General features: G+C 41.1%; 2 protein-coding genes across 5 annotated transcripts; one reads left to right on the top strand and one right to left on the bottom strand.

Moving 5' to 3' along the window:
• The first annotated feature begins 22,538 nt into the window (after positions 1-22,538).
• Positions 22,539-89,990, top strand: SLC20A2 (solute carrier family 20 member 2). Its single transcript, XM_081085010.1, has 12 exons — positions 22,539-22,786; positions 24,100-24,144; positions 48,133-48,684; positions 53,731-53,871; positions 55,155-55,240; positions 58,428-58,524; positions 69,262-69,378; positions 71,502-71,705; positions 72,739-73,330; positions 79,640-79,825; positions 80,901-80,985; positions 88,504-89,990. Exons 3-12 carry the CDS (start codon positions 48,396-48,398, stop codon positions 88,666-88,668), a joined length of 1,962 nt encoding a protein of 653 aa, XP_080941136.1. The 5' UTR covers positions 22,539-22,786; positions 24,100-24,144; positions 48,133-48,395; the 3' UTR covers positions 88,669-89,990.
• Positions 89,991-101,916: 11,926 nt separating this feature from the next.
• Positions 101,917-117,618, bottom strand: VDAC3 (voltage dependent anion channel 3). Of its 4 annotated transcripts, none has more exons than XM_081085006.1 (9): positions 117,367-117,618; positions 114,288-114,356; positions 113,220-113,269; positions 110,465-110,617; positions 108,385-108,437; positions 106,726-106,953; positions 105,134-105,284; positions 104,254-104,311; positions 101,917-102,440 (listed from the first exon to the last, which is right to left on the bottom strand). In XM_081085006.1, the coding sequence occupies exons 2-9, from the start codon at positions 114,352-114,354 to the stop codon at positions 102,349-102,351; spliced, it is 852 nt and encodes a 283-aa protein (XP_080941132.1). In that variant the 5' UTR covers positions 114,355-114,356; positions 117,367-117,618; the 3' UTR covers positions 101,917-102,348. The 4 variants fall into 4 exon arrangements, with proteins under 4 accessions (XP_080941132.1, XP_080941135.1, XP_080941133.1 ...); XM_081085009.1 differs by having other exon boundaries at positions 104,250-104,311; positions 117,367-117,453; XM_081085007.1 differs by having other exon boundaries at positions 117,323-117,441.
• Between the last annotated feature and the right edge of the window lie 7,289 nt (positions 117,619-124,907).

The raw sequence follows: 124,907 nt of genomic DNA, 5'->3' as shown, positions 1-124,907 counted from the left end.
CCTAGAACAGAGCCTAGCATATGGAAGGTGCTGAGTAAATATTTGTGAAATGAACAAAAATATATTGGAATCTTTTCTTTTCGCTAGTGAAGGTCCCACTCACCATTAGGGGCAGGAACACACCCGTCTTACCCTCTCCACAGAGTCCACAGACCATGATGAACCTTTGAATGTTAGCTGTTTATTTTAGTTGGTAGTAGTTTAGTTGGGCAAACATTGTGTACAGCATGATACATTGTGTACGTGAAACAGCATGATAATTGGGAGCTAAATAAAACAAAGTAATAGCTAACACTTATGTAGGGTTTTAAATGTGCCAGATGCTGCCCTAGGCACCTTTACATGTTAATTTATTTAACTCTCACAACAATTCTTTGAAATAGGTTCATTATAATACCATTTTTCAAATGAGGAAATGGAGGCACAGCAAGGTAATTAGGTCACTTGCCAAATACCACAAGGCAAGTAGTAAGTAGGGAGACGGGATATGAAACCAGGCAGTCTAGCTCTGAGTTGGTGTGTTTTCTCTGCGGAGTTTTACTTTACCAAAGACAGAAGAGACATCTAAAAGTTGACACTACTTTCTCAGCTGTAAAAGTTCAAGGTAGCATCAAAGATTGTCGTGACTCTGAGCTGCAGAAATAATGCTGCATTTTCCAGAGAGCAGAGGTTGATAATGAAGTGGTTTAGAGGACACTGTATTTTGAAATGAGAAACTAAATTTTGAATCTCAGAACTGAGTGAGGATTAAATGTAACTCTTTAGGTATGGAATTCTGAAACAGTAATTCATCAGGACATAGAACAGTGACCTTTATTTAGTGTCAGAAAACTAATGTGAAATAAAGTAATATTAAAGACACTTGCTATCTTACTGTTTTTCTCTTTAAAACACTTACTAGATTTACACGCTAGCAGCAGTAATTTACCAGAATGTGAGTGTTATTGATGTTTTCCTGTGCATGTCTGTCCATTTGCTTTGTTGTGTGAAATCTTGATCCATTTTTTCAGCTTGTCTTGGGCAATAGAGTACATTATTGGGGCCAAGAAGCTTCTTCAAACCAAGTTATATTTCTTTGGTGGGAAAAAAACCACCATAAAATTATGCTGTTGATGTGGTAACAAACCTGGAGTGAAGTCATTTTGAAGCCACGTGGAATTAGATGAGAGCCCACAAACAAAATCCAGCAAGATGAAGAAAAATGGTGTTCTCTGAAAGCCCAGTTTTGTATCCCTTTGTCGGGAGCTGACAATATTATTTTGGGGGTGTTGGGCGTCAACAGAGTCACTGACTCTAAATGACTGCACAGATAGGGGAATACATACATCACCCGACCCAGAGCTGAGGAATCAGAGGAGCAAGTGCCCTTGAATGAAGAAGCATGGGCCACAACCCTGGTTAGCAGCCAGGGAGGACGCACGCTCTGCAGGTATAGTATTCTGTGTTACAGATCACTCCTGCTGGGTAGGAGGTCATGACGTTGAGTCAGTGAAGAAATGATGTATGCTGCTGTCATTTTAACATCAGCACATGTTTTGGGATGGCCTGTCATAGAAACAACTTATAACTATGAATATTGTCCCACAGTCCTGTTCTATTTAAATCCCTGAGAAAATAATTCGGAAAATTTGGTTTAAAATCTGTATTTAAATTTTTATCCAATTGGCATATGAGTCTTAATTGCAGGCTCTTCTCTAAATGGGGGGGTTTTAGGGAAAGGAAGGGGATTCACTGATTCATATGTTAAACCTATTAAGCTGGATAATTGAACGAAATGTGTATCCCCATTTTATGGATGTTAGGGTTGCAGAACTGGATCCTGAACATGATCTAGGGTGGTGGTTCTCTATGTAGGAGTATATGTCAGAATGACCCAGGCTTTATTGTAAAAGTATCATGTTTTAGCCTAACCCCAGGAGCATGGCTTAAGCACCTGTATTTTAAACCACCTGCCCTTGTAAGAAGAACCAGACCTGTATTTTATAGATAAGAAAATCAGGGCAAAGTCAGATGACTTGCCTATAGCTGGTTTGGTAGTACCAAATGTTATCACCAGATACTATGTAATTTCATGTCTGGGAGAAATTTTCTAGGTCATCAGTTTAGTAGCCCATTTTACAGCTCTGTATAACCCAGGCTTGTTCATAACATTTCCAAGTAAGATATGAATGTAGAGAAATAGTGTTTTCTTAAAGCCCATCTTCTATCCTGGCCATGGTAAAATTCAAATATCAATCACCAGAATTTCTCTACAATTTCAACTGATTTTTTAAGTTAATTTTAGGAACTTTCAGTTATTTGAAGTATTTTTATTGTATACCCTGTGGTGCCCTGTTAAATTTTGGGGAAAATACAGTATATTTAAAGTTGAAGTGAGAGATTAAATTTTTTTATTTGAATTACTTAATTTTCCATCTTAGCTAAAATGTAAGCCAGAAATGTGTGAGAATTTGCACTGCTTTTTTTAGTTTTGTGTTTTAAAATGTGGTTGACTTTTACTTTGTGTTTTTTTTTTAAGGCATCTTACGTTGGAAACAGCACAATTCGACTCCCATGTTCTCTTTGAGTATGAGAGAGAATCCTAGTTTCAGCATGTCCCCAATAGAGACCAAAGAACCAGGTTTGTTTCTTCTTGAAGATGTCTGCTAAATCCTGTGGAGCAGCAACTATTTCTAAAAGTAAATAATGATATCAGATGCCTGTGAATGATCTATCAGGCCAAGAGACTCATTAAGATATTCATGGAAGAATGGTAAAAAGCTGAAGACATGGCAGATTTCAAGAAGTGACCCCCCCCATGTCATTTAGGATTTTTGAGCAGCCAAAAGAAGATAGTTCTGAAAATATAAGTGACAAGACGCTAGCATATTTCTTTACATGTTTCTTATATTTGTTAACGCATCTGCTTTTACATATAATATTTGAGTTATTTTCCTCTACTGCTATAGTTAGGAACCTACTTAAGATCAGAGTTTTATTCTGTGTGGATAGAGAACTAGTAGATATAATAGGAGAAATAGGAGCAATTTATTGGGATGTTGGCCTCTAGAAATGGACTTTCACTGAGTAATTACTAAAAGTGCAGGATGTTGATGAATTGCTCCTTCATATGATGTGCTTCTGTCTCAGTCTTTGCGATTTTAGATTCATCTTTATCTATTCTCAGCCTCTGTGTGTGCCTCCTTTTATTTTGCACAATTTTTTGGACTTAAGATCTGTTGACTTGTTTTTTCAGAGTAAAACTAAGAATTATATCTTCACAAATAAACCTTTGGTATGGTTACTCTTTCCCCTAGGTTATTTTCAAGGGTCAAGAATAGAGCAATTGCCAGTCTTTTTCAGAGTTGTTGTTCTTTACTATTTTTATGTTCTTGTTTAATGTTTGTTTTCTTTATTGTTTCTAAGTGGAAATGAAGGATGAACTGTTTTCAGTTCATCTGTGTTCTGTTTTCAGTTACCTAGGATAAATGGGTAGTGAAAATTTATAGCATATCTTAACCATTATGGTTTTAACCTTGTTTTAACGTCCATCAAACTTCCTGTATGGTGGGGATCTCTCCAAATGCTGACTAATAAGCACAGAGTCAGAGAGACAGAGAAAGCTTTTGTGATTAACAAATGTAGCATTTTGGTCATTAAGGTCATTAATGTATTGGTATGAAAATTAGTTTGTTGGTTAGAGCTAAGATAATTTTTATATTTTTCAGTTCTTGTTACTTTTTGCAGTTAAATCAGTTGACCACATAAAAAATTTTCTTCTCTGTAAGTTGAAGAAACCTTTATTCTTATGTATCAAGTTTTACCCAACAAAGAAATATAAGCAAAAGAACAGATTTTACAATTTAATAAAGTGAAGTTTCAGAAACAATTTTAAAAAAATACGTTTTCCCTCAGTACGCCTGTTTTACTTCATCCCTTCAATTCTTTCTACTCTTTTCTGCTTACATTTTTTCTTGTCTGTTCATAATTTGTTTGGTATTTTTGCATTTTGCCTACTTTTTGCCTTTTCCATGATTCAGCCTCCCATTGAAAATACTTTCTATTCTCTTTACTACTCTCTATTTCCCTGGGCTTGCCTCCTTCCTGGTCTGCTACCTCCCTCCTTTTGTTGTTGTCTTTTGTAATTCAACTCCTGTCATTTCTAGCTTCTTCCTGTCTTACCCCTCACCTCTGTCCACTTTGCTTCCTGTCCACCTACATTCCACTCTCATCTCCTGTCAATGGTGATCTCTTCTCTTCCACCACCTCAGTCTACTTCTATCTTTTTTTTTTTTAAATATATTTTATTGATTTTTCACAGAGAGGAAGGGAGAGGGACAGAGAGTTAGAAACATCGGTGAGAGAGAAACATCGATCAGCTGCCTCCTGCACATTCCCTAATGGGTATGTGCCCGCAACCAAGGTACATGCCCTTGGCCTGAATCGAACCTGGGACCACCTGGGACCCTTGAGTCCGCAGGCCGATGCTCTATCCACTGAGCCAAACCGGTCAGGGCAGTCTACTTCTATCTCGATAGCTCACTGATCTGTCATGTGTTTCATCTAGCTCTGATTTCTTCTCATCTCCAAATTTATGTTTTCTCTCTGTACTTTTTAGTCATTGTGCATTTGTTCCATGAGTTCTTTTTCTGTTTTCCTGTCCTTGGGTGGTAGGCATTACTAGACAGATTTGTTGTCAGTATTTACATAGAACAAGATCCTTGCTGTGTATTTCCTGGGTAGCCAGGATGAATCAGTTACTATTAATTTTTCTTGGAACACTGAGCTTCCTGTGTTTTCTGCTTCTAAGAATTAGATCGGTATTCTAGAAGACTAATATTACTTTAAAGAGAGTCAGGATAGTTGTATGATACTGCCATTTTAACTCTTTATTCAACAGTTCATGAAGAATTCACTCCCTGTCTTGAAAAATTTTACAAAAGACATCCAAAGCAGGTTTGGGGGTCAGATGGGAAGAGAAAAGTAAATACTACAAAAGGAATCAGTCAATTTCTGGAACTGGGAAGAAAACTAAAACCACAAACCACTGTCTTTATCATTTATTAGGTAAAAGCTTCCCTAAGAGAATAAAACGTATCAGGAATTCTTTTAACTAGGTCATCTTTGTTTTTACATTTCCTTTTAAGTTCCAAGACCTTTCTTTAATGTTTAACATAACAGAAACTGAATCTTATAAATATTTATTTTATTTTGAGAGGCTTGATTTCTCCTTAAATATTAACCTGTGTCATTTTGTAATTATACTGTAACATTCTCAAAGTGCCTGTGTTAGTTTCTTGAGTGGGAAAGTGCAAGACAATTGTATGGTCTTGCCCCTTAGGACGCTGTAGTTGTGTAATGAAAAAGTAGCTTTTTGGCAAAATTTTATTTTATGCTATTGATGATTTATGTCTTATATTTTTCTTTTATCCTTGTATATGGTATAAATGTGGTGTTTTCCTGTAATTTAGTTTTCTGTAATGTGTCTGAACTGGAGGTAGACTGATGTGAGAGTAGATATATAGCTTTATTAAACTTAAAAAAGGAAGATCCCATACACACATAATGTAGTAGTGTCTAAGTAAGTTTTAATAATAACCTTACAAATTGAAGTTTATCATTTTGAATATTCTTTCTTCTGGGCCTTCCTTAATTGTGATAGTAGTCATTGGGTATGTTGAAGCTAAAGGAATGGCTAATGGTTTGATAATAGTACTGTAACATTCAAAACTCATGAACAGCTAGTAAAAAACATCAGAACCACAGTTAAGTCACTAAGAAGAAATTTGTGTAGATGTGCTAAGTACAGGACTGTTCGGAGATTACAGAGAACTAACATAGTAGAGAACATTGTATAGGAATATACTCTTATTACCTTTGCTGCTCAAAAGCTTGGAATTCCCATTTTAAATTTGCCTGTATAGTTTTAAGAAAACTAACCTTATTAAACATCTTTATAGTCAATTCCCTCCTTTTTTTAAAAAAATAAACCAGAAGCTTATTTAGCTTGGTCTGTTTGGCCAGAAGTAGTTCTCAATAACAGTTGTCTCCTCATAAATCATAGCTGTTCTCAGAGAATTTAAAATTTGCTACAATTAAGCATATTTGACAAAAAATGTGCCCCAAGCTTCTAAAGTGTTCAGCAAAAATGACATTGGAATAGGTCTCTGTAATGACTGCATTCAGGAAAGTTGGAGTAAGACTTAATTGGATACAGAAGCTTTGGGGTATGTTATAAAATCAGCCTTTGTACAGTTGTAATCCCAACACTGGGTTGTATATACTAACCTGAATTTAGTTCCTGTATTGTATCTGTGTTTTTAATATTATAAAAGGTGTTTAAATTAATTTCCTTTGACAAAACCAAACTGAACAGTGTGCATATTCTAATTCTAATGTAGTAGGAAAAATTGGCACAATGATTTACTGTTAATGGTTGATTAATTTCTTCCTAAGTTAGCAGGTCATTAAAATATGGATCTATGTCCTAGACCAGTGATGGCGAATCTTTAGAGCTTAGCGTGTCAGCATTTTGAAAAACCCTAACTTAACTCTGGTGCCGTGTCACATATAGAAATGTTTTGATATTTGCAACCATAGTAAAACAAAGATTTATATTTTTGTTATTCATTTTATATATTTAAATGCCATTTAACAAAGAAAAATCAACCAAAAAAATGAGTTTGCGTGTCAGAGGTTTGCCATCACTGTCCTAGACTATATGATAAATTAGGTTGGGTAAACTTTTCGCTTGAATCAGATTCTTCTGATCTGGGTTGTTTGGCTTTGTTATAAAAGTTCACTGATTCATAGTATGATTAGACTTGTCTATTGTATTGTGATTTTATGTATTATAAGGGTTGTATTTGGGGTAATTTTAAAATATTAGTATTAAGATAGACTCCCAGCCCAGAATTTTAAGTAATTTTTAAAAATATTTTTATTGATTTCAGAGAGGAAGGGAGAGATAGAAACATCAATGATGAGAGAATCATTGATTGGCTGCCTCCTGCATGCTCCCTCCTGGGGATTGAGCCTACAACCCGAACCCCAGGCATTGAATCGTGACCTCCTGGTTCATAGGTCAACACTCAGCCACTGAGCCACCCTGGCCAGGTCCAGCCAGAAATTTTATAAAGTTCAAAATATATGTCTTGTATAAAACTTCTTTATTAAAGTCCATTAGTTACAATCAAGAGATTTAAATAAGTTTAGTTTGTATTTTATGGTGGAGTTAATTTGTATTGCCTTTTCATTCATAGATAGGAAATGGCTGCAGATGATATAGAATGAGCTTTGTCTTTCACTGCTTTTTGTTATATTCTCTGAGAAACTAATTTTTTTTCTGATAGTGTTTTATTTTTCTTGGATTTTTAAATTATTATTGACCTCAGTAACAGTTACTATTATGAAGCCTCAGTAGTGTCGGGCTCTTGACATACATTGAACTCTCTGCTACTACATATTTAATTTTCTAATAAAATTTGATGTCATGAAATATATTTAATATAGTCTGGATTTCTACATAAATCTCAATTTCTTGTTACATGGGTATGTTTTATATCCTGTGTAAGGAAATATAAAACTTTTTTTAAAAATATATATTTTATTGATTTTTACAGAGAAGAAGGGAGAGGGATAGAGAGTTAGAAACATCAATGAGAGATTGATCAGCTGCCTCCTGCATGCCCCCCACTGGGGATGTGCCCACAACCAAGGTACGTGCCCTTGACCGGAATCGAACCTGGGGCCCCTCAGTCTGCAGGCCGGCCGACGCTCTATCCACTGAGCCAAACCGGTTTGGCAAAACTTTTTATGTTGGACAATTTTAAACATATGCCAAAGAAAACAAAATAGTATAATTAATCTCTATGTCCCGATTACCCAGCTATATCAATTTGTGGTCAATCTCGTTTAAAACTCCCACCCACTCCCCCACACCATGTTAATTTAAAGCGTACCCAGATATTAAATCATTTCATCTGTAAATATTTTTTTAAAATATTTTTTTCAAAGCACAATCACTATTGTCATTATCAAACCTTAGAAATATTTCCATTCAAGGATAGTTATAAAAACTTCCAAAGTTTGTATTCACAAAGAAATTTATTTTGGCATTACTGAAAATGTACTTTTTTGGTATAATTCTCCAGAGACTATACAGAGATTCTAATGTATATCTTTCTACCATGCAGAATGGCACATTAAGTGGATTACTTGATTGTCTATAACTTTAAGGGTGATGAATACTGCCAATGTTTTAAATATTTTTCTGAGGTTTCACTAGATAATTAAAATAGAGATTCTATTTCTCTCTAGAAAAACACCCCATATCTCAGAGCCTTTACAACCAAAATAACAAATTTCCTTTTAAATACCCATTTACTTGCATTGAGTTTATCCTAGAATTGCCTGTTTGTTTGCTGTTAAATATGCAATAATCTAAACTGGAGATGGAAAAATACAGAAGGTCAGAAATTTTCCTTTTGCCTTTTCTAAGTCAGACAAACCAATCTTAACTATTTCATTTAAAACTATTTTATTACAAATAAATATTCATCCTATTAGCCCTATTGTTTATTATATGCAGATTCATGTTTTATTCTAACCCAGTTTAGACTTTTCTGCCTTGCATTTGAACAGTGTTGTAGACTTTCTATTTTCATTCGTGAATAGTCTTTGTTATAGGCAATCAGCTTTATTTTCCTTCCATTTTTAGTGCCCTGTTTGTATTATTTTTTAATAATTGGCTCACTTTAATCTACTTATTTTTATTCAGCAAACACCTTTTAAAGAGTCAATGCTATGTTTCTTCTAATTTCTAAGCAAACGTTGAAAGATGAATAAAAAATAATCCCAGTTTCAAATAGATATCTGGTCAAGTGCATTCAATTATCCTAGGCTAATGTGTATTATGGATTTAAGTTCTTGGAAAATATAGTATTTAGTATAGTGTGTTGTGATTTACTTCTGTAGCGTTTCACTCATTCTACTATTTTAAGCTACTTTAAAATTTTAAACACTTTGTTGATACACTAATGATACTTTTTCCTTAAAATTCTCTTTGCTTTAAAATAGTCTTAATTTTAACTTTGACATCATTGCTACTTGCCAATTGTGTGACCTTAATTGAATTTCTTATCTTTCAGTTTCCTCATCTGAAAAGTGAGGCTATTAATTAGCAGCCACCTAATTGGTTTGTTGAGTTAAATGAGATAAGCTATGTTTCCTGGCACATAAATGCTCCATAAATATTATTCCAGTCATCTTTTTCTTTCCAGCCATCTAATATATTGTTCCCCTTTACTTGTTTACACTTTCACTTAGATTAAGAAAAATGAGGGGAGAGGTGTTGGGGGTGAAGAGATTTAAAAAACCATCCTATATAATAAAAGGCTAATATGCAAATTGACCAAACAGCAGAACGACTGGTCGCTATGATGCGCACTGACCACCAGGGGGCAGACGCTCAACGCAGGAGCTGTGCCCTGGTGGTCAGTGGGCTCCCACAGAGGGAGTGCTGCTCAGCTGGTTCATGGCTGGAGAGCGCAGCGGCCGTGACGGGAGCCTCTTCTGCCTCCGTTGCAGGTGGGTCAGTCAGGCAGTAAGGACCGAGGGTTCCCAGACTGTGAGAGCCCGGACTGTGAGGGGGTGCAGGCCTGGCAGAGGGACCCCCACTTCCCTCCAGTGCACGAGTGTCGTGCACTGGGCCTCTAGTATATATATATAACACACATACACAGACAACTGTGGTGATAATCAGAGGGAAAGGTGGTAGGGTTAGGTGAAGGTGGACAGAGGGGGGATAATTGGGGACAGAAAGAGACTGTTTGGGGTGGCGATTATGTTTTGTTAAGCTGTACACTTGAAACCTGTATGGTTTTGTGAACCAGTGTCACCCTAATAAATTCAGTTTTTAAAAAAGAATGATTTATGTGACTTAAATAAAAGACCACTTTCATGTTTTCCTCAAACTTAAAAAAAACACATTTTTTTTGAAATGATTACAGATTCACAGGAAGTTGCAAAAAATATAGAGAGGTTCCATGAATCCTTCACCAAATCTCCCCCAAAGGTAACTATAGTATAAGATAAAACCAGAAAATCCATATAGGTACGATCCACAAGCTTATTCAGATTTCTCTAGTTTTACATGCCCAGGCCAGTTAAATTAGAATCTCTGGAAGTGGCACCCAGGCAGTGGTATTTTTAACATTGCTTCCAGGTAATTCTAATGGTCAGCCAAGGTTGGGAGCCACTGAACCAACAGGGATGGCTTTGGTGCTCATATTTCTTCACTTTAGAATTTGATAGTATTTGGGCTGCATGCATTTGTCTTCTATGTATTGGACTAATGTAGGTTCCACATACCTTTTATTTATGGCTCTGCTGACATGTACTAGTATATTTTCCTAAGGGGGAGGGGGAACCACACTTATGAATTGTGGACACATTTAACTATGTGACACAGCCTTAATATGTCTAACAGAAGAATGAGTGCCTATGAAGTGGAATCAAACACCCAGAGCAGGGAGAAACTCAGAATCATTGAAAGTTAAAAAGGAGTTAGGTTTCATCCAGTACTTACTATGGGTGAGAAACTTCTTGGGAAATTATTTAGAAAACCTATATGGAGACTTTGGGTAAGAGATCTGAGTCTTTATTGATAGGTCCTATTGTCAGCCTTATTTAGGTCCCCCCCCCCCACCACTTTATAAAATTTTTTAATGTTTTACTTAGTAAGAGCTATATTTACTTACAGAAAGTGGAAGTGTGCACGGATGAATAAAAAAAATCCTCCACCCATGTTCACAGCCTGATACGAATTCTTCCACACTTTTTTCTGTATTCATAAAAGTACTTTTAACAACATAAGGTCTGTGAATTTTTTCTTTTTTAAGTGGGATCATACTCTGCATTATTCTGAAGCTTGCTTTTCCTACTAAATAGATCATGGATATTTCTCCATGAAAATAGATAATAGGTCTAACGCTTGTTTTAAAAAAATGAATAAAGTCTTCCACATACCATAATTTATGAACATTCAGGATGTTTCCTCTTGTTTCCCCCCCACTATAAACAACAGTGCAATGCACATCTTTGTATATATAACTGTAGATACTTCTGCTTTGTTTCTAAAGTAGTCTTACAATTTTTGCTTTGGTCTTGGTCAGATTTCTTAAGTTTCTGGATGCCTTGTCTAGATCGTCAGAATGAGTGAGTTAATGTCAGTCAATTTCAAGTTAATTGGCTTCTTTTGGGTATTAAGTTGGACATTAGATAGAAAAATCAATTATTTTTAAAATGGTTATTAATGAATCCTAGTGATCAGTTTTTCATAGATACTAGAATTCCTAAGGTAAGGCACCTTAGAAAGCTAATGGATGGGCTTCATGGGGGCCCATGATTCATCTAATATTCATTGTAAAATTTTATATAAATGAACATTTTATTGCTTTCATCAGATTTTCAGAGGGCTCTTACCCTTAATAAGGTTGAAAATTAAATATATATATATGTATCTATACTAATAAAAGGATAATATGCTAATTAGACTGGGAGACCTTCGGGACAAAGCCATGGTGGCGGGGCCGAGGCAGAGGCAGTTAGAGGCGATCAGGCCAGGAGGGAAGGGTAGTTGGGGGTGATCAGGCTGGCAGGGGGGCAGTTGGAGGCGATCAGGCCAGCGGAGGAGGGGCAGTTGGGGGCAAGCAGGCTGGCAGCAGAGTGGTTAGGGGTGATCAGGCAGGCAGGCAGGTGAGCAGTTAGGAGCCAGCAGTTCCGCATTGCGAGAGGGATGTCCGACTGACAGTTTAGGCCCAATCCCTGTGGGACATCCCCCAAGGAGTCCCAGATTGGAGAGGGTGCAGGCTGGGTTGAGGGACACCCTCCCCCCCACACACACAAATTTCATGCACCGGGCCACTAGTGTGTGTGTGTGTGTGTGTACTTAGTCCAGAGAATCTATAAAGTACTTTGAGTTCCCATTGATAACAGATTTTTAATAATAATGTCCTCTTTCTGTAAAGATCTGGGTTGCCATAAGTTTACTTAATTTCAAGATGACAAATCTAGAAAAAAATGACTAAAACCATAGATAGCAGACTGACTCTAGATGCAGAATCTGAATAGGTTGTAATGCTATTCTAAAATTAGCAAGATGAAATATACCAAGGATAAACCTTTTGCAGGAGTTGAGGAATGCTTGTGGGTGGAGGACAGTCTCCAATGCACCTGAGATGAAAAAGAGCCAGGAGTTTATTTGACCACAGGCTTATATGAGCATCTCTATAATGTGGCTGCTAAAAATCTGAGTTAGTTAGACCATACATGATGAATTGTGTTTACATATGTGAACCCACATTGTAGATGAGACATTGGCAAGGGAGGGAGACATGCATAGTGATGGATTGAGAAGTTATGTCGCATGAGGAACCACTGCTGAAGGCGTTTGGTTGTTGGATCTGAAGGAGAAGGTATAAAAGAACAATAGAAGCAAACCCTAGATTAGGGAATAGGAAGACCAGGGGTAGTATGTATAATTTGCATATTGTGGGGCAAAGGAGTGCTCAGTGAATGAATGAATGAATGAATGAATGAATGAATGAAAGAATAAATGAAAATTACAAGGCAAAGAGTTTTGACTTCCTCTAAACTCTGGAAATAATACTCCAGTAGTAAGGTGGGGTGCCCTAGAAAGTAATGACTTCCCATCAGTGGAGCCCTTCAAGCATAGTGGCAGGTGACTGGGATAGGGGCTATAGAAGGAATTCTTACTCTAAGTCTAAGTGAAAGATTGTGCAACAGAACTTCAAAACTCTTAATTGGAATTTTCTCTCAGGTATGCTAATTCTAAGACAGGAGAAAATGCTAGGATAATATAGGCTTTTTAAATGTACTTTATAGGAGGGATGCTTTTGACTCAGGCTGTATGATTTTTAGTACAGTTATTTCAAAAATGCTTAAACGTTGAAGTATAACAGGTTTTAATTGAAACTACAGTGCATAAGTTATTCCACTGTTAAACCTGAAGTAACTAGTCTAGACTTGTGGAGTGTGGTTCAAGTTTTATTTGTTACTTTTCAAAACCACATTCTTTTCAAGCTACAAAAAGAGTATAAAAAAGGAAATTTCACCACTTCCTGGCTTCGTTGTGGCCTCAGGAAACACAAGACACTATCTCCATTAGACTGATTGTTCTGAATTCTGACTCTGATAACAACACTGTGGAATTTGTCTCATGCTTTGTCATTTACATAGGTTTGCAACCAAGTTTGCATATTTCCTGGGAAAATGTGTCTGATATTTGTTTTAAGTTGGTTGAGACAGAAATATCCCTTATTTCTTCTTAAATAATTGAAACAATATAACATTATATATATGTGTATATATATACATATATATATTTTTATATATATATATTTTTTTTCTTTAAAAGAAAAAAAAAATTCTGTGTTTTAGAACAGGTTGGGAGCTGCTGCCACTTATGACACCTTGGTTTCTACTCCTTGTTGTAGTGCCAGAGAGTCTAGTTCAGGGATTAAGAAGGTAGGCTCCCCCACTTACTGGCCATGTGACTCTGACCTCCCATCTTTGTGTCCTCACTTGTAACGGGAGAGATGATAGAGCTTATACCAATGGCCATGTAAGTGTCCTCACTTGTAAAGGAAAGATGATGCTAGAGCTTACACCACTGTGAGAAAGCACTTAGCACAGTGCCAGGCACATGGAGAGAACTCAGTAAACCTACGGTATTTTCTGCTCTCACCTTTTGCGCTCCCGTCTGTTTTTTTCCCAATTTAACATATATTGTCATCTTTATGTCTTGTACTGTCTTGAACACATCATGTCTAAAACTATTTTTTTTATATCCTTATTCCCAAACTCATCTCATTCTAACTCTACTCCTGCTTTATCCTCCTGTCTCCTCTTTTTAATTAATGGGACTACCTGCCAGAAGTAGTATGGAAAGAGACTAATACTGCAGACTCTGGAGTCATATTCTCTGGGATGAAATTCTTCCTCCACCACTTACCACATGTAACCTTGGACAAGCTACTTAATGTATCCAAATCTCAGTTTCTTCAGTTGTGAAATAGGTATGATTTCAACCCAGCCTACAGAATTGGGAAAATTCAGTGAGATAAATGCCTGTTAAGTGCTCACTATGATTCCTTAAGAGTGCACAATACCTGTTACTGATAACTCTGAAGCTAGGAATGAATGGTAGTGTCATCCTTAATTCTTTTTCTCTCACCTGAAAGTCATCAACGCTATGGATTCTACCTCAAAAGTCTCTCCTCTTTCTCATCACTGACTTTAGGTCAGGGTTTCTTAACTTGAATCCATTACTCAAAGAGGTTCATAATCCCCAGAAAATATATGTACATTTTTGACATATGTGCATTTTTTCCCAAGGGAAGGGCTTTTAGCCTTTATCTTTGACTTTCATACAGGTCAGTGACCCATAAAATGTTCATAACTACTGGCAGACTCTTACCTCTTGCTTATACTCAGTAGCCAATAAATGGACATTTTCCCCTAGTCTCTGTGCCTCTAATCTACTCTATACATATTGCCCACTTAACTTTTTTTTAACCTGTTACATCATCACCCTACTTACACAGATGTGTTGACTTCCTGTTGCCTACAGTGGTGGTTCTCACCCCTGACCACATACTAGAATTACATGGGAAGCTTTTTAAAAAATACTGATGCCCTGTCCTAGATGAACTAATTGATACTAATTAATATCAGGCATCAGTATTTTATTATAAAGCTTCCCAAGAGATTTTATTGTGTAGCCAGAGTTGAGAGCCTCAGGGCTATGGGATAATGAACTAATGTGTTAACATAGCACATAAGGACCTCAACAACCTAGCACCAATCTACTTTTTCAGCCTAATCTCCTACCTCTTCTCCCATTCATATCCCATTATTTACACTCTAGACACGTACTTTTATTTTGCTAATTTTAGAACATGCTGTGTTGTGTCCTGCCTCTGAGCTCTTGCCTGTACTGATCTGCCTAAAATACCTTTCACCCTTTCTTTCCCTGGGCATCCTATATAATAAAAGCCTAATACACAAATTGACAGAACAGCAGAACGACTGGTAGCTATGATGAGCACTGACCACCAAGGGGCAGACGCTCAGTGCAGCCAAAGCAGGTGCCAGTGGGGGCCACCCAATCGCCCCGCCAGTCGCCCCACAGAGGGAGGCGACCAGTGGGGGGGGGGGGGAGGCAGGGTCAGCTGGCCAGTGGGCCGGCACGGCCCCCCCTGCCCTGCCGGTCACCTTGCAGAGGGAGGTGACCGGTGGCGGGGCTGGCAAGCAGGCAGTGCCAGGCTGGCCAAGGCAGGTGCCAGTAGGGGGGCTCCTCCTCCCTCTGATCACCCTGCCGGTTGCCCCACAGATCGGCCCTGATTGCCAGCCGGGCCTAGGGACCCTACCCATGCATGAATTTCATGCATCAGGCCTCTAGTTTCCATAGAAAAACCTTTCCCAAGCCCCAAAGAGAATTGCAGCTCTTACTTTTGTACACACTTCCATTATATGCCCTACATTGTACTATAATTATTTGTGTACTAGTATCTGTCTTCCACACTACTCTGAACTCCTAGAACAGTGATGGCGAACCTTTTGAGCTCGGCGTGTCAGCATTTTGAAAAACCCTAACTTAACTCTGGTGCCGTGTCACATATAGAAATGTTTTGATATTTGCAACCATAGTAAAACAAAGACTTATATTTTTGATATTTATTTTATATATTTAAATGCCATTTAACAAAGAAAAATGAACCCAAAAAAATGAGTTTGTGTGTCACCTCTGACACGCGTGTCATAGGTTCACCATCACTGTCCTAGAACATGGGATCCTTATTTATTTCATTTCTCTAGTGCTTGGCACCAGGTTAAGAAGCTCCCTGAGAGACTAATGAATAAGTAAATGAGAATGAACAAACAGCAGCCTACTCTGGCGAATCAGAAATCCATGGGGTGGGGCAGTAGTTGGCAAACTCATTAGTCAACAGAGCCAAATATCAACAGTACAATGATTGAAATTTCTTTTGAGAGCCAAATTTTTTAAACTTAAACTATATAGGTAGGTACATTGTTACTAACTTATTTAGGGTACTCCTAAGGCTTAGGGAGAGCCACACTCAAGGGACCAAAGAGCCGCATGTGGCCTGCAAGCCACAGTTTGCCGACCACGGGTAGGGGAATGTAAGTAAATATGGTATACTAGATACGGTGAGGAATGCTCAGCAGAAGTTTTATCCTCTTGCTTTTTCATACTTTTATAAAAAGAAAAGATAACAGTACATGAAGTTTCTTATCTGGGGCCAGGAAAGTTGAGACCAGTTTTGAAAATACCTCCAAACATTGCTGAGCATTATTGAACATGTAGTTGTATTTGTCTCCTGGGGCTCAGAGGGATTTCTGAATGAGAAATGGAGAACCAGCCTTTCTGATGATGGCAGCTGTTTATTTTGCCCAGTGGATTATCCTTACTGAGTTACTGATTTAAAGATACCCTTATATGGACAGTTCACCAGATATTATATGTTTCTAATTTTGATTTCACCCCTGGCCTTTGTCCTTCTCTTGGCTATTTTTAATACTTTTTTTTTCTTCTCAGTGTGTCTCAGAATTGTCCAACACATTCTAAAGAATCGTAACTTAAATGTGACTTATTCTTTCTGTTTCTTCAGTGTCCAGAATTAAAGATGATTTTCAAAGAGATTAATTTAGTAACTGGTCTCATGCTTTGGGGAATGTTTTGGGTTATATTAATTATTTTTCCTGGACACTGACCCACCCCTACATGTAGGAGAAGAGATAGCTTGTTTAGGACTTATACAAAAAGCAGTGAGTACTAACTACTCTGATGTCGTGATTTGGGTGTAACTTGTTGTGGTATGCTGTGTATGAACAAATAGAATATCCTTTGTCTAACTGGCTGCTTAATATTTTATAATCTTATATCTTTTAAGCTTCAGTAATAAGGACAATATTTTTCTTATTCAAAATCAGAATCATAGTTGGAATTTATTAATGCTTCCATTCATCTTGTTTAAAAAGAGTTTTTTAAGCCTTAAAGAAATCAGATCTATCAAGAGCTCCTCCTTTAAATGTGGTTTACAAGGAAGGCTCTCAATTTGTGAAACTTTTAAAGAGAATAATTTTTTTGTCATTTTAAGAAACAGAAATCTGATGTCAACAACGAAGAAAACAACTCTTACAATGGGAGCAGTAGGTCTAAAATGGATAGTTGTCTCCTATTTCACGGTCTACAGTCAACCACAGGTGCCCCGGTACTGTTTGCCCTCTCTTTGTGAACCAGGGCCTCTGTAACGAAACTAGTCTCTGCTGTTTCTGAGAATGGCCTCTTGGATTATTATATTTACTGGGCTATTATAGTTCTTAGAGCTGAGTTGTTAATCCTGTTTATATATATTTGCTTATTGCTGCTACTTTAAAATGATCACTCATTGAAGCACTTTTTAAAATGAATTCTTGGTGCTTAAGAGATACAACCAGGTACATCAAGAGACTAGGCTATACAGCCCTGAAGAAACTAGCCACTGGCCGGATTCTTATAGCCAAGGGAAGTTAGAATCCCTTAGGAATATTTCATCTCTTTTAGTTTGAGGTTGATTTTGAGTTGCTTACCCTGAAAGTGACCACTTCTCAATTTATCTGGTTGGGAGTAGACCGTATCCATTTACAACAAAACTATTAAAAATTAGAGAATAAAATATTGATTTCAAGTATCTTGGTAAATTGGTACCAAGTGCTGTGTTCTACCTCACATTTGGATATCTATCTACCTTTTGAACAAATCTTAGAGTTCCCTGTTCATATGCATATAAATTGGCACTCTTAATCCATTTCTGAAGTATTGACAGGCTAACTAGCTATGAACTATGCCAGTGTAATCACTCTTAGGTCTGGGCTGGAGAAGACATTGCTTTAGGGTATATATAGTTGTAGTCTTGAAGGACATAATATTTGTTTCAAATGATGGGATGAAATAAATAGAACACTTACTATTTTAGCAATTTTGTAATCAGAGCATATCACTGCTTCATTTTAGTTTAACATAATAGATATGACAGAAGTAAATATAGTAATCAGGATTGAAATTTTTTATAAAATTGTGAATTTTAAGAGTAAGATAGGTAAGTCTTAAAAGGTTTCATTTAGAAGTAAAGGAATGGAGTATTTTAGACTTTTTGAAGATTTGCTGCATAACAGACCACCTAATACTTAGTAAAACAAACATTTATTATGTCTCACTATTTTGTAGGTCACCCAGGTGGTTCTTCTGGTTTGAGCTAGCCTGGCCGATCTCTGTGGTTAGCTGGCCTATCTCTGTGGTTAGCTGGCCGCTTGGCTGGGCCACATGGTCTGGGACTCGCTCACATCAGACAGTCGTCTTGCTGGCTGGCGCAGGGGCACAGGAGCAGAGTGCATCTTTGCTCCATGTGGTCGTCTCATCCTCAGTAGATTAGTAGGGCTGCTTCATGCAATGGTCTCAAGGTTCCAAAGTGCAACGAGAGAGCGAGCCCCAGTGGGCCTGCACTTTTCAAGTCTCTGGGTTATGTTTGCTGCTGTCTTGCTGGCCAACCCAGAGTCAGTGTGGGGAGGGACTACCCAAGGGCATGAATGTCGGGAAGTGGGAACAAATAGGAGTTATTACTGCACAATCTGCCAAGGTGTGGAATTTGTACATATATACTGTTTAGTCAGTGTCCCTACATTCTGACTCAGCCTTATATTAGCAACAAGAGGTGATAGAATAGAGAAAAATTAATCAGGCTGTCAAAGCTACAGAGTTTTCAAAGAGATAGTTTATAGACCCTTGGTTTCTCTGAAAAACTTAATCATTTAACCCCCTCCCCCTTTCTACTTTTCTTTTTGAAGCTTTGAGCTATAAAAATAGGGAAGCTTTAATCATCACTCAATAAATACCCCAAATTGATCTTCAGCAAGGATTATATTCATGTAGAAGGGGTGTCATCATATGGCTATGGCTGTCCATGGAAAGCTCCTATGTGCCTGGGCTGTATGCCCTTTGCATGGGCTCTCTGAGAGTTCTGACTCTCCCCTTGATGTCAGCATTAACACCGTTTTACAGGGGAGGAAGCAGACTCACAGAGGCTGGCTAAGTGGCCTGAGGTTATATAGCTAGAGGCTGGCGGACTACATTTTGAACTCAATTCTTTCTGACCCCACAGCTACAATCAAAGAGTTTCATCCCTAATAGATTGGTAACTTTTTTTTTATGCAACATGAAGCCTTTGAGTATTTTATGTCTTCTCTGAAAAACTGGAAACCATGGTAAAACATGAATTGTTTCCCCCTTTCTATTCTTTCCCTACCCTACACCTTCACTGGTTGGACCAAATAACCAGGTTTAATCTGAAACTGATGGATAGCTCAGAATGTAACTTTACTGCTAGTTCCAGATGTCACTTTTAAATATTTTGGAAATAACCGATCTCTCCATGACTCTTCTGAAGTTCCAAAATAAAATTCAGAATCCTGAGATATCCTGGAACATCTATTTAAAATTTCATTAGAAAATAACCTTTATTTAAAAAATAAACTGTGCTCCCCGCCCCCATCCTCACATGTGCTCCCGTAGCACGTAACCAATAACTGTTCCTACTTATCAGAACGTTGTATTTGCCTGGGTGGGCACTGGCAGTGAGCTCCTTGAACACAGAGCCCTTGTCTTTACTGTCTGTATCCCCAGCACCTAGTCCTGGAATGGGAATAGTCCCATATATGTTAACATGCTTTATAGGGGAATTCTATGCCTCGGAAGAAATTCTTTTCGTCCTTTCTTTTCTTCTTCCTTTGGTCTGTTTGTCCTCCATTTAGTTCTTCCTCCTTTCTGAAAATCATTTTCCTTTCTCTTTCTGTCTGTCTCAGTTCTTTAGCTTTCCATTTCCCCCACCAGCTCAATAGTCATTTTTTGTTTGTTTTATTGTTAATCCTCACCCAAGGATATTTTTTCCATTGATTTTTGAGAGAATGGAAGGGGGTGGAGGGGTGGAGGGCCCAGGAAGAAACATCGATGTGAGAGAGACACATCAATTGGTTGCCTTTGCACAAGCCCCTACCGGAACTGGGGACAGAACCTTCAACCCTTGTGGGGAGCAGGTGGGCAGGGAGCAATACTCATCCATTGAGCCACACTGGCCAGGGCTCATTAGTCATTTTTTATATTCATTATACGTTGACATGATAGTGTCTTGCATATATTGAGTTAAATAAAATGTATTATTAAAATTAGTTTCACCTTTTTATTTTTACTTTTTTAATGCGACTATTAGACAATTTTAAATCATATGTAGTTGCTCTAGAGAATCTATATCTAGGTTAATTCATTCATGCAAGTTCATAAAAACAGTTGTTTTTCTTTTAATTCCATGGATCTGTTGGACTAAAGATCCCTTAGATCACCACCGTCCACTGGCATAGTGCTGCCTGTCCCTCCTCCCCCACTACCAAAAGTTCATGAGAAGGAATGGGAAGAATTTATCTTGCTTTTAATGGTGCACATAGAATTTTCTCTACTGGTATAAGTATGCCTGGAACAAAAGTACAGTTGACGTTTAAATTATTTTCACGAACGAAAAGGAAGCACCAGGGTGGCTAATGTAAATCGGAGGATACACTATTTTCTTTGGAACGTTTTGGTTCTTGCATTTTGGAACAGGAGTGGCCACTGTTGAAAGAAACAGTGGAGTCATATTCAGCATGATCATAAGGAACTGGATTCAGTATAATTGATACAGGATCTGTCATGTTGTTCTCTGATGAAAAATTCGATGCAGAAATAAACTTGGTGTATTTGCTTTTTCTTTCTGGTTTAGGGAAGAAATAATGTTTTCTACTGAACTATGATGTAATAGGATAAGGGTAATTGTGTTTAAAATAGCCTCCGAACATCCTCTTTTGGCTTTTAGAATTCCAAAGTAAGTTTGCTGTGGATCACTGAGGAGTGATTATATTAATCAGAGGTCAGCCATCTTTTTTCGCCTTTGGCACAGAGTGAGAAATGCCCACTTCCAGTGCCTTTGGGTCGGGGTAGTGGTGTCACCAGCCACCATCACATGAGGATGGAATGGGTGCTGGCTAGCGCTGCCTGAGATGGGTCACTAGGGGTGGAATCCCAGACTAGCAGCTACAGTTTTGTACAGACAGGAGGGGGATTGTGCTGGTGGTTACCAGCTCATGCCAATGACAAGCACCGTGTTTGCCACTTGGGGTATGCATGCCACAGGTGGACAGTGCTTTGTAAGGACACGGTCAAGTCCATGTTACAGGACACTTGCCTGTAATCGTGTGTTAAGTGAGCCCCTGGAGCTCAGACCTGGAATTTGAGAGATGAGTTGAAGAAATCTCTTGACGTCTAAACTGACATGACATTTTAAAATTAGGAAAACAACCAGCTCTGAAAAGATCTACCAGATTATAGCTAAATGGAATATGGAAGACATGTCAGAGAGAGGCTAGGAGGGGGTTGGGATAATGCAATGTTGATTCAGAAAGAAGCCTTGGACAATCATTGATTGAATTTCACTGTTTACCATTTGTTTTTTAAAAATGGGAAAATGACATCTCCCATAGCTGTTTGGAAAGTTGATTGATATTTGTAACATGGTTTGATATTTTTCCTAAAGTGTTCAGTAAGAGCCAAATGTGTCATCAGAACTTAAATGTCTAAAATAAACTAGCCTGAACCATCTTGAATAGATAGGTATTAAGCAGTTCTGTGTCTTTGGTATCAGTTATACTTAGTAAGGGAGTTTATATTTTTTAAAGAAAGTTCCATGTTACTTCTAATTTTCTTTTGAATATTAGCTATATACTTGTGTTCTTTAGCTGTTAACTTGAGCTTCAATATGCTTTATAGATAGAGAAGCTCAGTCACTTACGGAGAACTATTAACTAGTACAGCCAGCCCAGGCAGTTAAATACACTTCAAAATGCTTCCTGCCAAGAACGATGCCTTTTGCAAATATTTGAGATGTTTGTTCTCAGTTGTAATTTATTAGTGAACCTGTGTCCTCATAGCAATTCCTTGGGAGGTACAGAAGACAAAGCTAAAAAGCAAGCAAATGAAATACGTTCTTAATATAGCAAGGGAAAAAAAGCTTTCATTCAAGGCGACTTATAGATAGACACAGTAGTATGTGTGCTTGTTGCCTATTTAACTTCACATAGTACCACTTCTGGCCACGCTAAGTAATCTGACAGAATGTCCTTTTACCAGGCTTTTCCTTGTGAAGTGCATACAGCACTGCCACCTTGTTGCCAAAGTTTCGTCTGACTTGAATGTGCTTTAAAAAATCCAGTGAGTGCCTGTAGAGAAAGAGAGCTTACTCTTTCTTTGTCAGTACTTGCAAAAACAACTTAAAAGAAGTTAGTATCATTGGACTGAATTCCGTAATTAGCATAATCATGATGCTGTGTATTGTTCACCAGAGCACGCCCCTTGGCCAAATTTCCCATTAAGAGGACACCGACGTTGTCGTGGTGAATAAATCCAGGCACACATGATGCGAATCAGCTAGTTCCTGCCTGCCGCTGGGGTGCTGTTAATTTTAGCCAGGGTTTGTTCTATGAGTTGTAAAGCTGTTTACTCAAGTCAAAGTTAGTAAGCTGAAATGTGACTTCTCCGGCCAGCATGATAGGATATCTATTTTAGACTTCAGATGGTGTTCACGAGCGAGCGGGAGAGCAGTCTTCTGAAGAATCGCGGCTCAGATTTCCTTTGAAAGTACTTGTAAGTACTGGGAGAATTTTTAAGAGTTCTCTTTGTTCTTTTCTCCTTAAATCTTCTTAATGTTACTATAATAGTCATTTTTAATTTCTTAGGAAAACCAGAAGCTTTGGGGTGAGTGCTTTAGAGGATTCTAAGAATGGTGGCAAGAGTTTTTTTTTGCAAGAAACCTGCTTTATTCCGTTTTCCCAAGAGAAAGTATTTGATTCTTACTATTTTTATCTTTGCAAGGCAATCTGTAAATTATTACTTATTTTATCTGTTAAAGTATTCGAGTAATGGAAATGGTTGTATCACTGAGCTTTACTTTCTATGGTAACCTAATTTCTGTGTGTGTGTGTGTGTGTGTATTATGTTAAAAGGATTCCTTTTATATTATACTTACCCTGAGCTACAAGCTTATGGTCCAGAAATAATGAGAGAGTCAAATGTAATTTTGTAAAATGTGTAAATGGACAGTTTTTATTTTTTAGGGAGGATTTTGTACTCAATAATAAATCCATATATTCCTAAGGAGAAGCACTTAAAATACTTTTAGAATGAAGGCTTTAGAAAGTAATTGAAAGCATCCTCTGAAAGTTTGAGTTAGTTATCTAAATTAATCAAGGGCCATGAAGTTCTCTAATTTTAACTGCTCTGAATTTAACAAGTCATTTCCAGCGTCAATTTGGACTGAAGAACACTAAAGATTTTAATAATGAATATTTTAAATTAAATTTGAATCACCTTGTTTAATTTGAAGTGTTTTAATTCAGAGAACACGAACTCCATACCAAAACAACTTGCTTATAACAGAGAGCCTTTGGTAAAGGAATTTCTTTATCAGTTAATTGTAAATTATATCCCCTCTAGGAATATTGATTTTAATGAAACAGTTCTAATTGGCTGTGCAGTAGCTGCTTACCAGGCATCCCTGTCTCTCCTCGCTATGAACAAGGAGGGAGGCATGCCCTCAAATGCCATTTTCCCATTTTGAAAGCTTTATTTAATGACTTCTTTGTTATTATGTGTTGTTTGATTTTAAATCCAAATGACCTAAGGTGTCAACAATGAAAGGAAGTGTTTCAGTGCTACAGTTAGTAGGAAAAGAATGTAAGACGGGGGAAAAAAGAACTGAGTTCTTGGCTATTTTTGGAAATTTTTTTAAAAAACTTTAAGATTTTATTGAAGAGAGATTTGCAGTCCAGATTAATTGTAATTATCACAAAAACATCTGTAATATCATCTTCAGCAGTAAAAAAAGACTTTGTTCCAGCATATTCTTCATAATATATACTTTATTCAAAGAAAATAACCATTCTTGTTCTTACTTTTAGTTGTCAATAAGGCGCCATCCGAATCTCAGTGGAGTGTTTTTAATGGTACACTGTTTTTACTACTCCGAAGCATGTGTTCTTTTAAGAGTCTCTAAAAAGGCTCATAAATACTTTCAGAGTGTTTGTTTTAATGATTTATGGGCTGTGAGAGAGTGATACAGGTGAATGAAAAAGGAGATAATTTTTATTATGTGTCAGTGTTGGGATTTCTCATGTTTGCTGGTGCTGTGACTCTCTGCTTCTTCTTAGCCTGTGTGCCTGATGAAGTGATACTGGTTATGGTTCCTTCATGAGTAGAGGCTCTGTTGACTAGTTGTGACCTTGGCCATGACAGTTCACAATGAGCTCAACTCAGTCACAAATGCGGGTCCAGATGCTGAGAAACACAGGCGGCTTTGTGGCCTGTAGAAATGTCCAGGAGCCCGTGGCCTCAACCATGTGCTGTGCCCTCCTGCACCTCCATCACCATCGCTGTCATGGTCATTAACTTTGTGCCTATCTGTCCTCTAGTCCTGTTTCAGTTACTTTCAATGGTGGCCTGCCCTCTCCTCCTACTCCTTTACCTCTTAAAATAGTCATAAGCCAGAGGCTCTGACAGAGTTGTTCCTGACTGCAGTAGATTTATTTGCTGTTACTTTATACCAAATGACTAGCCTTCTGCTCTGAAGTTTTGAGGGACTTTTTAGGGAAGTAAAGAGCAATCTTTTCTCTGTGTCTCCTTCATCCACATGAGGTTTTTAATAGGTAACTTGGCTGCATAGCTATATGGGAACTTAACATTATCTAACAGGTTCTCTTTGTTTCAGGGCCTAATGCAAATGCTCAGTGATCACATCTCTAGAATGTTCTCTTTCAAAAGATTTTGTAGGAACAGGCTTTGCTATATTGAGTTTCAACTGTTTTATCTAAAATGAAAGAACTGTGAGCAGAGGGATGCCTTCCGCTTTGCCTGTCTTGTATATAAGTAAGTGGTAGTATCTGCCTGTGGGCAGGAATGCTGATTTCTCCTGGAAATACTGGCTCTGTTGTTATTATTTAGCATGTATTAAGCACCCCCAGAGCACATACAATGCACAAAGAAAGCATAGTTCCTTCTCTCAAAGAACTCACATGCTAAAATTAGGCAGGACACAGAGGCTGGGCCCTTGACATACACACTGAGTACACTGGCAAAAAGAACATGGAGATGAAGAAAAGGAGAACAAGATGGTGTGGGAAGAGTCAAGGATAGCTCGTGGGTTAGCTTTCAGTTCATGTGGGCTTCTGCCCAATTGGGTTAGGACAGACTGCAGTGCCACTTGGGGTGCTGGTGGGCTCCCTTCCAACAGCTGGGCAAGTGATGAAAATGAGTGAGAAGACTGACCCCAGAAGCCTTAAAGCCTTATCCACAACTTCTGTTCTCTATTACAGTGTCCCCACAAAGGGAAGGAGTTTCTGTAGTTTGACTTACACCTGGAACTGGTACTGTCATGTGAAGTAGGTCAACTTGATATCTTACCAAGTCCAATAAATATAAGAAGAGTCTTTCTCCATGTAATTATCTTTGGATAGAATTCTGAATTTGGGTTCCAGATTTTCTCTCCCCTCCTGAACTGATATGCAATATAACAATTTACTTGTCTCTGTACTGGTTTAGGATGTTGAGTCAGCTGTTAAATTAGAGAAGTGCTTTGAGCATCTCAGAAGAAAGGCATTATGAAGGTCAACGAAACATTACTGCAGCCCATAAAGGAGTCAGAAGAGCATGAATCAGAAGGGAGCTAATAAGGCAAGCTTGGGTATTGGAGATTAAGAAACAGGAGTATACTGTATGAATCTGTGAGTCATTTTTCCCTTTATCCTCAGCCTCAGCCAGCCTCTGACTAAGGATCTGGGCCTAGTTCATGTCTCTACAACTAAAAGAGACTTGGAGAGAGCTCAACAAAGAACCTTTAAAAATGATTAAAGGGTTGAAAAATGATACCTATAATAAGATGTTAGGGAACTTCTATTATTTAGCCTGGAGGGAAAAAATGGCTGGGGACTCTTGAGTTGTTATTCAAGTATATGAATACCTCAATACCAAGGAATAATGACCAACTGGTATCTATTTCCATGGCAAATATAAGAGTTTAGTCCAGTAAGGGTTAGGTTAGAACCAGAGTCCTAATATGCGGTCCCGCTACCATCAGTGCCAGTACCACCTGGAAATTTGTGAAAATGCACATTCTCAGGCCCCAGCCACCAGCTACTGATTCAGAAACTGTGGGAGTGGGGCCCAGAAATCTGTGTTTTAACAAGGCCCCCCAATGATTCTGATGCACATTAAAGTCTGAGGATCACTAGATGAGATATGAAAAAGAGTGTTATAAAACAGAGAATTTGGATCCTGAAATCATCCAAAAATTGGCTTTTATTTCTTAGCAATGTTTTCAGTATTCTCTCTGAAGTCAGGAGATAGGTGACCTCTCAAAGTCCCGTCTAGCTCTGACTTTGCTCTGGATTTCCTCTGGCACTTACAGAAGATTAATAATCAACCAGGAGAATTTTGCAATTACTTTTCTGAACTTAGTAGTTAAGGCAGTGCCCATTTCAAATGAGAATCAAATGAGATAATATGATGGTAGGAACGTTGTGTTACCACAGGTATCCTACTTGTCACAATGTTGTTTCATAGACCCCTTCTTCCCCATGTGACTTTTTCACAGTCATCAGAAGGGAAATTAGGGCAGAGGTCAAAGCGAGGAGCCCCTTGATGTTAGCCTGTGATCATTTCATGTCACAGACCAATGGCTAGATCAGTCCGTCGCCTCATGAATGCCATTTCAGAGGAGAGGTAAGCTGTAGGGAAAGTTTGACTTTGCCCCATTTTCCCAATTCTGTCATTTCCAGAGGAGGAGAAGTTGGTGGGTGAGCAGTTTTAACCAGCTGCAGGAATAGCATTCCTCACCCCTGCGGTGGTGAATTCCATTGGGCACCCTGGAAGGAGGGGCAAAGTGGGGGGATCCCAAGAGGATGCAAATACAGGATGACACGTTAGAGGTGGAGGATAGGGAACTATTTCATCTTAACATTTTGTATCTGCAGGAAACAGCCAGTGATACACATTATTGGGGACTTTATACAAATAAGTGGTTATTCAGTTGAATGTCCTCTCCCCTGTAATTAATTACCTTGAGTCAGGCAGTTGGCAGTTCTTACCTTTGTGAGACAAAATAGTTATTTCTAAGAGTCCCTCTCGCACCCCCTGCCACTTTTTTTTTTTGCACCTGATATAAATGCATTTTAATTTAGGTATGTCTTGGCCCTTTGCATATTTTCCCTTTATGCTTTTGTTTGACAGAATTGTCTTGGGTTGAAAACACAAAGTGCTCAGAGTGTGTCTATTTGTTACACTTTGTATAGCATTTAGTACAATAAAAGCTCTCAGTGATCATAATGAAAAAAGGGTTCTCTGAGGACATGTTTTGCCAGTTCAAAAAGTATCCCACAAGTGACGCACTGCTGTCTCCAGCGTAGACGTGCTCTCCCTCGGCCAGGGCCTGTGGCCCTAATGTTTTAACACTAAAAAAATCGGGATAGGAAGAAACCTTGGCTTTTAGAGCTGTAATTAATTACACATTTTCAGAATATTAAAAATTCCTTGAAGTGAGAAAAGACAAATGAAGACATTCTGGCTCAAACTAGTTTGCCTTGTAACGGGAGACAGAGAGATAAAGGTGGCAAGTGTGTATACCGACACTGTTATACAATCTTGGGACCTTGTTATGTTTGAAGAAACTGACCTCTCAGACATTAAGCTGCCTGCACTGTTTTTCCCTACATCTGTGTCTATTTACAGAGGGTACGAGGCCCTGTGAATGTGGTAGTTGCACACTGATAAGATATGTCTCACTAATCCAGAGGGTAGAGGTAGCTGATTTTTAATACCCTAAATTAGTCTCTGAATATAAAATATTTTCTTGAAAACCTGTAATCGCTCAGTCACTGTATATCCAGTAGGAAAATTCCAAGTGGTTGGTTGATTTGGTTCTTAATGATGGCAGGCAGTGGTGATTTTTATTTCTATATAAAGAGAAATTACCAAATAGCCAGCCATTCTTTTTAGGATTTAGCCCTGACAAAAATAATTTTGTTTCTAAAATCAATCTTATATCTAGTCCACATATGGGTTATTAAAAATAAGAGTGGTTAAAAAATAAAATAAAATAAAATAAAATAAGAGTGGTTAAGTGGTACCTGGCCAGTGTGGCTCAGTGGTTGAGCGTTGACCTATGAACCAGGAGGTCATGATTCTATTCTGGTCAGGGTACATGCCCAGGTTGCAGGCTCGATCCCCAGTAGGGGGCATGCAGGAAGCAGCTGACCAATGATTCTCTCTCATGTTTGGTGTTTCTCCCTCCCCTTCTCACTCCCTCTCTGAAATCAATAAAAGTATATTTTTTAAAAAAGAGTAGTTTTAAGTGGTTTAGGATAAATTTTGTCTCATAGTTGTTCAGTCAAGAAAATTAAACTTGAAGAGAAAGAAGGGGAAAATTTGACTACACAAGAATTACTGGCCTAATAATTCAACAAATATCCCCAGAAACAACCTAATAAGAAACTAATTAAATAATATATGGTGTTACCATACAATGCAACACCACGAAGCCATTTAAAATGATGATGCTAGATCTATTTTGAGTAAAACTAGCAGGTTACAAAATACATATGTGTGAACCATTTTTTAATGGGAGGCATTTTTAATGGCTTTCATTCTTTTTTAAACGGTGTCACTTACATGTACATGAAAAAGGAATGCTATCAACCAAATAGAAGCAATAGTTATCTGTAGCAGATGAGCTGACGTGTGATGTTTTACTCTTTGTTTTTAGTTACCTATTTTATATATTTTTCTTCAATGAGCATATAATACTTACTGTAATAATGAAAAACGTTCTTTTCATAAAAGAACTATGTAATTCATTTTTGTTTTAACTTTTGTATTTTATTTATTTTGGTAGCGGCCTCTCAGTGGTTTATGTGAAGAATGCCTACCCCAATGGATAAAACTAATACACAAAAATGTGCACATAAACAATGGTTATATTGCAATGGTAAGCCAGGAGCATTTTTCCTTGTTTTATTTTCTACTTTTCTGTAGTTAACAAATTTTTATATGCATGAGTATTATTTTGTAATGAAAAAATCTGACTTATTTTTAAGAAAGAGACTTGAGATCTAGACTCATGGGAAGAGGCCCACACAAGCTGACGTGTAGCCATTAATTGATAATGATTAATCCTGTTAATTCTACAGTGTGAAAGATATTCAGCAAGGGTCTGCTTTCACTACTTATTGTTCTGTATGTTCAATGAACTCTAATATGATCTCAGATTGTCCAGGATCTCAGGTTTTGTATTGTTTGGAGAGCAAAGGAAGGGAGCTGGTGGATGCAGCATATTTTTAAGCCATTAAAATAATACTTCTGGGGTTAAGATTATCCGTTTAAATATTTAAGGGACTATCATTCTAGATCTTACATATAAAGAATGTTGGAACCATATGCCATAGACCAGCTGTGGGCAAACTACGGCCTGCGGGCCGGATACGGCCCCTTTGAAATGAATAAAACTAAAAAAAAAAAAAAAAGACCGTACCCTTTTATGTAATGATGTTTACTTTGAATTTATATTAGTTCACACAAACACTCCATCCATGCTTTTGTTCCGGCCCTCCGGTCCAGTTTAAGAACCCATTGTGGCCCTCGAGTCAAAAAGTTTGCCCACCCCTGCCATAGACCTTAGATAATATTTTGAGTGATGATGATGAGGGATGATGGAAAGAAAAAGTCTCCTAGCTAGTGTTTCCAAAGCACTTATTTTTGTAGTGTCCAAGTGTATCTCATCATTGTTTACTAAAAGTGACACCACTTTAACACAGTGCTGGTTCCCTCAGTTATTTCTGCCCAGTGCTGCTATGATGACCTTGTGGTCTTCATCTGAAGGTTATTTTGAGTAACTGTGTTAGTACTAGTGGCAGTTGATTTAAGAAAATCTTGAGCAAAAACAGTAGGCCTCCCTTTCAGCCCACTTAGTATGGTGACATGTGAGAATAAGTACTTTTGATGGTTATTTAAAGGGTCTCTCTTTGAACTACGTTCCTAAGCGTAGGCCTAAATGAGTGGAACCTGTCACCAGGTTTACCTGGCCATAGAGGTTTAGATTGAGATTGAATTGAATCCACTTTCAGCAGTACTGATACCTTAAACTTTCTTTAAAGCCAAAGTGCCTTAGGAAACCAAATAGAATCTACTAGCATGTACTGCCTACCATACTTTGGCCTAGCCCTTGGTTCAGAATCTCTGTTACTCATATAGGAGTGTTGTCTGGAATATTTGGAACTAAGAGAACTGGTTTTTCAAATTTCCTTACAAAGAGTGCTCATCTTTTCATCCTCTCCTTTCTTTCTTTCTTATCCTGCTTCTTTCTCCTGGAATTATATTTTAGGAATAATCGTGTAATTCCTCTCTCCACTATTGGCTCCTTGTAGAAGTAAGGACACATATCACATGGATTTATCTTCATTTTCTTTGGGTGGAGGAGGGGGAAAGATGTGGGTGAACTATTCAACCCAAGTAGTCAGATATTCAATGGATCAAACACTGTTCCCAGTGAGAATTATGGTAGCCACATCAGCATGTCATCGCTGCCAAGTGATTTCAACTTAGGTGAGTCACAAAGCTCTACTGCACAGGATGAGCACAGATGTAGGAAATGCCACATGTCACCTCAAGATGAAATATAACTGGGTGGTTACGTTTGATTAAAGAGGTTTGTTAAGCAAGTTGAGTGGCTCAAAGAAAAAAGAACATCTTTTTAAAAGGGATAGAGCAGATAATAGTATTTCCTGAGACTATAGACTAAGTTAGAAAAGGTAAGAAGACTAGTTGGTGTCTGTCAGGGGAAAGGGTGACTTTTGTAAGAGCCAGAGGAAAATAAATCTCCGCTTAGGACTTGGACTGAGTTTATTTTCTTCCTTTTGGGTAATTTGTTTTGTTTTTACCTTTATTTGAAGACTAAAAGCAAAAGTAAGAGGATATGAATGTACTCAATATAGTGAGGTGATTGGGAGTTACAAATGGGGACCATCTATTAAAAAGGTTTTTGGGTGTGTGTGTGTGTGTGTGTTTTCTTTTTTTAAGAGTGAATACTGTAGACTTGACTTGAAATTGAAGTGGTGGCTTGAGCAGGAAGAGAGAATTGTAGTGATGTTCTGTCACTTTCTGCTTCAGCCTACTGTGCATAGTTAAGTATCCTTAGGGACTTGGAAGGTAGAGCATCCAGCTACACACCTCTTTCTGTCAGGCCTGATTTTTGCCATCTCTAGTTTTGTTTGATTCCCCCCCCCCCCCCCCCGATCTTAGAGTCATAGTGTCTTTAGGCTCCGTGGGACTTGTCAGTAACAATTAAATAAATCCAGAATGCTTACTTGAACAAAAATGACTTGAAGCCTGATCCAGAAGAAACTTCTTTTGATCAGGTACAGGCATACCTCGGAGATACTGTGGGTTCAGTTCTAGACCACTCCTAATAAAGCAAATATCCTAACAAAGCAAGTCACATGAATTTTTTTGTTTTTCAGTGCATATAAAAGTTAAGCTTACACTATAATCACTATACTGCAGTCTATTAAGTGTGCAATAGCATTATGTCTACAAAAACAATGTACATGCCTTAATTAAAAATACTTTATTGCTAAAAAAAATGCTAACCATCATCTGAGCCTTTAGTGAGTCATGATGTTTTTGTTGGTAGAGAGTCTTGCCTCAATATTGATGGCTGCTGACTGATCAGGGTGGTAGTTGCTGAAGTTTATGGTGGCTGTGGCAATTTTTAGAAATGAGACAAGTCTGCTGCATCGGTTGACTTTTCTTTTCATAACTCTTTCTCTGTGGCATGCAATTGTTTGATAGTATTTTACCCATACTTCTTTCAAAATTGGAGTCAATTATCTCAAATCCCGCTACTGCTTTATCAACTAAGTTTATGTAATATTCTAAGTCCTTTGTAATCATTTCAACAGTTCTCACAGCATTTTCACCAGGAGTAGATTCTATCTCAAGAAACCACTTTTTTTGCTCATCCATAAGAAACAACTCCTCATTCATTAAAAATCTACACTAATAAAAGAGAAACATGCAAATTAACCATCACTCTGTCACTCCGCTACACCCACCAGCTAATCAGAGCAACTATGCAAATTAACCCAACAAAGATGGTGGTTAATTTGCATACGCAGGCGTAGAGCGAAGACTGAAGACGACTGAAGATGACGGTGGCCACAGAGCTGGAGGGAGCAGGAGGCTTGGGTTGCTCCCTGCGACAGAGGAAGCCAAGCTTCCCACCGGCCTTGGACTCTGCTCAAGGAGTGGCTGGGGGCCTGGGTCACCGGGGGAAACCCAGGCTTCCAGTCCGCCCTGGGCTCCACTCAAGGAGGGGCTGGGGACCTGGGCTCTGCTTGAGGAGCTGGGGGGGGGGGGGCGGGCTGGGAGCAGCCGGAGCGGAGAAGCCAAGCCTCACTGCTGCGGCCAGACCTAAGGCCTGGGTCCCGAGTGCCAGAGGAAAACCGGTGCTGGCAGCCAGGGGAAGGAAGTGAATCTTTGTGCAACGGGCCACTAGTTATATCATAAGATTGCAGCAATTCAGTTACATCTTTAGGCTCCATTTCGAATTCTAGTTCTCTTGCTATTTCCACCACATCTGTAATTAATACCTTCACCAAAGTCTTGAACTCCTCGGTCATCCACGAAAGTTGGAATCAATTTCTCCCAACCTCCTATTAATATTGATAGTTTGACCTCTTCTAATGAATCACAGGTGTTCTTAATGGCATTTAGAATGGAATCCTTTCCAGAAGATTTCAACAGATCCATCAGAGGAATCACTATCTATGACAGCTATAACCTTACCAAATGTATTTCTTTTATAAGACTTGAAAGTTGAAATTATTCCTTGATCCATGGGCTGAAGAATGGATGTTGTGTGAGCAGGCAGGAAAACAACATTAATCTTGTACATCTCCATACAAGCTCTTGGGTCCATGTCAGTAAGCAATAATATTTTGAAAGGAATATTTCCTTATGAACAACACGTAGGTCTCAACAGAGGGCTTAAAATGTTCAGTAAACCATGTTGCAAAGAGATGTGTTGTCATCTAGGCTTTGTTGTTCCATTTACAGAGCATAGACAGAGTAAATGTAACATAATTTTTAAGCACCTTCGGATTTTTTGAATGGTAAATGAGTATTGGCTTCAACTTAAAGTTACCAGCTGCACTAGCACATAATAAGAGAGTCAGCCAGTCCTTTGAAACTTTGAAGGTAGGCATTGACTTCTCCACTCTAGCTATGAAAGTCCTACATGGCTTCTTCCAATAGAAGGCTGTTTTATCTACATTGAAAATTTGTTGTTTAGTGTATCCACCTTCATTAATTATCTTAGCTAGATCTTCTGGATAACTTGCTGCAATTTGTATATTAGTACTTGCTGCTTCACCTTACACTTTCATGTTATGGAAACATCTTTCCTTAAACCTCATGAACCAACCTCTGCTAGCCTTAAACTGTTCTGCAACTCCCTCACCTTCTCCCAGCCTTCGTAGAATTGAAGAGTTAGGGCCTTGCTCTGGATTAGGCTTGGACTTAAGGGAATGCTGTGGCTACTTTGATCTATCCAGCCAAAGTACTAAAATTTTCTCTATGTCAGTCAAAAAGCTGTTTTTATGTTCTTATCCTTAAAAGTAGCACTTTTAATTGCCTTCAAGAATTTTTTTTTTCATTCACAATTTGGCTGTTTGGCACAGGAGTTCAAGCTTTCAGCCTATCTTCAAGATGCTTTTAAGTATTAGAATGATACCTCTTTTAAAAAGTTTAATCTTTATTGTGTTTTGAAAGGAAATGATCCCAGTAGGCAAGACTATAATAAGAAAGATTTTGTTTTCTCTCTCCCCATTAAATACTAAGTAGTGAACTTCCAAAAAAACCTCAGCGATCAAATTGGATTCAGCTATGTAAAAGCAATATGGATATAAAGGTATCTTTAAAAAAAAAAAAAAAAAAGCAAATCCTGATCACTTAAAAAAAGTTACAGTAAAGTCTACTTTTTCTGGTATACAGCTCTATGAGTTTTTACACATGTTCAGGGTTTTATTACTACCAAACAGACAGGATACATAATAATCCCAACTCTACAAAGGGTTTCCTTGTATAGCTCCTTTATACTTAGACCTTCCCTTCATCCCTTACTTCCTGAACTGTGAAAGTAGTCTCTAAGCCCCCCACATGGTAAAGGCTGAAAATCTAACTAGCTAAGGGGGCTTAAGTACAATCTTTGACCATTAAATGGCTTTTGTTGTCCCATGGGTGATCCCTAGCAAGCCAGACTAAAATATAAATACAATGGGGGGAAAAATGGGAAAAGGGACATCAACAGCTGCACCTGTAGGAAAGACTTCACAAAATTGACTTCAACCAAATAAGAACAACAAATCTCCGGGGGTGTGGGGTGGGGTGGGAATATCAGTACAGAGTTGCTACAATATATTTTCTAAAATATACAGTTTTTAACACAAATTTTTGAGACGTAAAGAAACTGGAAAGTGTGATGCATAGACAGTAGTAATAAAACAGACAATAGAGATGACTGCTTTTGAGGGGACCCATATATTGAACATAGAGGACAAAGACTTCAAAGCAACTATTACAAATATGTCCAAAGACTTAGAAGAAATTATTCTTAAAGAGCTAAAGGAAGCTGTGGTATCAGTGACTCATCAAATAGAGTCTATCTTTAAAGAAATAGAAATGACTTTTTTAAAAAAGGACTAAATGCAGATGGGACATCAAAAGCACAAGCAAATATAAATTGAACATCAAAATTAAAAGCTGTACATCAAAGGACAAAATCAATGAAATGAAAATATGTTCACATAATGGGAAGGAATATTTGCAAATCATATATCTGTTAAGCCTTAACAGTTAAGGGGTTAGTATCCAGAATATACATGTAAAGAACTCCTACTACTTGATAGCAAGGAAACAAACAACCTGATTAAAAAATAGGCAAAGACTTGAATAGACGTTTCTCCAAAGAAGATATACAGATGGCCAACAAGCACATGAAAAGGTGTTCACCATCAATAATTATTAGAGAAATGCAAATTGAAACCACAATGCGATATTACCGCCTACCCATTAGGATGGCTACTATTACAAAATAAAACAGAAAATAACATGTTGGGGAGGATGTGGAAAAATTGGAACCTTTGTGCACTGTTGGTGGGAGTGTAAAATGGTGCAATCACTGTGCAAAACAGTATGGTAGTTCTTAAAAAAAATTAAAAACAATTATTATATGACCCAGAAATTCCACTTCTGGGTATATACCCAAAATTATTGAAAGCAGAGACTTGAAGAGATATTTGTACACACATTTTAATAGCATGCTCACAATAGCCAAAAAGTGGAAGCAACCCAAATATCCATCAACTAATGAATGGATAAACAAAATGTGACACACACACACACACACACACACACACACACACACTGGAATATTAACCTAAAAAAGGAAGGAAATTCCAACTCATGCTATAACATGGATGAATTTTGTAGGTATGCTAAGTGAAATGAGGCAGTCACAAAAAGACAAATACTGTATGATTTTAAGTACATCATTCTTAGGGTGGTCAGATTCATGGTGATAGAAAGTAAAATGGGTTGTAAGGGGATGAGGTGAGGGGGAATGAGAAATTACTGCTTAATGGGTATAGAGTTTCTGTTTTTGATAAGATGAGAATCTGTAGATGTGTGATGATGTTTGCACAATGTGAATGTACTTAATGCCATTGAACAGTACAGTTAAAAATTGTTAAATGGTACATTTTATGTGTACTTTACCACAATTACAATTTTAAAAAGGAAGAAATTTTGGAATTGGAAAGTACAATAACAAAAATGAAAAACTTGCCAGAACTGGTTTGGCTCAGTGGATAGAGCATTGGCCTGCGGACTCAAGGGTCCTGGGTTCGATTCCGGTCAAGGGCATGTACCTTGGTTGTGGGCCCATCCCCAGTAGGGGGCATGCAGGAGGCAGCTGATCGATGTTTCTCTCATCGATGTTTCTAATTCTCTATCCCTCTCCCTTCCTCTCTGTAAAAAATCAATGAAAACATATTTTAAAAAAACTCACTAGAGAAGCTCAATAGTAGATTTGAGTTGTCAGAAAAAAGAATCAGCAAACTTGAAGATAGAGTGCTAGAGATTATGCAGTCTGAAGGACAAAAAGAATAAAGAATGAAAAAAATGAACAGAACCTCGAAAAATATAGGCCACCATTAAGTATGCCAATAAGAATACCAGAAGTAGAAGAAAGAGGCAGAAAAATGTTCAAAGAAGTAGTGGCTGACAACTTCCCAAACTTGATGAAAACCACTCATGTACATATTCAAAACACTTAAACTCCAAGTAGGATAAACACAAAGAGATCCACACCCAGGCATATCATTGTCAAAATTTGAAAGACTATGTATGAAAGAAAATATGGAAAGCAGCAATAGAGAAGTGACAACACATGTGAGGTAACCCTAGTAAAATTAACAGCTGACTTCTCATCAAAAAGAGTAGAGGCCAGAAGCCAGTGAGAAGACAAACCAAAGGGCTGAAAGAATTCCATATCCTGCAAAGCTGTACTTCAAAAGTGAAGGTGACATAAAAACATTATAAAGTAAATAAAAATAGAATTCATTGCTAGCAGATCTGTCTCACAAGAAGTACTAAAAAAGAGGTTCTTTGGGCTAAAAGTGACACTAGACAGTAATTTACATATACACACACGAGAGCGCCAGTAAAGGTAATTAAATAGGTAATGATAAGAGAGTATTAGTACATATTTCTTTTTCTTTCTCTTAATTGATTTCAAACATTACTAAAGAGCATCTTGTGTCTGGCTGCTTTCTAGTTATTATAAGAAAGTTCTTTAGTTCACATCAAGCATCCTCCCTAGCTCTTAAGTTTTCTAAAGGAAAAACAGGCAAAGGGAGCTACTGACTTGCCCAAGAAAGTTTATCTTAAACATACATTAGAGTTAAGGCCAGGAATACCCTCAGAATTATGAAATAATTTTCTTTATATTTTTTTTATTGATTTCAGAGAGAGAGAGAGAGAGAGAGAGAGAGAGAGAGAGAGAACGAGAACGAGAACTATTGATGGGCTGCCTCCTGCAAGTCTCCATCCGGGGATCCAGCACACAACCCGGCCAAGTGCCCTGACCGGGAGTCAAACCGCGACCTCCTGGTTCATAGGTTGACGCTTAACCACTGAGCCATGCCAGCTAGGCTAGGAAATCATTTTCAAAGAAATCTTATAAACTGGCTTATATTTCTTATAGTATTTTTAAACTTATTTCTATGGTTTCTTCAAGGTGATAACAAGCAAATACTTATGATTTCTTAATTTAGTAAAAAGATTTCCATTTCAGTAGTCTCAGTGGAAAATATAAAGAACTAAATTTTTACCTGACTTATCCATCCGATGAAAAATTTTTTGGGCTTATTGCCTTGTTTAGACTGTTTACACTCTTAATTTGGCAAGTTATTGGTGGAATTGAATCAGGTTTGCAGATGAAGCTCTTCAAAGACTTCCCTACATTGCAAAAAAGGAAAAGTCTGACTAAATCAATTTAATAATTATTTGCCCCCTGGTGCTTTTTTTGCTGCCTAAGAACTATTGCTTAACAACCTCTGGAACGAGAACAAGAAATATGGGACTATAAGTTAAGCATGGGAAATAGTTAAGAAAATAATCTTCACCTATCAACTCTTCTGTTTAGATTAAAGTTCTATTAATAGAATATCAAAAATCAATGTTTTTATAAGTATCATTCATATTTTTATTGAGCTTTTAGTGTAATTGGAACAATTGGCAGATATGTATGTAAGAACCAAGATATCTGTTTAGATACATAGTTCCATTTTAAACTGTGACTTAAGGGAAAGTATTTTCCTAATATAGCTCTTGGGATGGAGCCAAACAGTCCAACACTTAAGGGCACAGAATTGGAACAAGTCATCCTAGTTTTGCCATTTGATAGAAGTGATGTTAAGTGATTTGCTCATGAAAACTAACCTATTTTTGGTTATGAGAGCAGGAAAAAATTACCTAGACTATTTGGGGAAGGGGGAATCTATCTATAGTGCATACAGAAAGGGAAAATGTGTAGCAGCTATTTCTATCTTAGAGTGGGAATAAATGTATAAAGTTCAACTAGTTTTATTCCTTGCTTCCAAGCAATGTTTTATCTAGAACACTCCAAGGAACAAGGTGGTAATATCTATTTAAAAAATCTCTACTGCAGGTAATTCCACATTGCCAGTGGGAGATCACTTCCATGTGCAGCAACCCATTCAGTTACAACTATTTTTTTCTTAGCCGCGTGTGGCCTTTCTTATTACAATGAAAGACTGCTTGTTATATCTTCAAATTAGATAGAATGGCTAATATGTATTTCCTTACAGGAACTTTTTGTGTGGAGTTATTGAATTGCATATTTAAAATGGGGAAAAAATAAAACTTTCTTACTATAACTCATCATACAGTCATTAAGATTCTATTTGGACATCTCCAGGGAAGTAGCACCTATGCCTCCTGAGACAGTCTTTCAGTTTTTAAAAGGTATTTTTCATGTAGGACATTCTAAATTTTCTCTTTTTTTTCAGGCCAAATCATTCTCTTTTAACTTTATTTCATTTAAATTATTTTTGCTTTTTATTTCTTTATCCTTTTAAAAATATGTTTACCTAATAGATTCATATAATGCCTTCCAAAAGAGCAAAAGGCTGTGTGGAAAACATCTAAATAACATAAATGCTTTAGAGCCAAAAAGAATTTAAATGTCAGAATGACAAAAATGTAGGAGAGAGAGTGATTATAACAGGAATGAGGCCTGGAGACAAAAAATGGTTTTGAAGGGCTGAGTCGACAGGATCTGCAGTGGAAACTTTAGATAGAGGACCAAAATAAGTTTGTTCGAGTTCCATAAATTCATGAAGGCCGTTGATTGCACTTGCTCAAGAAAGGGTCAGTAATTTCCACCCTCTCTCCCCACAGAGCAATCCTGTGGTTCATTGTTCCAGGCTAAACTGCCTCTTCCTAATCCTGTGGTCTCTGGTTGGTGTAGAGTAATAGAGTTGGAAAGGAATTAAAGATACCATCTAATCTTGAAAACTTCCAAGGATGAAGGCTCTGCAGCATTCTTAGTAATCCATTCTCTTTATCTCCCTTTTCTCTTTCTCTGTTGTCTCTGCCTCCCCATCCCCAGCTTAGGCCAGCAGCCCAAGGAATCTCAACTCCCAGAATAGGAGCTAGCATCGTTAAGAAGACCTGATGAATGTCAACCAGGAGCATCACTTCCTAGTGTGAAAGTACCTCCTGTGTAGTAAATAGATAATGCATTTAGGGAATCATTATCTAACTTATACTTTCAGTTATGACAGTCACATCTTCAAAATTACCAAAATTGGACTAGAGGACTTCTAAGTCCCTTCAAACTCTAATGTTCTATGATCCTCTTATTCTGTGAACCAAAGTAGGAGTAAATAAAAGTTATAGGTTGTTTCTTGTAAGCATTAACCTCAAATACTGTTTTAGTAAAAAAGGCCTGCAAAGTATTTGGCTCCATTAGGACGTTTTCTTATTATTTGGGTTAAATTCAATCCTGATGGCCAACCCTCAAGTGAAGCATAAGGAAGATTAGGGAAGAATCCTAGAGAAAGACCAAGTGTGACTGAGGATGGACCTATGGAATCCTGCAAATGGAAATATGATAGAGGCTCTAAAACCATGCTGAGACTGAGTATTCAGACACCAGAACAAAGGAAAATTCTTGAAAGGGAAAAAATAAGGTAAAACAAAGAGAATAGAAGATGTATTTTCAGTCTTAAATTGTAGATAGTAAGCTTGAAGAATTGTCTGAGAGGCCTAGGCTGAAAACAGATTCATGTGTTTATTAGCAAAAACTAAGCATATTTTGGTGGTGCATTCCTATCTTTTTTAAAAGTATACTTTTCTTTGTAGTGTTTTGAGTTTTAAAGGTGTTTTTTTTTTTCCTAATGATAAAACTGGTAATTGCTCATGGTAGAAAAATTTGGATAATATTTAAAAATGTAAAGAGTACCTAGAGAGAGCCACTCTTAACCTTGGGCATATTTCTGTAGAGTCTTATTGCCAGTGCATTTGTAAACACAATTGAAATTATATGGCACGTACCATTTTGTGTACTGAATTTTATTTAGTATTACTATGTTTCAATGTGAGGAAAACTCTCCAGTTAATCCATTTTAGTGACTACATAATAGTTCATCTCCTGTCCGGGGACAGTTAAATAGTTTCCTCTTTTTCATGATTATAATATATGATAATGTTTTTATTTTCCCATATGAAAATAAATGCTGTTACTTAAAACTCTTTCAATTATTTCTAACTGTACTTATGGGAGTAACATTACAGAGCTGATTTTAGAGTTGGTCAACAGAGTTGCAGACCACAGTGACATTATTGCTTGTTCATACTCTCATTTACTTTAATGAACCTCCTTGAAGCTTTTAGTATATGAAATGTCTACAAGTCCAGATGTAAAGTATGTTCAATCCGTGGTCCCCCATAGTAGGGTGATTTCCAGCTGAAGTGTTCATATTTGCCCTAAACATGATGCTTAGTAAGTGGTTTCTACCATTTGGGTCCTGCAGAGGCAATGTTGAAGACCTGTCTCCCCAGGAAGGCTCAGCTTTAAGTGCTAAGTGCCCGGTTCGAAGAGAGGTCAGCAGCCTGTCCCAGCAGCAGGTTTTCTCTCTCATCTCAGACCTTGGAAGAGTTGTGTCTGAGGAATTTTCTATTTGCCGTGCTAAGTCAGCCACCTCCTCTAATGGATGTTTTTGCTCTTTGCTTCTTGAGCAGTTGTTTTAAACAAGGTGTGACAACTTGTCCCTGAGCCCTTGCTCTGTTGGCTGAACTGGCTGGTTTTTCTGTATCTGCATGTTACCGTATTCTTTCATTGAATAAGGGAACTGCTCTTTCTTTTCTTTTTTTCTTTTTTTTAACTATTTAACTAATATAATTTATCCTGGGAACTTGGAGGCCGGGGGTAAACAAAGCTGGCAATACAGGAAAGGAAAAATATCAAAAGTGAATATTACCTTTTATGACCAATATTGTTTTCTTTTTTCCCCTCAGTTTTATTGATGTAAAATTGACAAAATTGTAAGTTATTTAAAGTGTATAATATCATGATGATTTGATATATGTATATACTGCAAAAGGCTTCCTCCCATCTATTAACTTATTCATCACCTCACATATTTATATGCAGGTGTTATTTTCTAATCACTTATTGAGGTGTAATGTATGTACAGTAAAGTTTGCAATTTCAAGTATATAGTTTCATGAGTTTTGACACACATGAAAAGTAGTGTAACCATCACCGTATCTAAGGTACAGAACAAAAGGTTTCCTGTGTGGACATGTTTTCGTTTCTTTTGGGTATATATGCCTTGGAATAGGACTGCTGGCTTGTGCAAGCATATGCTTTATAGGACACTATCAAACTGTTTTCCAAGGTGGCTTTACAATTTAGTGTGATCTATTTTTTAGCACTTTTTAGAGTTTCTTTTCTCTGCTTCTTTATTTCCTTCAAAAAAGTTCCTGTGCCTTATAATATATGTCAATCTTTAACCAAAGATAAGGCTAGAGTTTGTACATAGAGGAAGGTGGGCTGGATATATCCACAAACTACTAGAAAGATTTTGGAAACTTAGTAAGTTCTTCCTGTGACTTCAGTGATACCAATAGCTTCCGGTTGCTTGAAAACACTTTGCTTATGTGAGATTTGATTCTGACAGTGAACCTGTACATGTGTGATTACTGTCCTTACTTTACAGATGTTGAAACAGGATTCAGAGTGTACATGCCTTACCCAATGTCACACTGCTAGTTAGTAGCAGAGCCGAGATTGACCCCAGGGGTCTCTCTGTTAATACTGATAATAGTCATCACGTAGTGATCTGGCACTGTGCTAGCACCTTTACACAACCGCCACCCTGTGTACACTATTGTCATTCTTAGACGAGTCATTTCAGTGACTTGCCCAGGGTTGTGTAGCCAGTAGCTGGCTGGACTGGCATGGAGCCAGGGCTTCTGACTGCAGGTCCTTTACTTTTTCCCCATCTCCATTCAGGAGAAACAAATGTTCTTTTTTTTTTTTTTTTTTTTTTTTTTTAAGCAGCAGAGAGAAAAGGACATTCGGTGCTGGGCAGGAGCCACAGTGAATTAGCAAACTGCCCTTGCCGCTTCTTTTCCAACTTACAGTTAAGTCTGCGGCTTATTCACTTTGGATGTCTGATATCTTTACTGTCAGGCTTTATGTTCGTGCTGGTTGTCCTCAGTGAGTAAACCTGCTTTTTCCTGCTTCTGTTATCTGTGGGGTTTTTTGCCTCTGTGACCCATGCTGTAAGCCGGGCTCACAGGTGGCTTGATTGTCTTGTCTTTCCTTTGGATATCATTTTCTTTCCCCTTCTCACCCTCTCTTTCTATCCCCTTGTCATCCTCTCTGTCCCTCCCTTCCTTTCTTGCTTTTCTCTCAGCCAAAATGTCATCTGCCTTCCTCCAGGCTCCTGTGTTCCCATAGACTGCTTTGCATATTTATATGTTTGCCATTTAAAGGTAGTTGAGGCAAATCTCAGAGCTGTTTAGTAATGTTTTTATCTTTTACCATTAGTGTGAAAATACGAAGCTCAATATTCTCTATATAAACATACTATGACTTTCCAGTTATTTTCTTAAAATTTAAGAGTGTGAGGTAAGATGTTTTTGTGAGCTATTCAAGAATGATGTTAATAGATACTACTTACAACAAGATCTACAACCTGAATGTTGAAAAAAATACAACGTTGTTTCTGCTGTACTATTTTACAAATAATAAAATTCCAAAACTGAATCTTCCACTTCATTTAATTATTGTCAGGAAAAGCTAGTAATTTTAATGTTTGAGTCATCAGGCTGACTCACATGTAGCAGAGTTATTAGATTTTATATTGTACCATTGAAAAGATATCTGCGTCTTCATATTTTTACCTAATTATCAGAATGCACGGTTCAACCCTAGCTTCCATGAAAGTGGGTTTTACATTGTTAGAGGGTGGGTGTAGGCCACCCTTTAACAATGTTAGAGGGTTTTAGGAGAGGAATTGGAAAATTATTTCTGAGCACCAGGTTTGCTGTGGGGGGTCCTGGCTCCTTCCCTTCCTGTGTGGGAGTGGGCTTGATCTGGGGGCAGTCCATGAAATCTCAGGGAACAGATCCCCATAGGCCAGAAGCAAATGGAAAGGAGGCTGGCCATGGGTCAATCCTTTATTTATTTATTTATTTATTAAAGTTTGCTTTTTTTAATTGATCTTGGGGGAGGGGAAGGGAGAGAGAGAAAAACATCGATTTGTTATCGCACTTATTTATGCATTCATTGTTGATTCTCGTATGTGCCCTGACTGGGGATCGAACCCACAACGTTGCATATTGGGACGATGCTATAACCAACTGAGCTACCTGGTCAGGGCTGGGCCAGTTTTTTAAAACGTCAAGTCCCCCAGGGACCTAAGCCGCAATTCACTACAAACCTGGTTGTCTGGGACTGGTTGTGCCAATTGAGGAGATGATTAGAATCTGAGGCTGAGAGGAGGGGCTGCTGATGGGAGAACTGAACAGACACCTCCTTAGTATGTTTGCTTGGAGAGGTCACCTGGGGTGTTACTTTTGGCAGCATTCGAGAGAAGAGATTCTCCCACCCAAACTTCTTCTGGCATAAATTTCCATTAAGTTTTACAACTCAGCAGCATTCCATTTTAAGCCATATACATATCTGTCTAGAAATATTCTGAGAATGTTTGTTTTCACTTGAACATTCAGATTCCTAATGTTGATAAGAAGCCAGAGTTGAAGCAGATGCTCACAGAGGAAGTTATAGGAAAAGAATCCATAAACACCTGAGAGTCCTGACAGGGCACTCCTTAGGCTGATGAGAGAAGTAGAGTTGGTTCAGAGACCGAGGAACAGAAGTGATGGCGGTGGAACCAAAAGTTGAGAAGCTTGTTCAGAGGGCATGAGGGTCCTGAGAAAAGAAAGTGAAGCTCTTGTGAACATTACAAGTTTGGGAGACAGAACTTAAGAAAACCCTCAGTACCTCCTATAATAAATCAAAACACTTTAAGGTCCCTCTTCCTAAAACGCAAGAGGTTGGTGGCATTTGAAAATTGAAAAATAACTTGTAACCTTCAGTCCTGTGAATTCCACCCTTGTAGGGCTTTCACATCAGGGGAAGGAGAAGTTAGGAAGCTTTCAATTTTTTCAAGCTCTTCAGGTTTCAATCTTTACATCTCAATCTTTCATTTGCTTTGGTGTGAGGTAGGGATCTAGCTTTTTTTCTATTCCTTTCAGATAGCAGTTAGCAAGTTATCCCAGCATCATGTCTTGAATAGGCTAATCTTTCCCTACTGATATGATTACCCACCTTCAAAATTCTACTTTCAAACAACCAGCACTGTCAGATGCCACACCTGGTCAGACCTCAGACCTTAGCCACTGTGAATGTGGGGTATCCACAGTCCTGGCAGATTACTATCCTGGCCTCCTAAATGGTGGTCTGCTGGCCAGCTCAGTGTCAGCAGTCTTGCCGTCTTTTTTTATGCAGCAGATTTGTAGTTATTTAAGTGCTTTGTTTTATTTTGCTTGTGTTTGACAATGCAAAGGGGAGAAAATCAAGGTGCTTGTACTTGTAACACAAAGCAGGCCTTCTAAATACAATGCAAGGTAGAAATCATTTCAGTCTCAAAAAAGTGATAAGCCTTTTTCTTCAGCCAGGTGCTTATTGGACTTGAGCTGGTTACTGAGGGTATGACTGTGAAGGAGAAAAGCCAAATTGAAGAATACAGATATGGAAATAAGTTATTTAAGATTATCTGTGTAGGAGAGGGGATCCCTGGTCTGAAATGGTGCCACAAAAATCATAAAGATGATTGAAACCTTCCCCAAGCAAAACTGGACTGAGAACACACCTGCTGTGGTGCCTCAACTGACCACACTTCTCTTCTGTGTGCCTGCGATTTACGTCTATGTGTAACATGTCTGAAGTGAACCTGTGGTCAACCCCATCCTGACACCTAAAAACAATGCAAAAGGGATAAACATCCACTCAGTTATTTTTCAGTCCGGTTCAATAACCATCTATCCTCTCTCAACACCCGTATGTAAACCATCACCAAGTCCTGTTGACTTTAGCTGCTGAAGTACCTTCTTAAATCATCACCGCCACCACCCTGGGTCCGGAAGGCCTCCCTTGTGCCTGAACCCTGCTGTAGCCTCGTAATTAGTCTCTCCACATTTACTCTCACCTTCTAGCCAATTCATTTTCCATGTCACAGCCAGAGTAATCTTTTATAAATGAAAGTCTGATCATGACAGCATCCCTCTGATTAAAAACCCTTCAGCATCACCCCATTGTTCTCATGGTGGCCACAGGCTTCCATATGGCCCACCCCAGCTTTCATCATGTTTTCCTCATACTGGCCTGCCTTCAGACTCCTCTCCTCTTTCTGCTCCTTCCCACCTGGGAAGTGGCTGCAATGCCCCATGCAGTCCCAGAGCTAACTCCCCCATCCTTAGATTGCAGGTGAACCTTTCCTGCCCACAGCTATGCTCTCATGTTGCTGTGTGACATGTGCCTCCTTCCCTTGTAGTACTTATCACAGTTTCTAGTCATGCATTGAGTTTATATGATTAGTGTCTATTTCCCTCACTGGACTGTAAGCCCCATATGTGCCAGAACCACATCCATTCTTGCTCATCATTATATTCCTAATGACTATCACAAATTCTCAGTAAACTTTTGTTGAATGAGGTTCTTAATTTGCCTTGTTGACAGCCTAATTTGGTGAACAAAATTTCCTCAGGAATTCTTTATATTTTAGGGTAGATACTGTTGGTCCAAAATAGTTTTCATTTTGTATTTTCATTTATAGATTTATTGTGCCCATGATATCAATAAAACGCTTTTTCAGTGGAATATTGTCTTCTGCCTTCAGAGTGGTCTGCGTTTGTCTGGCTTGGGATCTGACTCTTCAGAATTGCAGAGGCTACAGATCTTTTGAAAGCAATCAGATCTATAGTGCACACATTCCATTTCACTGTCTGCTCAGTCTATGTTTATTTTGTTTATTATATATTATTTTAATTTGAAAAGCACATAGCTGTATTTGGAGAAAAGGGAAAAAATCATCTGTAACACTACCATTCAAACTCAATTATTGTTCTAATATTACCTGTTGGTCTTTTTATATGCATTTTTAACATTGCCATAATCACAGTGTACATAACATTTTGTGTCCTGCTTTTATTCCCCTACATAACCTTGATGTTCATTGATCATTCTATTGTGTACAAGCGTAATTTATTCAATTCAACAAGCATTTATGAAGGATTACACGGTGCCAGTCACCTTCCTATGTGCCTACTGCCAGCAAAGAAAATACACAGATTTTATACCCTATAATAATAGAATATTATAATTCCAAAGCTTTTAGTGACATTTTTACTTCACAGATATATTGATTTTGTGACATCTCTTCATCTCAGAATGAGGACTATGCAATACTTTTCTCCATTTGTTTAATTACTTCTTTCTTCATTTATTCAACAAATTTATTATGGCTTACTGTGTGCCAGGCGCTATTCTATGTCCTAGAGATACAGTAGTGAATTCAACAAAGTGTCTGCATTCTGGTGAGAGAAGACAGACAATGAGTGAATGCATGCATGAATGAGTAGATAAGTAGAAGAGAAAAAAAGTTAGGTGAGAGAGATGGCTAATGGTGTGGGGGAGGGGCTGCTCTTTTGGAAGGTCAGGGAAGGCTCTTGAATGGTGACATTTGAGCAGAGACCTAAATAGCATGCAGGGTGAGCTGTGCAGCTGTCGGGGAGATTTTTCCTGGCAGAGGGTCAGCAGGTACAAAGGCCCTGAGGTGAGTGCTTGGAGCCAGTGAGGGAAGAGGATGAACAGGAGCTGAGGTCAGTGAGCTGGGGGTAGAGCCCGGAGGAGTTTTAGAGAGTCTTCCAGGCCATGGCAAGGCCTCTGGCTTTTCCTCCAAGTGAATGGGAAGTAGTGGAATAGTACATGCCCTGGCTTGTGCTTTCATAGGATGCCTTCGTTCACCAGCTTTCTCTGTTCCTTCTGTGTCACCTTCCGGATGACGCTGCACCAGAACCTGGAAACTTCCTTTCAGACACGCATGATACAGTCATAATGCAAAGTCCGCACTCCTTATGCATAAATGTGTAGGCAGATAGTCACATCCTGTGGTGTCACAGATTCAAATTTGGTAATCACTCTTCCAAAAACTTTTACATATTTCACACACTTGAAAAAATTTATAATTGGATTTCTCAAAAAATTATTGACTGGTTGATTGATTTTAGAGAGAGGAAGGGAGAAAGAGAGAGAAAAAAACATTGATTTGCTATTCCACTCATCTATGCATTCATTGGTTGCTTCTTGTATGTGCCCTGACCAAACTCACAACCTTGACATATCAGGACAATGCTCTAACCAATTGAGCTACCCAGCCAAGACTGATAAATTCTCATTTCTTTATCTTTTGTTCATTTGAGAGAATTTTCTTTTCTGAAAAGAATGACCAAATGTATTTTCCAGACTGTATAAAAACTTGTCCCATTAAGGCTTACTATCAGTTTTGTAATTATAAAGCATGCTTCAACCCCTGACATTCTAGAAACAAGCTATTTTTGGAGGGGAGAGTTAGTTAACCTAATTATAATCTGCCTTGAGTTGCTCTATGGTTAGATCTGTCACATGCCAAAGTTAGATCCCATTAGTAGGCTTAAAACATTTATTTATGAAAGAACAAACTGTTACAGGTTGCTTAGGGTAATTGATTTCTTTTGTTTTCTTTCTGTTACAGGAGGAGACATCACAGCTTTCCCAGATTGGGAGGAAAAATATGGAATGTGTTTTACCGCTGACTGAACACAACCAAATGAACTGTACTGACAGTAGTTTGAAAACCAGCAGTTAGCAGTTTGTTCAGGCTCTAACATTGTCCAGCACTTTCCAGAGCAAACTCACTGTTTACAAGAACTCTCGGCCTTACGACGTTTATAACCTCAAGCTTCGTTTATTTAAAATATTTCTGCAAAGAAAAGTGCCCAGAGCCCACTTTCCAAAATGGCCATGGATGGGTATTTGTGGATGGTCATTTTAGGTTTTATCATAGCTTTTATATTGGCATTTTCTGTTGGTGCAAATGATGTTGCCAATTCATTCGGTACTGCTGTGGGCTCCGGCGTAGTGACCTTGAAGCAGGCGTGCATTTTGGCTTCAATATTTGAAACCACGGGCTCAGTGTTATTGGGAGCCAAAGTCGGAGAGACCATTCGAAAAGGTATCATTGATGTGAACCTCTACAACGAGACAGTGGAAACACTAATGGCTGGGGAAGTTAGTGCAATGGTTGGTAAGTAACGGGATTCTTTATACCTGTGGGAAGTGTGTCCACTGGCCTTCTTCCCTATAGTGCTTTTGTCATATCCATAAATGTGTTTTTTTCTTTAACTTTGCAAAAACTGGTTTGATGTTTTAGCTTTGCTATTGCCTTATTTTTGCTCTCTGCATTTTAATTTGATTATGTTTGTTTAGTGTTCAAATATTAAGCAAACGCATGTTCTTAAATGTTTAGCAACCCTGGTTGTTAAAATAGATTTCAGCTGAGTACTTTTTATAAAGTACAGAAAAGGGTATTTGTAGGGCAGCTCTTATTAGAGAAATAGTGAGCATGTCTAAGAAAATGTCTTTGAAAGATTTACTTAAGAGATTTCCTTTAAGGTTTATTTCTGTTTTTTCATGGGTCTTTTTTTTTTTTTTTATCAATTAGTACGCAGTTGTTTTTGAAAACTTGGATGCCAATAAAACAATATTTATTAATTTAACTTGTATTCTCAGTTTAAGTTTTAGAGCAGTTACCAAGAAAATCGTGTTTGTTTCAAGAAATTCTGGTCTTTTATAGCCTTTGTAATCCTCTTGTTGGCTTTTGTTTTGATTTTCTGATTCCACCTCTGGACGCTCCATTTGGTATGCTTGTTGTGTTTCCTAGTCAAATGGTCATTTGTATGCCACCTGTGGGTGGTTTCAGGTTGTCTAGATGAGAGAGAAGTGCTGAAGGCAGTGAAGTGTGTTAATGGGAGATGGGGCTGACAGTGGGATTTCTCCATTGCCCAAGGTGACGGTAGACCCAAGCACTGTGGGGGCGCTTCCCTCACTGCCCTTGCTACAGCTGAAAAGGAGCCTCAGGCAGAGGTGCCTGGAGTGCAGCTGACGGGATTCTCTCTGCTTGCCTTGAGGTAGAGATGACGGCACAGCAGACAGCTGATGCATTCGGGTAATTTGGTTAGGGAGGTGAGGGATAGAGAGGAATTCTACCACCTTCTGCTTTCAACAGGACATATCCTTCTGTAGGAAGAGTCCTGCAGTAGGAGGTAAGATGCTGGTGTACCAAGAACGCAGCTACATTTCACAGGTCCTTCCTAGTTAGTTATTGTCACTGGCATTGTTTAAGCACCCAGGATGTGGAAATGATTTGCCAAATTTAAGATAATCCATCATCTTTTTATTACAGCAAGTTAGTCTGAGAAGTTGTTGAGGCACTTGATCTGAAGCAGGCCAATGTACTAAGGTATTAAATACAACTAAGTGTGGTGGGTTGGTAACATATGCTGAGGAGTGCCTATGTCTCAGCTGAACATTTTGTGTTTTAAAGATGTAAGGTTAACAATTGCTTTCATTCCAACAGCTCTTGTATTGATTGAATCTTAACTTCAGTGAGCATATATTTTTTATTAAAGTCAGATAAATTGAAATTTCTCATAGAAAAATAACAGTTACTTGTAAAATTCACCCTTCTGTAGCTGTGATAGATGTCTAAGAAATAATCATATTGACCTGAAATTAAGATTTTTTTCAGTCAGGATGATGTGGGCAAGATATGTTGAAAGCAGGGGAGAAATAAACAAAAACACTGATAAAATTAAATATTTACCGAAATTTCTTCTTTCACTGGATGAAGCTTGAGGAATGGTGTGCTTATTAGAGACTTGTTAGTGAGGCCACACTGAGGGCCTCAGAGCGACAGAAGGTCTCGTGAGCGGAGCTTATGCCACTGCTTGCTTACTTTTCTGTGTGGGCAGTAGTTTTCCCACCCCTGGCCTTGGCTCTTTACTGAAAGAATGAAGAATACTTACCCCAACTAGTATTTAGGTTAACCAAAGCAATTTGGGGTTTTGCTGGAATAACTTGGTTTTGTTGGCTTTTCGTTCTTCCTTCTTTTCTTTTCTTTTCTTTTTTCTTTTCTTTTCTTTTCTTTTCTTTTCTTTTCTTTTCTTTTCTTTTCTTTTCTTTTCTTTTCTTCCTTCCTTCCTTCCTTCCTTCCTTCCTTCCTTCCTTCCTTCCTTCCTTCTTTCCTTCCTTCCTTCTTTCCTTCCTTCCTTCCTTCCTTCCTTCCTTTTCTCTTCCTCCTCCCTCTCCTTCTCTTCTACCTCTTCCTCCTTGTCCTTCTCCTCCCTCCTCCTCCCCCTCTCCCTCCTCCTTCTCCTTTGTATGGTTACATGAATCTCAAAGTCCATTTTGTTGGGAATTTATATAGATTTTCAAAATTGGTTTCCTTACAAATGGGAGCTATGTAAATTTAAGATGATGGTATAATTATTATTGACCAAAATCAAAGCTGATTCTCTTCAGATGCCTGATTATCTCAATCTTCCTCTTCTAAATTCTCCATCCATCTCTTCTCTCCCTCTCTTCCCCTGTCCTTTTATTCTGTTCTATTTGTTTTCTTCTCTCTTTTAGAAATTTCTTCCCAAGCCCCATGGGTCTCTGTGCTTTCCAGTAGAGTTGTGGTGGTGGTGTTGGTTGGGTGGAAGAAATTGTTAGTGCTAGCTAAACTTGTTGAACCAAGTTATCTTTTGGGACTCTAGCTCAGCACTAAAGCAGTAGTCAATCCACTTAATATGAAACCATCAATGGTTCCAAAAATCTACTGAGAATCCAAAACCCACCACCTTGCCGTAGAAATACCCACACCCACATGAAGAAGCCATCATCTCCTTGAACCACACTAAGAAGTACACACTCCCCATAAGGCTACCTCCCTGTCCATAACCACTGAGCCTTCCCCCTGCCTGCACTCACTCATGCCTGCCTGCCTGTTTGCCTCGATGGTAACCATGAACCTTGGCTCTGCCCTTCTATTGCCTCAGCGATGCCCGTTTGCCCCCTCCCCCCCCCCCCCCAACATTTGCTAGGCTTTGTCTTATGCCTGCATCCTGTACTTAACCCCTTTCCTTTTTGTAGGCTAACATATATTTTTCTAGGTTAAAACACATTTCTCTTTCTCACTGTTTTTCTTAACATGAATGTAATCCTCCATGCCTTCAGAAATTCCTGGGGTTAGGGAGGCCTCTCACCCTCTCTCACTTTGTGAGGTCCCTGCAAACACCTGCCTCCTTTTTCCCTCCTCTCAGCTGCTCCTTCACTTCCTTCACTCTTCCCACTGGCCTCCTGAGTCTTTCCTTCTTCCTTCTCAGGCAGCTCATTCTCTCTACCTTTCCTTACTCACCCTCCTGCTCCAGGATATACATTATAAAGTTAGCCAGAGAGAGGACAGCAGCTTTCAGGAAGGAAAAAAATCTCATGGTCTCGATCTTGTGGGTGACTTTATACCATGCTCTTAACATCACTAAATCATTTTAATTTTGGTAAAGAAATCATAAAGTTTGTTTTTTAAGTTCTGGTTCTATGCCAGGGGTGGGTAAACTTTTTGACTCGAGGGCCACAATGGGTTCTTAAACTGGACCGGAGGGCCAGAACAAAAGCATGGATGGAGTGTTTGTGTGAACCTATATAAATTCAAAGTAAACATCTTACATAAAAGGGTACGGTCTTTTTTTTCAATAGTTTTATTCATTTCAAACGGGCCGTATTCGGCCCGCGGGCCGTAGTTTGCCCACGGCTGTTCTATGCCATGAAACATGCTCCAAACTCTGGCTATATTTTTAAAACAACTATGTAGTCCCTGCAGAACTCAGGGCTTAGCTGCGAAGGCTTAAGGAATTATTCGCCGGGAAGCCTGGGTGCAGCCAGGGACCCTTGTTACCGGATAGGCAGCACAGGCTGGCCCCTTCTCCTTCCAGCACACGCTTCAGGGACAGGCACGGGGCCGCAGCCCAGGGCAGCTCAAAGGTCAGCATGCCCAGTGCTCGTGGAGCAGCTGTCAGCCTTGCTTCACAAACGGACCTGCGCAGCCTTTAACGATCCTTGTTAACTCAGATATTTTTGAAGAAAATGCCAAGGATCTGCTTGAAAGTGCTGCTGCTGCCAAGCAACCAGATTTCCAGAATTAACATTTGGGATTAATAACGGGCCTGCTTATCCGCCAAACCCTTGTCCCCTTCAGCTCTATATGAACTTTTCAACAATTGTGTTGAGAGTGATCCCTCCCAGCTGATGCTGTTAATACTCACTGCAAAATCTGATCTGCTTATGAAAATATCTGAACTATAGCCTAGAAAAACATTAAGCCTGAAAAAGAGTGGTGAAATTGAGGTAAAAGGACATAAAGCCACAACGAAGGGCTCCTCTTAACTCCCAAGAAGTAGAAGACGTGAGAACGTGTAAGGCAAAGCCCCATCGTTCCAGCAGGGGCTGAGAGCAGAGGCCCAACTTTGGGTTAAATATCATAGTTCCTTCTCACATGAGAGGCAAGAATAAAAAAGCAACGTGGTGGTACACGCTCTCGTGTACAGACTAATTCAACAGCTAATATTTAGCCCTCCTCATTATGTGACATTCAGGCCTAACTATGGTGAAATCTTTTCCCATGTGCAACCTTTCTGGTTTCTCTGTTTATTCAAGTCCTCAATCTCTTGCTTGGTCTTGGCCACACTTCACATCAGAGCAAGGTCATTATCAGCTCCCTTACCTAAATGTGACAAGGGCAGTTAGTAACTGGCATCGAGAGACTTTTCTTTAAATAAATGAACATTTCCCTTCAGTGTTGAAGATTTTTTCTTGGACTCAAGTTAATTGAGTAATTTTGTCAGGATATTAGCGCTTTGTAAAGGAACCACCCACAGAAAATGAACCCCATGGGTGTTGCTGTGGAGAACAGTAATTTGTATTTCTTCCTTTTGTGGCTGTTGGAGATGCTGTACCTCAAGCATGTCAAACTCAAAGGCTAACACGGGCCAAATAAACAAGGTTTAAGTTTACATGGGCCGCAAAAAAAAGCAAAACCTTCAATTTGCATAGAAACATAGGTCTATTTAGAAAAGTATAGTATAAAATAGAACAAAAGCAACGATAAAATTAATGTTTCCTTACATACCATTAGATTGGCTGGGCCGCAAAAATATTCTCTGTGGGCTGCCTGTAGCCCGAGGGCCATGAGTTTGACATGCTTGCTGTACCTTATACCTGACTTTTTTCTTTTTTTTAATCTTTCCACTTCTAGGTTCAGCTGTTTGGCAGCTGATTGCATCCTTCCTGAGACTTCCCATCTCAGGAACTCACTGCATTGTTGGTGCAACTATAGGATTCTCACTTGTTGCAATTGGCACCAAAGGTGTGCAGTGGATGGAGCTGGTCAAGATTGGTAATTGCCATTTTCTTTTACCTATAAGAAGGAAAGTTTACATTCTCTAGCGTAAGTTTTATTAAAAGTTGCAATTATATTTTTCCTTCAAATGTTAAGGTTTAGAAGACCTATATGGGTAATATAGTTTTCCTTAAAATTTCTGTATTGTGAACTGTTATGTGTTAGAGAATTTTTTTTTTTTTGCCTCCAAATACTCCTTGAAATGTTACATTGTCATCAGCTTTGAAAAATCAAGATTTATCTATTGTTCCCAAACAGAAAAGAAATTTATCTCATTGAAATCAGTCTGTAGTCAGAGAAAAATTAGGTCCTAATGAGGAAAGTACCCTTAGTGTCTAGGAGTCAGAGTTCATGGTTATGGGGAAGCCTTGAAACGAGCCCAGTGTTATTGACCTCACTACAGTCAAGAAATCGCCCAGTCTGCCTGTATAGAGGAGGCGCTCTAGTGTTCCTTTCGAGCTGTGGGCTGCTCAGCAGGTCTGTTTTAAGAGGTCTGGCAGCTTGCTTCCTGGCCCTGGCTCTTTGTAAGAGGGAAATCCATTCAGCCCCATAAGCACCAACCTGCCTATTGTAAGAAATGCTCTCTCCCCATCTCCATCCTCTGGGTTGCTTGTCCTTTTAAGAATCACAGTGATCTCAGGAGCTCTAGGTTGAGTTCCAAACAGCGACTCAGATGGCCCGGAAAACCAGTTTAGATCCCAGGCTTCTAGAACCATGGTTCTCAACTCTGTCTGCACATTAGAATTACCTGGGGGAGCAATTTTAAAATATCAGTGCCCAGGCCCCATTCCAAATGTTTTAAATCAGAATTCCAGGGGTGGAGCCAGAGCGTAGCTAGTTTTGAAAACTCCCAGATGTTTCTTATGTGCAGCCAGAGTTGGGAACTACTAGGCCAGAGGCCGTGTCAGGATGACAGTCTCAGGCTGGAGGTAGAAAGCGAAGTGGAAGGTGGCCCACCTTTCCGAGCGCCTTTATGTTGGAACAAGGACCAGGTCTCCAAGTGGATTGATGAGAACAGCAGGCAGAAGGGGCTCGCGGGGTCACCTGCTGGATTATGTGCTGGGTTTTGTGGGACCGTGCCTGTCTGTGCGGAGCTGTGCATGGGTGCATGTCAGCTCCACCAGGACAGTGGGCTTCTTAGGGTTGAATTAAGATGAGTGATTCCAGGAATATTTATGAATGTATATACTGTATATTTGTTATAATTGTATTATGTAAATATGACTTGAATTACGTAGAATTTCAGCATTCATTATACTTTTTTTTTTTTAATTATTCAGTTGCTTCTTGGTTTATATCTCCACTATTGTCTGGTTTCATGTCTGGCGTGCTGTTTATACTGATCAGAATTTTCATCTTAAAAAAGGTAAGTGAGGCTGGTTTTTAAAAATTAAAAGTTTGAGCACTAATTTTGGCTCTACTCAATAGAAATTAATTGTGAGAGAGGGCAGAGGAATACTTGTATATTTACATTTTTAAGGCACTGCACCCAGGAGTTAGAATCAGACTTTACCATAAAATAGGAGGAAAGATTCAAGGTAGAGTACCCGGGGGGCCCTTGAACCCAGCATTGCAAATACTGTTTCTCTCCCTCTGATTGCGTTCATGAGTTGACAGTCCCAGGCATTGTGCTTGGACCTCAAAAAGGAAAGGTAGTCATTTCCTGAATGCAAAGCAGAATAGAGTGACATAGTGTTGGATTTTGAATTGACTATTACTAAAAACAGCTAGAGAGTTCCTTTTCCCAAATGTAAGGTGTTTTCTTTCTTTCTCTTTGTTTTAATGAAGAAAGCAAGCTTGAGACACTGACTTTTTCCTTTCCTCAAAAGGAAATACACCTATTGGGAGTATAGTTTATCGAAAATAAAATGAGATTAAAATGAAAACTTACTGAGATTAGCATTCTAGAAAAAAATTGATTGCATTTTTTTATCTGACTGTCAAGAGGTTGGTGCAGTGTTTGATCAGCCCTAAGGCAGGCCTGGATCACTGGGTTACACACAGGCCGGGCACCTCGGGATTATACCTTCCTTCAGCTGTGCTCTTGCTTAAAGATGCACTGTGTTGCCTTGGTATTGTCTGGTATTCCGCTGAAGGGCTCATTCTCTTGGATAAATGCAAACTTACCATTCCTTCTCCTGGGTGCCTGCCATTCTAATATTGGTTTACATCTTGGAAGGTGCCACCCCTCCTGCCTGCTAGCCTTCACCCTTTGTATGTCCTCTGCCTGGAACCCATCCCTTCCTGGCAAACTCCCACTTCTACTCAACCTCCAGGTGTCACTTCCCAGGAAGCCTTCCCTCTCCCACCCCACGTTCTGCTTGGTTCCTCTCTTGTATGTCCACAGCACTGTGCACCTGCTCATCATTGCACTCTCGTGGTGTACGGGGTTTTTTTCTTGCTTAGTGGTCTGTTTGCTATTTTACTATAATTTCTGTGAGAATAGAAACATAACTGTCTCTTTCACTTAGTTTGGGTGGATGGCAGCAGATGAATGGGTGGGAAGAAGGAAGAAAGGAAGGAGAGAGGGAGGGAGGAGGAAAGGAGACAGGTTGCAATGAGACAGTTGTCATGTGAGTTATAAGAATAGATTATTTGAGAAAACACATGTGATTTAATTAAAACTATGAACTCAGGATGTACACATCTTCAGAAGTTACTGGCTGGGTGTCTTTCTTTAGCAACCGTTATCCCCAGGAAAACAGCATTTTGGGAATCCGAGGCAGTAGTGTTTGAGCATCCCAGTGTTGGTTTTCAGTCCAGCCACGGCTCCTTTAAGATGAGAGGACTGCTGTGCCTCTCGTCCCAGCTCCTGCCCATTGGTTCTTCATATTTGCTGTTCTTTACCTCATCCGCCTGATCTGCCCATGACTCTCAGGCAGTTGAATCACCTCCTATCTCCGCTCTTACTGTTCCTTACACCTCAGTACTATCAACTCAAGCCTCTTGACAAATGCTGGTGGCTCCTTGGGATATTCCAGAATAGGTTCTTGATGAGGTGTACTGTTCTGCAAACCTATCTGATCCCCATACGCGTTTGCATTTGACAGTGAATATCTTTGAGATGGTCTCTACTTCTCCTCATCCTGTAGCTCACATCAGTGTTTAGATCGTATCTTCCTTTTATCGTCAGAGGGTAGCAGATTCATATAAATGTACGAATATGTTACATGGCTATTAGAAATCAGTCATTTTTTGAATTATTTAGGCAACGTCTATGTGCCAGTGTTATATTAAGGAGTTTTCAGTCCTCATTTTTGTTCCAAAATACTCTGTATATTTGCTTAAAACTCTAAATTTCTAATATTCTCTGAGATGTTATTTAGCCTAAGACATATGCTGTACCTTTCTTTTTTTTTTCTTTTTTCTTTTTTTTTAACTGTCTCTTTTGGTATAGAGAGTTCAACAAACTCTTTTTTTAAAAAAAATATATTTTATTGATTTTTTACAGAGAGGAGGGGAGAGAGATAGAGTTAGAAACATCGATCAGCTGCCTCCTGCACATCTCCCACTGGGGATGTGCCCGCAACCCAGGTACATGCCCTTGACCGGAATCGAACCTGGGACCCTCCAGTCCGCAGGCTGACGCTCTATCCACTGAGCCAAACCGGTTTCGGCTGTACCTTTCTTGTTGAAGTAATAGATTTAGGGAATGTTGTATCAGAACCCTAACATTGTAAATACATGTTTTATTAGATAAAGAACCCACAGTTTCTTTGTTTTAATATATTATTATTGATTTCACAGAGGAAGGGCGAGGGAGAGAGAGATGGAAACATCAATGATCAGAGAGAATCACTGATTGGCTACCTCTTGCATGCCTCCCACCTGGAAATCGAGCCCATAACCCGGGCATGCACCCTTGACCAGAATCGAACCTGGGACCTTTTAGTCTGCAGGCCGCTGGTCTATCCACTGAGCCAGACCGGCTAGGGCCAGTTTTTTAACTTTTAACAATTGAAGCATAAATACTGTACCTTATGAGAAGTTTTAAAAAAATCACAGCACATGGTAATGTGTTTGCTTTATACATTTTGATAGAGCTGAAATGCATTGTGTAATAGAGTGACATAAAATCTATAGCAATGCCATGGCATTCAAGTCACTTGGCTCTTGTCAGATATCCTCAAGGAGCCGAGCCTCAGAGTATTTGTTTAAAGTGGGTTGTTATAGCACCAAACCTGAACTTACTTAGAGTAGTGAGTGTCACAGGTTTTGAAGTAGATGCCAGTCTCTGCACTTTGGTCCCCAGGAACGGACCTAACCTGACTGTGTTTCTCTGTTTCTAAATCTGACGTCCTAGCTTATGTGATCCTAGTGCTCTAAAGGGTCTGCTGGACACAGCTGTGGGCTCTTTGAAACAGCATTTGTGTGGGAGAGAGGCCCAAGCCACTGCTGTCTCGTGAAGCAGGTCACTGGCAGTGCCATGCCAGCAGTTTGGTCACGCAGAGTTTGGGAGGATTTTCGGTAGCAGTGTGTGAGATCCTGTTGCCTGTGTTGGCTCCAGATGCTTCTTGAGTCCTGACCTTTCACTTTGTCTCATTATCACTCAGGAGGACCCTGTTCCCAATGGCCTCCGGGCCCTGCCGGTGTTCTATGCTGCTACGATAGCAATAAATGTGTTTTCCATCATGTACACGGGAGCACCAGGTAAGGATTCCATTGGCTTACATCCAGCAGGCAGGGCGTTACCATCTGACGGTTGGCGTGCTGGGTGCTGGCACGAATGTGGGTGACAGTGGAAAGCAGCCCTCGTGGTCATTATGGAACCATAAAAAGAGCAGCAAGTGCATTTGCTAGTCTTAAATACTCAAGAGATAAGTCAAATACAACGGAACAGACTTTCAAGTTTAAAAAAAGAAAATTGCAATTCCCATTCTGCCATTTACCCAGCTCTGTTGCCTTAGTGGCTTCTTGCACCTTCTGAGTCTCAGAACGGGATCTACTAGTAACTCCTCACACCTCCCTGAGCTGGGGAGGGGTGGGAGCACATGTGAGTGTGTCCCCACATTGGTGATGTGCCAGGGGACGTGCCAGTGTGGTCGAGAGCACAAATATCAAACTTGCTGGAAACTGTCAGACCAATGAGTCCAGCAACTAGGAGCTACACCAGTGATGGCGAACCTATGACACGCAAACTCATTTTTTTGGTTGATTTTTCTTAGTTAAATGGCATTTAAATATATAAAATAAATATCAAAAGTATAAGTCTTTGTTTTACTATGGTTGCAAATATCAAAAAAGTTCTATATGTGACACGGCACCAGAGTTAAGTTAGGGTTTTTCAAAATGCTGACACGCCGAGCTCAAAAGGTTCACCATCACTGGACTACACTGTTGTTTTTTGGATACTAAAATCAATGGTGATTTTCTTTTCAAAATTACTCCTTTTCTTCTGATTTTGATGGCTTTTGTTCTTCTTTACAAGGGTTTGAAGTTTGGGAGAGCCGGGTTAAAAGTCCTGTTCTTTTCCATTTTCAAGGGGTAAAAAAATGTATGTCCATTATTCTCATTTGCCCACATTTCAATGTGGGTGAACTGGTAGCATTCTAAGTCAGTATTTCCTACATGTGTGGGTAGAGAGGGTGCCTCCTGTTTCTCTGTGAGATGCCCTCCTACAGCCAGATCCTGAATACGCCATTGTGTGGGGAGATGGGAGTCAGCAGATAGGTTCGTCTGTGCTGTTGTTCTTGTTGATGTCCTTGGTAGAGTAAGATTCAGTTATTGGCCATATCTGACTAAAGTCTTCCTCTCTGATCAGAAGGTACAATTTCTTGAAACAGCACATCAGATTACAGTAGAAAAATGCCCTCTTCCAAAAAGGGGGGGAAACCCTTATGAATTTCTCAACTTAGGCTTTCTTACAGTAGTTTTACTCATTTTTAAATAGCCATCGTAATTATATGTTGTGCATGTCTGTACCGTTAATAAAACACTTTCTGAATGAGCCCTTAGCATTACATGGCTACTTTGGCATCTCCGCAGCATTGGAAACATTGATCGTTAAGGTCTGAACACTTGTGATCAGGACTTCAGGCTCCGGGTGGCAGCCTGGCCGGAGGCCCCACAGCTGCTTTAAGTTACCAAGAAGCCCAAAGCTGAAGGTCATGTGGTTGGAGAGGTGAAACCCTAGCCTCAGATAACAGCGGCCTGATGGCCCTTTGGGTTTTGTAACTCATGGACTATGGAGTGTGTTTGGCAGACAGTTTTCCTGATCTATAAAAGGGAATCCAAGGCAGAGAAAAAACAGGGCTGGGCTGAGCAGGCCTGGAGCCCGGGTTAAGAGTGAACCGTGGCAGAGGGATTCTTTGTCCATCTTCTTGCTCCTGAGTCCTCGTTCTTAACTTTGTTTAGGCTCTTAGAGCTCAAGTAGCTGAACCAAAAGCTAGGCACCTGTCAACAGCCGGACACCTGTGGCCTAGTGAGAGAAGACTGAGTCACATGAGGGCTGGGATGTCTTTGTAGTGCCCAGTCCTGGAATTGGGAATAGGTTCAAATAAGAACAATTTTTTTTTCCTGTTTTATTTTTCCACCCTCTCTTCTTCTTGTTCCCCAGTTCTTCCAAATGTCAGAAGAAGTCAACTGTGTGATATTTTTTAAATTAAAATTTGACTCTTTTGTACTTTGTATATTTTTCCCATCTCTTCGTTTTCTTTTCCTCATCTTCTGCTACACCTTTACTGCCACTTTGCTAAAAGAATCATCTTACCGGGAGAGTAAATTATTCTAGAGAAAATTAAACCACATAATGGATGAGACACTAAGGATTACATAAATACTTCATAGAGAGGTTGTGAGAAATAAATACTATAAATGCTAACTTATATTGAGCTTACTTTTACATGAATTCATCTTGTTAGTCATCCAAACTCCTTTAGAAAATTGGTAATACTGCTTTGCTGGCTTCACTGTACAGATGGGAAACTGAGACCCAGCTATACTGGGTACTCAAGGTCATATAACTAGTGAGGTGCAAAACCAAAATTTGAAGCAGACAGTCTAGTCCCGAGGCTCTTGATTATGACATTCCTAGACTAAGTATAGAAAAGTCAAATTTAAATTAAAAAAATCAAACACTCGACTTCTGACATTCGTAACTGGCCTGGGGAAGATACCTAGTGCATAGTACCTGGTACCCAGTGTCACCATTAAGGACAATCAAAGTACATCAGCCTTAATACATTCTTTCCCTTCTCATCACTCTCTTTAAAAATGGCTTCCAGCCCTAGCTGGTTTGGCTTAGTGGATAGAGCATCGGCCTGCAGACTGAAGGGTCCTGGGTTCAATTCTAGTCAAGGAAATTGCAGACTTGATCCCCAGCTGGGGTGTATGCAAGAGGCAGCCGATCAATGATTCTCTCTCATCATGGATGTTTCTATCTCTCTCTCCCTCTCCCTTCCTCTCTGAAGAAAAAAATGGCTTCCAATATATTTTGAAATTTGTGTATTTAATAAAGAGGAGGTATGAAGAAGGTGGTTTCCTCTTTAATTAAGAATATTTTAAAAATCTGTACAAGTATCTTGAAGATCATTATCCAATTGAAAGCACAAACAATATTCTCAGTGGGAGAGTTAATGTTAAGTTCTCTGGTTGGATGCTGTCAAGAACATATTTCCATCTTGGCCAGTGTGGGGCAGTGATTAGAGCGTTGGCCTGTGCACTGGAGGGTCATGGGGTCAATTCCCAGTCAAGGGCACATACCTGCAGGTTCCCTCCCCGGTAGGGACGAGTGTGGGAGGCAACCAGTTGATCAATGTGTCTCTCTCACATCGATCTCTCTTCTCCCTCGCCTTCTCTCTCTCTCCCTCCCTTCCATTCTCTCTGAAATGCAATGGAAAAATATCCTTAGGTGAAGATTAACAAAAAAGCAAACAAAAAAGAGCATCCTATTTCCTCTCCTTCCTGACGTCACCATAAAGTAAGGACATTTGTAGGACTCCATGAAAGGGATGCTGTGTTTCATGAGATAATGCGGACAGGACATTGAGTCCAGTGCCTGGCACATCATAACTCTTAATACGTGTTAGGGCCTACTTTATTACATCAATCTTAAGTGGCCTTATCTTTTCAGCCTTCAGTTGCCAACATATCCTGAGTCATCCTGTCTTCCTGTTTTTTCCACACTTGTTGGTGTAACATACTTCTTCCTTAAAGTTTGCGGGGGGGGATCGCCTAGAGGAGGAGGAAGAAGGGGGTCATGACTGAAGGACCCACCATTTTGTTCCTCCACTAAAGTCAGAAAAGGACTTGACAAATATTGTGGTTTGTGGGGAATGTTTCTAAAATCTCCTGTAGGTGAGTTTAAATCTTATTTTTATTTAAACATTGAAAGTTGACTTTTGCCCTTCAGACTAGACTTGAATTATGTACTGTTTCTGCACGTGGGGCCTTTCTGCCTGGCCAGCTGTGCCATAAATAGCCAGGGTGTTATGTGTGGTGACGAGACTGAGCTGAGAGTCACTTCAGCACTGACGCGGTCCGTCTGCTCCTTGCAGAGTAGTGTCTGCCTTTCTGCCACCCTGGGGGTTGTTCCTCGGGGCCCCTTTCTTCCCTAGAACGCTTCAGAGGAGCCTCAGAGGTGAAAGAACGAAGCTCTCCAACAAAAATGAGCGACGGCACTAATCCTACCAGTGTCAGCTTGAAGGGGTTTTGATGAGTAGCATTTTTGTGCGTGGAGATGGATTCCGTGGGATCGGCTGGATGTTGGGTTACCGTGTTTTATTTTGATTTCCTCTGTTCCTCCATTGGTGAGTTATGTTGAAGTTGTTTATGTCTTTGACTTAGTTTGATTTGTTTTACTTTGCATTTGACATGACTTTTCTCAAATAAACGTCAGTCTTAACACTTCAAAGACCAAGGTAGCACTTTAAAAAATTGCCTTTGCATTTTTTTTTCCTTTAAAAAATAATTTGCAAGAAGCAAAAATAACTTTAGGAAACAAAGTGCTCACTTGGGTTGGATACACGCCTGAAGTCTATTTTTAATGAGAAGGTCTTCAGTTGTGTGGGGCCTGGTTTTTGTTCGGCGTCCAAAGAATGAATGGTGAAATTCATTGCATGCCTCTCTGAGTGGTGCAGGCAGCTCTCCTAACCAAGCCTCCGGCAGTTATACAGTATGCAAAACTTCTAAGTCAGACCCACAGCACCAGCTTCTCACGGTAACCTGTCAGAATGCAGGTTCTCGGGCCCAGCCCCAGACCCCCTACAGCCTGACAGTCTGTGTTGTACCAGAATCTGGGTGATCCTGTACATGGCACACATAGAGAACCACTGCTCTGGTCATTCTTCACCAAAATCTTCTACCACAAACACTGCTCCCTTATCACAGTTCTAATGTGAGAAGTACTACTCAAAAGTTCTCACTAGCAACGTTTGCTCACTCTGTGTGTCAGCAGATGAGTTCTCAGACTTACCCAGGCTTGGTTTCTGGCTTCTTGAGAGCAGACTTTACCTAAAACAGGGCTGGCACTCCCCCTCCTCTCTGCCTTCTCCTCTTCCTCTTCCTCTTCCTCCTCCTCTTCCTCCAATACCTCCAGCTTCTCCTCCCCTCCCTCCTCCCCCTCCTCCCTCGCTTTCTCCTTCTCGACTTCTTTGTTTTCCTCCTTCTCCCCTTCCTCCCAACATCTCCAGCCTCTCCTCCCCTCCATCTTCGTCCTCCTCCCCCTCCTCCTTCATCTCGTCCTCTTCCAGTTGTAGCTCTTCTGATCCCGTCCTGGGAAATGAGAGCATCAGTGCCCCTGCAGGCCCCTGTTGGCTTTTTCCCAGAGGCTCTCCATATTCCATGCTACCATTGCAAAGGTTTGAGCTGTAGAGAAGCCAGATGTTCCCACGACAGTGACTCTTGACCCCGGGTCAGGAAGCCCTGGGTGAGAAGAGCCTCCAGTTTTCATCAAAGGCTGGATTCAAAGCAGAGTGATTTGAAGTCACTTTCTTTTCAGAATTATTTTAAATGAATCCTGGTTGGAAAAGGAGAGAAAATTCCAATTATAAGAGGAAATAGCATTTTTAATTTCAAAAGAATGCTTCATTTTCTTAAAGAAAGTTGCTCCAGGATCTTTTATGCCTTTTATTCTCTCCAATGCTTTGAACAAGTTGATGTAAAACAAACTAAATAAAAACTAGTAACTTAGTTTATCCGATAAGGGAGGACTAGTAACACGTGATTCTGCAAGTGAGGTAAATGTGTGTATGTGTGTTACTATGGAAAGATGTCTACAATGTGTTGTTATGTGAGAAACAAAAATACAGACCAGTATATACAGTAAGATTCTACATCTATTAATTTGGGGGAAAAAGTGGGGGACAAACTTCTGGCCAACACCCTACACTGTGTGATTTGTATGTAGATGATGCTTGAAAAACTACACACCAGGTAGTTAACAGTGTTTCTCTGGGAAGTGGGTTCAAGAGGGGAGTGTGGTGAGGAGTTTTACATTTGTACGTCATACAGTTTTTTACTGCTGACATTTTTATAGTAAGCATATATTATAAAATTATACTAAAAGGAGGGAGAGAAAAAGAAGGAAGTTGTAGGGAGAGGCTGATGCATTGGGCTGTAAGGTCGTTAATATGGACTGAAGCCTTATTGGTTGTATAGCAGTTTTAGTTATTTTGTAGTTTCTAATAATGACTGTCATAGATGAAAAGCAAGAGGTGTAACAAAGCAACGACTCTGGAAGACTGTGCCCATTTCTGAAACGCTCTCTTTACTGCTTGAGTCACTTGAATCTTCTGATCTTTGGGGGATTTGGAACAGGACTGTAATGATGCTTGAGGTTGGAGCTAAATCACTATTCATCATAGCTTTGCTGTTCAGAGAAGGGAAAGGTCTGGAGATGAAAGGCCCCTGAGTGGCTGGAGCAGAAGACGGGCTCAGAACTCCCGGCTCCCGGCCTTGGTTCCTGGCAGTGCTTTTGGCTGCGGTAGCTGGAGCAATCCAAGCCGTGTCCTACTTTGCCTGTCCACAGAGTGAAGGGCAGGCCGTGCTTTACTGCCCTCCTAAGGTGTAATCATTGCAAAACATTTTGAGATCCTCAGAGGAAGACAATTCAATACTAAGTATGCCTGTCAAAAATCTTGTTATGTATAACTCAGCCTTAACTTTTTCAGGAGAAAAAGTTCTCCCTAGGATGCACATTGATTCCAGTCCTTTTTTCTGCCGAAGTTTTGTATTTAATTATGTTTTACCCATGAAACTGGATTTGATGTATTTAGTACAATTTAGAGTTATTTACAAACTAGAGGCGTGGTGCATGAAATTCGTGCATGGGTAGGGTCCCTAGACCTGGCTGGTGATCAGGGCTGATCGGGGCCTTCCAGCTGCTGGCCTGGGCCTTCCTTCATTCCGCACTGCCCCCTGGTGGTCAGCGCATGTCATAGTGAGCGATTGAACTCCCATTCTCCTGGTCAAGCTCCAGAGGGGACAATTTGCATATTAGGCTTTTATATGCATAGACTAGAGGCCCAGTGCACAAAATTCATGCACTGGGTGTGGGGGGGGGGTGTCCCTCAGCCAAGCCTGCACCTTCTTCAATCTGGGACCCCTTGGGGGATGTCCAACAACCAGCAGTCAGACATCCCTCTCACAATCCGGGACTGCTGGCTCCTAACTGCTTGCCTGCCTGATTGTCCCTAACTGCTTCTGCCTGCCAGCCTGATCACCCCCTAACCACTCCCTTGCCATCCTGATCAGTGCCTAACTGCTCCCCTGCTGGCCTGGTTGCTCCAAGTGCCCTCCCCTTCTGGCCTGATCGCCCACAACTGCCCTCCCCCGCCGATCATCTTATGGCAGCCACCTTGTGACCACATGGAGATGGCCATCTTGTGCAAGTTGTGACAGTTAATTTGCATATTACCTGTCAGTTTGCATTTCTCATATGGAGGCTTTAAAACAAATCCTCATGTTCTTTTGATGCTCAGTTATGTTACTGACTTGCGGAAATGATTTGGTAAGATCTAAATTCTGCCCCTTCTGGCTACAGTGTTTGGCTTAGTGGATAGAACATCAGCCCACAAATTGAATTGTCACAGGTTTGATTCCTGTCAAGGGCACATACCTTGGTTGCAGGCTCGATCTCTAGTGCTGGTGTGGAAGGCAACCAATGGATGTGCTTCTCTCACATTGATGTTTCTCTTTCTGTCTCTCCCCCTCCCTCCCACTCTCTCTAGAAAGCAATGGAAAAAATATATCCTCAGGTGAGGATTAACAAAAATAAAAATAAATTATGCCCCTTCTGTTCCCCTGACCTTGCTCACTATCAATGACTTTCTCCTATTTTCCTTCACTCTGTCCCTCCTTGATGTTTTACTCAATCCTGCCCCCTTCCCTCTAGTACGTGTTTATCCCCTGCCCTCCATCCAGTGCCTTGTGACTGGGAGAGCGACTTCAGAGCCTCTGGCCATGACCCAGGCCAGACCAATGGCAAAGGCGGTTCTGACAGTGAAGGTTCAAGGAGCAGGTGACATTGTGGCTTGTTGTCTAAGAAAAGGATCAGAAGCTTATAACTGACCTCAGGAAACCCTTGGGCATGTTGGCCCTGACACCCTGGAATCCCGCTTGAACCCAGCAGGGAGTGTGGAGATGAGCTTGGAAAAGACCCATAAAGCAGCCCTTCTCGGCTTTTGTTGTGGGCTCTGCTTGGCATGGATGGAACAAATGTCTCTCAAATTGTTTCTCTCTCCCCACAGTATCCATGGCTTGCCTCTCTTAGGTCAGGTTAACACAATGAAGTCAAAAGTAGCACAGTTAACAATTTTACCACCAACTAAACCAGGAGCCAAAGGAAACAGGGGAAACCTCTTCAAAAAACCAAGTACTTTTAAGCTGTAAGAGTGATGTGTGTTGATGTTAGGTGGTCAGTTTGATGTGGGTAATTAACAGTTACCATTCAGTTTGGCAGGAAACAGCTTTGGAGTGATCCTTTATCACATGTATTAGACACTGACATGGAGAAAGAAAGCAGAAGCCAGGATGCCGTGGCCCACAAGCGTGGCCCACAATCATGGCCTGGTGAGGTCAGCCCCAGTGGTTTTATAAGCAGCTCCAAGCTTCGGATTCTGGGGCAGAGCCGGGGCTGGAGCTGGCCACCAGCTGAAGGGGCGCAGCCCCACACCAGTCCCCCACTTTCTGAGGTACCCAGGAGTTTGGAAGAGAAACAGCCTAGCCCCTAAGTGTCTATATTCCCACCAATGTGCCCTTAGCTATAGATGAAGTAGGTGATTCTGGTGTTCTGTTTTTCACATTTATATATGCTAATTCACTCCTGTTATAGTATTAACTATCTATTCTACCTCTTAAAAATTACCAAATATCTTATATAATAAAAGGCTAATATATGCAAATCGATCAAACGGCAGAACGACCGGTAGCTATGATGCACACTAACCACCACGGGGCAGACATTCAATGCAGGAGCTGCCCCCTGGTAGCAGTATGCTCCCACAAGGGGAGCACCGCTCAGCCAGAAGCCCTGAGACGGGCTCACAGCTGGCGAGCACAGTGGTGGTGGCAGGAGCCTCGGGAGTGGGCCTAAGCTGTCAGTCGGACATCCCCTGATGTCTTCCGGACTGCGAGAGGGCACAGGCTAGGCTGAGGGACTCCCCACCCCCCAAGTGCATGAATTTCATGCACTGGACCTCTAGCATTTAATAATACCTTAATTGAATAACTTTGAGTTGGTTTCTATGCATAAAATCATTAAATATGTGACAAGCTTGCATCATTAAAGATTCGTTTAATCAAAGGACAATATTTTACTTATTTTTAAAATATATTTTTATTTATTTCAGAGAGGAAGGGAGAGGGAAAGAGAGATAGAAACATCAGTGATGAGGAAGAATCATGATCCGCTGCCTCCTGCACACCCTCCACTGGGGATCAAGCCCCCAACCCGGGCATGTGCCTTGACCGGGAATCGAACCATGACCTCCTGGTTCATAGGTCGATGCTCAACCACTGAGCCATGCTGGCCGAGCAAAGGGCAATATTTTGAGTAGTTCACTTCTCTAACACTTTGTAAAAACTCTTAACAATTTTTAAAAGTGCATGTTTATTATATATTTTCAAATTTAACAGTACAAATGTATATGTAGTAAGAATTAAAAGCCCCCTCCAATTTCGCATCTCTCTCCAGTAGTAACCATTGTGTTTTCTAGAACTTTTGCTATACATTCACACATATGATAGGAGTAAATGTGGGATTGTTATCTTTTTTTTTTTTTTAAATATATTTCTTTATTGTTTTTCAGAGAGGAAGGGAGAAGGAGAGAGAGATAGAAGCATCAACGATGAGAGAGAATCATTGACCGGCTGCCTCCTGCACAGCCCCTACTGGGGATCGAGCCCGCAACCCAGGCATGTGCCCTTGGCCGGAATCAAACCTGGGTCCCATCGGTCCGCAGGCTGATGCTCTATCCACTGAGCCAAGCCGGCTAGGGCTGTTATCTTTTTTAAACATAAATTGGATCATGCTGTGCATACTGCTACCCACCCAGCCTTTCTTAGTTAACTAGACCCTGGGCCTCTTTCCTTATCAGTACATATAGATCCACCTCATTTTTATGATTTAAGACTATAACTATTTCACATTTCCCTAAGGATGCATATATTAGTTGTCTCACAAATTCTTGCTATTACAAGTAATGCTATTGTAGGTATTCTTGTATGCCTGTCATGTATCCCTATGTAAGCACATGTTTAACATCCAGGAAAACAGGATGTTCCTAAACCATGTGCACCCTACCCTTTTGTTTGCTGAGGTAATTGCACCTTAGTGCATTATCACATTTCTAATGAAAAGTTTTTCTAATGTAATTCCATGAGTTGATACTGCAAAGAAGAGTTAAATTTGAAGGTCAAGATCCTTTGAAAACTTGTATTCCTAAGCTGATTTTTAAAGAGATTCATGTATGTAGTCAGAGTGACATGTCCATTTAAAGCAGGCTGACCCACGAGAAGCCAGAGAGGCAGGGAGGCAGCGGCTCTGTGCAGCGTCCAGACCTCAGCCTCTCCCACCCAGAGGGGCTGATGATAGGGCATGAGGTGGCGGACTCCTTTCTTAACCACATACATGTCCACTTGGGAATTTAGATATTGAGATAAGCTGTAAATGATTCTATTGCCAACTTAATATGCTGCTGGTACCAATTTGGTAAAATTTTAATAATTAGATTACTGACCAATTTAACCACATATTCACAAGGTGAAATGTGTCTTAAACACACAGCTTTCTGTCCTGAAAAGCATGGCACGTGTTTTTGGCTGTGGGTTTTATAAGACACAAAATCCAGGTGACTGGTGTTAGCTCAGGGGAATGGAAAGTATGTTGCTGTGAGGCTTGACCTTTCAGAAAGTAGCCACTGAGACCACTGCTGTCTTTTCTGTTCTCAGTGCTCGGCCTGGTCCTTCCCATCTGGGCGATAGCGCTCATCTCCTTTGGCGTAGCGCTGTTGTTCGCCATTTTCGTGTGGTTCTTTGTGTGTCCATGGATGCGGAGGAAAATAGCAGGTAAGCGCTCTTTTATTTTTCTGATTTACAGAAGTGCTCCCAAGTCCCGAGACTTCAGATGTGATGCACAGTTACCCGTACTAACAGAGGGAAATGGAAGCATGGGTAACTCTAGAACACACACTGCGATACATGCCCAGGCCTTGTCTCCTGGTCCTGGCTCACACAGCAAGGCCCTAGCTGCCGTGGATCACTGGAAGTTACCTATGCCAGGAAGCCTGATGAAGAACATTAGTCATCTGGGAAGTGCAAGTTAATACCACACTAAGGCACCACTTCACACCGCAAGTAAAAAGACTAGCAATATCAAGTGTTGGTGAAGAAGTGGAATAACTTTATTTATGGTGAAATGTAAAGTGGTGCAGCCACTTTGGAAATTAGTTTAGCAGTTTCCTATGAAGTAAAGTATACACTTAGCATATGACCCAGTAATCCCACTTCTGGGTGTTTGTCCAAGAGCAATGAAAATGTGTGTTCAGGAAAATACTTGTACACAAATCATTTGGTTGTAATTGCCCCAAACTGGAAATAACCCAAATGCTCATTAACAGGTTAATAAATAACCAAATTGTGATCTATTCATACATTAAAAGACTGCTGAGTAATACAGGAATGAACTGCCTACCACCGTGGGCACAATAGGACACACTTCACAGACCTTTCCCTGAGCAAAAGAAGCCAGATACAGAAGAGTCCATACTGTATGATTCCAGGGAAATTTAATCTATAAAAATTATTGGTTGCTGAGGCCAGTGTGGGGCTGCAGGAGATGGACTGCAAAGGGGCAGAAGGGAACTTTGCAGGGACATGAAAATGTACTGTCTTAATGCGGGGAGTGGTTATAGGGTATACTCCTATGTTGTCATGGGTCATCTACCTGAACATTCAAAATGTATGAATTCTACTGTATATAAGTTCTACCTCAGTAAAACAGTTTTTAAAGAAAGAAGAATATGGCTTAGAAAGCTGCCGGAGTTGTTTTCCTGTGTTAATAATTTTTGTTTTAATTATTATAAACTGGAGGCCCGGTGCACGAATTCGTGAATGGGTAGGGTCCCTTGGCCTGGACAGCAATCAGGGCCAGCTGGCCGGGGGGTGGGGGGGAGGGAGTGCAGGAAGTTGGCTGTGGAGTGCACTGACCACCAGGGGGCAGCTCCTGCATTGAGCGTCTGTCCCTTGGTGATCAGTGCGTCGTCATAGCGACCAGTCATTCAGACTGGTCGTAAAGGTCACTTAGGCTTTTATATATATAGATATGCAAATATTCTCTCATTTAGATTATAAGCAGTTTGAGGCCAATAGATCTATATGTACATTTCTTGTCCCCTGTAGTACGTAAGAGAAATTTAGTTTAAAAAAATCTGTCTGACTATGTAGATACAGAGATAGAGAGATGATAGGGAGAGAGACTACGTGTGAGTGTCTTTAGCAGAGAAACCGAGAACATTTCCATTTCATTGCTGAGCTTAAACATTTGTTCAGGGAATTTTGCAAAATCATTACTTCAGTAGCACCACAGAACAGATTTGATTCAGAAGAGTGCTAGCGAGCTATAAAATAGATTTTTAAAAATCTATTATTTCTTTAGAAAATAAATGATTTTTCAAAGTAGGATCTTTCTGTTGGTGGTGGTGGGTTTTTTGGGGTTTTTTTTAGAAAAATGATTTACTTGTTTCTTAAGATTTAGTGACCTGAAGAATTCTGAAACCAATAATTTATTGAACAGAAGAAAACCAAACAGACTATAACAATATCAGTGAAGACAAAAAGGATAAACATTTCAGTGATTCTGAGGTTAGTTTAAGAAAATAGAAGGTGAGCCCTAGATGGTTATAGAATTGCAGAATGCTATCCTGTACAGGGACCCTGGGAATCAGACATGACCCTCTCTGTTTTGCTGGTTTTTGATGAGATAATTCAGGCCCTACACCCCCATCTTTTCCTGAATTTTCTGGCCTAAGTTTTCCAATCGATTGAACTCTCCACTTCATTTTCTCTGTCTAGCTGTTACGTTTTTGTTTCATTTCCAAAGTAAGTATTGAGGTATAAAGGTTTCATTTTTTTATATTTTTTAATAACAAGAATTCTTATAAAATTTTCAGCTATGACTATACTTTCTTTAGGCAAATTACGAAAAGAAGGTGCTTTATCGCGGGTCTCTGATGAAAGCCTCAGTAAAATTCAGGAAGCGGAATCCCCCGTATTTAAAGAGCTCCCTGGCGCCAAGGCCAATGACGACAGCACCATCCCTCTCACGGGGTCGGCTGGGGAGACGTCTGTGGCCCCAGAAGGCACATCCGTGGTCAACCACCCCCGGGTGGCTTATGGTAAGACCAGAGGAGGGCTCGGGTTTGCATGGTGGCGGCAAGCCATTCCTCAGGGTAAGCAGTGGGGCCTACATGTGCGTCGCTAGGTTTCAGGGCACAGAAGTGTCCCCCGTTTTATGTTTTGAGAAAACCCAGAGACTCAAGAGGCCTCAGGAGACCAGCCTTCTGTCAGCAAGCAGAATTCCTCTCGTCCTGTGCTTTCCTTCCAGGAACTACTTGCAGCCCATCAGGTGCCAGGGCACGCTCAGCTACCTGTGCGTGTTTGGTGGTGCAGCTGCCTCACTGCCAGAGGCTGGCTCATCCAACTTCGTCAGGGTGCCTCCCTCGTAAAGGCGCAGAGAGAAAGCCAGAATTGGAGCCAGGGCCATCATAGAATCACAGAAACCTTAGAAAACATCAAGCCTGTCCTGGCGTGTCCTTTTGTCCGTAAAGTTTGTAGACGATGGTGGGCGAGCACCAGCCTCCTCCCAGCCTGTCAGGGCAGCTTCCTACCTCCCTCCATGTGGGGCCTGGCACCCGCTCCCCTAGGTGTGGCCTCAGACTTGGCCCCAGAGGAAGCAAATTCATGTTGCCCACAGATCTGACAGATACTGCCTTCGACAGTCACGTTGGCCTTTTCACGTGCACCTAGAATGTCCGCCCACAGGAAGCTGGGCTTTGCCCCGTATGTATGAAGTTTTCTAAAGTAAGTTCCTTACAGGGATTCTCCCTTTACCAGTTACTAGAAACAGGAAGGAATGCTGCAGTAATTTCTGGAAGACTCTTTTTAAGAGAAAAATAGTGTCATTTTAAAAATGCCTTATTATTAGCTTTACCTTTTTGTCGTATGTTCACTAGTTTCCTTTTTTATTTTAACCATATTGCATGTCCTTTATAGTCCATTTAGAAAATAAGGCATGTAGGGAAAAATTTACATCACCCATAATCCAACCTTCCAAAGATTAGCATCATGAAACAGTGGGGAGTATTTCCTCCCAGACATGATTTCTGTCCATAAGGCTAGAAAATAAGGCTTCTGTCTAACGCTTTTCAGGAAGGGCACTTTCCATGACTCACGGCTCCACAAAATCGCCCATCTCCAATGGCACATTCGGCTTCGACGGCCACACGAGGAGCGACGGCCACGTGTACCACACGGTCCACAAAGACTCGGGGCTCTACAAAGACTTGCTGCACAGGATCCACACAGACAGGGGCTCCGACGAGAAGCCCGCCCAGGAGAACAACTACAGGTTCCTGCGGCGGAACAACAGCTACACTTGCTACACGGCGGCCATCTGTGGGATGCCAGTGCACTCGACCTTCAGAGCTGCTGACCCGTTGCCTGCCCCCGAGGACAGTGAGAAGCTGGTGGGTGACACCGTGTCCTATTCTAAAAAGAGACTTCGCTACGACAGCTACTCCAGCTACTGCAATGCGGTAGCCGAGGCTGAGATAGAGGCAGAGGAGGGAGGTGTGGAGATGAAGCTGGCGTCTGAGCTGGCAGATCCTGCCCGGCCTCGAGAGGACCCTGTGGAAGAAGAAAAAGATGAGAAAGACACATCCGAGGTCCACCTCCTGTTCCACTTTCTGCAGGTCCTTACTGCCTGCTTTGGATCCTTTGCACATGGTGGCAATGATGTGAGGTAAGGATAGTCGTTCATTCACCAAGTATGTATTGAGGGGCTGTGTGTGCCAGGCACTGTTCTGGGAGCCAGGATACAGCAGCAAACAGGGAACAAAATCCCTGCCATTCCTGGTGGGGGTGGGCACACACAGTAAACAGGTAAATGAAGTAGCGCGTGTAATGTAATAGGCTAGACAGGGATGCTAAAGGGCAAAGTAAACTGGAAAGGAGATTGGCGCTGTGGGGATGGCAGTGCTGGGCGGACTGCTCCGGTAAGAGCTACGAAGTGAGATCCGAAAGGGTTAGGGGACCCAGCCATGTGAGCATCTGCAGGAGGAGCAGTTCAGGAAGAGGAGCAGCAGGTACAAAGGCCTGAGCTAGGACTGTGCCCGGTGTATTCTAGGAAGAGCAAGGAGGAGCAAAGAGGGAGAGTGTAGGCTGTAAGGTTATCAGATCATGGAGTCCCAGAATATGTAGGAAATATGGAAGAATATGTAGAGAGACTCTACTTCTCTTTTTGCTAGCTAGATAGCTAGTGACAAGTCACTTGATTTTCCCAAAGCCTCAGTATCCCAACCTGTAAAATGGAGCTAAAACAAGTACCAACTCTCATGGGGTTTTCAGGAGATGCTTTATATAATGTGCTTAGGACAGTGCTCCTCCCGTAACCAGTGTCTATGCATTGTCACTATTACTGTTATTTTAATTATTGTGCAGGGCTAATGTTTCTATCCAAATCAGGAAAACATCCTATTCTTGCTTCTTTTTAAAAATTTAATCCTCACCTGAGGATATGTTTATTGATTTTAGAGAGGGAAGAAGGGAGGAGAGAGAAACATTGATGTGAGAGAGAAACACCGACTGGTTGCCTCCCGTACATGACCAGACCGGGGATTGAACCCACAACCTGGGTATGTGCCCTAACCAAGAATCAAATCGACAACTTTTCAGTGCACAAGACGACGCTCCAACCAACAGAGTTACCTGGCCAGGGCCTAATGTTACTTTTCATTGTTGTTAATCCTCACCCAAGGATATTTTCCCATTGACTCTTTTTTAATTTTTTTAGAGAGAGTGGAAGGGAGAGTCAGAGAGAGAGAGAAACATCAGTGTTGTGAGAGAGACACATTGATTGATTGCCTCCTATGTGTGCCCAACCGGGGACAGGGATCGAGCCTGCAACTGAGGTACATGACCTTGACCAGAATCAAACCCAGGACCCTTCAGTTCACAGGCTGGTGCTCTATTCACTGAGCTAAACCTGCTAGGGCCGTTGCATTTGTTATTGCCCAGTTACATGACTCTCCGCTTTACAGCCATGGGTTTCTATGCACTGCCTATCCGTGTACAACGGCATTTCTGTTCTTTTTTAAAAAAGTTCCACCAGACAGGAGGCCTGGCCATCTTGTGTGCTGCAGTATCATACAGGTGCTGCCATGTTATTTTAATCGAGGCACCATGTTCTGTCTTGTCTTAATTTTTTGACTGCCCCTCCCCGGACCTCACCCACTTCCTCCTCCTTATCAAGAATTGTTATTGGAGACCTGGTACTGGTGAAGTGTTATGAATTGGGTCCCTGTCCTTCAGCAGTTTAAACTCCAGTTATGGAGATAAGAAATACATACAAATGGGAAAGTAAAAAACCACCCCAAAACAGTATTTCAGGGCCAAAGGAAGAAAAACTGAACAGACTACAAAATCAACACCTCTTTTTGGATCTGGAAGAGAGAAGAGGACACGGCAAACCACTGCCCCCAGGATTGCAGATACGGTCAAATACACGGAGTCACGCGTGGAAGCTGCTGTGGGAACCAGTGCCGGTGGGAAAGGCTGAGCTGTAAGATGGACCCTAGAGGCTCAGTGGAGACAAGGCTGAGACTTACAGACTCCAGGGGGACCAACCTAGTGGTAGAAACAGTTGAAAAAAGAAGTATAACCAGTACACTAGTAAAGGAGAGAAAATAGAATCATATTAAATGCTCACTTAAGACAAAATGGAACAAAAAACAAGGGTAACAAATAGAAAAGAGTAAGAGATATGATAGATATTAATCCAACTATGTAAAAATCACTTTGAACGCCAGTCGTCTACATGTACCAGGTAAAAGACACATTATCAGACTGGCTCAAAAAACAAAACCCAACTATATTTTGTTTATAAGAAACCCACTTTAAATGTAAAGACACATTCAGGATAAAAGTAAATTGAAGGAGGAAAATATACCATGCTAGCACTAAGAAAGCATAAGTAGCTAACTATATTAAGTTCAGACAGAGCAGACATGGACAGATTCAGGAGGCAGAAAATCAGTAAGGACATAGTTAAACTCAATAATACCATTAGTCAACTCTGTATCAGTTATATCTGTAGACTTTGACAGGTGAATTCACCTTCTTCTCAAGCTCACATGAAGCATTCAGCAAAATAGGCCACATTCTGGACCATAAAAAAACCTTGATACATTTAAAAGAATAGAACTAATAAATGTCTGCTCTCAGACCACAATGAAATTAAGCTAGAAGTCAGTAACAGAAAGATAACTGGAAAATCCCCAAATAGTAAAGATTATATAAAACACTTGTAAATAACACATGGCTCAAAGAAAAAACATCAAAAGAAATTTTTAAATACTTTAAATGAAAAAAAAAAAAACCCCATCAATATTTGTGAGATACGGTGAAACAGTGCTTAGAGGGAAATGTATAGCATTGAATAAATATTGATTTTTTTTTTGTTCTTTCCTAATATAATCTAAATATTCATCATAGTAAACTTGAAAAAAAAGGAGCAAATCAAATCCAAAGTAAGAAGGAGAAAAATAATAAGAATTAGAACAGAAGTCAATGAAATTTAAATCAGAAAATCAGTGAAATGAAAACCTATTTTTTTGAAAAGATCAATAAAGTTGATAAGCTTTAGCCAGGCTAAATGAGGAAAAAAGAAAAAGAGAACACAAGTTACTAATATCAGAAATGAAAGAAGAGACATCATTACAGATCCTATGGATATTAATAAGATAAAGCAGTACTATCAACAACTCCATGCCCACAAATTTGATGACTTAGATGAAATTGAACCAATTCCTTGAATGAAACCAGCTGCCAAAACTTATAGGAAATAGACCTATACCTATTAAAAAATCAAATCAATGATTAATCTTGGAAAACAGAAAGCACCGGGCCCAGATGGATTCACTGGTGAATTCTGCCAGCGTTTAAGAAAGATTATACCAATTTCCTACAATCTTGTTCAGACAATAGAAGCACAAGAAATACTTCCTAACTCACTGTATGAGGCCAACACTTCCCTGTTACCAAACCAGACAAAGACATTACAAGAAAAGAAAACTACAGACCAATATCTCTCATGCACATAGATGTAAAAATCCTCAACAAAGTATTAGGATATTGAATCCAACAATGTATAAAAATAATTATATACCATGACCAAGTGAAATTCACTTCAGGTTTTCAAGGCTGATTCAACATTAAAATTTCAATTAATGTAATCCATCAAATTTTAAAAAAGAAAAATCACATGGTCATATGAATAGATCCAGAAAAAGCATTTAACAAAATCTACCACCTATTTTTAATTTAAAAACAAAAACACATTCAGTAAACTAAGAATCGAGGGCAACTTCCTCAACTTGATAAAGAGTATCCAAAAAAACCTCCAACTAGTCTCATATTTAATGATGAGAAACTCAGCTTTCCCACTATGATCAGGAACAAGGCAAGGATGTCTTCTTTCATCACTGCTTTTCAACATTATACTGAAATTCTAGCTAATGTTATAGGACAGGAAAAGGAAATAAAAGGTATACTGATAGGGAAGGAAGAAATAAAACTGTCTTTGTTCACAGATGACATGATTGTCTATGTAGAAAATCTGAATTAATAAAAACTTCAACTAATAAGCAACTATAGCAAGGTTGCAGGTTATGAAGTTAATATACAAAAATCAATCATTTTCACACATACCAACAGGTGGAATTTGAAATTTAAAACAGTACTGCTTTTTTTTGGGCCAAAATTGCTATCTTCCAGTAATTCACCAAAATGACTAACACAAAGGAAAGAGGAGAGGCACCCGCTATATGTTCTCTAGACCTTTTAGAAAACGTGGAGTTGTTCCTTTGGCCAAGCATATAGGTACGAATCTACAAGAAGGGTGATATTGTGGACATCAAGGGAATGGGCACTGCTCAAAAAGGCAAGCACGGCAAAACCGGAGGAGTCTACATGTCACCCAGCATGCGGTGGGCATTGTGTAAACACGTTAAGGGCAAGTTTCTTGCCAAGAGAATTAATGTGCGTTTTGAGCATATTAAGCGCTCTAGGAACCGAGATAGCTTCCTGAAACGTATGAAGGAAAATGATCAGATAAAGAAGAAATCCAAAGAGAAAGGCACCTGGATTCAATTGAATCACCAGCCTGCTCTGCCCAGGCCCAGAGAAGCTGACTTTGTGAGAATGGAAAGGAGCCTGAACTGCTGAACCCATCCCCTCCGAATTCATGGTATAATAAGTGTAAAAACGGACCTCGGAAAAAGGAGACTTATGTAATACTTTAAACAATAAAGAATTTAAATTAAAAGAAAAAAGGAATTAGAAAAAAAAGGACCTCGGTGTTGATAAAAATGTTTCTCTTAATTGAGTAGAAGTGTGGTATCCCCTCCCCCAAAAAATATTTAAAGAAAACTTTGTGTCCTTAAAAGAATAAATAAAAAATAAAACACAATATTATTTATATTAGCAACCCTAAAAATGAAACACTTAGACATAAATCTAATAAAATATGTAAAGATCTATATGTGGAAAAACCACAAAACTGATTAATGAAATCAAATAAGAATTAAATAAAAGGAGAGATTTTCTTCATGTTCAAGGATAGGAAGACTCACTATTGTCAAGATGTCGAGTCTTCCCGTCTTGGGGATGTTGATAATGAGGGAGGCTATGTACGTGGGGGGAGGGAGGACAGAGTTTATGTGGGAAATCTCTGCACCTTCCCTTCGGTTTTGTTAACCTTAAATTGCTCTAAAGGAATGAGGTCTAAGTTACAAGTTTTTTTTAAAAAAGAAGCTGTAGCATCTCTCCAAAAAGTCAGCGTGTGGCTGCCAAGGGCCCGAGTGATGATAGCAGGTTTAGGGGAGAGGACGGAGCACCTGCGTGGGTCCCGACTCCTGTCCCAGTCGGCCTCCTGCTGGTGACCTGACTTTAGTGCCGGTGTCGTCATCAGTAAAACGGGAGTGACAGTACCTAGTTTACAGGGTGGATGTGAGAACCAGTGATTAGCCATATGTGTGAGATCCCACAGTGTGGGACTCAAAACTGGTGGCTCATCTTAGTGACAGAGCTGGCAGTGAAAATGAAAAGAAAGGGAAAAAGAACTTGATTTTTGTGTCCACTTCTTGTGATTTTTCAGTACTTGTAAAAAACTAATAAATCACATGCCCATTAAGATGGCTACTATAAAAAACACACAAGAAAATAACAAGTGTTGGCAAGGATGTGGAGAAACTGGGACTCTGGTGCAGTTAGTGGAACGTAAAATGGCGCAACCGCTATGGAAAACAGTCTGGAGGTTCCTGAAAACATTAAAAATAGAACTACCTTATGATCTAGCCATCCTGCTCTGGTGATTTAATCAAAAGAAATGAGAGCAGGGTCTCAAAGAGGTATTTGTACACCCATGTTCATTGCAACATTATTCACAACAGCCAAGAGGTGGAAGCAACACAGATGTCCATCAGTGGCTGAGTGGATAACGAAGATGTGGTATATGCATACAGTGCAATATTCAGCCTTGGAAAGGAAGGACATTGTAACTCACGCTACAGTGTGGATGAATCTTAAGGACATCATGCTACATGAAATCAGTCAGTCTCAAAAGACAGATACTGTATAATTCCACTTACACAGGTACCTAGAGTAGTCAAATTCATAGAAACAGAAAGTAAAATGGTGGTTACCAGGGACTGGGAGCAAAGGGCAAAATAGTTATTATTGTTTAAATGACTATACAGTTTTAGGTTGCAGGATGCAAAAGTTCAGAAGATGTTTCCCAACAATGTGAATATATTTGACACTACTGAACTGTACACTTAAAAATTGCTAAAATGGCAAATTTTCTGTTAATTTTTTACCACAACAACAAAAAAAAATTAGATAAATCACTTTGATCACCACTGGATTATACATAGGCAAGCCATAAGTACAGTAATCAGGCTACCCCAAGACTGAGAAGTCCCTGCATGTTGTGTACAGTGTCATTTGTCCGTACCGTGTTTGTATAATTCATCTAGTTTTTTCTCTCTCCCAGTAATGCCATCGGTCCTCTGGTAGCTTTGTGGCTGATTTATGAACAAGGTGGAGTCCTGCAGGAAGCACCTACTCCCATCTGGCTGCTGCTTTACGGAGGAATTGGAATTTGTACGGGGCTCTGGGTTTGGGGAAGAAGAGTGATCCAGACCATGGGGAAAGACCTCACTCCAATCACACCATCCAGGTAAGCCCGGGTACAGGCCGGATCCGCAGGGCTGGTCCTTTGAGGCCCAAGCAGAGTTGGCATCCTCTTGTGCTGCTTTTATGCCCTAAATCCCTCAGCTCAGCCAGTCTGCTGGGGGTCGCAGTGAGCAGGGGACAGAGGGTAAGCAAACCCCACCTTTGCATGGCCTCCCTCATGCACTCTTGGGACCCCATCCGCCTGTGGCACTGAGATGAGGAAGAGAAAACAAGAGGGTGGGAAGACAGAAGGAAGGAGAGGCTGAAGCAGAGCAGGAGGGAAGAGAAACAGAACCCTCCCAGGAGCCCCCATTTTCTCCCACTGGTGGTCTCACCCAGCATGAGCTCTGGAGAGCAAGTGGGGAGGCCGGGGATGCAAACCACACCCAGGGCCCAGGGCCTGCCTTTCCCCAAAAGTCTCCGCCACACCAGCTCCACCTAGTGGACAAAGCAGCCCTCACCCGCCACCCTCAGGTTACTTTGTGCTTCCTTCCTTCCCCTCACAACTCTGCCCTAGAGGTGGGGTCTGAGATTCGCGGTTTTCTCTGTAGTCCCGTTGTCCTTTTCACTCATCTTTACTAGATTAGGGAACGTTAGAAGGATACAACTAAAACTTGGAACTACCTATTGTAAGAAATCTTTTCCTTCTTGAGATGAATTTTAATGATTCTTCTATAAAATTGACTTCAAGAAAAATTAATCATCTGAGAAAAAATATACTTTTTTTGTAATAAGTACACATTTTTTAAATACGAGCACAGTTTTCCGTACGCCACTTTAGAAATGAGTAAGGGACCATTCTTACACAGCAGGAATTTCTGACCCAGTTACTACAGTGTGTGGGTTTTGAAAACCTAGCAGGAAAACAAGGCTATTGGGGCTGTAAACAGTGTAAGCAGAGCCTCAGTGTGAATCGTGGCCATTATGCAGCAGTTCCTAGTTCTATTGATGTCATCTGGCCCAGTCAGGAGTCAGCACTCAATTCAAAGAATGTCCTGGTGAGACTTTGGCGCCCCGCGGGTGTCTGTGAGGCCCATACAAAGGGCGCCTGTGATGCGTGTCCTGTCTCCCTCCCACAGCGGCTTCACCATTGAACTGGCCTCCGCGTTCACGGTGGTGATCGCCTCCAACGTGGGGCTTCCTGTCAGCACCACTCACTGTAAGGTAGGCCCCCGCCCGCGCCTCCTTTCTTCGGGCTGCTGGGATCGGTCCATCGTCCAGTGAATCGGAGAAAAGCTGGTTGCGCTGTGTATATTGTCGTTTGTGAAAAGTCATCTGCGGGTTTGCGGGGTGTGCATTGTTGGGTGTGGGGCGATTGCTTTTCTCAGACTGTCCCTCTCCACCTTCCCGCTCTGCAGTGTGACACCTCCGGCTGTGCACTTCGCTTTTCCAACGCATGCCTGGCGAGAGCCTCCCCTCCTCAGCGTGTGCTTCACACTTTCCATGTGTCCTGTCTCTCTCATTGTTTCCACAGTGATTTTGCATTGAAGTCATGTGTGCGCTAACCATCTCCTAGGCTCAAATGGGGGCATGCCACTCAGTGCCCACCCATTGCAGGGGACTGGGAGTGGACAGTGGAACTAGAGATAAGCAGAAATCATCTCGATGGAATTGTAAGACACAGTTGTTTCAGTTCTTTTTCCTTATCTGATGGTCAAAGTGACTGTATTGCCTTAGAGTAAATTCCAGAGGAGGGGTGATGCTTACTATTGCTCACAGCCAATGCTGTAAAACTCAGGCCTGTGCAAGAGGGAATTCCTTGCTTTAGGGCTGGAATGTTGGAGCTGTAAGGAACCTTAAAGACTGATGAAGAGGAGACGGGCTCCGTGAGTTTCGGGGAGTCATCCGAGGTCACTCCGCGTGCAGCCAGGACTAGAACCCAGGTCTGATAACACAGGTCTGCAAAATTCCCAAAACATCTTCAGTGGGACTCCTATTGACAGAAGTATTCCCTAACTTCAACAAAGCAAAGTCCCTCCAGATTTTTCCTAGGTTCATTTGCTTGCATCATTCAAGAAAAACTCATTCATACCTGCTGTGTGTGAGGTACTGTTCTAGGCACCAGCAAACGCCCCTGGCCTTCTACATTTATACACAAGCCAGTGTGTTTATAAACAAATGCGAATGACTGAGTGATTTAACTGTAACAGGCCAGGCAGCTTTTCTGGGAGTCTTCTGAGTGGGCCAGCTGATAAAGCTAGCTCTACCCCATGGAAGGTCAGCCTTATGGGAGAGGGTTGTTTGTTTTCTTGTTCCTTCTTTTGCTACAAAATAACTTCAGGTTCCACACATTTTCATGGTAAAAGTTATTTCCACTTACTGTGCATATATGGAGTGTCAGGCACTGTGTTTACTGCTCTATACTATTGCAAAGTATGTCATTTAATCCCCACAGCAATACTTTGAAATTGGCACTGGTGTTCCCAATCCTATATAATAAAAGGCTAATATGCAAATTGTCCCCTCGACCAGCGGGGCAGGGCTGGCCAGCCAACCATCCATAGCCCCTCCCCCCAGCCGGCCCCACCTCCGATCGGCCCCCCCACCCGCATCCCCTCCACCCCCACACCAGACCCCACCCGTGCATGAATTCATGGACCGGGCCTCTGGTTTACAGATAAGAACACTGAGGTTTCCAGAGTTAAGTCACTTTCTTAAGATCATATATTTAATGTGATAAAACCATTCAGAACTTCACCTCATGCTCCGGCCTCCTAAGCGTACTCATAATAATCAGAATCACGGTGACCAGCCATGACTAAGGTGTGTGGGGCAAGCGCTCTCTGCTGGGCACTGTTTTAAGTGCACCGTGAATAATTAACTTGTTTAATCTTCCTGCAAACATTGAGGGTAGTGCCAATGTTACCCCGTTTTACCAGTGAGGACACTGACTCACTTGTCCAGTAGGGCGACACAACCAGCGAGTGGCCCTTGAGGTCCAGCCTGGGCAGTGTGGCCCAGAGCCTGCCCTTCATTCAGTACACTGCCCTCGCCTCTCAAGTCCAGAGGAGGAAGGCGGGAAAAGGAAGGTGGTGGGTGACCCCCCCCCTCCATTCTCCTAGCATTGTTATTTTTCTAATTTCAGTTATTTAAAAATTACAAAAGAGCATATATGTTCACTGAAATATGTCAAACAATATGGAATGAAAAGGGATCATCTTCCCCTTACTCCACCTCAACGCCAGCTCCCTGCTGTGTGGGAGCCTGGAGGAAATGATGTTACTAAATATATTCCTTCCCAAGGAAGGAAGGTTTGAACTTTTCTGGAGGCATAAATAGTCTTTGGAGCTACTTGGAAATAAACATTACACTGTCTTTTTAATGATTAACCCTGCACTTGAGCAAGCCTAGTGAAGGCCACCTTTTTTCACACCAGTTGAAAGATCTCTGGAAAACAACAACACAGGTTTGGTTTTTCTAGGTTGTTATTGTTACTTAGCGAACTCTATCGGTAAGCTAACCTATGCTGATGTATGTATAGTGAGACTACTAATTTTGCTAATTTCACACTAAATTCTTTCATACATGTGTGAAATTGATGAAAAGTATACAATGCCTATAAAAACAATATTCTTAAATGTCATTTCCCCAATATTTATATCTATACAATAATAAGGAAGTGCTCCTAAGGGATTTATATCCAGTTGTGCAGGACTTTAGTGAATAAATGTGTATGTGAATGAATAGCTGTACAAATCACATGCGAGGTGTTGTTTCCTTAGAGCTGTTGGTTGTGTTAGAGTAGCTTGTTGGCACTTAAAACAAGTCTCCTTAACATGGGACCACAAAGATGCCCTCTATCAACTAGGCCAGTGATGGCGAACCTTTTGAGCTCGGCGTGTCAGCATTTTGAAAAACCCTAACTTAACTCTGGTGCCGTGTCACATATAGAAATTTTTTTATATTTGCAGCCATAGTAAAACAAAGGCTTATATTTTTGATATTTATTTCATATATTTAAATGCCTTTTAACAAAGAAAAATCAACCAAAAAAATGAGTTTGCGTGTCACCTCTGACACGCGTGTCACAGGTTCGCCATCACCGAACTAGGCAGACAGAGCTCCACTGGATTCTAGTCCGTTTGTCCAGTGTCACTGATCGTGGACTGTGGACAAAGCCTAGATCACGGTACTGCAGAAGCTGAGGCAGAATCCTGGCTCTCAGGAACCTCAGTGGCGTGGACAGAGAGGCTCCGGGCTGTCCACATATAAGTGCTAAGAAGAGGTCACAGTTGCCTGCCAGCCGCATAACTCTTACTCCGTTACACCACATGTGTTTTCTGCTTGCAAGTCCCCAAATGGCCAATGTGGGATGCAATATGAGAGATGTAGGGTGGCATTAAGAATGAGGCCCTATGTGAGCGAAGCTGTGAATCTGGAAATACTCAAAGGGTGTTGACATCCACATAAAACAGTAACAATCCCATCAGGTTTCCCGGAATAATTAGACCTTGTGTTTAGTTTGTACAGCTAATTCTTGCTCCCTGGTTCCCCCACTTCTCAATAATTCTATTGCTGTTGGTGCCTGATGATGGCCGCAAGCTGGAAACACACTCCGCTTCCTCAGAGGGAAGCTAGAACACAGGAAAGAGCCCTGTGTAGGAGATACACTTTGCTATTGGATGGGAAAACTAGATTTTGTAAAGATGTCAGTTCTCAAATACAACCCCAACTGAATTTTTCTTACAACTTTACAAAGTGAATCTAAAGTTCATTTGGTAGCCGAAACCGGTTTGGCTCAGTGGATAGAGCATCGGCTTGCGGACTGAAAGGTCCCGGGTTCGATTCCGGTCAAGGGCATGTACCTGGGTTGTGGGCACTTCCCCAGTGGGGGATGTGCAGGAGGCAGCTGATCGATGTTTCTCTCTCATCGATGTTTCTAAGTCTCTATCTCTCTCTCTTCCTCTCTGTAAAAAATCAATAAAATATATTTTAAAAAAATAATAATAAAGTTCATTTGGTAGATTAAATTAGCAAGGACATAAAATGATCTAAAAAGAAAAGTGATAAGGAGGGACTGACCTTGCCAGGTAGAAAGTTTATTATAAGGAAATAAGAGTTAAAAGTAGATGGAAGTGATGGGGGGTGGGGAATTGTGCTAATGGGGACAGAGTTTGGGATGATGAAAAAGTTCTAGAGATGAATGGTGATAATGGTTGCAAAACAATGTGAATGTACTTTATGCCACTAAATTGTACACTTAAAAATGGTTAAAAATGGCCCAGTTGGTGTGGCTTAATGGTTGAGCATAGACCTATTAACCAGGAGGTCACGGTTCGATTCCCAGTCAGGGCACATGCCCAAGTTGCTGGCTCAATCCCCAATAGAGGGTGTGCAGGAAGCAGCTGATCAATGATTCTCTCTCATCATTGATGTTTCTATCTCTCTCTCCCTCTCCCTTCCTCTCTGAAATCAGTAAAAACATATATTTTTTTTAAATGGTTAAAATGATAAATTTTATGTTATATATATTTTAGCACAATAATAAAAATACTTAGATACTTATCTACAAACAGTCGATAGGCAAGAGAGAGAGCCTGTTGTATACGAGCATATAGTTTGAGGAAGGGAAAATTTAACCAATAACGGATGTTAGACAGCTGGCTATCAATCTAGAAAAACAAAATTAGACCCACAACTCTCAAAATATATGAACATATATCTGATGACTTAAATAATATTTTTTTTCTTTCTTTTTTATTTTAATTTTCTTTTTTTATTGCTTAAAGTATTAAATAATATTTTTAAACATTTTAAAATTTAGAATAAAATATGACTTTGTTTTAGAGAATTTAGAATAAAAGAATTAAATATGTATCAAATATTCAAGCTAAGGATAAATCGCAGAAAAAAGTGCAGCACATTTTATTGCCTGAAATTATTTTTTTTCATAGTTGAAGAATTTAACATTTTTCTCTTTTTTTCCCTTTTCTTATTAAATATATTGGGGTGGCATTGGTCAACATGATCATGTAGGTGTCAGGGGTGGTTTCTGTGTTTCAGGATCTGTACATTGCACTGGGTGCCCACCACCCAACGTCAGACTTTCCCCCGTCACCATGTATTTCTGCTCTCCTCCCCTTCCCTCTGGCAGCCACCGCACTGCTGTTTGTGTTCACGAGTTTCAGTTTTATATCCCACATATGCGTGAAATCATATGGTTCTTAGCTTTTTCTGACTTATTTCACTTAGCCTAATACTCTCAAGGTCCATCCATGTTATTACAAATGGCAGTATTCCATCTTTTCTTGTGGCTGAGTAATATTCCACTGTGTGTATGTACCACATCTTCTCTATCCAGTCCTCTGTCACAGGGCACTTGGGTTGTTTCCATGTCATGGCCACTGTGAATAATGCTGCAATGAACATAGGGGTGCATAGATCTTTGCGAATACATGTTTTCCAGTTTTGGGGTAGATACCCAGAAGGATTGCTGGGTCGTATGGTAGCTCTATTCTTAATTTTTTGAGGAATCGCCAGTCTGCTTACCCAGTCTACATCCCCACCAGCAGTGAGTGAGGGTTCCCTTTTCTCCACAGTTCTCCAACACTTGTTATTGCTTGTCTTGTTATTGCATAAAATTAGAAACTTGGGTTGGGAAAATATTTGCATTAATATTTTCACATAAATAAATAAGGGACACATTTACATTTAGATTCCATTATGTAAAAGGGCAAAATACACAAAGAGACAATTTTTATCTGTAAAGACTAGAGGGAGTAAAATTGGATAAAGTTCAGCCTTAGTCATAATCAAAGACATATAAATTATAGCAACAGTAGTACTTGTTTTTATTGATTGATTAGCAAAAAAGAACAATTTACAGGATTGTTGTGGTGTGAAGTTCACAGGTTATGGATGACCTTGCATATTCACATCTGTTTATAATACTTTGGCAGTAGGTACTGAGGTCCTAGCATGTAGTAGGAGCCATGGGAAGGCCTTGGGAAATCACCGTTTTGCAGCCGTCATAGTAAAGATCAGATTGCTAAATCTTTAGCAGAAGGGAAGAGGGGGGTTCACGAGGAGCAGGATATTTTAATAGTATGAAAATGTTTCTTTGTAAATTACGGCAAAATGTTAAAAATTGGTGGATTTTGGTCAAGGGTGTTTGGGAGTTCTTGCAGCTTTTCTCTAAGTTTCAGATTATTTCAAGGTGTTTTATAAATGTCCCCTTTAATGAATAATCCATTTCAGGCAATATTATTTTTTAAAGCCTAAACATAAGCTGTATGAGTTAATATGTTAATCATGGAACTGTTTGATAGGGAAAAATTTGAAGCAAATTGGAAATGGTTAAATAAATTAAGGTACATCCACCTAAAGTATGTACCGTTTTACATGATAATCATAAAGGCTGTGAGTACAAAGGGAAAATGCTTAGCATATAATGTTAATTTTTTTAAAGGAAAACAGTAGCCTACCCTATTATTTACTTAAAAAGGTATATTTATAAAAATACTAGAAAAGAATATATGAATATAACAGTAGTTGGGTTCTCAGTAATTGTCCATCCCTCCTATTACATACACTTGCTCTAAAATTATTTTATTACCTTTATGCTTAAAAATATGTGTTCTAAAAAAGGAAGAGGGCACAGATAAAATAGAAACTTGACTGTGTCCTTGCCATGGAGGTAATCCAGAACAGCTGGGGTGCACACACTCCGGGGACACAGTGAGTAACAAGAATTAATCTCAGGAGATAGTGTTTGTGGATTTGATGGCTCAAGTTGACAAAATGTCACATTAAATAACTGCCTTTAAATATGCTACTGTTTTTGGCATTCTGCTTGGCTTCCATAAACAATTTAAAGTGTTAGATTTTATTTTTCGCTACTTGAATCTCACTGGCCACTGCTGATTCAGATGTATTGGAGGGTCAGCAGACAAGCCTGTTTTATGGAGATCTTCAAGAGCCACCTAACAAGTTAAACTCTCTGAGCTTCCCCAGAGCCTGAGGGAGGCGTGAGACGGTAAAGGGAATGTACTTTCTTAGGATTTTAGGATACTTGAAGTGTCTTTTTTTTCTTTTTCTTTTTCCTTTTTAGACTTTCAGCAAACCATAAAATGAACTGCAACTATTTAGAAAAATATTTGAATCAGTATTGATATTCTAATTTCCACGGATCTCTGTCATGCCTCTGTGATGCGTGATTGACATTAGATCCAATATTTATGCTCCTTTTATTTTTTTACATTAGCTAAAGTGCAAGGACTGCAAGGCAGTTTGAGATAATGGAAGAAAGCAGTTTAATGTCAGAGGCCTGACTTCCAGTCCTTAGTCTGCCGTGATCTGTGGTATCTCCTGGCGCCCCTGAGCCCCCCAGGGCTCGGCGTGATCTCATACTCTGAAAGGTCTTCTCCAGCTCCAACATTTTATGATGCTGTTTTTCAAAGAGAAAGATACATACATCATTGCCACTTCATTATGTAATTAAAGCCGGTTTACATACTGTAGTAAGCCATAGCCTACGTGGGGAATATTTAAAGCAGGGGCATTCATAGTTTATAAGGTACAGAAGCATAGACAATTGTACCTAAACTCTAAACCAGATCAGAAGCTTTTAGCAACGTTAGGGAAAAGAGCAGGTAAGTTTATAATGTAATTTGTTTGAGATTAGCCAGTTTATATTGGTTGAGTTTGTGGACTCTTTTAACTTTAAAATGTTTCTGCTCTCAGGTGGGCTCCGTGGTGGCTGTGGGCTGGATCCGCTCCCGGAAGGCCGTGGACTGGCACCTCTTCCGGAACATCTTCGTGGCCTGGTTTGTGACTGTCCCCGTGGCTGGGCTGTTCAGTGCTGCTGTCATGGCTCTCCTTGTGTACGGGATCCTTCCATATGTGTGATTTGTCTTCTTCCAGCCAGCCAGCGAGAGAGGTTCTGGCATGGGGATGTGTGGGAGGCGTGTGCCCGCATTTCTCACACGCACACGCGTCCTGCCCACGCACGGGCTGCCTCCCAGCCAGCTTCTCCACGCCCTGCAGGTGGTTCCAGACCACAGTTCACCTAGGTGGTAGTCATCCTCCAGAGCTAACTTAACTACTGTACATATCATGTGCATTAAACTGGTATCGTGGTAACATAACATGGTGCAGTTACTTATATATTAAATACATATTGTATACATAGAATAGGTAGCATTATTGCAAATATATCCAAAATGGGAGTGGAGAGAATTGCCTAGAATTCAGTATTCAACAGATCTTTGTACATAGTGATTTCAGTGGCAAATTTTGAGAACCTTGTAAAAGGAAAGTGTAGATTGGAAAATGCTGTTGTTCCCATTTAACATACTGTAAGGTAACTGAGAGATGTATGATACAAATTTGGGAGGTGTGTGTATGTTGAAGTGATATTAAATAATACTGGAACAGGAGTTCCCAAGTGCTTTCACTGAAGTTTGTTCATATACTGTGTATTGATTATGTAATATATCATAATTGCTTCTGTAAATACTTAAAACTGTAATTTTTTAATGATGTGCGCTTCCTAGCTTTTTTGATCAGAGAATTTTTGGAGAGTACCAAAGAAGCAGGGGAATAGTTTGCCAGTATTATATTTTCATATTGTTTGTCTCCCCTCCTCATGAATCCTACCTTTAACTTGGGATGTAGCAATACTGCTAGGCTCTGGCCTGCCCCAGCAGTGTGTGCGGTGCAGCACCGTCCCCCATCGTGTACACGTCCCACTTCCGGTTCCCGATCCCACCCTCCCCCACCACTGCTGCCACATGCAGGTATCAGTCAGCCTTGCCATGGCCATTCATTGTCAATGTAGAGAATGTACAGAGGACATGCACTCAAGCACTACGTATCAAGTCCAGTTTTAATTTTCACTCCTTTCTCCCCTGCAGCCGCAGGAATTCTTGTCTCAAACATTGAGGCAAATACTTTGACATTCTAGAAATTTGGGAGAGGGGTGGTTGAAATATCAGCTAATACACTGGATTTGAGGATTTCCTTGAGGCCTTCACTAAGCTGAACATCTTGATGCTCACTGTATCCCATTGGATTATTTTTTGATAGCGGGAGGAAGTATGACTAATGTTAGAGCCTGAAACTGAAAATGCTGCTAAAATTTTTATATTGACAGACATTTTCTCGGTACTTCATTGTGATTTTTCATTAATCAACCATATTAAATTTATAATTAAAAAAATGCCCCTCAAGTTTGCCTCTGAAGTTTCTTTCTAAATATCTATGTAATGTTTTTTTGTCCAGAGTTTCCACAAAAATAAAAGCTATATAATTTGGTTACTTCTATGTTTCAAATACCTTTTCCCCCTTATTTTAGTACTATTACATGTTTGTGCATAAAATACATGAGTAGGAAAAGGAAAGAATGACCCACACAGCTCAGCATCCAGAAAGCCCACTGATGACAAACACAAACATTGATCCTTCGGTCATGTACTATCTGATGAAAGGGGTTTGCCACTCTATGCTGGCCAGATTCCAGGGCTGCAGACCTAGCAGGAACACGCACATCCTTTCTTCTTGGCGTAAGCAGCCAAAAAACAAAACAAAAACACGTCCACTTGGAGCATCGAAAGGAAACTTTTTCCTGAGCCAGGAAGGTAAGAGGTGGGGCAGACTGGCCAGATGTTAGAAGTTCTTCATCTCCACAAAGAAATGTGCCCTTTCCAATGTTTAAGACGGCATTTTAGGCCTTTCATTTCTTCACTTATGATAAAACCATAGAATCAGTAAGTTCAATTTCCTTCTACATTTATTTATTAAAAAAAAAAAGTAACAGCACAACAGTGACACAGTGGCAGTTTTTGCAAGCCGCGTCCTGGGAGAAGGCTGCCATCTCAGCCTGGCACAGCCCCAGCAGCCAGAGTGGCAGAGGCAGAGGCCCGGGATGCAAAGTGGGATAAAGGTCATGCCCACACTGAGTCTTCCAATGACTAAGCACCTAACCCATCACCAGCAACGTCCAGAGAGAAGGCTTGTCCACGCACCCCTCGCAGCCTCTCTGTTACCTGAGAGGTGGCCTCCCCGTGAGGGCAGGGAGGTGAGCTCAGGCAAAGGATGGATCCCCTTGGAGGGATGGGGGTGCTGGTAGTGGGCTCCCCTGCCTGGAGAGGTCTTTTCTCTAACCTCTTCCCCTAAAAATGCAAACATTCCTGGACAAGGGTTACTCCTGCATCTCTGACAAGGCTCCTCTCCTAGCGGCAAAGTTTGCCTGGAGCACAGGCTGTCAGATGGAGCCTGAGCTCCAAAGACAATGTTCTTCTACTTAATTTTCTACCTTTCAAAAGGGACTGACCTTTGAGCAAGTATGTAGACATATTTATTCATTTTCAACATAATAATTTTTAAAATAAGTTCTCTCTGTCTCAGAATAAGTTGGAGAATAAAAACTAAAACCATTCCATGAAACAAAATGAAGGATAAAAATCATGATATCAGTAGATGCAGAAAAAGCATTTGACAAAATCCAGTATCCATTTATGATAACTCTCGGCAAAGTGGGAATAGAGGGAACATACCTCAACATAATAAAGGCCATATATAACAAACTAAAAGCTAACATCATTTGCAATGGGGAAAAGCTAAAGGTGTTTTCCCCCCAATTTATCTTATTTAAAGTATTACAGATGTTTCCTCTCCCTGCCCCATTAACCCCTCCACCACAGTCCCACCCCCACCCCAGCCCTTCCCCAAACTATTATCTGTCCATGGGCTATGCATTATGCATATAAGTTCATTGGTTAATCCCTTCACACCCCCCTCTCCTCACCCCTTTCCTCTGAAATATGTCAGTCTATTCCATGCTTCAGTATCTCTGGATCTTTTTTGTTCATCAGTTTATTTTGTTCATTAGTTCCCATATATAAATGATATCATGTGATACTTGTCTTTCTCTGACTGGTTTATTTCACTTAGCATAATGCTCTCTAAAAGTGTTTTAAGACCAGGAATAAGACAGGGATGTCTACTTTCACCACTTATATTGGAAGTCCTAGCCATAGCAATAAGATAAATAAATACATACATATATCCAAATTGAAAAGAAAGAAGTAAAACTCATTTGCAGATGACATGATAGTACATGTAGAGAACCCTAAAGATTCCATCAAAAAACTACCAGAATTGATAAATGAATTGAGTAAAGTAACAGGATAACAAATACTCAGAAATAGGTTGAATTTTTCTACACCAACTAGAGGCCCGGTGCACAAATTCGTGCATGGGTGGGGTCCCTCGGCCTGGCTGGCAATTGGGCCTGATTGGGACCAGCCGGGGGGCAGGGGGCAGGGACCATGGGAAGTTGGCCAATCATGGAAGGTTGGTTTGGGAGCGCACTGACCACCAGGGGGCAGCTCCTACGTTAAGCGTCTGCCCCCTGGTGGTCAGTGCGCTGTCATAGCAACCAATCGTTTGGTAACAGTTGCTTAGACTTTTATATATATAGATAGTGAACTATCAGAAAGAGGAGTTAAGAAAATCCCATTTACAACTGCATCCAAAAAATATTGAAGCACCTAGGAATAAATTTTTAGATATATATTTTTTATTGATTTCAGATAGGGAGAGAGAGATAGAAACATCAATGGTAAGATAGATTCACTGATCAGCTGCCTCATGCATGTTTCCAACCAGCATACAACCTGGGCATGTGCCCTGACCGGGAATCAAACCATGACCTCCTAGTTCATAGGTTGACAATCATTGAGTCACACTGGCCGGGCCCTAGGAATAACTTTAACCAAGGAGGTAAAAGACCTGTACTTGGAAAACTATAAGACATGGAAGGAATTAAAGATATAAATAAATGGAAGCATATACTGTACTCATGGATAAGAAGATTTAACAATGTTAAAATGTCCATACTACCCAAATCAATCTATAGATTCCATGCAATCCCTATCAAAATACCAATGGCCTTTTTCACACAACTAGAATAATCCAAAAATTTATATGGATCCATAAAATACTCCAAATAGCCACAACAATCTTGTGAAAGAAGGACAAAGGTATCATGCTACCTATTATCAAACTACACTACAAGGCTTTAGTAATCAAAACAGCATGGTACTGTGATGAAAAACAGACAATGGATCAAAAATAGATCAGTGGAACAAAATAGCCCAGACATAAACCTACTGCTATGGTCAATCAATATATGACAAAGGCAAGAACATACGATGGGGTAAAGGCAGGCTATTCAATAAATGGTGTTAGGAAAATTGGACAGATATATACAAAAAAGATGAAGCTAGACTAGTCAATATGGATTAAACTCTTAAATGTAAGACTCAAAACCATAAAACTAAAAGAAAACATAGGTAGTAAACTTTTTGACATTATCTCTTAGCAATATTTTTTTTCCTGATATATCTTCCTGGGCAAGAAAAAGAAAGCAAACAAAAATAAATAAATAGGACTGCATAAAACTAAAAGGTGTTTGCATAGCAAAAGAAAACTATCAACAAAATGAAAAGACAATATATTGAATGGAAGAAGATATTTGCCAATGATGCATCTGATAAGGAGTTTATATTCAAAATTTATAAAGAACTCATACAACTCAACACCAAAAAAACAAAAACCAACAATCCAATTTAAAAAATGAGCAGAGGACCTTAATAGACACTTCTCCAAAGAGGGATATACAAATGGTCAATAGACATATGAAAAGATGCTTAATGTCACTAATCATCAGAGAAATGTAAATTAAAACCACAATGAGATATCATCTCACACCGGTCAGAATGGCTATTATCAATTAGCAAGTGTTGGTGAAGATGTGATGAAAAAAGAACCCTCATGCATTGCTAGTGGGAATAGAGGTTGCAGCCACTGTGGAAAAGAGTATGGAGGATCCTCAAAAAAATTAAAAATAGAACTACCTGATGATCCAGCAATTCCACTTCTGGGTATATATCCAAAGGACCCAAAGCACTGACTTGAAAAGATATATGCACCCCTATTCATTGCAGCATTATTTACAATAGCCAAGATATTGAAGCAACCCAAGTGCCCAACAATAGACAAGCGAATAAAGTGGTGGTACATATGTATACAATGGAAAATTACTTGACCATAAAAAAGTATGAAATAGTTCCATTTGTGACAACATGGATTGACCTAGAGGATATTATTACATTAAGTGAAAGAAGTCAGACTGAGAAAGACAAATACTGTATAATTTCACTTATATGTGGAATATAAAATACAAAATAAATGAACAAACAAAACAGGAATAGATTCATAGATGCAGAGAACAAACGAATGGAGTGGGTTTGGGGGGCTGGGTGAAAAAGGTGAAAGGATTAAGGAGTAAAAATTGGTAGTTAGAAAATAGTCATGGGATGTAAAGTACAGACTAGAGAATATCCTATCTAATGAAGAGGGAGTATGCTAATTGACCCTCACACCATCGCAAAGATGGCTCCCACAGCCAATAAGGAGGGAATATGCTAATTGACTGTCCCACCCTCAAAGATGGCAGCACCCACAGCCACAAGATGGCCAGCAGGGGAGGGCAGTTGGGGGCGATCAGGCCGGCAGGGGAGCAGTTAGGCATTGATCAGGCTGGCAGGGGAGTGGTTAGGGGATGATCAGACTTGCAGGCAGAAGCGGTTAGGGGCAATCAGGCAGGCAGGCAAGTAGGCAGGAGAGCGGTTGGGAGCCAGCAGTCCCGGATTGTGAGAGGGATATCCAGCTGCTGGTTTAGGCCCGATTTCTGTGGAGTCCCAGATTGGAGAGGGTTCAGACTGGGCTGAGGCCACCCCCCCAGTGCACAAATTTCATGCATCAGGCCTCTAGTAGTCAATAATATTATAATAACTACTAGGGGCCCAGTGCATGAATCCATGCACCCTGACAGGAACTGTGGGCCACGAGGCTGCAGTAGGCACAGGGGTGGGTCTCAGCCCATCCTCTGCGCCCCCTCCCGGCCTCTCCTGCTGCAGCCTATGGTTTCCTGTCTGCCAGCAGCCCTGCTCCCACCGCCACTGTTCCCACGCACTGATGGCACAGGGCCTGCTCTCACCCACTGACAGCGTGGAGCAATTGGGGCTGGCGTCAGCAGCAGGTGCCAGTAGGGCCGGCACCATCAGTGGTTGCGAGTGACGGCTGCTGCCCCGATCGCCCCTCAGGAGCAGGGGGCGGTGAAGCCCTCAGAGGTGATCAGGGCCGGCACCGGGCACCAGCAGCAGGTGTGAGCGGTGGCTCCAGCGCCAGTAGCAGGTGCAAGCAGGCAGCAGGACTGTGGTGCATGAGAGCAAAGAATTTTTAGTAACTACCAGAGGCTCACCCCAATGACAGCGACTGGCACTCCGCCTTGGTCTGGCGCCCCCGCTCACCTGCTCCACCATCCCATTGCAGACGATGCCTGCCATGTTCTGTGCTCTGCTGCTGTTGCCAACACCTGCCATGTTCCACGCACACCCCCTGGTGGTCAGCACATGTCACAGTGACTGGTTGTTTGGTTGTTCCTCTGTTTGGTCTCTTTGCATATTAGGGTTTTATATTTATATAGATGTATGGTGCCAGATAGGTATGTGAATTATATGAGGGGATCATTCATAAATTATACAGGGTGGAGCAAAAGTAGGTTTACAGTTGTATGTGAAACACAGTTTATTCTTGTCAGAGGTTCACCATCACTGCTATAGGATATGGTTAAAGTCTCATGAAGGGGAAAGGTAGCCCTGTTCTTGGATTGTCATCCTCCTCGATATTTTCAGAGCACATCATCCTTTATTACCGAAAAGACAATGAAACAACCCTAGAGCATATTCTGAAACAAGGAAAGCCACCTCTACCCCATTGTCCCACTACCATCCTTTTTGAAACCCTTGGAACTGGCCAGGCACTGGGAAACCAAGGCACAGAATGAGATAAAGGTTAGGCAGCCAAATGGCAACAGGGCCAGAGGCGGCCCCGGGCCTCCTGACCTTATCTCAGTCTTCCTGTGCAGCAGCTGTCAGACTATCCACAACTGTGGTCTCGAGAGAGGAGGGTGGTGCTGTAGGCCTGCGGGGAGGATTTGGGCAGGAACACTGAGAGGTAATTAAGGACTTGGAAAGGAAGCCTAGGAAGAAAGGGTGAGGTTTATTGTTTTTATAAGGAAATTAAATCTGAGTTTAAGTGAAGAGTTTCAGACTCAACAAGGGTGGTCAACTGTTGTCCATCTCCACTGGCTAGAATAAAACAAAGGAGAGCAAAAGGGATTCGGGCCAGAGGAGGATGAACACGCTCCTTGCCTTTCCCCAAGGCTTGACATTTAGAGGTTAAACCAAACTCTAGTGTAGGGATTCCACACTACGAGCAGGCAGGTGATGAGGAAGGGAGTCAGAGGTCCAAAAGGGAGACAGACTCAGCTCAGGGGCAGAAGGCATGGACCCCACAGCAGGACCCTCATCTCCCATTGGGAGCAACAACAGCGGCACCCAGTGGGGCCCAGGGTAATTGCAATTATGACCATCTTTCCAGAACCTTTTGACATCTCACAAAATGTCAATTATACCATAAATCAGGGTTGCCAGGAATTATCTGTGCTTCTTTGATGGGCCCATGGAACTATGATTACTTGCTGAAGGAGAACCTCAATCCATATGCAGAAATCTGTATGACTTGGCAGCCAAACAGGCCCACCTGCCTGATGGCAGCAAACTCCCATTGGCGACCTATCATGTGCCAAGTGCTGGCCTGGCCACTGGAGGCAGGAAGACAGATAGACCTCCTCTAGGAGTTCATAGGCAGGAGGTGAGACAGTAAACAAAACTGCAATACAGTATGATTGCTGCCACAGTGAAGGTGTTTCTACAGAGTGGGAGGAACGCTGGGGAGGGCCGCTTAGTGGCTTAGGGAGGTCAGGGAGCTTTCACAGAAGAGGCAGACATTGGGCTGCAAAGTGCACAGTAAAAGCACTGATTTAGATTGGTTAATGGTGAGTTTTAGTTACCTGCAGAATATGGAGGTGTCTGCCAGGAAGGCAGTAAAGGTTTGGAGGTCAGGAGAGCCTTCTTAGATGGAAGCAAGCTTTGGGAAGAGTTAGCTTTAGGAGGTGGCTGTCCAGGAAGACAGTAGTGGTGTGCAAAGGCTGAACAGAATGGGTATGTGAGCATCACCAGGAAGACATGTCTAAGCACATACTCCACTCACCCTGACTTCAAAGCTTGGTATATTTCCTAAGTGAACCAGCCAGATCTCTTGGAGGAGGGAGGAACTGGCTATGGTGTAAGACACACGCTGTCAAAGTTGTGCCCCATTCTTAAGTATCTCCTTCCATGTGTTGGACCACTGTTAGCATCCTACTTTGGCTGCTCTCTACCCTTTTAGTCCCTCCACAAGAGGAAAGGATGCCTCTGATTGGTACATTTGGGAAGAATAAAGTGGGCATGTTGCAGTCAGTTCCTCCTCTCTGCCTCATGAGAGGAGACTGACCTCAGAGCACAAGAATTCCCCTCCCCCATGCCACCAAGGCTGGGCCGGAGAGGAGGCTGCCCTGGCCAGCCCTGCTGTCACTCACTCAGAGCAAGAGCAGCAACAAGCCTTCGGATGTAACGGTGGAGCTTTAGAACTCTAGCCACTGACAAGTTGTCCTAATTGACAATTAGTTTAAAATCTGAGTAAGAATACTCTTATCAGACTACCCTTATTTTGAGAAGGGCCCTGAGGCATGTCAGAATCTAAAAAAAAAGCAGCAGTAATTTGAAAAGACTCCTTACACAAACATGTCACACTAAGGGGAGGGTTAGAGTAGAGGATAGAACCTGAATGCCAACACTTAAGTGGAGGGCAAACGTAAAAGGGGATTTGCTTCTAAAGGTAAACAAGCCGAGGGAACCAAGAGGACATAGAGCAAGCACAGGCAGAGCTAGTCTCAGAGGGGAGGATGGTCTTCTTGTGTCTGTAGGTAACTCTGTAGGACGGCCCAGAAACGGCTTCGGCTCCTCCTGCCCAAGGTTCTAGAACCGGAGTTTTGGCCAAGTTGGCAGCGAGCTTTTAAGGACAGACATTTAGTAACTTAATGAACCTGGGACATTTATCGTCCTCTATCCCTCAAGCAGTGGTGCTCAGAGTGTAATGATGGATTAGCAACACACTGTGCCGTCTTTCTGGTCTCTTGCTGTAATTAATATTTAAAATAGGATGTGTGAACTCTACTATTACAAAATTTAAGAAAACCTCATAGAGCTGCAAGGGCACTCACCACCAATTAGAATACTGCCTGCTGCGGCCTTTTCCAAACAATAATATTAGAAGAGTGTTCCCTAATGACAGAGATAAGAAATTCACTTTAGAAAACCAGAAAAATAAAGTATAAAATAAATAAAAATTACTTAGGATTCTACCTCAAGATAACGAGTATTAATAATTTGCAGTATTGCCCTAGCTGGTTTGGCTCAGTGGATAGAGCGTCAGCCTGTGGGCTGAAGGGTCCCAGGTTTGATTCCAGGTCAGGGCACGTGCCAGGGTTGCGGGCTCGATCCCCAGTAGGGGATGTGCAGGAGGCAGCTGATCAGTTATTCTCTCTCATCATTGATGTTTCTATCTCTCTCTCCCTATCCCTTCCTCTCTGAAATCAATAAAAAAAATATAAAAAAAATGTTCTTTAAAAAAATAATTTGGAGTATTTGCATATATTTTAAAAAATAAAATTGAGATTAGTGTTTTACTTTGCTTTTTCTATTTAACATGTTGTGAATAATTCTCAATGATTTACTCTTCAAAAACATGATTCTTAATGGTTGAATAATATTCCACTTAATGAATAAACATACCATTATTTAACCATTCCCCTATTTTTTGCACATTTGAATGGCAATCACTTTTTCTCTATTATGAGAAACCTTATAGATCTTGTGCAGCTCTGATTATTTCTCTAAGGCAAATTCCTAGGGGTGGACTCGCTGAATCAAAGACTCCACTGGCATTAAATACACTTGTACTAGAATGTTAGTCCTCTACTCCCAGGTACAAAAGCTCATAAGGCTGTGGTGAAGGCCATTTAAATTAGCCTGAGTAAGGTTCTAAAGGCAAGACTGAAGATCCTAGCAGTATTCTGAATCAATTGTAAAAATTAAAATCAAATATAGAAGTGGCTACAGGAGTTATAAGGCTAAATTGGGGAGAAATGGAAGGGGGAATAGAGACGATAAGGAGGAGAAAGCTGGGATAGTAGAAGGGAGAATGCTTGCCTATATTTTCTGGGGAAGAGATGGGAGCTATTGAGAATTTCCATGAGAAATCACAAGCAATTGCTCCACCCTAGGCTGCCTCTCATGGCTCTTTCCCGGTGTCTGCGGTCATTGCTGTGAGGACTAGATGGATTATAAAAGATGACCAGGCCCTAGCTGGTTTGGCTCAGTGGATAGAACATTGGACTGAGGACTGGAAGGTCCCAGGTTTGATCTGGTCAAGGGCACATGCTCAGCTTGCGGGCTCAATCCCCAGTAGAGGGCATGCAGGAGGCAGTCAATCAATGATACTTGCTCATCACTGATGTTTTTATCTCTCTCTCCCTCTTAGCTCCCTTCCTCTCTGAAATCAATTTAAAAAATACATAAAAAATAAAAAAGATAAAGGATGACCAGCATAGTGCCTGACACACAAGCTCCAGAAATGTGTGGGTTTGGTTTTTTTGTTTTGTTACAACCTACAACCTAATGACTCGCACAATAATGAGGGTGCTCAGGATACAGACTAGTCAACCATATAATTAAACAAAACTACTGAATAAACACTGAATTTAAACTACCTATGTCCATATATGGGTTACTATATCAGTGAAAAAAATCTGGCTCTGTAGCTCTGCAATAACAAATAATGTAAAAGGGATAGCACAGGAAAGGGAAAAAAACACAAATCTATTTTCTTCCCATTTAATTCAGGCCATAAATAAAACTAACTTCAACGGGTAAATAACAAATTAACTAGAGGTATACCTCATGAGTGTTTCCTTCTATTTCAGCAGTTCTCAACCTGAGGGTCGCCAACCTGTGGGTCGCGACCCCTTTGGGGGTCAAATGACCCTTTCACAGGGGTCGTCTAAGACCATCGGAAAACATACATAATTACATATTGTTTTTGTGATTAATCACTATGCTTTAATTATGTTCAATTTGTAACAATGAAAATACATCCTGCACATCAGATATTTACATTACGATTTATAACAGTAGCAAAATTATAGTTATGAAGTAGCAACAAAAATGTTATGATTGGGGGTCACCACAACATCAGGAACTGTATTAAAGGGTCGCGGCATTAGGAAGATTGAGAACCACTGTTCTATTTCCTTATGACTCCTGCCCTCATCATTTGTAGCCCCTATCCACGGAAGAGAAATGGCCCATAGCATCACTCCTCTAACACACAGCAGCTAGCTGCCAGCTCACATGGCTCACTTCTCTGCTCCAGACCATGAAGAAATCCCACGGGGAACACCGGTCAGCCCATCTCAGCATCCCATCCACTCTCATGTTGTACATAAAATTCATCCAGTAAGACAGAGAGTTAACCAGATGCAGGGTGTCAACAAGACAATGAATGTTGCCTACCTCTTTCCCTTTTCCTTTCCTGTTGTATTTTATCTCCTGTAATGGTGGTTCAACCCACAAAACCGGTGAGGAAATAAATTTATATCATGTGGTTGGTATCATAGGCAGTGGTGGTTGGAATTTGGGTTCTAGTAATCTTTGGTGGTAGGGGGAAATCCTTGTAGCACTGAAACTTTTCAAAAAGCAACCAGGTGTAATTGTTTTTAAGATGACTCATTGGGAAACTAAGTAAGGCAGTGGTTCTCAACCTTCTGGCCCTTTAAATACAGTCCCTCATGTTGTGACCCAACCTTAAAATTATTTTCGTTGCTACTTCATAACTGTAATGTTGCTACTGTTATGAATCGTAATGTAAATATCTGATATGCAGGATGGTCTTAGGCGACCCCTGTGAAAGGGTCGTTCGACTGCCAAAGGGGTCGCGACCCACAGGTTGAGAACCACTGAAGTAAGGCATCTGAACAGGAAAATCAGGGAATTATGAAACAGAATTTAAAATTGAGCTCTTCCACTGACTTAGCTACATTTCAAGTGCTCAACAGCCTTGTGTGCCTAGTGACCACCACCTGGGGCAGCACAGACATGGGTCATTTTCATCCTCACAGCACAGGGATGCTGCTGTGGAAATGTTCAGAGAAGTGGGCAAAAGTAAATGGACAGAGATAGTCAATGCAGCACTGTTTGTAAAGCAAAAAAACTGAATACAACAAACAAGGAATAGTTAAATAAATAATAATGTCACATTTATACTAAAGTATAAAATAAAAAAACATGAGGCAGATCTATATAAACAAACAAAAAGGGCTCCATGTTGAAAAGTATACTGTGAAACAAAATATGCATTTTCACATTGTATATATAGTAACTCTAAAGCCACTGAAAAATATCTGCAAGGATATATATCAAATTGTTAGAAGAAATAGGGTTTGAAGAGAGGAATGGCAATTTTCACTTTTATTTATGTTGAAACTGAATTTGTTACAACAGCATATATCCTATGTTTTAAAAATATTTTTCAAAGGAGTTCTACTTTTAGAAAGATGACTTACCCATAAGTTGTGATCATACTCTACTCATTTTTTTCCTAAACCGGAAATTCCATTCTTTGCTTAGTACTTTTCTAGACGTAGTAATCAAGACTATTTTCCTGAAGCCTGGGAAGAGCCCCAGATGTTTCCCCCTCCAGCTTTGGCCTCCCCCTACCACACTTTCTTCCCTACAGTACTTCCTCCCCAACTGTCCCCTTTCCTTTGCCGGTCTTTTGACCACTCACACCCTCACTCTTTCTCAAAACGACCAGCCTGATACTACTCTACTCTGTAACACTGCTAACTAAAGGCAGTCAGTGTCTCAACAGAACTGCTCTGCCCAGCAGTTCAAAACTCACTGTTCCACTCCTCGGCCTGAGTGCAGAGGAGTAGTAAGAGTGAGGTACACTAAAGTGGAAGGGACAGGCAACAGCATAGATATTTCAGGCATACCACTTTAGGCATAAATCCCACCTATGAGAGTATTTTCCAAAGCAAATCACACCAAATATAAGAAAACCACCACTAGCAAATCAGATGAATGATTATGTTAAATGTGATGGGTTTATTTTATTTTACTCTGATGCAAAACCAAAGATTCCACTACAGCAGAGACCAATATATCAAAAGGTCATGAAAAAGTGGTGTGGGACATGCAGGACGTGATGTACAAACTGGAGGTCAGGTTATCTCCTTGGTAACGTGACACTACATTGTCGCTGAGGAACACATGTAAAAGAATACTGCGGAACTGAACTGAAATGTGGCACACACATGACAACTTCCAGCATGCCGTCAAGCACCTCCCTTAGGATGGACTTGCGATTTCTAGACTTCAGTGTGGGGAGAATTACCATTCTTTGGAAGAATAAAAAGTTCACACTTTTGAAATTTCAGAGAAGAATTTTAAGGCCAAAACAGTGGGTTCATTTCTCTTCACCTCCAGGGAGAAATCTGATGCTTTATTCAAAACCGCATTAAGCTTCTAGTTCAAATCCCAACCCAACCTTGTGACCTCCTGCATTGAAGTTCTTTCCGTCGATTAAAGCTGATAGGGTCAGTTTGACTCCTAGGAAGAAGAGAACACAACAATCATTTGTGACAAGTATTACAATCAGAACTGCATTTACTAGAAACAGATGGAGTCAGTGGCATGGGTTACGGCTGGGTGTAAGAGACATTAAGCATGCCGCTATTACTAAACCCAACACAGGGTTATCCATAATCAACTGATCTGTAATGAGCAAAGCATAATCATGGCAAACTTTAACTGGAATTCAGGGTTAAGAAGAATGAGTGATCAACCAAATTCATAAGCCAGAGTGCCCAAGTTATAGCTAGAAATACACAAAAAATTTTTAAGCAACAGTACTTGATGTTTTACTTTGTATGAACAATCAAATGTTACAAAATTGTCTGAATCAGCCTATAGTGATTATAGGTTGTTTTGTAGGTTATTTTTATTACTAGAGGCCTGGTGCACAAAAATTTGTGCACTGGCGGGGGGGGGTGGGGGGGGGCGGTGGTGGTCCCTCAGCCCGGCCTGTGCCCTCTGGCAGTCTGGGAACCCACAGGGGATGACCACCTGCTGGCTTAGGCCCGCTCCCCGGGGGATTGGGCCTAAGATGGCAATCAGACATCCCTCTGGCAACCCGGCAGCCCTCGGGGAATGTCCACTTGCCAGCGGGGAGCAGGCCTAAGCTGCAGTCGGACATCCTTAGCACTGCTGAGGAGGTGGAAGAGGCTCCCACCGCTGTACTAGGAGCCATCAGCCTGGCTTGTGGCTGAGCAGAGCTCCCCCTATGGGAGCTCCTGCATTGAGCGCCTGCCCCCTGGTGGTCAGTGTGTGTCATAGTGACCAGTCATTCCCAGTTGTTCTGCTGTTAGGGTCAGTTTGCATATTACCCTTTTATTATATAGGATAGAGGTGTGGTGCACGGGTGGGGGCTGGCTGGTTTGCCCTGAAGGGTGTCCCAGATCAGGGTGGGGGTCCCCCTGGGGTGCCTGGCCAGCCTGGATGAGGGGCTGATGGCTGTTTGCAGCTGGTCACACCCCTTTAGGGTGGGGGGGTCCCCATGGGGGTGCCTGGCCAGCCTGAGTGAGGGGCTGATGGCTGTATGCAGCTGGTCATACCCCCTTCAGGGTGGGGGTCCCCACTGGGTTGCCTGGCCAGCCTGGATGAGGGGCTGATGGCTGTTTGCAAGCTGGTCACACTGCCTTCAGGGTGGGGGTCCCCACTGGGTTGCCTGGCCAGTCTGGGTGAGGGGCTGATGGCTGTTTTCAGGCTGCACCTGCTTTAGAGTAAGGGGTCCCCACTGGATTGTCTGGCCAGTCTGGGTGAAGGGCTGAGGGCCGTTTTCAGGCTGCCAACCCCCCTGGTGACAGAAGCTCCCAGCCTCTCATTTTCTTTTTCTTTTTTTATTCTGGAATTTATTTACCTTCTATAATTGAAACTTTGTTGCCTTCAGTGGAGCTCAGAGCTGGCCATGGCAGGCAGGAAGCTTGGCTTCCTCCATCACTGGAGCAACCAAGCCTCCTGCTCGCTCCAGCTCCGTGGCCATGGCCGGCTAAAAGCAGGTATCTGGGGATTATTTATCTTCTATAATTGAAACTTTGTTGCCTTCAGTGGAGCTCAGAGCTGGCCGCGGCAGGCGGGAAGCTTGGCTTCCTCCATCACTGAAGCAACCAAGCCTCCTGCTTGCTCCAGCTCTGTGGCTGCCAGCCGCCATCTTGGTTGGGTTAATTTGCATATAGTCGCTCTGATTGGCTGGTGGGCGTGGCTTAAGGCGTAGCAAGGGTATGGTCAATTTGCGTGTTTGTATTTTATTAGATTAGATTCCTCTATCACCTACCTGAACCCCACTGTTATTAATTTTACTTACCTGGTCGAAGAGTCTGAGTATAACCCAGTCCAATCAGGCTGGCATTATTTACTTTAGCCTAAGATTAGGAGATGAAATAGAAACAGTGAGAAAACAATCAATTTCATAATATATAAGTCCATTACGACCACCACTTCATGCATCAGATTTCCAAAGCTAAAGCACCTTAAGGCCAATCTAGAATGACTGAAACTAAAAATTTAATTAATAAAAAGATAAACCTTCTAAGAAGTTAAGAGAACTGGTAGCAACAGCAGGGACCTTGAAAATGCATGCATAACGGCCTCAAGCAAATCTTTTTAAAACACTGTGCAAATATCCCTGTGTACTGAATTCTTTGAGATGCAAGTTTACAGCCTTTGGTTAGAGCATGATCTCTGGTAAGAGACAGATCTGGTTCAAATCTTGGCACTGCCACTTATTGTGTGACCCTGGGCAAGTTACCTGACCTCTCTAAGCCTCAGTTCCCTCATCTGTAAAACAGGCATGAGGACACTACTCACCACCTATAGTTGTGAGGATTAAATGAAATAATACACGTAAAGCCCTTAGCACAGTACCTGAAATTTAAGAGCTCAATTAGTGCTATTATTAATAAAAATTACTAATACCAATAGGAATAATCAAATCCCATGAATTTATAGATAAGAAATTTTGAGGCCAAAGAGAGAAAATGACTCGAGAAGATCAGACAATAGCCAAATATAGGAGGAACTAGGACTAGAAGCCAATATCCTGACTTCAGGTGTAATACTCTTTTCACTACACAATGACTAGCTCATAAAAGTTAATACAGAACATGCAAACTACAACCATATCACAACTTTAATAACTTAGATGAAACCCTAAGAGTAGACACAATCTGGTAGCACTTTCTTACAGCTAGAGAAGTTCTACAATCCAACTTGTATTTAGCAGCGATGCCAAAACGGGTGTTGTTACTGCCAGCTGTCCAAGCAAGGTTTATTGACGTTTCAATCTTCTCATTAACCTTCTGGTAGATAGACCCTCCAAATTCAGTGCCATCATTCCTGTTTTCATGGTATAAGAAAAAGTCAAAATATCTAGTTTGTACCATAGTTGTGATATAGAAACAAATTCAAAGATTTTCTAAACCAGGATGTCATTTAGCAACTATAGATTTCAGCAAACTTCTAGCATAAATAACTACCAATCAAACAAGGAACTAAACCCAGTTATGTAATTTAACCACCTAATTAAAATGTAGTTAGCACTTGATTCATTTACTTGGCTCCTCTATGATATAAATTTTTTTGTCACAATTAAGTTATATACGAAGGCAGACACCTCAGGTGAATATGACCTAGAGGTCTCTCTGATGTTCATAGAATCTATAAACTTCAAAGTTGAGTTCAACAAAGATCCCACATAAAATACATACAGTGGTATAAGTATGGGAATAGAGCCAGTTCTGGATTTCATTTAAAAGTGTCCTACAGTTGCCCTAACTGGTTTGGCTCAGTGGATAGAGCATCAGCCTGAGGACTGAAAGGTCCCAGGTTCGATTCGGGTCAAGGGCATGTACCTTGGTTGTGGGCACATCCCCAGTAGGAGGTGTGCAGGAGGCAGCTGATAGATGTTTCTAACTCTCTATCCCTCTCCCTTCCTCTATGTAAAAAATAAGTAAAATAAAATAAAATGAAGTGTCCTACAGTTAGAAAGCACCCTCCCTACAATACCTAAGGTGCACTGCTCCAAAGAAGTACCTAAATTGCTTCAAGGCATCCCAGAGATTAGTCCCTGAGTTTTCATGGTTTTCCTGAAAACACTGTTCATCAATCTTAATGCCACTGTCTATACCACTGCTTGACTTTATTTTAGTCATCATAAGCGCATTAGAATATCTAGTGGAGGAAACATGCAACACTTCAAAAACACATGCTTTCTCTTTCTGGTATAGCAACAGTGGTGCCTAGTAGCCCAAGACATAAAATACAATTTAAAAGTTCAAATTCATTTCACCAATAGGATGCAGCCTACAGAAATGAATCCAGAATCGCTTTGAGGATCTGCTGCTCCTGACCAAGGGTATCGGAAAACCTCCAGAGAATGACTGGAATGCTCGTTCTTCATGACCCAAACAGACCTGTGTCAGAAGACTGCAAGGCTGAGTAGGCAGCAGAGGAAGGACCATCTCCTAAGGACCCCTTGTATCAGGAGGTGACCCATGTCCTGGGCTCTCTCCATCCCAACGCTGCTTCTACAGATTCTAGAGTTCCATTAAGTATGGATGCAGGCTGAGAGGCCAGGAACTGCCAGCAACACTGCACAATGCACCAAGTGCACTAACCTTTGGCAATGTTTTGCTGACTATGAAAACAGTGCAGCAAGGCTGGATGTTCACCAAGGCACACTAAATGCAAGTACCATCGCTTCTCAACATGCTAATGGCCACCAACTTTTTGGGTGACTGTACTGGCACTAAGGGAGGAATAAATTATAAACACTCACACATGAGTGTGCAGCTGGAAGTCTGCAGCCTTGTAACCCAGGGCAAAATTATTCTGTGACAGTTTGGATTTGGCTGTGTCAAAACTCATCTGATAGCCAGCAAGCCAACCTTCAAAGCCTAGTACAGCCCAGCCATAGATGGTTGGGCCAGAAAAATCTATATCCACATTACTGCCAAGACTGAAACAATCCCGTTTGTAGGAGGCCTTCAACTTCCCACTCTTCTTTCTGTGAAAAAACAACACAACACATGTGAAGAGTAAGACTTTCTGATACTGTTCAGGAATCTTTACAGTAAGATCCCCTTTCCCCTAGTGGTAGATGGCACACATACAACAAACATGTTTCAAATTACTTAGCTTAAAAAATATAATTTTGTTAGTATTAGACATATATATACTATTTTTACCTATTCCTTAGTATAAATTCAAATGATGGGTTATTTCATGATTAATTTCTTGAAGGCATGAAGAAACCTATAAAAAGGGCCATTTAACCGGTTTGGCTCAGTGGATAGAGTGTCAGCCCGGGAACTGAAGGGTCCCAGGTTCAATTTCAGTCATGGGCACATGCCTGGGTTGCAGGCTCAATCCCCAGTAAGGGGTGTGCAGGAGGCACCTGATCAGTGATTCTCTCTCATCATTGATGTTTCTATCTCTCTCTCCCTCTCCCTTCCTCTCTGAAACCAATAAAAAATATAATAAAAAATTTTTAAAAGGAGTAAGATATTTCAGAACCAAATTAATAATCTGAATTATATGTATATGTAGAAGCCAAATTTCTTTAAATATTTCCAAATGCCCAAATGCTACAAAAGGTAACAACACCTGACACACTTAGCTTCCAAATTAATAACCTAACCTATCATGGAGAGAAGTGTACTTTTTTTTCTTAAAGGGTACAGCCCTTTTGTAAACACACTTATTTTCCTAAGGGTCAGTGTTTTCCCTATAGACAATGTTAGATAGATGGAAGAGAAGTGTGCATTTTTGAAGGGTAATACTGAAATTAGTTCTTAATAATCCTTTTCTATTCCAATCAGGCCTCTAATGAGACTATGTGTCCTGAAGATGGTTAAAGTGTGTGGCAGGAAGGACGCACCTGTTGATACAGCTAAGAAATGCCACTCTGCACTTTTGTTCTTTTGATAGGCAGATAGGGAACAACACAAACCCATTTTTAGATAAAGAAACTGAAGCCGGGAAGTTGGGAGGATTTATTAAGGCTAAGAAAGCAAGTCAATAGCAGAACTAGTCATTATAGTGTTCTACATCCAGATTACATTGATTTCTTAAGAAATTCTCAGCAAAATACCGTATTATTTTGTAAAATACCATAATATACATCTAGTCCAAAGAGGCCCAGTGCATGAATCTTTGGAATCACTTAGGAAATACCTAATGTCAGACCCTTCTAGTTCCTAAACTTTTTCTACTATTATGTGCCTCTTTGGACTAGATGTATATTTTTGTTCATCTGTTCAATTTTCAAAAAACAATTTTACTCTGCCTCAAGGGAGTCTTTCTTTCTTTTCACTGCATACACAAGGTCTCTAATATTCCTAACAACCTCTGAAGCATCAAAACTTTTTATTGCAATTTCGTACTTAAAACCCCTCAGGCTAAAAAACATTTCAGAAAATGGGGTTTGGATAATTACCCTGTGTTCGGTACAAATGTGGTATCAAGAGTCAGTTTCAACCCTTCAGCCAACTGAAAAATAAAGATTTAAAATTAATAATTAGTAACTTTCAATTCTTATTTTGACTCAAGAAACCAATTCTAAAATTTTCTCTAACTTCCTCTCTAACAACAACAAAAAAAAGGAAGTCATTAAAGACAAATATTAAATTATTTAATAAATTACCTCTTCATCCTTCTTTGTCCCTTTACCCCTTTACCCTTACCTCAGGCTTCATCATGATTCTCTCATCAAAACAACAGGTTAAAATATAAAGGTCAAATTCTCTTCCAGCCAGTAATGAAGATCATAGTACAAAAACAACAAAGTCCTAATACAACAAAATACTCTCTTGAAATTAGAGTAATAAGACAGCCTGATATTTAACAAGCCAAGTTAAGTACTTCATTCAGCTATATATATCCTATATAATAAAAGCCTAATATGCTAAGTCCGGTCCTCCGATCGGCCATTCAACCAATAAAACCTTAATATGCTAATGATATGCTAAGGCCACTCAACCGCTCTATGACATGCACTGACCACCAGGGGGCAGACGCTCCAACTGGTAGGTTAGCTTGCTGCTGGGGTCTGGCCGATTGGGACTGAGCGAGAGGAGCCAGACATGCCCTGGAGCCTTCCCGTGGTCCCTCCCTGGCTAGCCAACCTCCCGTGTCCCTCCCCAGCCCCTATCATGCAACAGTGGGGTCCCTTGGCCTGACCTGCGCCCCCTCGCAATCTGAGCTGAGAGACCCCCTCCCCCCTGCAAGTGCACAAATTTCGTGCACTGGACCTCTAGTATATATACTGCAAGGGTAGGCTGGCCTTCCATCCCCCCGCTGCCGGCACTGGCTCCCCTCCAGCTACCAGCACCAGGCTACCCACCGGCTGCCAGCACCTGGGACCTGGGCTTCCCTCTAGCTGCTGGCAGTTGGCCCCTTCCCCCACCCACACCCGCCTTGGCTGGAGCTGCCCGTGTCCGCCGCCACCCCCCTTCTTTCCCCAATTGATTGCCCTGCTGGCCAGTGGCCTGGGCCTCCCTCTGCAGGGCGATTGTGGGGCAATGGCAGGGCCCCCCAACCAACTGCATCGCACCCACCTTGGCTGGCCTAGCACCAATGCGTGTCATAGTGTGGGTGTCCGGATGGTCGTTCTGCTGTTCAGCCTTTTGGTCGATTTGCATATTAAGCTTTTATTATTTTATATATCTGTGTGTGTGTGTGTGTGTGTGTGTGTGTGTATTAGAGGCCCAGTGCATGAATGGGGTCCCTCAGCATGGCCTGCGGGGATCAGCTGAAACTGGCAGTCCAACATCCCCTGAGGGATGTAGTAGTGCATGAAGTGGCAGGCGGCTTCCCGCTCATCCCGGCCCCGCTATGCCTGCCACCATCGCCGTAACTCGGTAGACTCGCTGTCACTCTGCTACAGGCACCACCACAGCTGCAACTGCCAGCCATGAGCCAGTTGTACGGTGCCCGTCAGTCAGCTGAGTGGCACTCCCACTGTGGGAATGCACTGACCACCTGGGGGCAGCTCCTGTGTTGAGCATCTGGCCCCTGGTGGTCAGTGCATGTCATAGCAACTGGTCGCTTAGGCTTCTATATATATAGATTACTTTTATAGGGTAATGTACATATAGACAACTTCAAAAAAAGTGCCCTGTACACAGCAGGCCCTTGACAAATATTTGATATATTTATCTTTGAAAACATTGTAGAATTTTAGAAATATTTTTCTTTGGAGCAAATTTTGCAATGATTACAAAACAATGTTAAAACTAAATCGCTGCAAATAGTTTGGTCTACCCAGGAGAGGCTTAGGTGTGTAACAGAATAAGTAGAACAGTTCAGAATAAAGATGTAGAGTAATAATTATGTACTCACAAACAAAGCCCTACTTTCTATAAACATAAGACATACCAAAGAAGGCCACGAACAGAGAAAAAATATGGCTCCTGGATAGGTTGTAAGATTTCATTTAGATTACATTTGGGGTTTTTTCATCATCTTATCTGCAAGATAAATTTAATATACAAATATCTGCTAATGCTTTCTCTTACCTTATTCTCCCAAGAGATTTCTGTTCCAAGAGTATTGTCTGTGTTCCATTTTTGGGTGAATGTAAGTCCATAGTTACAGATCTTATATTTTGTCTCTAGGTTGCCTGATGCTTTCCCTGTGTCAGTATAAGCATGACCAGAAGTAGAAAATTCCTAAGCAATAAAAAATAACTTTAAAGGGTGCTCATCAAATAGCAAAATACCATTTCAGAAAGCAGTGTTCAATGCAGTAGACACCAGTACAATTAACATTTACTACAGCCCTTACTCTACAGCAACTTATTGCCTGCTTTCCTTCTTTCTAATCTCTAAGTATTTTAACCAGTTTTAGATCTTTCCATTACTCCATCTCTTATTGATATTTCTTATTTCATATATTCTCTTACTAAATGGAAATCGTATATTCTCTCTTTAAAAAAAAAGTATCTTAATTGAAAATAAATGACTTTACTAAAAATGAGAAAAATATAGAATCTTAAACATTTTACTTCCATGGCCTGAAAAAGATGATCAGTTTTCTATCACCATTTAAACTATTAGTTAAGTTTAAAGTCCTTATAATTCACAAATCAGTGGAAGCACTAGTCTCTCTTCCTCCTTTTAATAGGGTCAGAACCCTAACGCATTTTTAAAAAATTATTTTCATTGTTATAAAATAAACTTAATATATATAATGTTAACCACGTTTTAATGTACAGTTCAGTGGCATTTAGTACATTCACACTGTTATGAAAACTTTACTACTTTTTTCCACAAAACTATTAAAACTTTCAGCATAAATGATTTTAATATCTGAAAGTGTCTATCCAATTGCTATAACAAAATGCAATGTTATAATTTATTCCTCTACCTCCTTCTCCCCTTGTCTACCTTTAAAGTGCTTTCTATCAAATAGCTATTCTGAGTACCTTAAAATAGATCCTCCTCTCTAGTTAGGTATCATTTCAGTCATATGACAATAAGCAATTAGAAATAGATATCCTTCTAGGGGAAGCAAACAGTCAACACCTGTCACTGACAATCTATGAACTGTCAAGAAAAAACCATTCTGATTGGCCCTGTTTTTAAAGAACATTTCTGAAATACTGCCAACCCTGACCAGTTATATTTCATTGCCTGCAACATGAATCCTCCCTTTAACAAATACCCTGCTCCCTAACTCTGTTTCTAGGCTGATGAAACAACTGGGAAACTCTGATCTGTTTATCAACACCACACAGAAAGTTTGCAGAGAATATCATGCTGCATATTTAGGGCAAGGCCTTAGTAAAAAATGATAAAAAGCTAGTTATGTTTAACAGTTCACACAATTATTTAATGTGGCCAGCACTTTTTTTTAGTAGATCCAACTACCCAGTGTTTTAATTTTTACACTTACCTTTCATTAACTTGAAAGTATAGCATATATATTTAAAGAAAGAGTAATCAGTCTACCTTTCTTTTTTATCATTTCTTAGTTTAAAGTTTTGTCAAGTCTAAAATACCAATTACAAATTTCAAAGAGAAGAAAGGCTAGTATTTTTCTAAGTTCAGTTCCAAGCTCATAATAGCGTGTTTTAGTCTAATTTCATAATTAGCTCAAACAGTGCAAAACACATTTATAACATGCACACAGCTCTACATTAAATGCTAGAAAGCAACAAAATAATCTTAAAATGTTACTGTTAAAGGGTATATGATAAAAATATCAAGATCCAATCTAAGAAATTTGGAGCAATGGATATAATTTATCATGAATCAGTACCAGAGACCAAAAGCAACCATAAAAATAAGCACACATATGCTGTTTTTCTTACCATCTGAATGAATATTCCCACACCACAGCAGCATGAAAGGGAGATAACATTTTTAGTTGATGGTTTTTGCAACATAAACCTAACTTGAGCAAATTCCGAATGAGTATTATATTTCTATCTTAACAGAACCATATACAATGTGCCCATCCTAATAATGTAGTTGCATATATATTTATTCACCACTAGAAAATCCAGGGAAAGAATGACAGTGACAAACCAGGTTTATACAGAGTCTGAGACAAAGTATCATAAGAATTCCACATACCTCTTCCCTTCTAATTAAATCATTATACCTAGAAATAAACTTTGCATCTGTTTGAATAGGTAATACCAAAAAAGATGAGGCCAATTAGGAGAAATCAGAGAATGAGGTGAATGTAAAGGTAATCTAGTTGCTAAGACTTAATACAAGCTCTGGTTAATGATGCTTTGAAAATATGCACATATATACCTTTTACTATATTCTTAACTTCCAGTAAAAAAGACTCTATGATCATCAATAAAAACTATAAACTAATTTCTATGTGCATTTTATTTCTACATTTGCTTCAATTAATCATGAAGAAGCAGAGGCTAAAATTAATTTATTCTTGTAAAAGGATGATAAAACTTGTATGAATCGAATACAATGAAAGGAAAGTTTTCAGTGCCCATACTCATGAAGATTTATAACAATATGGCATGGGTCAAATATATATACACACACACACTATACCTTCTGAGAGTAAGACTTAAGAATAGTCTAGTTATGACAAAAACAAAATTCAACCTGACTGTTTCTGGGCTTAAGTGGCTGAGTGAGGATTCTCACTGAAATCTGAGAGTGGAAGAAAACTGTCGGGAAGAGAGCACAGAGCCAAAAGTACGCTGCTTCACACAACCAGACTGAACACTGATTTTTAAACTGGTTCCTTTCAGTTCATGAGGATACATTTATTGAAAATATATTAGGTACTTACCACTCCACTACATGACTTGGTCCTCAGATCTATTTTGACCATGCCAAACCCTAGACACACACAAAAACACAGTAATGTACAAAATGTAACATTCACTCCAGTTTTTGTAACTCAGAAATGATGAAGATAGTCCATAGTCCCTTCCATTTGGAAAATACACAGTATTCTCATTAGGTGAGACTTCCACAAGAAACAATTATAATGAACTAGCTTAAGCATAATTTTTAAACCCCTCAAAATAATGAAGACGTATTTAAAACTATAAGTTAAAGAACAAATAAATGAATGAAATATGTACTATTCTGAGAACTAAAATTATTAGAAAATACTATGCAGATATATATACAAGCTTAAAATATATATAATTAACATTACTAGTTAATAAAGAAAATCAAATGCGTACAACACAAAAAATCAAAAGTTTAAAGACTAAACTTTAAAAACTAAAAATAAATGTCTATTGGATCAAAGAATATATGTTACTCTGAAGACGTTAAAAGTTGGGTCTTCACTCTTACAAAAATACTGCCATTATTTAGAGAAGGAAAAATGTATCCCCTGCTTTAACTGCAGCCACAGAAAGCATACATATTACAGATTTATATTATTTGGTCTTATTTTCTTTGTTTTGTCAATCCTCACCTGAGGATATTTTCCCATTGATTTTCAGGGAGAATGGAAGAGATAGGGAAAGACAGAGAAATGTTGATGTGAGAGAAACACATTGATTAGTTGCCTCCTGCACGTGCCCCGACCAGGACCTGGGCCGGGGAGAAGCCTGCAATTGAGGTATGTGCTCTTGACCGGAATCGAACCTGGGACCCTTCAGTCCACAGGCCAATGCTCTATCCACTGAACCAAACCAGCTAGGGCTGGTCTTATTTTTAAACAATTGTTTTTAAAACTTGTGTGACTCCTCTAAAGAATGAAGTCTAATAACCTGTTAATAGTTATCCCCTTAAATCTTGTGAGACACATTAATGTTGATTAACCTCATTTTACTAGCATGATATAAGCATTTAATACTAACATTTACCTCACACTGGAAATTTACAATAGCATACTTACCATATCCTTTGTTGAAGACATCCTTGGCAGCCTTTCCTAGGTCACAGTAAGTTGGTGTGTTACACATCTCTTATAAAGAAAAATGGGAACAATGAATAAAAATATCCATTTAGTATTTATTCACCCTTAGTCCTTCTACTATACAGAGCTGTGAGAAGAGGTACACGTTTTCTCTTCCTTTGCATCATTAATGCTTACACCCGAATGCCAGCAAAGCTGAGAAGGCATTCAGATCCTTTAAAAAAAGCTTTCCTGAACACTGAAAAATAAAAGGGTTTTTTTTCAGGAGAGTCAGAGGTCATCTTCTGACAGCATTTCAAAGAAAAGAAATTTCTCAGAGGCCAAAGGAGAAATGTGTTAATTTAACTTTTTACTTTAAGCAAAGGAAAATTTACATTAGAAAAACTTCTCTGAGGCTCCTATAAAGCCAAAAAGCTGTATAAGCGACAAGATAAATTTGTTAAGGAACTGTAAGCTTAAACAGATGCACTAAAAATCTTCAGGGTTAACATTTTTGCCACTCTGAAATTAAGCTCTTAAAATAAGAATTACCATATTAATTGAAATGCAATCATCCAGAATATGCCCTCTCAGAGCTCTTCTTTTTTTTTTTTTAATATATATTTTTATTGGTTTCAGAAAGGAAAGGAGAGGGAGGGAGGGAGGGAGGGAGAGGGAGGGAGGGAGGGAGAGGGAGGGAGGGAGGGAGGGAGGGAGAGAGAGAGAGAGAGAGAGAAACAGCAATGAAAAGAGAATCACTGATTGGCTGCCTCCTGCTCACCCTTTACTAGGGATGGAGCCCGCAAGCCAGGCATGTGCCCTTGACCAAAATCGAACCAGACCCTTCGGTCCCCAGGCCGACACTCTATCCACTGAGCCAAACCAGTTAGGGCTCAAAGCTCTTCTTAATACAAAGTGCTAAAATATTACCCATGAACCAGAAATAGGAATAATTCTGCCTGCAGTAATCTCCTTATCAAAAATTGGTGTACTCTCAAGTTAAATCCCAAAGAGCCTTGACTTTTTACCTTGCTGACTCTTAGAATTCACCCAGCTTTCTGCCGCCAACCAGACTCACATCGAAATGCTCAGTTCTATCAACTGCTAAACATACCCTTCCTCTGCCCTTTGTGTAACGGGAAATCTTTTCCTGCAGCCATCTCAAAAACCATGTGTAACCAACTGTACAACCACCTGAAGCAACCTAACTAGCCCCAGATACTAAACCAGAAAATTCCAGAGCACCAGCAGGCCCTTGCAATCCCTATGCCTACACGTTCAAACCAGTATTTATTCAGCCCAGGTCTTAACCTGGCCTTCTGTTAAGTTTCTGCCTATGCCATCATACCTGAACGTGACATACACTTAGGATGCACTTCTTCATTGTGAATTCATTAAAAATTTGTTCCTTAACCTAAATCTGTCAAATACGACAGCCATTGTATGTTAAGGGAACAGTGTAATACACACATACAGAGAGAGTTAGGAGGAAAGAGTATGTAAAGATGAAAGGGTCAGGACAAATGTACTGTCTCATAACATAATAAAACTTTGTTTCAAGGGAAGAGTATAGTAAAATGAAAGGGTCAGGATAATAAATGTACTGACTCATTCCATAATAAAACTTTTTTTCTAAGCCATAGGGTTTCAGAGTTCACTTCCAGAGCAATTATTTTACAGTTCAGTTCCCTGTATTCAAATGATAGATTCTATACATTTTACACATTGCAATCTGGTATTACTTTTTATGATCACAACTGATGCTGGTATCTGTTGAAATTTCGCCAGAAGACTATAATTTGGAAAGATAAGTACAGAAAAAAAACAGGCACCATACATTCAAATAGAAATGTTAAGGCTTTAGAGTCTGGTTTTTCATCTCCTGACAAAAGAAAAGGTGCACTTGAATGTTTAGAAACATGGATCTAGGGCAGTGGTTCTCAACCTTCCTAATGCCGCGACCCTTTAATACAGTTCCTCATGTTGTGGTGACCCCCAACCATAAAATTATTTTCGTTGCTACTTCATCACTGTCATTTTGCTACTGTTATGAATCGTAATGTAAATATCTGATATGCAGGATGTATTTTCATTGTTACAAATTGAACATAATTAAAGCATAGTGATTAATCACAAAAACAATATGTAATTATATATGTGTTTTCCGATGGTCTTAGGCGACTCCTGTGAAAGGGTCGTTCGACCCCCAAAGGGGTCGCGACCCACAGGTTGAGAACCACTGATCTAGGGACTCATCACGACTTTTCAGCATTCCACTGCCGGGCGCTTTGCAAAAGTCATGCAGCTGATTTCGTTTACCAGCTGATCTCGGTTCTGCCCCTAGCTCAAGCTTACTTCTTCGGGCCCACGGTTTCTGATGGGAAATGTACGACTGGTATGATCAAGCAAAAAATCGAGAAGACAAGAGACTTCACGTTACTCGAGAGCAACGAAAGCCGTCATCGCCCATTTCGATTAGCGCTACAAATGCACTTGTTACTTGTAGACGCGCACACGGTGCCGAGGTTGCATCCGGTGCAGACGCGGGAGGAGAGGGCGTTCGTGACCTGGGGCTGCGGCTTTACCCCGGAGCTGACCACACGGTCAGCGAAGAGCCCGTCTGTTCCTCGCGTCTCCTTTTCAGGCTGCACACACAGCATCCTCCCCACGGCGGTAAGGATGGAAGGGCTCCCACGATACTGGGTAACAATTCCAGGGAGGAAGCTGGGGAGCGGGCAGTGGGTTTGGGGTTCGGGGACCCAACTTCCCTAGAAACCAACCTCCTTTCCGGCTTGACGCCAGGAAACAAAGTCCCACGGGCACCCCAGGCGTCGGGGAGGTCGCGGCTCGGCGCTCGCAGCGCCGCCGGCCCCCGCCCGCGCAGCAGCTCCATCACCCAAGGCGGGCAGGGCAGCAAGGTCCCGTTTTGCCCTCCGCGGCCCACCCGGGCCCGCGCCCCGTTAGGCTGCGCTCTCCCTCCCGAGCCCTCCGTTAGGTTCGCCTCCCGTCGGGTCCCCGGCGCCATGGCGACTCACCGCCCCTGACCCCCGGCACGCCCCGCGGCCGCGGCTCCCCTCACCTCCACCTAGAGAGCAGGTCTCTGCTCAGCCAGGGCAACGCTGAAGGTCTTCTTCAACCAACGCCGTCCGCGCCTGCGCGGCCTCGCTTCCCCCGCGGCGCCTGCGCGCCCCCGCCTCCCCCCGCGCCGCGTATGCGCCGTGGTGTCACTCCGGGGTCGCGCGCCGCGGAGCTGCGTGCCGAGAGGAACAGCTGGGGCGAACCAACACCACCAACTGTCCGGCTCGGTGTGTGCGCGTGCGCGTGCGTGTGCGCGTGCGCGACAGGCCCTGCGCGCAGGTGGCCAGGGCGGAGGTCTAAGGCCTGGGGGAATCGCACCTTTGTCGCTAGAGGGCTGGCTCTCGCGAGAACGCTCAGAGGTTACCAGTTACTGTTGCCATGGGAGCGGCCGCCCGGCGGCGGGCGGAGGAGACTTTACTGGTACTCTTGGCTGGTGGCTGCGGTGGCTCGCCACCAGAACCCGGCCATTTCTCTCTCTGGCGGATGCCTTGCCCATCTTTTTGGAGAAATCTCCGACTGAGTAAATGTCAAGAAGGTGGCCCATAGGTCATCTCACCTTACGGATGAGAAAACGTTGGCCCCGAGGGGTGTACGTGATGTCACGTACTCAAGATCACACAGGCAGCGGTAGGTAGATGATCATTCAAAAGAGAGGTGGAGGAGGGAAACCTCTTTAGAGAAAAATACCAGCTAATGCATGTAGAAGGAATTATAGATGTAGAAGATCACCACTTGGGAGCCACCAATAATTGATTCAGGCAAAAAAAAATTATCAATGGATGCAGGATGGCTGAAGGCATTCATGTTTCCAAGTATCACCGCAGGTTGCTTACTAAAGAGAAAAGGGTACCTTCACATCAAAGAAATCAGACTGGCGTCACGTGCTCCCTGATGGCGTGCACAGAGGACCGACCCAACGATCATTATTCTTGCCAAAAGTGTGTGACTTGTCTCTATTCGTGAGGAAACAAACTCAAATTGAGGGACATTCTGCAAAACAACTGCCCAGTCTCTTTAAAAATGTAAATGTCACGAAAGATTAAGCAAAAGGCTAGTGAACGGTTCTAGATTAAAGGAGATGGGCGCGGCCGGTGTGGCTCAGTGGTTGAGCATGACCCATGAAGGAAGAGGACACCTGATGGATTCCTGGGGGGGTGAGGGGTGGGAGGTACATGCCTGGGTTGCCGCTGGATCCCCAGGAGGGGGAGCAAGAGGCAGCTGATGGGTGTTTCTATCTCTCTATCCCTTTCCTTTCCTCTCTAAAAATCAATAAAAATAAAAGGAGATGAAAAAATATGATACTAAAAACAATGTGATCCCAAATTGGACCTTGAGGTGGGGAGCAGCCTTATATGTGAAACATTATTAGGACAGTTGGGAAAATTTGAATGTAGACTGTATTAGAAATGCAATCATGTATTGCATCTTGGTTATGTAGACAGGGCATTGTTTTTAGGAGATACATGCTACAGTATTTAGGAGTGGAACAGCATGTATCTGCAACTAACTCAAATGGTCAAGAAAAAAAAAAGCAAATGTGCAAAATGTTAACATTGGTGAATCTAGGTAGGAGATATATGGGTGTTCATTACATTATTCTTAAAACTTCCCTGTAAGTTTAAAATTTTCAAAATAAGAAGTTGAGGAGAACCCCCACACACGTCTGTGATGTTCAGTTCACAGACTAGATCGCTGCTTGAATCAATGGGCGATATCACTATTTCAGGCTAATAAGAGAGAAGTAAGATAAGTGCTCCCAAAGGACTCATAATGCAGAACTTGGACAAATGCCTGCAAAATGAGGCAGAATATGATGAAGGTCATAAGCAAAGCAGGACTCAGTCGGCTAAATAAAATGAGCTTTGGAGTCAAGAGGCTGGGCTTGTATCTCAGATCTGCCAACTCTGGGGTATTAGACAAGCAACTTCTCTATGCCTCAGTTTCTACATCTGTGAAACAGAATAAGATCTACTTCAGAGTATTGTAGTGAATAGTAAATGAACTAATGTATTCATAGCGCATACTTACCTGGCATATGGAAATGTTCACTAATTACTAACACAGATGAAAATTAATATGCAATAAGAGTTTAAAAGGTATTCAACCAAAACCCTATTTATTCATATACTAGAGGCCCGGTGCATGAAATATGTGCATGGGCTGGGGGTGGGGGTGGGTTCCCTCAGCCCGGCCTGAACCCTCTCACAATCCTGGACCACTGGCTCCTAACCGCTCGCCTGCCTGCCTGTCTGATCACCCCTAACCACTCTGCCTGCCTGCCTGATTGCCCCTAACTGCTTGCCTGCCTGCCTGATCACCCCTAACTGCTCACCTGCCTGCCTGATCGCCCCTAACTGCTTGCCTAACTGCCTGATTGCCCCTAACCATCTGCCTGCCTGCCTGATCACCCCTAAGTGCTTGCCTGCCTGCCTGATCGCCCCTAACCACCTTTGCCTCTGCCCCCACACCCAAGACCCGGGCTTCCCTCCCTCTGGCTGGCCACAGGCACCCAGCACCCTGGGCAGTGCTGCCCAGGCCCTGGCTTTGTCAGGAAGGACATTCAGAATGACGTCTGGAAGATGTCCAGTCTATCCAGTCTAATTAACATATTACCCTTTTATTAGTATAGATATGAATATTAGAGCCACGACTTCAGCCTGTACTTTGGCATGGACCTGGCTTTTGTCAGGTACAGCAGACCACTAAAGGCTATAAGGAGCACTTTGCATGGGAATCGGGCAGCATTCCTTCCTTTGGCTTCTGCTATCTAAAGACCTTTCTTTTGAAAGGACCTGGCATCACCCATCCCAGGTGGTGCAGAGAGACTTCCTCTCTTCCCCTACACCTGATGCAGGAAGGTGATGAAAGAAACTGTTGAAGAAAAGAGCTACTGCAGATGGAATCCTTCCTTTGCTTCCTGCCCCTCTGGCCCTGTCAACAAGATCCAGGTTAACACTCAATGTCCATATCTGGCCTTGGCCACTTCAAAACTACAGCCAGTTCTCATTTCCCTACCTACACTGGGACCTAAACTCTTAGGTAGTGTAGAAAGTACATTCTCAGTCCAAATCCTAATAACATGGCATTCCTCTCCTGTAAAATCTCTAGGATCAGAATTTTGGAGCAGGGCCTTTAGACTCCTTCATTTGTGAGACATTTGCTGAGTGCTTATTATGTGCAGGCACCCTGCTCAGAGCTGATGTATGAGGAGAACACCCCAATATGTCAGTGCCGTGTGGGTCCAGACGCCCATGAAGGTGGTGTCACCTAGTGAGCAAGCTCCCAATACAGGTTACCTACTCTAGTCAAGAAAACCTGCTGATCTGCCTATGCTGCCTCTTTGAGAGAAAATCTCAGAAGGTTCGTACACTTCTACCTTCAGAAATGAACACACAAGTCAGAACAGAAGCCCCACTGTGAAGAGCTGGTGGCTCAGTTACCCTAGGTGTAAGGGAAATTAAGATTCTGAAGCCAGTGGTGTTAGTTCCCTGTTTCTTGAAAAGGGCCCAGTTGCTTGTTTTTGAGGATTCCAAGATTCCTGGGGGTGAGGATCCCCTGGTTACTGAGTGGCTGAAGGCATCTTTGAAGAAGAGGAAGTGTAAGCCATGTGCCTGTGCTTCTACAAGAAGGCAGCAGAGCACAGGGACCCTGCAGGGAAGACACCTAATTGTGCATAGGGAGGAGGCTGAAGGCTCCTCCGAAAAGTGATGTCAGGATAACCCAGGTGGTCAGGAGGGGAATGGCTTCCATGCAGAGGAACAGAAGACTTCATACATCAAAGACTTCATACATCATAACCCAAAATTCTATGTCTAAGGGTGCATCTCAAAGAAATAATCATAGATTTGTGCAAAGATTTTTCTTGAGTAACTTGAATGATTTAGAGTAGCAAAAATTTTAAAACAACCTACATGGCCAACATTCAGAGGGTTCGTTAAATAAACTATAATACACCCATATTCTTAGTTTTGGTTACAGCCATTTATTCTGATATATTTGATGAACTGGGGTAAGGCTCAGTGGGGGTAAAAGGAGGAAACTATAAGTACAGTGTAATTCTGCCTGTGTGTATATTAATTTTACTTTTAAGAAGAAGCAAGGGAATTATAACTATAAACACCAGTGTTTACCTCAGACAGAAGGATTGGGCAGAGGTGCACACGAGAGATGTAGGCATTAGCAATGGCTTGTTCAGGAGCTAGTGATAGATTAGTTATAGTGTACATTAAACAAATAAATGCCATATATATATATATATATACATATATATATATATTTGCATATACTAGTAAATAATTGTGAATATGTAATAAAATTTGACAGTTACTACTTCTGCCAGGTCAGAGTATTTGTTATTTTTGTTTTCTTCATACTTTTCTGTATTTTTTAGTTTCTAAAGTTTTGAAATATGTGTTTCTTTTATAATTAGGAAAATTAAGCTCACTTTTAAAAATATGTTTTTATTGATTTCAGAGAGGAAGGGAGAGGGAGAAAGAGATAGAACCATCAATGATGAGAGAGAATCATTGAGCGGCTGCGTGCCCCTTACTGGGGATCTAGCCTACAACCCAGGCATGTGTCCTGACCTGGAATTGAACCACAGACATCCCGGTTCATAGGTCAACGCTCAACCACTGAGCCACGCTGGCTGGGCAAGCTCACTTTTATAAGATGGGGAAGTACAAAGATTTATGAGAAGGGGACTTTTGTTCCATGGGGAATTTCCACCCAAACTTGGGAAATGCCTCTAGTACCTGGAGTTTACAATGGGCCTTCGTCATCCTCCCTTCATTCCTGACCACAAGAGGGCGCAAGGAAACAAGATAAAAGAAAGGCTAAACCTGATGGTGGACACTGGCCTTGGGATTCCCAGTCATAGCCCTCACCCCTGGCCTCCCCTAGTTCAGTAGAGTCGTCTCCAAGGTTTTTATAAGGTTGCTACACAGTTATGAATCCTATAAGATTGGGTGGTGAGTCCCTACCAAAGACTTATGTCGAGTGCCAAAAGGGTAGGAAATATTTACAAGTTGATTTAATGGGGAAACCAATTTTGTCAGTGTGCCACATGTAGAATAGGGTACATCCTGGCTGAAAAAAACCTTCACATTGTTTCATCTTCATCACTAGCTAGTGAAACTCTGTAATCACATTTACATAAAAGACAATTTAAGAAAAAAAAAGGTGAGATATTCCTACAGTTGTACGTAAATTTGAAAATAGCAACAAGCAGTATTCCCTGTGATGTTATTTCTCAGTGAATATATAGCTATGTTTCAAGCAACTTGATATGTTCCGTAATGGAATTTAGTTGGTTAGTGAGCTGAATAGTGTGCTATAGGGGAACGAAATAAACGTTGGAACCAGAAAACTTATGTTCAAATTCTAGGTCTGCAACTAGCCTTGTGACCTTGGGCAAATTACTTGAACTCTCTGAGCCTCAGTGTCTTCATTTTAAAAATGAAGATCCCCAGAAGTAAACTCCTGGTCAAATGGGGCCTAACCAGAGGGCCCAGCCACACATAACTTTCTTTGGCCAAAGTTCTGAGGAAACTTGGACCATTACTAGTGTATACCCAGAGCAGTAGCCTGGGTCAGAGAAGGCCAGTCACACCCAGTGAGTCTGATGGATTAACCAGAAGAAGATCCAGCCGGAACAGACGTGGAGAGGCTGTGGTAGCTCCAAAGTAGGGGGAAGAGGGGAGGGGGAAAACAACAACTAGGTGGGCCCCTCACCCTGGAGAATACTCCAGGGAAATTCAAGGCAAGCAGTGTCTCCCTCAGTAGGGGACTCCAGAGCTCATGGGTACCTATTCTTCCCCCGTCCCCTGGCATATTGACATACTAGAGACCCAGTGCATGAAATTCATGCATGAGTAGGGTCCCTAGGCCTGGCCAGCAATCAGGGCCGATCGGGGCCTTAAGGCTGCTGGCCGGGGGAACTTCCTTCATTCTGCGCTGCCCCCTGATGGTCAGTGCATGTCATAGCAAGCGATCAAACTCCCGGTCTCCCAGTCAAACTCCCGAGGGGACACTTTGCATATTAGCCTTTTATAGATAGACTAGAGGCCCAGTGCACAAAAATGTGTGCACTCGGGGGGGAAAGGGGGTCCCTCAGCCTGGCCTGTGCCCTCTCGCAGTCTGGGACCCCTCGGGAGATAACGACCTGCTGGCTTAGGCCCGCTCCAGGTGGCAAGGGCAGGCCCAATCCCTAGGTGCAGCCCCTGGTCGGGCTCAGAGCAGGGATGATTGGGGAGTTGGGGCGCCGCCCCCTGTCATGCACAGAGCAGGGCGGATCGGGAGGTTGCGATGCCACCCTCAATCACACTCAGGGTAGGGCCGATTGGGGGGTTGGGGCACCACCCCCTGTCACACTCAAGGCAGGGTCAATGGGGAGGTTGCGGCGTCACCCCCTGTCACACACAGAGCAGGGCAAATCAGGGGGTTGGGGCACTGCCCCCTGTCATGCACAGAGCAGGGCCCATCAGGGGGGTTGGGGCTCCATACCCTGTCACGCACAGAGCAGGGCGGATCAGGGGGTTGGGGCGCCGCCCCCTGTCACACACAGAGCAAGGCGGATCAGGGGGTTGGGGTGCCGCCACTGTCACACTCAGGGCAGGGCCGATGGGGAGGTTATGGCTCTACCCCATCACACACAGAGCAGGGCCCGTGGAGGGGGGGTTGGGGTACTGCCCTCTATCACCCACAGAGCAGGGCCGATCAGGGGGTTGGGGCGCCGCAACTTGTCACACACAGAGCCACAGGGCGATCGGGGGTTGGGGAGCTCCCCCCTATCAGGCACAGAGCAGGGCTGGTCAGAGGGTTGGGGCACCTTCCCCTGTCACGAACAGAGCAGGGTGGATAGGGAGGTTGTGGCCCCGCCCCCTGTCACACACAGAGCCACAGGGCGATCAGGGGGTTTGGGCGCTGCCCCCTGTCACACTGATCCCGGTGCCGGGAGGCCTCGCGGCTCTGCTGATCCCAGTGCTGGGGGGCATATTACCCTTTTACTATATAGGATAGAGGCCTGGTGCACGGGTGGGGGCTGGCTGGTTTGCCCTGAAGGGTGTCCTGGATCAGGGTGGGAGTCCCCACTGGGGTGCCTGGCCAGCCTGGGTGAGGGGATGATGGTTGTTTGCAGTTGGTCACACATCCTTCAGGGTGGGGATCCCCGCTGGGGTGCCTGACCAGTCTGGGTGAGGGGCTGAGGGCTGTTTTCAGGCTGGCGGGTGACTGAAGCTCCCAACTGCTCCTTTTTTTCTTTTCTTTTTTTTATTCTGGGCCAGCTTTAGCTCTGAGGCTTGGCTCTAGCTCTGAGGCCTCTGCTGCTGAAAGCAGGTATCTGGTTTGTTTGGGTTCTATAATCGAAACACTGTATCAACTCCAGCTCTGAGATCCCGGCGGGCTGAAAGCAGGTTTCTGGGGTTTTGTTTAGCTTCTATATGTGTAACAATGTTTCAAACTGCAAGCCCAGAGTCTGGGAAGGCAGGCGGGGAACATTGGAGTCCTCCGTCACTGAAGCAAGGAAGCCTTATGTTAGCTTCA

This window comes from Myotis nattereri, assembly GCF_964212035.1.
Source record: "Myotis nattereri genome assembly, chromosome: 2".
In the NCBI taxonomy this organism is placed as follows: Eukaryota; Metazoa; Chordata; class Mammalia; order Chiroptera; family Vespertilionidae; genus Myotis; species Myotis nattereri.
This window is presented reverse-complemented; position numbering and strand designations above follow the sequence as displayed.

What these genes read in the sequence shown, in the direction of transcription:
- SLC20A2 (XM_081085010.1), top strand. Translation starts at nt 48,396, where the DNA reads ATGGCCATGGATGGGTATTTGTGGATGGTCATTTTAGGTTTTATCATA. An exon ending in GGAAGTTAGTGCAATGGTTG is followed by an intron (nt 48,685 to 53,730) that starts GTAAGTAACGGG and finishes TTCCACTTCTAG; the next exon opens with GTTCAGCTGTTTGGCAGCTG. An exon ending in ACTCCAATCACACCATCCAG is followed by an intron (nt 79,826 to 80,900) that starts GTAAGCCCGGGT and finishes TCCCTCCCACAG; the next exon opens with CGGCTTCACCATTGAACTGG.
- VDAC3 (XM_081085006.1), bottom strand. Translation starts at nt 114,354, where the DNA reads ATGTGTAACACACCAACTTACTGTGACCTAGGAAAGGCTGCCAAGGAT. An exon ending in TGTCTTCAACAAAGGATATG is followed by an intron (nt 113,270 to 114,287) that starts GTAAGTATGCTA and finishes GTGTGTGTCTAG; the next exon opens with GGTTTGGCATGGTCAAAATA. An exon ending in CCAAGTCATGTAGTGGAGTG is followed by an intron (nt 110,618 to 113,219) that starts GTAAGTACCTAA and finishes TTTATTGCTTAG; the next exon opens with GAATTTTCTACTTCTGGTCA.